Genomic DNA, 122,319 nt, shown 5'->3' on the forward strand with positions numbered 1-122,319 from the left:
AGATGTTCTTTTTCGTTCTACTTGTTGCTACAGAATGTTTTCTCCTGGCCTCCATGGCTTATGATCGCTACATTGCAATATGTAACCCTTTGCACTATCCAGTGATTATGTCACCAAGACTCTGCCGAGCCCTACTTAGTGGGTCCTACATGGTTGGCTTTCTGGATTCCCTTGTCAATAACCTTTTCATGGGCAGATTGCATTTCTGCAATTCCAACATAATCCAACACTTTTTCTGTGACACATCCCCAATTTTGATGCTGTCCTGCAATGAAACCTATAGCACAGAGATGATGATAATGTTTCTTGCTGGTTCCACAGCAATGGTCTCACTTGTCATTATATCTGTGTCTTATGTGTCCATTCTGTCGACTATTCTGAAAATCAGTTCCACTTCAGGAAAGCAAAAAGCCTTCTCCACCTGTGCCTCTCATCTCCTTGGGGTCACCATTTTCTATGGCACCATCATTTTTACTTATTTAAAACCCAAGAAGTCCTACTCCCTGGGAAAGGACCAAGTGGCTTCTGTGTTTTACACTATTGTGATTCCCATGCTGAATCCACTCATTTATAGTCTGAGAAACAAGGAAGTGAAAAATGCTTTCCTTAGGGTGGTGCAGAAAAGAGGATTCCGACAATTACAGTAATAAGGATGCCAAGTATTTTGTCTTTGTGTTTTTGTCTCTATCAGGCATGTGTGTGGCCTCTAAAAACAATACAACACTGTCTTTATTATATCTAAAGCCATGTTTTACCTGCACAAATGTCATCTTAAATATTATCAGGTGTATATTTTGGGGAGTCCTACTGTAATTTGAAATAGACATTTGTATGTGTTAAGTCTATGACCTCTACTATATGATTTGTTTTTACAAGTTGAACACTTTACCACTTGGCCATATTCCCAGCCCCATATGATTTGTTTTTAAAGGGCAACTAATGTTTAAAACATGAAATCCCAGAAGTCCGACAGCTTCAAAGTATTTTGTTTTGACCAAAGTAAATATTGTGTCATACTTAGTATGATTTGTCCTAATTATTTCCTGTTGATTTATTCACAAACCAAAAATTTTAAAAGAAGTCATCTGGCAGTGTCCAAATTTGATTTAAGAGTAAGCTATTCAAGAAATATTAAGGCATTGTACATTTATTTGAAGAAAACTTGGAAAAAATTGAATTTTTGTTAAGAAATAAGCAATTCACTTAAAATGTAATGCTTCATAGGTTTTTTTTGTCAATGAAATCTGTAAATGAATGCATTCTCAATATTTGAGCAAAATCCAGAGTCATGGAATACTTTAGACCCAGAATAGTTTAAATATTTGAAGTTAATTACGTACCTGCCTTTAGAAACTATTATGTGTGTATCTGCTAACTGTTTAAAATCTGTGCCTCTCCTTGTTATATAAAATATTTTGGCGATGTGCTTCATTGCATTTTGTCAGTTTCCTCCTGGTTTGTAATACCCTAAGATACATAATACTTGACTCATTTACAAAATTAAGAAAATATATATAGCAAAGAATTGACAATAAGTTAGGTTTTCTCAGATGCCATAATTTGGTTATCTGGATGAAATAAAGGGCAAATGACCTTCATTTTTAATTATTACCTGCATATTATGAAAGTAGAGCTTCCATTTCACCATTAAAGGTTATAAAAGTCCTCTTTGCTTTCTCCTGTTTTCTCCCCCTCAATTCCTTCCTTCCTCAGTTTATTCCTTCGTTACAGCCTTCCTTCCTCATCACCTCTTCCCCCAATTCTGGGGGTTCAGTCCTAGAACACTGAGTTTCTTAAGTACTCTACCACTTTAGCTTGGTTTCTTTAACTGTATTATTATTCTAAGATGATATGCTTTCTTACTATCACACTAATCAAGGACTCGGAAAGAATCAATCCAGATTTACTTTTTTACCTGGACAAAATATTGTTTGGATGAGTTCTTTTCTTTGTTTTTATTGTGCATTTGTCTGTTGGGGGGTAGTTATTGTAAAGGTCATGTACAGATGGGTTACACTTACATAAGACAGGCAATTAATACATTTCTTTTGGACCAATGTCACCCCTTCCCTTGCTCTCTTCCAATTTTTTGCCTCTTCTGACATGTATTCATCGGACTCTTTAAGGTAGTGTTCCTTCATGTAAAGGAATTGTGTGTACTGACTAATAGAGTTGCTCTCTTTATGGAACTTTGTTCATAATACTGAAAACATTTGAATTTTCTTCTATCATTGTTCTATCATTAACTTTTCACTACGAAAATGTATTAAAACATTTTTTTCACATCTGACTTCACATCTGGATTATTTTTTGCATCTCTAAAGAAATTATGACCGCATCACATTGAGCTTCATCAGAGAAAAATTCATAGGAAAGTGTCCACAGCATATTAGATGTTTGACATAATCATTAAATGAATTTGCAAGTTAATCTGTAGAATGAATTTTGAGTTAATTTTCCATGCAATTGTTTTCTATCCTGTGAATTGTATTTGATATTAAAAAAAAAAAACACAGAAAAATGTATTTGTTTTCTGCTGAAAATTAACAGGTTTTTTTTTTTTGGACAGTCCTGGGCCTTGGACTCAGGGCCTGAGCACTGTCCCTGGCTTCTTCCCGCTCAAGGCTAGCACTCTGCCACTTGAGCCACAGCGCCGCTTCTGGCCATTTTTTCTGTATATGTGGTGCTGGGGAATCGAACGTAGGGCCTCGTGTATCCGAGGCAGGCACTCTTGCCACTAGGCTATATCCCCAGCCCCTGAAAATTAACAGTTTTGGAAAAAGAATTTCAATAATACCTTGTGACAGACATGCATCTATTGTATGGTGATACAAATATCTAATACAATGACAAATGTTTTGTAGGATCCATGTGAAACACCATAAAGTGTAAATAGTAAAGGTAGATATGATTATAAGTAAAATGATATTTAAGGACAATACTAATATGTACTTGAAATCCATACATTTTTCTAAAATACTACTTTTCATTTCATCCACAGTAAATATGCCTTTGTTTACTTTGATTTTTCTAAAAAAGAAATTAAAAACCTGATTCATCAAAAGAAGGGAATCCATTTAATAAAAATTGGTATATATAGATAGATATCGATAGTCATAAAATCATTCCTATTACAGGGTTGACTCTGCTCCAAAAAGGAGAGTAAGCCAACAGATTGTGATTCATTGAATGTTGTAGAATAATTCAGCAACCTAGACAAATACCCACTTAATGGCTCTGGTATGACACCTACACATGTTTATGATTCCCAATCAACTGGTTAACAGAACTTCCTGCTATTTATTGCACATTTCTGAACAGAAACAAGACAGTTGGAAATCACTGATTCCCACTTGCCCTTGTGAAGATGAACATGAGAAAATAACAATCTGTGAAAGTCATACACACATAGTCTTCCATTCTACCCTGAAGGTGGCTTAGACCCTTGTCCCTCCAGAAGAACTTTCCAGCAATGGTTAATGTGGAAGGTGAACACAGTCACTGATGTCACTTTTCCCTGGCATTGACTTAACATGTAGGCCTACTTTACTTTTCAAATCTAAAAATGCAAAGCCTGATTCTGCACAAGGAGGATATTAAACAGTAGAACTCTTTGGGCTTCTTTCAGAAGCACTTGTTTTATGGATAAACATTTTGTGTGAAACAGAAATGTTCCTGGAACCCTATCCAAAAACTAGAAGAGAAAAAAGTAAGTCAGGAGAAAGTGTCCCAGGAAATACAATCTCCTCCATGTATCCAGCTGAGGATAGAAGGCCTTCTCCTTTACAGGCAGCTTTTGACATCCTTTCTGATTAGCTCCCCTCTGCACAGGAGGCTCAGGAAGGTCAGAGTGGGGCCAGGTGAATGTGTGACTGGTATTGTAGGTGAAGAAGTCTGTGCCTGTTTACAGTCTTCCCATCTGCACTGGAGAGTGGCCACTTGACTTGACATGCCAAGGTCAGGGCATTGTGAATTTTCCATCTGTCCCTGGCCTATACATGTGTTAGTCCACACCTGTGCGATTCTCCACACCAAGACATCCAATTTTACAGAGGAAAAAGTCCCCTCAGATTTCACTTAAAATACTGGACTTTCAGTGACAACCTCCATCATCCTTTCTTCCTTCCTAACATATTCAACAAGAGCCGTTCTTACATTTTAAAAGAAGCATGTAAGTAGTTTGACTTTATTCACTCTCCCCCTCACTCACTCTCTTTAGGCTTACTTTATGAACCTCTATAACACCCTTGAACATATTTCTGAAGAGTAGAACTCATCTTACACAAATAATCACAGTACACATAGATTTATCACAGTACTATTTATATGACCCATATTTTAAAATCAACATGGTTTCCCTATAACTGATGAACTTATAAAAGTGTTACATACTGACATTATACTTGTATAATAATACAATATACTTGATGATATACTTGTATAACGTATGTAGTATTAATTTCTATCTCTCTCCTGCTCTCTCTAACTCTACACACACACATACACACACACACTCTGATACACACACAAAATAAATGTTGATTTTACATTTAGAAAAATACTGCACAGAACAACGTTGTTCAAGGTGATTTCCTTCATAAAATTTTATGTCACAAAGGAAACAAAAATTTAAAAAGTCACACATTTCACATTCATTTCCTTCAAGCTCAGCTGCTCACATAGTTTGTCCGTGGACTTTGAATCTACAAGTTTTTCCTTTCTCATAACAACAAAACTGATTGAAATGTAAGGTCTTGTAAAACTACATCAAGCATATAGTACATAAGGCGATACTTCTCTATTTGCTTCAATAAGTTGTTGTTTGAAAATCTGGTCTATAATCACATTAGTTTCTTAACAGTGAATTTTTATAATGATAGGAAATGGGTTTTATGATGGATTCAAACTCTGGAAAATTTTATTCTGATTCTCACTTCATGACTTTTCAATTTCTCCTTTGGTTTTCGCATCTGGGGGGAAAAAACTAAAACTCGATGAATTATTCCAATTTCTTTATCATTCTTTCAGTCTTCCTCATCATTTTATGGAAATGTTCTCCTTTTTATGTGCATCCAAATAGATGGGGATGTATTGCCAGTATATTACTGACAAACTCATCAGGATTGCTTTATGATTTCCTTACAAGTGTTCTTTTTTTTTTTTTAATAAACAATCCAGTACAGCTACACAGTAAGTCATAGTTCATAGGTAGCACATACAGATACAGGACAGTACACAACCAGTCCAGGAAGCAGAGCATCTACAGTCCTGTGAAGCTCAATAATTACTATGATGGCAGAGGGCTGGGGAGCAAGTGTGCACTGTGTGAGAGGTCACCAGGCCAGGTTGTGATACTCACAAAGTGTTAACATGAAACAAGTGTTAACATAAAACAAGGACCGTGTGCACTTGGCGAAATGATTAACAAAATCATGCATAATTTAAAATGACACCCATTTATTCCTCTGAATTTTGTTCTCCTCCATAATTTATAATACATATGTTCTATACATGACATAATCATACTTTTCAATATGTAATTTTTATATTAACATTTTAAAATTTCACTCTATAGTGATAGTCACAAAGTAATATTGTGCTAAAACTTGGTAATTATTAGGAGTTTTTCTGTTTTATATAATGTATAGTAATAAATATATATGTATACATACATATATCTATACATAAAAAAATCCTGAACTTTCAGTGACTAAGGCCTATATTTAACCAAAACATCATCTATAAGATATGGTGTTAATGTTGTTCATTTTGTAACCAGGTAGAAAAAGCAAAACTTTTCACATTTAGTACTTTAACTTCTGTCCTTGAACACATGCCAACTTATTTATTTTTACTGGAAATTGGTCCCTGAGAACGACACAGTGTTGCATAATTCTCCATGCCCTTTAAATCAGGCACCCTGAAGCTCTCATGCTGGGAGAGTAGGTAACCACTGATTTATAGAAAATAAAAATACTTGTTTGTGGTTCTTTGGAGGCATAGGTCCCCAGCATACTTTTTTATTAAATTAGCCAGAACAAACCTTTTAGAGTGATTTAATTTACCACAGGAGAAATGAAAAATATAGCTCAGATTCCAAAAAGTGTGTGTACATTGGCAAACAAATGCTGCTATATCACAGAAACTTTTGCCTCTTTTAATTCATTTTGTAATTTTTGAAAGGCAACTCAAAATTGACCAATTCTATGGATGATCATTGAAAAATTCTTTGATTTTCACTATCTTTGGCACACAGTAAGTATACTTATAAAAACTGTAAAATCAGAGCAGATAACAGTCATTTAGTGAGAAGAGTATTTGTACACATATAACTTGCACCTTATGCTAAGTGATGTCAGCATTGCTAGAAAAAAATGTAGACTTCAAGTAGATGTTCAAAATCTGTTTTTTTCAAGAACATTTATTTTAAATGAAGAACATTGAAGTATAGAAGTATATGATACAAGCAATAATTTAACCTTCATGAGTGACATGCTACAAATGTGCATTAGTAAAATACCATAAAGTGAAAATTTGGAATTTGATTTAATTGACATTGCAAATGACTGAATAGTACATGTTACACTGATGATGTCTCCTCTCATTATTTACTCATACTAATATTCTGTTCACATTTATGGAGATAATTATCAAATTGAATTCACTTGTATGATCATGCTGTTTCATGTCAAATTTCTAAGACTAGAATCAACATCCATATACAATGAATTCAGATAAAGTTATTTGAAATGTCTCTTGACTTCCCACATCGAGGATATTGTAGTAATAATAGCACCAATGGTCTACCACTTAAGTATATTGAATTCCTTCATAGAAGATAGCATTTGGAATAATTTCATATCCTTTCTCATTAGGAAATATGTTACTGTTTGTACGCTCCATTCAAGTCTCAGTCTGCCCATATGCTTAGTCGTTGATAGTTGAGCCAAAGCTTAAATTTACTACCAATTTTGAGAAAAACTAAATTAATTGTTAAAATTGGTCATGGAACTGTCTGTACAATAAAAGTTCTTGAAGTTATTTATGTTGTCACCTCTCATTTCTCAATAGTTTGCAGCAGCACACTATGCGAACCTGGAATAACACAAATGTGCCCTGGTTTATCCTTGCGGGATTGACAAATTCTGGAGAGATCCAGTTGGTCCTCTCTCTGCTGTTTCTCCTGATTTACCTGGTTACTGTGCTGGGGAATCTAGGTATGATAGTGATAATTTGGCTCGATCACCAGCTTCACACTCCTATGTATTTTTTCCTCACTCACCTTTCCTTCCTTGACCTTTGTTATTCAAATGTCATCACACCTAAAACCTTAGCGAACTTGCTGACTTCCTCCAAAAGCATTTCATTCGTGGGCTGCTTCACGCAGATGTTCTTTTTCGTTCTACTTGTTGCTACAGAATGTTTTCTCCTGGCCTCCATGGCTTATGATCGCTACATTGCAATATGTAACCCTTTGCACTATCCAGTGATTATGTCACCAAGACTCTGCCGAGCCCTACTCAGTGGGTCCTACATGGTTGGCTTTATGGATTCCCTTGTCAATGACCTTTGTGTAAGCAGATTGCATTTCTGCAATTCCAACATAATCCAACACTTTTTCTGTGACACATCCCCAATTTTGATGCTGTCCTGCAATGAAACCTATAGCACTGAGATGATGATAATGTTTCTTGCTGGCTCCACATTCATAGTCTCACTTATCATAATATGTGTGTCTTATGTGTCCATTCTTTCGACTATTCTGAAAATCAGTTCCACTTCAGGAAAGCAAAAAGCCTTTTCCACCTGTGCCTCCCATATATTGGGAGTTACTGTTTTTTATGGCAGCATGATCTTTACTTATTTAAAACCCAAGAAGTCCTACTCCCTGGGAAAGGACCAAGTGGCTTCTGTATTTTACACTATTGTGATCCCCATGCTGAATCCACTCATTTATAGTCTGAGAAACAAGGAAGTCAAAAATGCTTTCAATCGGGTCATGCAGAAGAAGGAGAGTTTCAGGAGATTAAAATTACTGTGATTCTAAGCATTTAAACTTGTGTTTGTCATTTTCCGTGGGTATGGTGATTTCCTGTGTCTCTAAAAAAATGAATACTTCCTTTATATTTGTCCAGAATTAATTTTTCTGTGCATTATCCCTGGTATTTATGAGAGTTTTATTTTATACATTCATACTGTATTTATATATCATGCAAAATGTCTTAAGTGTATGATTTCCATATATGATTTGCTTTTAAGCTGAAGTAATGTTCAAAGTATGATGTACCTACTGCTATATTCTCCTCCTTTTTTCTTTCCTACCCTCTCTTCATGTTATGTAGCATATCATTTGTGTTAGGACATAGATGTTACTGTGGCACTTTTTATGAATAATAGGGATAACTTTCAAGAGATTTAACTCATAATCATAAAAATAGCTAAATTTGTAAAAATCATCAGTTACCACATTATGTAGAACAATGTATTCTTGATAAGAAAATAGCATATTCTAGGTTAGAGAACATTTGTAAAATATTGAAATGTGTTAAGAAACACATTATAAATATTGGAGACAGTTATGTGCATGCTTTTGTATGTAAATGATTGTGAATATATGTATATGTGTATATTACATGTTGAAATAAAATTTCTGTCATATCCTATGTTCTCTTCTGCAGATTTCTTAATTAACTAAAAGCCATCTAACATTTGATAATATTTGTCAACCAAAGTTACACTATTTATTTTTATGTGTATATCTTATTGTTTCTAACCACTGGCCTAGGGAAAGACTATCCATATACATATTCGCTGTGCAGGTGGAATTCTAGGCCCATACCATGCCTAGGTTATGTTTTACATGTTGGCCACTAGTAATTTGTCTGGCACACTCTAACCCTTTTATACCACTATTACCTTGCTTCTTGGGTAGGTAGTGTTATAATTATAAACATCCACAGTTGGCCGATAGTTCTAGTTTTCATGTATTTAAATTTTTTGTTGAAAAATGTGTAAAGTTAAGACACATTGTACTCATACAATGACATGTTTAGTTGAAGCCCCTTTGTAGATCTATTCAATGATCATATAACAAACAAATACTATGTAACTACATGGTATGATTTTATAACATTTGTCTTTCATAAGTTAGCAATTTAAGATAAAATTATATATAAATACATTCCTCATTGCTTTCTATGTGATTAAAATAAATACTATTTCAGGAGTTAATTTATTTCTGCAATTGAAAGCTATCAAAAATTTATTCAATTCTTTTACACAAATATTTCAATCTTTGACTTTATTTTTCTATTTCAGGATTCTGTCTTATTCATAATGTCTTATTTTCCTTTAATAGCTCTGTCATGTAGAGTTCAAATTTTGTATTCTCATTTCTTGTCAGTTGTAATTCTTGGAAATTGGAAGTGACAAGTCACTAAATTGCTAAGGTGTACTGATCTAGTAAAGGCCTATGCCATTTCACACAGTAAAGGCTTTTTAGATTTATCTTTCTGTTCTATGAACTTACACTGGCAAAATGTTTAATGGTATCTATAATTTTATGGTTACTTATTAGTCTAATCTCAGCATTTAACAGAATGATGCAGTTAAGTGGTAGATTGGGTTTATATATGAAAAAATATAATTGATTTTAATCAGATGAAGAGTAAAACCCAAAACATTGTAATTGCTCAGTGACAGAAAATCGTATAAATGTTGGTCCTTGAATCTACGGACTCATTGCTTATATCTGTCATGTTCACATAGATGCTACTGCATGGTCTCCTCAGTGTTCTCTTACACATTCCTTTCTCAAGAAATGGTCATTAGTGTTGAAACACTTTGAAAGAAAGCAACATTAACGAAAAAAACAAACCACATGGCATCACATACAAACTTTCCTTCACTACTTTAATACACTGACTTAATTGGTAGAGAAGTGGAGAGGGGAGAGTGGCAGTAGTAGAGAGACTGCAGTACATTCACAAGCATTCTAGATGCTTGTTCCATGGATGTGTATTTGAAGAATGATAGCAATGAAAGGTTATTACTTTTAATTTCAAGAATAGTGGTTATGCAGAAATCATGCATAAAAGAAATCCCCTAAGTTGGATTAATTTCTCAGATATAATGATAATCATTCATATATGCATGCAAATACATATTCATGTATACATACAATATTGCATGAGTGCAAGCTTGTTTCTCCTCTAGAGTTTTTTCTTTCTTTAGACAAAAGAAAATAATTAATAAATGTTAAATCTTATTTACTTCTGATAATTTCAGAAAAAATTCAATCAATTTTAGTGATTGAAGATTTCAAGGAAAGAATCTAATAAGGGAGAATGAATTTTAATAATGGCTTGTTCACTCTTATGGTGGATATCAGTGTGTGAGGGCATATTACGAAGGAAAAAATTCAAATATGGGGTTTCTTTCACAATGATTTCAAAACATACTATTGACTGTGTGATGCGTGCTGAGGAATTGCTGTGAACAATGTGATCATTGTTTTATAGTAAAGGACTCAAAAAACGTGAGCTGAGTTTAACTTAAGTGAAAATTAATCACACAACTATTGACAGCAATAACATTTATGTCCAAAAATATATATTTTAGACTGTGTGTCTGGCATACAAGGCATACAGTTCCTTTCAACTGAAAAAATAGTGCATGAGAACATTCTTAATTCAAACTTCTGATCATTTCTGATCTAGTTTCTAACCATATAAATTTGAAGGGCATCCACTATATTTTCTTTTCGATTACTCAATTCTAAAACAATGCATCATTTACTAACTTCTTTCAACAATTTTTTCATTGCTTCCTTCACATCTTTGTTTCTCAAACTATAGATGATAGGATTCAGCATGGGGATCACAATGGTATAAAATATTGACACTATCATGTCATGGTTTGAATCATAGCTTGAACTTGGTCTCATATAACTGAAGAGAATTGTCCCATGATAAATAGACACTCCAGTTAGGTGAGAGCCACATGTGGAGAACACTTTTCTCCTCCCTTCAGCTGAACGCATTCTCAGAATGGCCAACAGAATGAAACCATAGGAGACCAGGACAATCAGAATAGTGACCATCTCAATAGCACCCACAAAGTAGAAGAGCAGAAGCTGGTTCATTTGAATATCAGAACAGGAAATAGCTAGTAATGGGATAATATCACAGAAGACATGACTGATTTCATTTGATCCACAAAAAGAGAGACTAAAAGTAGCCACTGTGTGTATAGTAGCATGTACAATTCCAGCAACATAGGAGGCAATGATGAGGGACACATAGACACTGGGTGACATGCTCACTGAGTAGAGCAGAGGGTTGTAGATGGCTACATAGCGATCATAAGCCATTGCAGCCAACAGAAAGCATTCTGTGGTTCCTAAGGTCACAAAGAGAAGCATCTGCGTTGCACATCCAATAAATGAAATGGATTTATCTTCTGCTAAGAAATTGACCAGCATTTTGGGGGTCACAACTGTAGAATAACAGGCATCTAAAAATGATAAGACACTGAGAAAATAGTACATGGGGTTGTGGAGACGGGCATCCCCAATGACCAGCACAACCAGTCCCAAATTTCCTATCAGTGTAAAGAGATAGATTGCAAGAAACAGTAGAAATAAGACAACTTTCAGGTCAAAATCATCTGTGAAACCCATCAATATAAACGTGGTGATTTCAGTCATGTTCTTTAAAGAAAATCTATATATGTCCAAACCTGATGATAGTCTGTCCATTGCACTTTTGACCTCTTGATTCCAAATGACGTATCCTGTAGCTGCTGTCTCTGTCCTTGTTGTCTGTATCTTTGCTAAGACTCCTCAAATTCATTGGTTGAAATGAGATGAGCTGTAATGGAGAATTTGATGTAAGTACATTAATTTTAGCTAATAAGGTAACCAAGATAGAATTTTCTTTCCTTTGTTAGCTAATTTTATCCTGTTTGATAATCTTGCAAATTAACCTAATTTTATGTAGTTCAATGAATATTGCAAGAATCCCTACCCCTTTTTAGTGTATTACATAATCTGAAAATTCACCAGGATGCATAAATATAAGAATACTTGAATAAAAAAAAACTACTTTTGAGTGGAAAGCACATACCCAGGTAGAAATACTAATTTTTTACACAGCTCATGGTTTTATATTTCAGGCCTCTTAAACTAAGAGGACCCAAAATAACCTCACAGGTAAATATAATTGTGAAGTATAATTGGGTTTACTGTAAAATATTTACATATAACTTGAAAGCAGGGTGCATTAGATTTAATTTTTAAATTGTTGACTAGATGGCCGTTTTAAGCAAAAACCATTGTATGGCTAGTCTTTTAGCAAATGGCTAATTTTATTTAGTATAATGGATTTCATTTTAGGGATACAATTGTCTTCCTTATTCCTTGTTCACAATTTTATCTTGAAGTATACATGATTCCTTTGCCAAATTTTAGTCTCTATTATTTACTTTTATTTCAAAATTTAGCTTAGTAATATGAAATATGTTTCTCTTTCTCAACTCATTTATTTTTGCAAAGTCTTTAGATTTAAATTTCTATTCAAATTAATTACCACTATAGTTTACTAAATTTTAGTGTTTCTTATGGAAATTTCAAAATTATTAGAAAATCAAGATCACTGAGATAGTGAAATAATTTTTCAAAGGACAAATTATATATTTGTCACAAAGAAATATTTGATTCTTGGATATAGTTCCTGATACTATTTTTTCTTAATTCAATTAATCTCAGGAGAAGGAAATGCATATCCCAATTCCACCAAGGGTGTATTGATAGAAGCAATCCACACTTCATTGCACCAGAAGGGAATTTTCACAATAGGAAGGACCTTGCTGTGCACTTCTTTTTGTTTTTATCATGGTTGTAATTTTTTTCTTTATTATCAAAGTGCTGGTCAGAGGGGTTACGGTTTCATAAGTAAGGCAGTGCGTACATTTCTAATCTAACTGCTGTACACTTTTTGACAGGCAGCTTCTTTTTGTTCAGTAGAAAGTAAGTCTATGAGCGATCACATTCAGCACCTCGGACAGCTACCAAACTGGTAAGGAGGAGCACAACACATTGAAAGCAGAGTCCATTTCTTCTGCAGTAACTAAAAAGGGATTGATTCACCCAGATTCACAATAATGTACCAGTTCAATTTGGCAAAAGACTAACATGAGAACAAGAAATTAAATTCCATTTACAACTGACTTAACCTCACAGAACTATTTGCTAGTGTATCATTTTCCTGTTTTGCAATGCCAAACACACTCTCACACACAGCTGAGTTCACTTGTGCTCAGACACTGTGGTGTTATCCCATGTATGCTCTTTGACACTATCATTCCTTCCCAAATGACTTTAGATAGACTCCCTGAGATCAGGACACATCCCTGAAAGGTATTTTCAGAATTATTCCACTATTAAGGAAGAAAGAACACTAGCTGTCACCACTAAACTTCAATATTAAATCAGAGAGATTAGGCTTTCCCAGTATCTCGGCTAATCCTAGACATCAGTTTTTTGTTGTTGTTGCCAAGCATCCATTCCATCTAATAATGACAACTCCTTCATGTTTCTCTTACCTGTTGCTTCCCATCTTGATTCAAGTTTATCCAGTGATACTCTGCCCTGGGAGGCTTACTGATTTGTAGAAGAGAACCTCTCTTCACTGAGAAAGCTTTAGCTTTGTCAGGTGAAAAACTCAAACCAGTATGTGAACATGTTCAATGAACAAGTCAGAAAAGAAAGCCAGTGTGGAGGGAAACAGAGCCACAAGATGGAGACTTGAGTCCTGGTGACAACACTTATGGTGCTAGACCCAGCTGTGCCTGAGGATAGTATATCCCTTGGATTTTGCACTTATGTGGGCCAATACATATACTCTTTTTGCTTATAAAATTTACATGCTTAGCACCTGGTCATCATAAAGTTATACAAATGACTTCTCCTCCAAACCAAAGAAAATCAATTATTAAAGTACTTACACTTGTCATCGTCAAGGGGGTGATTGCAAGGTACTATTATGTTATATGCATGAAAACACATTTTATTGAATTAAATTTTTAATTATCCAAGAAGAGTATTTGCATATGAAATGTGACCTCTGGATTTTATTCATATAAAAAATAAGAGGAGCATAAAATAAGATTATTTTAAACACAGAGCCATGAATGACTCAAATAAGAAACTATTAAGCTTTTAGGTTTTATATGTACTTTCTAGATTAATATATTACGTGTGTGTGTGTGTGTGTGTGTGTGTGTGTGTGTGTATCTGGTTCAAGTGGTAGGTAAGAGCCTTTAGTGAGAAAGCCAAGTAAGACCATAAGACTATGAGTTCAAGCCCAGTACTGGAACAAAATAATATTGTAATAGCTAAACATAAGTTCCTTTAATAGACTTGTCAATTTAATCTGCTAGTAAATGCTAATGTGTTTCTTGTTTAATGTAAATCAATAAATATCAATTTATGAGCTCAGTCATATTTCATTCTAAATTGTGTCTCATTAGAATGTTAATCTATTTCATTATGGAAACTGTAGATATGGCAGAGAAAAATAAAGCTATTTAGCAATGTTTATTAAGATAAGATGCATGTATAACAGCTACTTATATTAGCATATTTTAGGATATTAGAAACATTTGTGTTTATGGTTAGTTTTTTAAACATTAAGTTAAATAAAATACATATGAATTCTAGAATTTTTATTACATTTGATAAAATAGAAAAACTAAATGGAAAATCAGTTTATCATCTCACATGGTCAAATTTGGACAATATTAAAGTAATAAATTACACAAGATTATAAGAAGCCATTAGGTGATATTAAGCCATTAAAAGAGGGTAGCAATTTGAACTTGGTTAAATTATATGTATCACTGGTACTTAGTTTTTTATACATAAAATAATGATGTGTCATATATTTTTCCAGGTCTTACGTAGATTATCTAGCTAAGATATGGAATCAACCAAGATGTTTTACAGTGGACAAATGGATCAAAAAATTATGGTAGAATTCTACTCTACTATCAGAAAGTATTGTACCATTCAAAAAGTAATGGAAGACGTGGAAAAAATCCAAATGCAAAGATACAAGACACTATGTTGAAAATAAACTATATAATTTGTGAGTGAATATGGGAGAGAAAAGCTGGGAGAGAGGAAGGTAAGAGGTGCCATCATTCAAAAAGAAATGCGCTTTTTATCTGCATCATCCCCTCTGTACAACACCTTCACAATAAGAATAAAAGTGAAAAAATAAAGAAAAATATTTCAATTTAATAGGCTAGAACTCAAACTTAGATTTCTCTCATAGCTCACAATTTTTCACAATTTCTACTTAATGTATGATAATCTCATCATGACATGCCAGAACTATGAAAATATGATCCCTGAGATGATAGTAGATGGCACCACTCTTAATGTACTGAAAGATACCAAGAATATATTAATCATAAAATTTAAACCAATTGTTGTTGCTATTAACTAATCCAGTCTTTGGAATAATCTCAATATTAAAAGTACCATGTCAGAAAAGAATTGTTGAAGTTAAATGAAAATAGCTCCAAGAACTAATTGAAATCTATTGTTATTTCCCTTATCTCGGATGATTAACTTCTTTATTCACAAAACAAATCACATTGCTATGTTAATGCAATGTCTATCTATTGACTGAAATATGTGCAAAAATCTTTATCTTTTCTCCTCTAGAGCCTCAGAATACTCTTATTCAACTTGTAATGTAAAACTCTAAATAAATATAAAATATTTCCTGTAAGATGTAGATATCCACATGTATACTCTATACAAAATCACTATGACTTTCAAAACAATTTAAATGAGGAAAATATCCTCTTACCCATGAAAAAGAAATGTTCTCTGAATTTTGAAATACTATGAGTCCTGTGTGTTTGGACTCTTATACCAAATCTGAACTACTTGGGGTCCATAGGGAATTTAGAATGAGGTAATTCTCTTTGTTGTAGGAAAGAAATCCATCTAGATGATTTTTTCAAAACAAAGCAATGGTTCCATAATGATCATTTATGCAAACATGATCATGGCAAAGGCACTCTGGAATTCACTTCAGAAAAGATTCCTTTGTGGAAAAACATAATTTTACAAAACAGCCCACACTGTGACTCTAATTATTAATGTTATGCTGAGTTGGTAACTTCAATGTTCTGAAATTCAATTTCTTCTTTTGGGGAATATAATTTATGAAGTTTTTAGAAATCCTATAAACATATAGATTATGATATAATTCATCACAAATAAAACACAGTTACTTATCCTTAATGTTCTACTAAGTACGTGAACTAGACTTGCATTCATGGAAATAAAAATAGAACTGGGTGCTGTGGCTTATGTCTATAATCCTAGCCACTCAGGACACTGAGATCTGAGGATCACAGTTCAAATCGAGCTGGGGCGGGAAAGTCGGTAAGACTCTTATCTCCAAGGAACCACCAGAAAGCCAGAAATGATGCTTTGGCCTGAAGTTGTAGAGTACTAGCCTTAAGAGAAAATACTCAGGGACATTGGCCAGGCCCTAAAATGGAGCAACTCTGCCGGGACAGATAGGCCATGCTTTGTCTCAAACCAAGGTTCGTTTATGGAACACTCAACTTGGGAGTGAGTAGCCCTGAGCCTCAGTTGCAGGAGGGTTATGAAGGCAAAAATCACATGTATCACACGCAGGTGGTTATGGGTTAAGAATCTCAGGGCAAAAATCATATGTACCACAACCAGATGATAGTGCATGGGATAGCAAGCAGACTTACAGAAGCAGAATTGGCAGTTAGTGATTACAAATAGAGATCACCATTCAGGTAAACTCTGATAAATAAAGCAATATGATTCTTAGTTTTGGGTGTGACTGATTTTAATTAACCTTAAATCTTTCTCTTCCTGGAACTTCCCCTACACTGAGTAGTCTTCCTCATTCCTTTCTTTTGCCAAGGTCAAGCAGCTCTAGGTCAAGCTGCTTTGGGTTCCTGTTATTCAGCTTAGGTTTGCCCCTCCCTAGGCCAACTACCTTGTCTAATCCTGCTGTTTCTAGGAACTCAGAAAGGGGGTTCCTTTCATTTGGTTCTTTTCACAGCCCTGAGTTCAAGCCTTACTGACAAAAAGAAAAAAAAAAGCAGGACATAAACTTAAAAAACACCACACCACAAAATGTAAATACATTCTAAAAGACCTCCTAGATACAAAAAATTTCTAAGTAATTTGTTACCAGGAAATTAAATGCAATTTTAAAATTCATAATTTTTCCCATGTCAGTCTTTCATAACCTTGTCTTTTAAAACTTGCTATTATATTAATTATACCTTTCCATACCATAAGAACACTTGGGATTACAGTGAATAGATAAAAATGTAAGAAAGACTTTAAGCATGTAAACAACATTGTATTTCATGGTTTGGGTGTTATGCCAAGTCGCGAGAAGACCACCAAGAAGGCCACCGAGACTCAGACATTCCGAAATGCAAACACAAGGCAAGGCTTTATTCAAGCGAGCTACAACTCGGGCCTCATCCTGCCCACCGACACAGCGGAGGTCAGGAGGAAGCCCCGAGCTGAGATTGCACAGGGCTTATAAAGGCAAAAAAAAAAAAAAGTTACAGCAATCAGGTGTTCAAGTAAGCAAGATTACGACATGGGCACAAATCTGATTGGCTCAGGGCTCAAGACATTCTGGGGGCGGTTAGAATTAAGCATTCCCAGCAGTTAGAGTTCTTGACTGGCTGGGCCCTAATAAGCTTGTCCTGGGTTTGCTCACAGGGCCTGCTTATCTCAGGTTCCTGTGGTAAAGTGGGGCCTGACTTCAAAATGGCTTTAGTCTGGCTCTTCATTGGGTTCTGTATACATGGGAAATATTCAACTTACAAAAATTCAATAACTAGATTAGGATATATGTATTATCTGGATTCTTTTTGAATAAAAACTTAAAGGGTAAGCTCCCTTACTTGTTTTTATATTTTTCTAATATATGTTACAACGCCTTGCATCACACTATGGACTAATCATTTGAAATGCATTTCTTGCACAAGTTACTCATAGAGTACTTACTTAGTGTGTGTAAACATGAGATTCTATGGAAATAATGTCTGTTTTAATTATAAAATCCTATCCAATGCAAAAACTACACATTTCTCCTTCACTTATATCTGCAGGTTCTCCTCAGTGTACTAACTCAGTAATCACTTTTGCACCTTGAAAATATAATTCAATCTCGGGATTATATAAAATATGTTGTGCCAAGTCGCAAGACCACCCCCAAGAAGACCACCGAGATTCAGACACTCCGAAATGCAAAAGCAAGGCAAGGCTTTATTTAACGAGCTGCCAACTCGGTCCTCGTCCTCGGGGAGGGAGCCCCGAGCTGTGATTACACAGGGCTTATAAAGGCCAAGAACAAGGTTACAACAATCAGCTGTGCAAGCAAGATTAGAACACAGGTACGAATCTGATTGGCTCAGGATTCGATTCTAAAATGGGGTTCACGTGGTGGGGCCTGACTTCAAAGTCTGGCACCTCATTTCCCCCTTTTTCTTTTTGGTACCTTGGGAGCCAATCATGGCTCCATTCTGTCCATTTCAATGGCTTGCATGTCTAGGGGATGACATAGAGGTAAGGCATGGGCCAGTAGGGCCCAATGTAGTAACCAAAGGACCTGTCACCATTTCTTACAAGAATAGTCTCTGTACCTCTGTTTTGCATGTCTCTAGTGACACAAAAGAGACTGTTAGACTTACAAACAACACAGAGATGACAGCGCGGCATGGTGAGGTCACTCCCTGCCACCTGTGGGTGGCTTGGGCTGGCCCTACGTCCACTCTGTCGGCGGCTGCGGGTCAGGACTTGGACTTGGGGCTGATGCGTCCGTGTCCTGGGCTGTCGGCGCCGGCGAGTTGACTGGGCAGGACCCTCCGGAGCGGAGGGCACAGCTGAAAAATTTTCCTCAGAGTCCTCCTCTTGTAGAGTTAACTGGGGTGGGGAGTATGGAGCGGGAAACATTTCCTCCTCCGTGCTTCCTCCCTGGAGGATAGGTGAGTACAATTTCTCTAGATGGCCCAAACGAGGGGTGTAGATTAGGCGTTGCAAAGTCCTGATCTTACCTATGTCAAAGCTCCCTCAATTTCCTCAAAGGTGGACAATTCTGACTTGCACAGGGTGATCCACTTTTCCTTCTTAAGGGCCACACCTTGGTTCTGAGCTCCCTTAACCTCCCTCCAGTGAGCTTCCTTAACCTCCCTCCAGTGAGCTAGGATCAAGTCTAGGGGGCTAGATGGAGGTCCTCAAGATAGAACGTTATCCATAGCTCTGATCAGATGTTCAGTCCAAAAGGCTACAAAAAACAAAACAATTAACAAAAGGAGGAAAACACACAGGCCTGAGAACAAGAAAAGCTACGAGTTGGAGATCTCCCAAGCTGGCCCACAACCTCCTACAAGGGTGCAGAAGGAATGGACCCGAGTCGGCCCACAACCTCCTGCAAGAAGGAGTGGACCCGAGTTGGCCCACAACCTCCTGCAAGGGTGCGGAAGGAGCAGACCCAAGTACAAGGTGGGCGGGTTGAGTCTCGTTTGGGAGGCCCTCCTGGTCAGTTCCGGCCAAAAACCAAACTGACTCGTGCCCTACAAGTATAAGCAAAAAGCAAAACAGACAGACAGACAAATTACAGGACAAGACAAATGAACAGCGCTGTTTTCTTACCTTCGGAGTCTGGGATCTCAGGGTCTCTGGAGCTATCCCGGACGAGCCCCCAAATGTTGTGCCAAGTCGCAAGACCACCCCCAAGAAGACCACCGAGATTCAGACACTCCGAAATGCAAAAGCAAGGCAAGGCTTTATTTAACGAGCTGCCAACTCTGGCCTCGTCCTACCCACCGACACAGCGGAGGTTAGGAGGGAGCCCCGAGCTGTGATTACACAGGGCTTATAAAGGCCAAGAACAAGGTTACAACAATCAGCTGTGCAAGCAAGATTAGAACACAGGTACGAATCTGATTGGCTCAGGGTTCGATTCTAAAATGGGGTTCATGTGGTGGGGCCTGACTTCAAAGTCTGGCACCTCAAAATATAATCTCAGGATCTCTATTACAGCTTTATTACTGTTGCTACTATTTTCAACCCTTCTTGTCTTCCTTTCTTCTCTTCTCCTTTTCATTTTCTTTCTTATTTCTCTTTATAAATTTATCTCAATGATCACTCAGATTCAAAACTCTGGAAATTTGTCATGAAGAACCTGAGCAGCCATCACACCTCTATGTTGTAGCTTGGGCCTGAGGCTTCCTGGAATAACTACAGAACATGTCTGAAGTGCCAGACTTTGAAGTCAGGCCCCACTTTACCACGTGAACCTGAGATAAGCAGGCCCTGTGAGCAGACCCAGGACAAGCTTATTAGGGCCCAGCCAGTCAAGAACTCTAACTGCTAGGAATGCTTAACTCTAACCGCCCCCAGAATGTCTTGAGCCCTGAGCCAATCAGATTTGTGCCCATGTCGTAATCTTGCTTACTTGAACACCTGATTGCTGTAACTTTGTTCTTTGCCTTTATTAGCCCTGTGTAATCACAGCTCGGGGCTTCCTCCTGACCTCCGCTGTGTCGGTGGGTAGGACGAGGCCCAAGTTGCAGTTCGCTTAAATAAAGTCTTGCCTTGCTATTGTATTTCGGAATGTCTGAGTCTTGGTGGTCTTCTTGGTGGTGGTCTTGCGACTTGGCACAACATTTGGGGTTTCGTCCGGATGGCCCCAGAGACCCCCGAGACCCCAGACTCTGAAGGTAAGAAAATAGCGCTGTTCATTCTGTGTGTCTGTGTCTGTGTGATTTGTAGTTTTGTTTTCTGTTTTGGCCAGCCGCCTGAATCTGAACCTGTAGGTAGTGAAGGACCAGCTGGAGTGGACACACTCGTATGGGCAGTCCTGGAGGACTTGGGGAACACCTCAAGCCCTCCACAGGGGGCTCAGCCTTCCCACTACCACCCTGAACCTGAAGGACTGGACCAGGAGGCCCTTCTAACAGGCGCCTGTCCAGTCCACTCTATATTTGGGGTTGTCTGGTCCGCTCCTACACAGGAACAGGAGAGAGAGAGCCTCAAGACTGTGTGGTCTGCCTCCTCACAGGGGCAGGAGAGACACAGTGAGACTGTGTGGTCTGCCCCCTCACAGGGGCAGGAGAGGCACAGTGAGACTGTGTGGTCTGCCCCCTCACTGGGGCAGGAGAGACAGTCGAACCTGTAAGCTGCGGCTCCCTAAGTCTGTCTGTAAGTGTTGTCTGGTCTTTGTGCCTGTGATTATTTTTGTGTTTCTTTCTTGCGCTGTGCCTGACTGACAATCATATGATGGGGAACGCTCCTTCCACTCCTGGACTTGACTTTAGCTCTCTGGAAAGATGTACAGGTGACAGCCCACAATCAGTCAATCAGTGAGAGTGCTCGCAAAAAAGAACTCTAGGGGGACCCCCACCCAGCCTTCTTAAGCAGAAAATTATTTGGTGTGCTAAAATGTTTTACTAAGACTAAATGTTTTACTAAAACTATCAAGCCCTGGAAAATGAGGCTGGAGAATGCTAAAATCATTAGTCAAAGGTTTTTGTCTTAAAATGTACAGCCGATGCTTATTCAGCATGCTTTAAGATCTTTTGAAAATGTGTGTGTGTGTGTGTGCATGTGTGAGTGTGAACATGTTCAAGACTGCAGTATGATCCAAAACTAAGTTTAAGTTTAAATTCAAATGGTCATCAAGTTTGGGCATTAACAAATGCTTTAAAGGTATTATTGCATTGTTTTAAAGAGGAACTAGAGTTAAAAAAGTATTTCTCAGGGTTCTTTAATTAAAATTAAAAAAAAATCAGAGCTAAGTGTCAGAAATTTGGATTTAAAAGGATATATATATATATATATATATATATTAAACTAATGGGATAGAAGTAAACTCTCATTAACTCTATGTATGTAGGAAGAAAAGGCAAAGTGGGCCAATGTTTCTCACTAATATATTGGAAAGCTGAATGGATAAGTATTTCTAATTGTAATTCTTACATTAAGGAAAAATTCAAAGGTGTTCATGCCATGCAGTAACTGGGACTGAAGAAAAAAAAAAGAGGCTCTTTTGAAACAAGCAGCCCATAGGCAAAGGGCGGCACCTGGTTTCAGAATGCCTGTGAGCTTCAGTTTTTCCGATGCAGATAAAAGCTAAAGTGTTGTGTTAGTGTTAAAAAGGCTTTGGAAGTCAAGAATACATTTCTAGATAAGAAATTTGGAAGTAAAATTGTCCTAAATAATTATTGCATAGTGAGAAAAGGAGAATTATGGCTACCAAAATGTTTAATTGCCATTCCAGCTTCTTTGTAGGTTTTTTGTAACAGTTTCCAGCAGGCCCACAGAGAAGCACAGGTGATTCCTACAAGTTTGTCAAGATCTAATACTGGCCCTTAATAAGTTCCAGGTAAGAGAGCATGCTTAAAAACTACTTCTTTGTAGACCACCTTGTTGCTTCTAATTGGAATAAAGTGGCCTCTTGTAAGACTCACTGATCTGAAATCTGCGGTTCGAAGCCAGCCCGGGCAGAGAAAGGTTCCTGTGAGAGACTTGTCTCTAAGCAGCTAGCAGAGTGCTGGGAACAGAGTTGTGTGGAGCTCAAAGTGGTAGGGTGCTAGTCTTGAGCTGGAGAGCTGGGGGCAGCATTCAGGCCCTGAGTCCAAGTCCAGTGGAAAGTCACTCCTCCTGGGACAAAAGTGATGGAGCATCCAGAGCCAGTAAGCCGCTGCTTGGATGGCAGAGATGGTGTCAGATCCTAGAGTCACTCCTGTTTGGCCTTTCAAAAGTTAATCAACACCCTTGCGACCCAGATCATTTGTCTAAACCAATCATTTTGAACCCCATAAGCTAGCCAATCACCATCACCAGGCCTGTTCCCGCCATTGATTAGGCCAATCATAGTTAAGGATTATTTTATGATTTTCCCGCAGTGTGACATGATTTTCTGTGTGATGATGTGACTCATGGGATGTTCCCCAAAACCCTGTAATAACCCTGTTGAATGGTGGGTTGGGCTCCCAATTCAGACCCGCTGTTTCGGTGACTGTGACAATAGTGAGCCCAGGCTCAAGCTTGCAATAAAGACTCTCATGTGATTACAGTGGCTTTCACCTCCTTGGTAGTCTTTGGGGACCCCGAAATTTGGGCATAACAGTCCGTTTCCTGTTTAATGAATTTTCTTGCCCAGCTCTAATAACTTTGCTGATAGTTCTTCAACATTCCCTTTTCTGTTTTTCTTTCAGTCATTAACTGAATGATGCCTTCATTATTTTATAAAACATTGTGAAAGTAGAAGTTGACAAATGCCATTTTTTTTGGTCAAGGTGATATATAGAGGGCTTACTGTTACATATGTAAGGTAATGAGTGTAATGTGGAGTTTCAGATCTGTCCAGCACCATCATTGGCTGTTGATGGATGTTGGATTGACTCCATCTCAGATTAGTTAAAGAGAGCAGAAGCCTACTCCAACTTCACTAAGATCTCCCCTGCCCCATCCAGGGAAGTTTCCTTTCATTGTGATAAGATTGTGTAAACTGCTTAACCACCTGAGTAGTGGAAAGCTCAAGGTTAAACCTGTGCTCTCCCCTGAGTAGGCGTATCCACTTACATCATGTGAGCCCCACCAAATCCATGCACCAAGCCTAACTAAAATGAGTTTAAACAGTTACTATGAGACTGTAGCTCCATTGGCCACCTGCGTGTGACCTGGCATGCTCTGTAAGTGTTGTAACCTCGATGGCCACCTGGGTGTGGCAGGCTTGATCATGTGGTATTTGCCTTTATAACCCAACCCCAACCCCAAGCGTGGCCTGGGACATGTGGTTCCAGCTGCTGCCTTGGCCCACTAGCCTTCTTTTCACAGGTCGTGGTCCCAGCTCCCAAGTCTGGGCCATGACCCTGGCCGGTCAGTATACTTTTTACTTCCCCCAATAAATCCATCTTTTTACTTGAGACTGTCTCTGAGTGGTAGACTCTTGGAGGGATGGGGGATTTCCAACACCCCTTGGATGCCATTACATTGTGGTCCCTCCCTTGGGGGGGACCCCATTACAGTTAGTACATTTATTGGGGGGAGGGAAAGTGGGAGAAAAACAAGCAAATGGGTAACAATGTTCAAAACGTGTCACTTTTATTCCATATGTTACAGCTCTTAAATGCAACCACTCCATAACTAAGATAATGAAGTTGAAATATATCATTGTTCCTAAAAGTTTGAAGCCTTTTTGGTGATTCTTTGGGTAAATTCCCAAAAGTGGGGTTGCTATATCCTAGGGGAGATCTATGTTTAGCTTTTGAGGAACCTCCGTACTACTTTCCAGAGTGGTTGAGCAAGTTTATACTCCCACAACAGTCTGGTAGGGTTCCCTTCTGGCCACATCCCCTCCAGTGTCTGTTGTTATTGGTTTTCTTGATAAAGGCCATTCCATTCATACTGGGGTGAGGTGGAATCTAAATGTTATTTTGTTTTGCATTTATTTATGGCCAGTGATGTTGAGCACTTCTTCATAAGCCTATTAGCCCTTCTCATTTCCTCTTCAGAGGAGTCTCTAAGTCTTTAGCCCACTTATTAATGGAGCAATTGTTTCTTTGAGGATTTGTTATTGGGGAACTTAATTTTTTGAGTTCTAAGTGTATTTTAGATAAGATTCCCTTGTCTGTTGTATGTGATTTGTCTGGTGTTGTCATTCTGTCTGACAGGTTGAAACCCAATTATTTCCAGAACAAGTATTCACTGAGGTAGTTGTAAATTAGTCACACTTGGCAGTCCATTAGTCACAAAGTATGAGTGAAATAATATACTCAAGTCTCAGTTAGCATGACTAAGATTTTATTTCACTTAGAATCTGAATGACTACCTATGTAACTTTATGATTTCCTCAATATCTCCAGCTACCATTTTCCACCCTGATCCATTTTCTAGGGTTTATTTAGCTTTTCATTTTCTGAACTTCAAACAAACATTAGAAAGGTCCATGTATGTGTTCACTGTTTCTTGATCAGAGTCACTCCTTCCATCATTCTTTCCCATTCTGTCTGCCTCCATCCCCCAGACTCATTTCACACCCTCAGTGTCCTTACTGTGTACCTACATTGAGTATTCTCACTGTGTTTATCTACTCTTTCCTTTCTCTTTCATCTCCTTTCCCACTACCCCACGTTCTAATTTATTTCAGAGTTTCTATATTTTTAAATTTTTTATTTAATTACCTGTTGTCTGAAAGGTTTAATCCATGGAGTGTCACTCCTGCATATGCTATATTTTAATAAACTTAATTGAGTATACACCTATATTCCCTTGTGTGTATTTACATAAAAGGTTGAATTTTGAGTCTGAGATCTACATATGAGCCAGGAACTGGTGGCTCATGTGTCTAATCCTAGCTACTTAGGAGGCTGAGATTTGAGGATCCCAGTTTGAAGTCAGTCCAGGCAGGAAAGATTGTGAGACACTTACATCCAATTAGCAGTTAGAAAACTGGAGGTGGAGCTGTACATCAAAATGATAGAGTGCTAGCCTTGAACAGACTAAGTCAGGGTGTCATCCAGGCCCTGAGTGCAAGCACCATGATCAACAACGAAAGAGACAGAGAGAAAGAGAGAGACCATGTACTCTTTTTCTTCTTAGGTCTAGTATATTTCACCCAGTATGCTATTTTCCAGCTTTATTTCTCGAAAAAATGGCATAGTTACATTTTAATGGCAGTATAAAATTCATATATACATCATATATAAAATTTATATATATGAAAAATTTATAAATATATAAAAAGAGTGTATCCTGGAATAAATTACTTACATACCTGTGACTGTTTTGTCACTTATGACAACACAAAGGCATTTCATAATTAAAACAAACTCATATTTTCCAATACTTAATCAACAGTGTTTAGTACTATTAATCAGACATTATTCCTTGCATTACTCAGTCAATAGATCTTTTCTTAATAAAACATATGTTTCATATAATACTTTCTACCCTGGGGATATAATTATAAGGACACACACAGTGTCTTTTCTAATGAATTTACTGAAGGAACATGGTAGGAGATTTGTCTGGTAATACAATGATAAAAGAATAAGAGCATCATATAATAAATTGCAATCATATTAATCAATAAGAAAGACCTTATGAGGATAGAGAAACATTTGTTTGAAAGGAAGCAGGAAAGGTAATTAAGCTTAACTATAGGAGCCAAAGGTTGTTACATCTGTGATAATTACACCATTTTCACATTAATGTAACAAAAAGAATATCAGAAGAAACATCTAATTTTGAGCCCTCATTTCTACCTTTCTATAATGAAATGAAGGTGGTGGAATTGTCCTGTAGTTTAGCTTGACAGCAGTTCATAGATCTGTGGGATATATCACTAAACCGAAAACCTTCCACACCTATTACTACATCTTTACTCCCTTTTTCAAAACCTGATGGCTATATTCTTTTTAAAGAAAGGACAAATTAAACCAATATGCCAGAAGACAGTCTTGATTAAAACTTAGTTAACAAGTGTGGTACTTTGATTCTGGCGGTATAGAAAAAGATCCTGAAATGCTGAAGACATTTTATGAGAGAAGAATGACTATTTAGGAACACATTGGAATTAGATTGTTCCTTCATCCAAGAAAATTCACAGTGTCTCAATAGTAATGTGCACATGACCATATAAAATGATGTTCATCAAAATGAGCTCCAAGAAATGGAAACCAGAGGTTTTTCTTGTACTGTTTGCAGGTATATTTTTCTCTCTTTTTTTTTTTTCGAGTTTATTCCCCTTTATCTGTTTATTTTTTCCTGTACTCTTTTTCTTGTATATAAGTTTATCTGACACACACACACACACACACACACACACACACACACACACACACACAGATTAATGAAGGCATCATGTATAGGATAAGGTGATCACATTCTTCTATTTGTAACCATATAGAAAAGGCAATAATTTACACATTCAGTCTGTCAACTTCTGTCCTTGAACACATGCCAAGTTATTTATTTTCTGGAAACTGGTCCCTGAGAATGATACAGTGTTGCATAATTTTCCATGCCCTATAAATCAGGCACCCTGGTGCTAGCATGCTGGGAGAGAAGGTACACACAAATCGATAGACAATCAAAACACCTGTTTGGGTTTCTTTTGAGGCACAGGTTCCCAGCATGGTTTTGATTAAATCACCAGAACAAAGTTTCTAGAGTGATTTTATTTAACACAGAAGAAAGTTCAAAATAAATTATTTTAAATGTATATACATGGAAAAAACAAAGACACAGAACATTTCACCTCTTTTAATTCATCTTAATTTTTAGTGTCCAATTGAGGATTGACCAATTCTATGGATGATTTTTGACAAATTCTTTTTCTTTGGCTCACAGTGAGTATTCTTATAAAAACTGTATATCAGAGCAGGTAACAGTCATTTTGTTAGAATAGTATTTGTAGATATATGACATGGGCCTTATGCTAAGTGACGTATGCTTGATTTAGTTATTTCAAAATATGATTTTTGGAAGAAATTTTACTTTAAATGATTGAGAAACCTTTACGAGCAATATAATATAAATGTGCTCCAATACAATACCAAAAAGTGAAAATTTGGGATTTGATTGAATTGACATTGAAAATGAATGCACAATACATGATATACTGAAGTTTCCTCCTTCCATTATTTACTTTGACTAACGTTCTGTTCATATTTACAGAGATAATTGTCAAATGGAATACACTGATGTGATACTGTTTAAAGCCAACTATCTAAGACTAGAATCAACATCCATATGTAATGGATTAATATGAAGTTATATGAAGTTTCACTTGATTTTCCACATCTAGGATATTTTATTAACACTAGCACCAATGGACTACCATGTAGGTAGATTTAGTATCTTCTTCATGAAAGGTAACATTTGGAACTATTTCAGATCCTTTCTGTATTCAACTGTCCATCTGTCTACATGCTTGATACCTGAGTCCAGCAGTGTAAATTTATTACCAATTTTGAGAAAAACAAAATCATATAAAAATGAACACTGAACCATCTGTAGAATAAAACTTCTTGAAGTCATTTGTGCCGTAGCCTTTTATTTCTGAATAGTTTGCAGCATTGTACTATGAGAGCCTGGAATAACACATGTGTATTCTCCTTCATCCTTGTGGGACTGACAGGTGCTGGAGAGATGCAGCAGACACTGTCGGTGCTGTTTCTCCTGATTTACCTGATTTCTGTGCTTGGAAACCTAGGCATGATCATGATAATTCACCTGGATCTCCAGCTTCACAGTCCTATGTATTTTTTCCTTACTCAGCTTTCATTTCTTGACCTATGTTATTCAAATGTCATCACACCTAAAACCTTAGGGAACTTGATGACTTCCACCAAGAACATTTCATTCCTGGGCTGCTTCACCCAGATGTTCTGTTTTATCATGTTTAGTGCTTCGGAATGTTTTCTTCTCTCTGCCATGGCCTATGATCGCTACATAGCTGTCACTAAACCTCTACATTATCAGGTGATTATGTCTCCAAGACTCTGCCAGGCTCTGCTCACTGGATGCTACATGATTGGCTTTATGGATTCCTCTGTCATTGTCCTTTGGATGAGCAGATTACAATACTGCAACTCCAACATAATCCATCACTTTTTCTGTGACACGTCCCCAATTTTAATCCTGTCTTGCAGTGACACCTATGATATTGAAATCGTAATATTCCTCATTGCTGGTTCTACACTGATAGTATCTCTGTCCATAATAGGTGTTTCCTATGTGTCTATTCTGTTGACTATTCTGAAAATCAGTTCTGCATCGGGCAAGCAGAAAGCCTTCTCCACCTGTGCCTCCCATCTGCTGGGAGTCACCATTTTTTATAGCACAACCATCTTTACTTATTTAAAACCAAAGAAATCCTATTCCTTGGGAAAAGATCAAGTAGCTTCTGTGTTTTACACAATTGTGATTCCCATGCTGAATCCACTCATTTATAGTCTGAGGAACAAGCAAGTGAAAAATGCTTTCATTCGGTTCATGCAGAAGAAAGAGAGTTTTGGGATATTAAAATGATAGTCATGCCAAGCATTTAAAACTATCTTTATTGTTTTCTTTTCTGGGGGGGTGGGAAGGGATATCCTGCCTCACCCTAAAAAAATAATACTTCCTTTACATTTTTCCAGGATGACGTTTCTCTTATCCATAGTCTCAGATATATCTGACAGTATGAAGAAGTTCATATGTAATTGTATATCATGAAAAATGCTCTCCATATATGATTTGCTTTTAAGTGGAACTAATGTTTGAAATATGATGTCATGCCTACTGCTATATTATAATGTTTAAAAACATTATTGCATAATTGAAGAATGAGGTCATAATTCCTAAAGTCAGGTTTTGATTGCAATTCATCTCAATCAACATTACTCCTTCCATCATTCTGCTCCATTTTTCTCCCTGCCATCTCTGTCTTCAAGTTATGCACTACAGCATTTGGGTTAGAACATAAATGTTATTGTGGCATATTTTTTGGATAGTAGAAATAACTTGCATGTTATTGAACTCACAAATATAAAAATAGCTAAAAAGGGAAATATCACCAGTTCCCCATATTTTATATAGACTAAAGTAAGCTTTCAGGTTTGAATTCATTATAGGAAGATAGCATAACATCTGTTGGAGAATATTTGTAAAATATTGAGGTATATTAAGAAAGGGAAGCACTGTAAATATTGGAGACAGTGATGTGCATGCTTTTGTATGTAAATGATTGTGAATATATATGCATATATATATTACATTTTGAAACAAATTTCTGTCCTTCCATTGGTTCTTTTCTGTAGACTTCTTAATTGACTAAAAGCAATCTAATATTTGATTATCTCTTGTCAACCAAAGATGTCCAATAAATGTCTTTTCCATTATATGTGCAGAATTAACTTCATTATAGAATAATTTTTGGCCTATTATCTGGTAGGAATCTCCATGCTGAATTATCTTCTAAACATTTAAAACCTGTTCTTGTCTATGTCATATTAAGAACATACTCAATTGTTTCATTGTCTTTGTTTAGATGTATAGTAACTTTAGATGTATAATATTCCTTATGAGGAGTTTTCAATTAAATGTGGATACACATTTTAATGTATTTTGTAGAAAGAAGTTGTAAAACAATAAATTGACAATAAATTATGTTTTGTGGTCTCCTATAAACTGGTCAGGTAGTATTCTAAAATTTTTTAATTCATAAATTGTTATTCACATTTTCGTTTGTTGAAGCTGCCATTTTCTCTGTGATTTAACAGTATATAAGGTATCCTTCTATTTTCTTTCTTCTTTTTTTCCTTCCTTTCCCATTTATTATTACTTTTTCATATTTTCTGTTGATGTTGTGTTTTTTGTATTACCAAGTCCTGGCTTTTGAAGTCAGAGACCCTGTGCTGATTTAGAAAGCATCATGCTGTATAAACTACACCTCTGCCCTTATTTGCACTGGTTTATTCTTTTTTTTATTGTGGGATCTTTCATTGCTTCTAACCACTGGCCTAGGGTGAGGATATTCCTATATGACCCTACTGTGCAGTTGGGATTATAGGCACATATCAAGCCTGGCATTTTTTTAAACATGTTTTGTCACAAATTTTTTGCCTGGGAGAGTCTCAAACTTTTATTACCCTAATTCCTTGCTTTCTCAGTAGGTAAAAATTATAGGTATGAGACATCACACTTGGCCATTTGGTTCTAATTTCTATGCATTTAAATTTTCATGTCGAAACTTTTGTAACTTTATGATGCATTGTATTCACAAAATGACATGTTAAGTTGAAGTACTTTTGTGTAACTGTTTAAAGAATATAATACACATATTTAATGCATATCTATGTGGTATGATTTTATAACATTTGTCTTTGATAAGTTAACAATTTTAGGTAAAATTGTATTTTATTATATTCCTCATTACTTTCCAAGTCATTCTTTGATTCCTTGTGATTCTGGATCATTGATTAGGACATTTAGCTCCATTCCCAGTTGTCTTAGGGTTTCTCATACCCTTTCCTGTTAACATTTTCACAGTACCTGGCCTTACACTGAGGCCTTTGATTCATTTAGAGTTGATTCTGGCACAAGGTGATATATGGATATCTAGCTTCATTTTTCTGCATGTAAATAGCAAATTCTTCCGGCACCATTCTTCCAGCATCGTTTGCTAAAGATGTGTCTTTCTTCTATCCTGTGATTGTGACTCCTTTATCAAATATTTGGTGGCTATAGGTTTGTGTGTTTGTTTCTAGTTCTTCTATTCTGCTGCGTTTGTCTTCTGGCCTATTTGTGTGCCTGTACCAAGCTGTTTTTCTTACTATGACTTTAACATACAGGATATGCCTAACAGGACAAAGGCTCAATAGCTAAGTACAGATGATCACTATAAAATAATACTCCATAAAATTAATTCCAAGAAAAGGAAATTAGACATTTTTAGTTGTCATTGCTGCTGTTTTTGTTCTCTTTTTCTTTTGTCTTTTTTGTTTATTTTTATTTGGGAGGGTAAAAGAGGGCACGTAAAAGGTGGAACAAGTATGAATGAATACAACAGTGATATTCATTAGACACTGTAGAAAATGAACTGGATATCTTGTAAGTGGAGATGGGGGAGAAACATGAGGAGAGAGCAATGTAAGTAAAGAATTGTAATCATTAATCATTACCCAATTCATATAATGATAAACCCTCTCTACCCAACTCTACAATAACAACTTAAAAACCTTTTAAAAGAAATTTCTGTAAAATATAAAAACAAAAATGTAAAAATATATAAAAAATAAAATCAACACAATTTATTAGCACATTTTATTCTTAATTTGACAAATACCAACTAATTTATCCAACTATTTTAGATAAATGCTGAAATCTTTTGATTTATTCTTCCATTTCAAAATTTTTCCATAACCATGATGACTTGCTTTTCTTTAATATCTGTGCCAAGTACATTTTTTCATATTCTCTTTTTCCTAACTGTAATGATTGGAATTAGAAAAGAGAAAGGAGTAAAATTGTAAGGTATATTGGTATCCTTTTCCGATTCATTTTGATCTGTAATGGCCTATGTGATTTCATGTAGTAAAGGCTTTTTTGACTTTCTTTGTCCTTTCAACTTAAGTTAGCAAAATGATTAATGGTATCTAGAACTTTATGGTGAGTGTTTAGTCTAATCTTTTGATTTAACAGAATGATACATTTAATTAGCAGATTAGGTCTTGTGTTCAGAAAACCTGTAATAGTTTTTAATCACATGAAAAGCAAAGCCCAAAGCTTTATAATTGCACAATGACAGAATATGGTATAAGTTTTTGTCTTTGAATCTATAAACACATCCTTCATATCTGTCATGTTCAAGTAGATTTTAATGTACAGCCTACTCAGTGTTCTTTTACATGTTCCTTTCTCAATGAAGGTCATTTATCTTGTGAAAAAACAAAATCAAAGAAAAACCACAGGGTATCACATGAAAACTTCCATGCACAATTTAATACCTTGATTTAGAAGATAGCAAAACAGAAGGGTTTGGAGACAGAGACAGAAGAAGAAAGATAGCTTTATATTCACTACCCTTCAAGATACTTGTTTCATAGGTATATATTTGAGGAATGATAAGAGTGAAAGATGAGTACTTATGGATTCAAGAATAGTGGTTATGCCAGAATCTAACATAAGAGAAATCCCCAAAGTCTGGTTAAGTTTTTAGATCAGTCATATGTATGTATGTATATATATATATGTATATATATGTATATATATGCACCATATACATATATGTATATACATACACACAATATTGCATGCCTACAACTTTGTTTTTATTCTACAGTTTTAATTCTTTCTTCATACAATGAGAATAATTAATAAATATCAAATCTTATATTACTTATTTTTGGTAGTTTCACTAAGAATCCATCTATTTCTGTGACTGAGAAATCAAGGAAAAAATTTAATAATGGGAGAATGAATTGAATAATGGCGTGTTTACATACAGAGTGGATCTCAGTGTGTGGAGATATGTTTAGATGGAAAAATTCAAATACCAGAATTTTTTCACCAGGATTTCAACACAGGAAATTGACTCTATAATACATGAGGAATTGCTATATACAATGTGATCATTGCTTTCTGGTAAAGGATTCAAAAACTAAAATGGTGTTTGGGTTAGGGGAAATTAATCACAAAATTATTAACAACAATAACACTTATGTCAAATAATATTTAATTTCTGTTTTGCACTGTGTATTTAGCATACAAGGCACACAATTTCCTTCAATTGATACAATGTTGTATGATCATCATCTTAAATTAAACAACTGATCATTGCTTATTTAGCTTCAGGCAATGTAAATTTGAAGGCACCCATTATATTTTCATGTAGTTTTACTCAATTCTAAAAGCATCCATCAATTACAAATTTCTTTCAACATTTTTTTCATTGCTTCCTTCACATCTTTGTTTCTCAAACTGTAGATGATAGGATTCAGCATGGGGATCACAATGGTATAAAATACTGACACGATCATGTCATGGTTTGAATCGTAGCTGGAATTTGGTCTCATGTAACTGAAAAGGATTGTCCCATAATAAATAGATACTCCAGTTAGGTGAGAGCCACATGTGGAGAACACTTTTCTTCTCCCTTCAGCTGAATGCATTCTCAGAATAGCCAACAGAATGAAACCGTAGGAGATCAGGACAATGAGGATAGTGAATAACTCAATAGCACCCACAGAATAGAAGAGTATAAGCTGGTTCATTTGAGTATCAGAACAAGAAATAGCTAGTAATGGGGGAATATCACAGAAGACATGACTGATTTCATTTGATCCACAAAAAGAGAGACTGAAAGTAGCCACTGTGTGCATGGTGCCGTTAGCAATACCAGCAACATAGGAGGCAATGATGAGGGGCACATAGACTCTGGGTGACATGCTCACTGAGTAGAGCAGAGGGTTGTAGATGGCTACATAGCGATCATAAGCCATTGCAGCCAACAGAAAAGCTTCTGTGGTTCCTAAAGTCACAAAGAGAAACATCTGGGTTGCACATCCAATCAGTGAAATAGATTTATCTTCTGCTAATAAATTGACCAGCATTTTGGGGGTCACAACTGTAGAATAACAGGCATCTAAAAATGATAAAACACTGAGAAAACAGTACATGGGGTTGTGGAGATGGGTATCCCCAATGACCAGCACAACCAGTCCCAAATTTCCTATCAGTGTAAAGAGATAGATTGCAAGAAAGAGTAGAAATAAGACAACCTTCAGGTCAGAATCATCTGTGAAGCCCATCAATATAAACATGGTTACTTTGCTCATATTCTTCAAATGAATCTCATATATGTCCATGTCTGATGTTAATATGTCCATTTTACTTTTCAATTATTGATTTCAAAGGGCGTAACCCACTGGAGTAGCTGCTGTCTCTGTCCTTGTTGGCTGCATCTTTGATAAGACACCTTCACTTCTTTGGTAGTAATGAGATAGGCTGTAATGGAGAATTTTATGCAAGCACATCAAATTTCCTTTACAAGATAAAGGAGTATGTACATTTTCATTTACTTCTTGGCTAATTTTAACTGTTGGAGAATGTTGAAAATTTACATGTTTTCATATATTTCAGTGAATATTTTAAGAATTTCCTACCCCTTTTTTTTTTTTTTTTTTGGCCAGTCCTGGGCCTTGGACTCCGGGCCTGAGCACTGTCCCTGGCTTCTTCCCGCTCAAGGCTAGCACTCCGCCACTTGAGCCACAGCGCCGCTTCTGGCCGTTTTCTGTATATGTGGTGCTGGGGAATCGAACCTAGGGCCTCGTGTATCCGAGGCAGGCACTCTTGCCACTAGGCTATATCCCCAGCCATCCTACCCCTTTTTGATATATTACATGATCTTAAAATTCTCCTTGATATATACATATATGAGTATTTGAGTAAGAAAAAATTAGAGGAAAGCACATACCCATGTACTAATAACAGTTTTGTTACACAGTTGATAATATTTCCTTTATTTCAGGCCTGTTAAAATAAGAGAACCCAAAAGTAGCCTACATGTAGATATAAATGTGAAAAGTATACATGTGTTTACTATAAAGTATTTGCATAATTTGAAAGTAGGGGACATTATATTTAATGTGTAGTTTGTTGTGATGATGGCCTTTTCAAAATAAACTCATTCTATGGTTGCTCTTTTTGCAAATGACTAATTCTATTTAGTAGACTAGACTTCATTTTGGAGATAGATGTGTTTTATTTATTCACTTTTTACAATTTTTATATATGATCCCTTTTGCAAAAATTTAGTCTGCAATTTTACTCACTATTTTTTAATTAAATTTTGGCTTAATAACATGAAACTCATTTCTCTTTATCAACTCTTTAAATTTGAAAAGTCCTTAGAGGTAAATTTCTGTTAAAATTAATTTTATGTTTAACAAGCGTAAATTAGTATGTCCTATGGCAGACTCAAAAGTATTATGTAATCAATGTCACTGAGAATGTGAACTAATTTTTTGTCAAAACTATTAGTTAAAAGGATATATTATATATTTACCACAAAGAGATATTTGATTTGTGGATATGCTTCGTGATAAAGTTGTTTTCTTCCTAATTCAATGAGTATCAAATGACAGCATTTTTGTGTGTTTTTTCCTATAAATTTGTACTACTACACCTAATATATATATGTATATGTATATATATATATATATATATATATATATATTACAAATCAGGTTTTCTCTAGGGTCCTTTGGCACATTTCTGGGATAACCTAGCCAAATGACTTTCTTTTCTAGTTTCTACCTTTGTAGAATTTTTTTTTGTCAAGGTCAATCTGAATTTCTAGGAAGGAGGTAGACATTATACTGTTTGAGGTGTGCAGCAAGTATGCAATCATGAACTAGTCAATGGGCCTGGTCCAATTATCAGTGACACATAGAGCTGATGTGGGCCTGGCCCAATTATCAGTGACACATAGAGCTGATGGTATCTTCATATCCTTGTCTTTTAATCACTCTTAATGGTGATGGCATGATGAGCAAATGAGGCTTAGGGCTGTATCCTCCAGACCAGATAACAAGATTTAGATGACTCTTCTGTTTGTATATACGACTATTATTCATAAAGAAGAAATTAGCTGCAAGCTGACTCTTCTACTGTCTCCAAATTGTCAGCTTTCTTCCCCTTTGCTTTTCCTGTTCTCACAGAAAGATGTTTTTCTATGCTTCCAATCATTCCCTTGGATCCCACTATATTCAGTGGTCAAAACAAGGACCTTAAGAAGAGCAGGACCGTCTCAAGGATCTATTAGGTAAGCTATACATAAGAATTGGTGACTGGATGAAGAAAGAAAAGTTAATCCATAAAGCAAAAGTCTTAGAGGCTTTCCTACTATTTCCATGCCACCCATCTTATCTAAAGCTTTCACCTGTGCCACTCAATCTGTCTGAGGCTTTGACTTGCTTGTAAAAGGATTCTTGGAATTGAGCTCAGTTACAGAAGATGTTCTGTTTTGTAGCACCAAAACAGAGAGGCCCTCACACTCAGTTGAGTTTGCTTGTGCTGAGACTCTTGTGGTGTTATGCCAAGTATGCTCTTTGACATGAGCATTTCTTCCCAATGGTATTTAGTTAGGCTTCCTGAGATCAAGACAAAACATCCCTCAAAGATGTTTTCAGAATAATTCCACTATTAAGGAAGAAAAGTCACCATTAAACTTCAAGATTAGATCAGAGATTAGATTTTTCAGTACCTGGGCTTATCCTGGTCATTAGTTTGTTTGTTACCTGGAAAATATTCCACTTAATCTTGACAAGCTGATATTTCTCTTACCTGTTTCTTCCCATCTTGATTCAAGGTTATCCAGTGATACTCAGCTTTAGGAGGTTTACTGGATTATGGGAGAGAAGTTTCCTTTACTGCGAATGTTTTTGCTTTGTTGGATGAAAAACTCAAACCAGTATGTCAGTATGCTCAATGAGCAAGTCAGAAAAGAAAGCCAGTATAGAGGGAATCAGCCACCAGATAGAGAGACTTGAATCCTGGTGACAACACATATGGTGCTGGACCCAGCTGTGCCTCAAGCTAGTATATCCCCTGGACTTTTCACTTATGTAGGCCAATAAAAATCCTCTTTATGCTTATACAAACCTCGTGTTTAGTCCCTGGTCATCTTAAAGTTATACAAATGACTTCTCCAAACCAAAAAAATCACTGTTATCTTCAGGGGGATGGTTGCACAATACCATTCTTTGATATATGCATGAAAACCTATATTATTGAATTAAATTTTAATTATCCAGGAAGAGTACTTGCATATGAAATGTGAGTTCCAGATTTTATTCATATAACAAAATAAGGACATAAAGTGAGATTATTTTTAAAAGTGAATGGCCTCAAATCAGAAACTACTAAGCTTTTAGGTTTTAAGTGTACAGCGTACTTTCTAGATTAATCTATGGCATATATACTTACATATATTGTAAATATACAGTATATACTTATCTGGCTTAAGTGGCAGGGTACCAGCCTTTAGTGAGAAAGCCAAGTGAGAGCATGAGACTGAATTCAAGCCCCAGTAGCGCCACAAAATAGTATTATAATATGTAACCTTAAGTTTCTTTAATACACTTGTCAATATATTCTGCTAGTAAATGCTAATGTCTTTCATCTTGAATATAAATAAATAAATATCAATTTTTGAACTGAGTTACATTTCACTCAAAATTATGTCTCATTAGACCATTAATACATTTTATTATGGGAACTGTAGATACAACAGGGAAAAGTAAAAATATCTAGCAACATTAATAAAGATGCACATCAAAGAGCTATTTATATTAACATATTTAATTGTATTAGAAACATTTGTGTCTGGGTTCAGCTAGTTTTAATTAAATATGCAGTTAAAGGAAAAACATGCAATGTAAAATTGTAATTAAACATGATTAAATAGAAAGATTAAGTGTAAAACCATTTTATTAGTTCCCTTGGTCAAATTTTGACAACATATTTAAAAAGACAAAATTTAAGGTGATAAATTACACTAAGTTTTAAGAAGCTACTAGGTGTTGTTAAGTCATTAAAGGAAGGGAGCTATTTGACCTTGGTTAAATTATATGTCTAGCTGGGACATAGATTTTTGAATATGTAAAGAGGATACATCATATAATTTTTCTAGTTTTAATGTACTTTATCTAGCCCAGACTTGTAATCAACACAGATGCTGTTAGTGGACAAAGAATGGATCAAGAACATGTGGCATATATACATAATAGAGTTCTACTCTTCCATCAGAAAGAGTGACAATGTACCATTCACTATGTAATGGAAAGACCTGGAAAAATTTATATTAAGCAAAGTAAGCCAGACACTAAAGATAGGTATATTTCAAGGTTTCCCTCATTTTTGAGTACTAGAATGTGCTTATATATCCACAAGTAAATGTGCTGAATGTTTCAAAAAATATACTGGGACATAATAAATTAAACAATAAGACCTCTAGGGACTCACACAGAGTGAGACCAAAGGAGGATATTGTTGAGAGAGGATCAAAAGGTGAAATAGCTATGTGCATCTGATTATATAAAATAATATTTATCAAAAGAACTTCAGGAAATGGAAACTAGAGGGATTTTTTCTAATACTTGTATCTTCTTTTCCTAATGTTTTCTTTGTTGGTTTATCTATTTGTCTTTGGGAGGGCAAGGGGAGACACAGAAACAGTGGGACAAAGGATGAACAAAGGCAGCAAAAATATTCACTAGACACTACATTGAAAATGAGCTTTACAAGAGACAAATTGGGAGAGAGCTATGGAAGGGGTGACATTATTCAAGAATAAATTTACTTTTAATGTGATTTATGTAATTTCAACCTCTCTGGATAACATCGTTACAATAACAACAAAAATGCAAAACTAAAAACCAAAAAATAATGAAAATGTATGGAAAGATCTATGCCTCTATCAGAAATAATGACACTGCCCCATTGTTAATGAAATGGAAGTACATTGAGTGAAGTGAGACAGACCCAAAGAAACATAGACTCTATGGTTTCCCTCATAAGGAATAATTAGTACATGTCTAGGATAGTCATGGCAGAAGATCACAATAGCCCAATACCTATGCCCCTATGAACACATAAGATGATGTTAAGCAAAATGAACCCCACGTTATGGAAACAAGTGGTATATAATTGTAATTATTTTCAACATGCTATGTGAAATCATACCCTATTATTTTCTCTCTCTCTAATATTCCCTTTCTGTGCTTTTACCCCTGCTATCACTGTATCTGATCTTAGTGCCCTGAATACTCTATATACATGCATTGGAACTAGGGAAGGGAAAGGGAATACCCAAATTGAGAGACAGAGGAAAAAAAGGCAAACCATTCCAAAAGCAATACTTACAAAATCAATTGGTGTAAACCAACTGTACAACTCATGGGGGGAGGGGGGGAGAGGAAAATAGGGAGGGGGGAGATAGGGGAAAAATGAGGGAGGAGGTAACAAGTTAGATAAAGGTTCCTGCCTTACATATGAAAATGTAAGCCCTCTGTACTTCACTTAGACAATAAAGAAAAAAAATAAAATAAACAAAATAGGACAGGTCAAGCCATTTAAAAAGTACACTATGAATATATCAAGTATAAAATTTAAAGTATTTTTGTTGATATTAATTTATCTAACCTTAAATAATCTCAATATTTAAATTGCTACATCAGAATAGAAAATTGTAAACCAAATTTAAATACTCTATGAGCTCATTGAAATCTATTATATTTCCCTTTTCTCTGAAAATACATTTATTTTTCGACCAAATAGATCACATTGCTGAGTTACAGCTTTATCTATTGACTGAAATATGTACAGAAATGTTTACCTTTCTCTTCAGTACCCACAGAACATGTTTCATTCAACTTGGAATGTAACACTTCAAGTAAAAATAAAATATTCCTGTAAGATTTAAATATCCACACTTATAGTTTCAAAATCACTATGAATTTCAAAACAATTTAAGTGAAGAAAATAACCCCTTACCCATGGAAATGATTTGTTCACTGAATTTCAAAACATAATTAATCAGTCATGTGTGTTTGGACTCTTATACCAAATCTCAACTAGTTGGGGTCCATAGGGAGTTTGCAATGAGACAATTCTCTTTGTTGCAAGAAAGCAAGCCCTGTAGCTGACATGTTTTTCAAAACAACAAAGCAATGGTTCCAGAATAATCATTTATGCAAACAGGATAACGAAAAGGATATTTGGAATTCACTTTAGAAGGGATTGTTTTATGGGAAAATGTAATTTTACAAAACATTACCCACACCGTGACACTAATCATTAATGATATGCTGAATTGGTAACTTCAATGTTTTGAAATTCAATTTCTTCCTTTTGGGAATGAATTTATAAAGTTTTTAGAAATCATAACCATATATACATATATATATATACATAATGATAGAATTCACAACATACAATGAAACATAGTTGCTTAACCTTAATGCTTTACAAAGTATGTGAAATACACTTGTATTCATGGAAAGTTTAATAGTGAAGACAAGACACAAATATAAGAAATATAAGTATTAGCAGTAGTGATGAATCAGTATACACGTGATTTCATCCTATGGAGTAGATATTAGTGGTTTTTTTCTTATTTATTGTCAAAGTGAAGTACAGAGGGGTTACAGTTTCATATGTAAGGCAGTGAGTACATTTCTTATCCAACTTGTTACCTCCTCCCTCATTTTCCTGTAGGGAGCCAACAGCAAAGTTCATCCTGACCCATGGCTATGTTGTTATCAAGAAATGTGCAAGAATATGGCTTACTTAAAAAGACTACACAAGAGTCTGGTTTATGTTAACTATTCAACCTTATTTTGTCTTTACTGCCACCTGTTATTGCCGACTTCAAGGCTTTCTTGTTTTCTTAAACTTTAGTAACACTATGCAATTCCCTGGTTTCTAAACTGCATATAAGCTGGGAGTTAAAAATAAACGGGGCTGCAGTCTTGAGTTCACGGTCTTGAGCTGCAGACCTCCCGAACCCCATCTTTTGTCTTTTGTCTCTTGTCTTGTATTTTCCTTTTTCTTTAATCCTCGCCCCCTCAATCAGGATTTCCTTTCATTGCCTGCTGGCTCTGGCATTTTTCCCCAGTCTCCACCATCCCCTCTTCCCTCCCATGAGTTGTACAGTTGATTTACACCAATTGGCTTTGTAAGTATAGCTATTGCAATGGTTTTTCCTTTTGTCTCTCGATGTTGGTATTCCCTTTCCCTTCCCTACTTCCAATACATGGATATACATACATTATCCATGGTACTAAGATCAGTTACAGTAATAGCAGGGGTAAAACTACAGGAAGGGAATATGAGAGGAAAAAAAGGTACTTCACATTACATGTTTAAAATTACTACAACAATGATATACCACTTATTTCCATAACTTCGAGTTCATTTTGCTTAGCATCATCTTATGTGTTCATAGAGGCATAGGTATTGGGCTATTGTGATCTTCTGCTATGATTATCCTAGAGATGTACTAATTATTCCCTATGAAGGAAACCATAGAGTCCATGTTTCTTTGGGTCTGTTTGAGGGAATCTTCCACACATGAAGTTTTAATGTTTTGAGGCATGTCGCATTTATTTGTGCCTAGGAGATACATATTTGGCTATATCAGGGGGATACAAGAGCCTAAAACAAGTTTAGTGAATTCAAATACACTTCTGGATTTATGATGCCTAAGTAAGATATTCTGGACTTGTGATACTTAAATAAGATAGAAAAGTATTGGAATTAGTTCCACACATATTCGGTCAATTTATTTTCATAAAGATAGCAAGGAAATTCCATGGAGAGAAGACATTCTTTTTTAAAAAGGTCAGAAAGTGCCTCATATCAAATATGTACTTAGAGCTAAAAAATAATCCCCTCAAAAAACAAACAACAACCCAAGTAATAAATGGATTAATGACTTAGACATACCTCTCAGAATAAGAAGTAAAAATGGCCAATGAACACAGGAAGAAATTTTCAACATCTCTGGCCATAAAAGAAATGCACATGAAAATAGCATCAGGATTCCAATTCACCACCGTTAGAATGGCCATTATGAAGAAAACTAACAATAACAAAAATCAGTAATGCCTATAAATCTAGCTACTTAAAAGGCTAAGATTTGAGGATCATGGTTCAAAGCCAGCTATGAGAGGTGGGCTGGGGTGTTGAGGGGAAGGAAAGTGGGAGAAAAATGAGGGAGGGCGTAACAAGTTTGACAATAAGTATACTCTTATAAGTCTTTTATAACTCTGTCCTTTAAAACTTGCTATGATATGAATATCTCTTTCACATAACCTTAGGACACTTGTGGGATAACAGTGAAATAATCAAACTGTAAGACAGACTCTTGGGTGTAAACAACATTGTATTTAATTGTTTTTGTTCGGTTTACATGGGTGATGTTCATCTTACAAAATTTCAACAGCACAATTATGATGTATGTACCATTTGTATTATTTTCCAATAAAAACTAAGAGGGTAAGATTCCTTTGTTTGCATATTTTTCTAATATATGTTGCAAAATCTTGCATCATTCTATTGGCTAATCATTTTAAATGAATTTCCCATGCTGGTTACTGATAGACTAGTAGTGCATGTAAATGTAAGATTCTACGGAAATAACCTTTTTTATAATTTCAAAATCCTACCCAAAGCAAAAAACTCCACATGTCTTCTTCATTGTACTATCTAATGCAATCACTTGTATACCTTGAAAATATATGGCAATCTCAGGATAATATACTATATAATCTTAGGATCTCTATAAATGTTATTGCTTTTTCCAACATTTCTTGTATTACTTTTTCTCCTTCTCCTCTTCCTCCTTTTCCTTCTATTCCTCTTTATAACTTTATCTCAATGATCACTCAGACTCAAAAATCTGGAAATTTGCCCATTTCCTACTTAATAAATTTTCATGTCCAGTTCAAATAACTTCTCAAATACTGTTCAACTTATTCCTTTCTCTGCTTTTTTTCTTTCAGTCATTGACTGAATGATGCCTTCAGTATTTTATACAACGTTGTGGAGAAACATAAATAGACAAATGTAATTTTTATTTCATATATTACAGGGCTTCAAACCAACACTTTATAGCTAAGATAATTAAGTTAGAACCTGTAATCGTTCTTAAGATTATGTAGCCTTGAATAAATTACTTACATACATGTGCCTGTTTTGTCATTTATGAGAAACTGGGAAATCCTATAATTAAAACATCCACACGTTTTCCAATACTTACTAGCAGAATTAGCAGTGTTTAGTGTTATTAAGTATACTTTATTCCTTGATTCACTACTTAGTCAACAGGTATTTTCTTAGTAAAATATATGTTTCAGATAATACATTCTATCCTGGAGATACAATTAAAAGCACACACACAGTGCCTGTTCTAATGCATGTTTTGAAAAATGTGGTAAGAGATTTATCTGGTAATCCAATGATATGAGAATAATAAGCGCATTGCATAATATATGGAAATCATATCAATGAATAAGATAAACTTTATGAGGAAAGGGCGGCAATATTTGTTTGAAAGGAAGGAGGAGGGGCTGGGAATATGGACTGGTGGCAAGAGTGCTTGCCTTGAATACATGAAGCCTTGGGTTCAATTCCTCAGCACCACATATATAGAAAATGGCCAGAAGTTGCGCTGTGGCTCAAGTGGCAGAGTGCCCGCCTTCAGCAAAAAGAAGCCAGGGATAGTACTCAGGGCTCAGGCCCTGAGTTCAAGGCCCAGGACGGGCAAAAAAAAAAAAAAAGGAAGGTGGAAAGGTAGTTCAGCTGAAATAGGAAGAGCCAAAGGTTGTTACTTCTTACACCATTTTCCCATTAACTAAACAAAAAGAATATCATGAGAAACATCTAATTTTGACCACTTAGTTTCTATTTCACTATAATGAAATAGGAGATAGTGGAATTGCCATGGAGGTTAGCTTGACAAAAGTTCTTTATAAATCTGTGGAATATATCACAAAACAGGAATTTTTATACATCATTACTGCAACTTTATACCTTGGCTTACTTCTTCCTTTCTCAAAACCACATGCCTTGTTTATTTTAAAGAAAGAACAATGAAAGCAGTAAGATAAGAAACAATCTTGAATAAAACTGTGTTTACAAGTTTAGGTACTCTGATTCTGGTGGTATAAAGAGAAAAAAGATGCTGGAATGCTGAAAACATTATACAAGACCTGTCAGGCTATTTAGAAGTGCATTGAATTAGATTGTTCCTTCACGAAAATTTTCTCCTAACAATCACAATGGCTCAATAGCTATATGCATATGACAATATAAAATCTGTAAAGCAATAAATTGACAATAAATTATATTTTGTGGTATCCTATTAATTGGTCAGGTAGTATCCTAAAATATCTGTAATTTATAAATTTTTATCCACATTTTCTTTTGTTGCCATTTTCTCTATCATTTAAAGGTTAGTGTATAAGGTCTATTTCTATTTTCTTCCCTGTTTATTATTATTATTATTATTATTATTATTATTATTGCCTTTTTTGGTGGTGCTATTATTTTTGTTTTACTGGTCCTGGCTTTTGAAATCAGACCTCCTGTTCTGGCTAACAAAATACTATGCCATTTAAAACATACCTGTAGCCTTATTTACATTAATTTATTCATTTTGAATGTGGGGTCTTTGATTGTTTCTAACCCTTCTTACGGTCAGAATATTCCTGTGTACTTCTACTGTGCAGTTGGACTTACAGGCATACATCATCATGCCTTATTTTTTTACATGTTTTCTCACAAACATTTTGCTTGAGGTAGTTTCAAACTGTTATCACCCTAATGCCTTTCTTACTGAGTAGGTAAAATTACAGGTATGAGCCACCGTACTTCCCTTGGCCCTTTGGTTCTAATTTCTATGTATCTAAATATTCTTGTTGAAACCTGTGCAACTTTATGATGCATTTTTCTCATAAAATGACATGCTAAGATGAAGCCCCATTTTACATTTGTTTAAAGATTATATAAAAATATTACTGTGTATTTGCATGGTATGATTTTATAATATTTGTCGTTTGTAAGTTAATAATTTTAGGTAGAATTATATTTGCATATATTCTCCATTAATTTCTAAGTACTTAAAATAAAATTTTATGAGTTAATAATTTAATATTCTGAGACCTTATGGGGGGGATAATTTTTTGGGCTCTAAGTATATTTTTGATATGAGGCCTTTGTCTGATGTAAACCTAGTAAAGATTTTCTCCCATTCTGTGTACTTTCTATTTATCTTGCTAGCTATGTTCATTGCTACACAGAAGTTTTACAGGTTAATTCAATCTCATTTATCCAGTCTTTCTTGGATTTGTTCTGATTCTGGATCTTTGTTTAGGAAGTTTTGATCCATGTCTAGAAGGTGTAGTGTTTCCCCTACCCCTTTCAGTATCTGGCCTTGCATTGTGGTCTTTGATCCACTTAGCATTGATTCTGGTACATGGTGACATAGCTTCAGTTTTCTACAGGTAGATAGACAATTTTTCCTGCACCATTTGTTGAAGAAGTTGTCTTTCTTCTATCCTGTGTTTGTGACTCCCTTATCAAATATTGGGTGGCTATAGGTCTGAAGGTGTGTTTCTGGTTCTTCTATTCTACTGCATTGGTCCTCAGGCCTATTCTTGTGCCAGTAACAAACTGTTTTTCTTCTTATGGCTTTAACACACAGAGGCCAAAGGAGGATATGCATAGGAGTGGAGGCTCAATAGCTATGTACAGATGATCATATAAAATAATACTCGATGAAATGATTTTCATGAAAAAGAAAACAACAGGCATTTTAGTTGTCATTATTGCTGTTTTTGTTCTATTTTTCTTTTGTCTTATTTGTTAGTTTGTTTCCATATGGGAGCATAAGGGAGGAGACATGAAAGGTAGAACCAGGATGAAAAAATACAACAGTGATACTCTCTGGAAAATGAACTGGATATCTTGTGGGTGGGGATAAGTGGAAAAGACTGGGATACAGTGATGGAAGAGGAGATACGATTCAAAAAGAATTGTACTCATAAATCATTACCTGATTCATGTAACTAATTGTAATCCTTCTGTATACCAACTCTACAATAATAACTTAAATTTTTAAAGAAAATTCCTGTAAATATAAAATTTCTTTATTGAATAAGCATCCATATTAACAAATATTATTTTTTTCTTAAATTGACAGTTACCATTGAGTTTACACTGTTCTTTTTTAACTTAATTTTATTTTCAAAGTGGTGTACAGAGGGATTACAATTACATACATACAGTAGTGAGTAGATTTCTTGTTATACTTATTATCATCTCCTTCATTTTTCTCCCGCCTTCCTTCCTCCCAACCTTCCCCCTCCGCACTTTCATTTTCTTCTTTACCTTTCCAATGGCAGACATTGTCATTCTAATCTACAAAGCTTATGAACTCTACTAACATTAACTCTATCTGTTCACTCTTTTTCCCTCAATTGCCCATATTACTTAATTTGCTTTCATCAATGTCCATGGCAGCTGTTGGGCCCCTCTACTGTGTTTTCCTTCACCTGCTTTCCACTCATTCTGTGTATATCTCCTATCTTCCCTCAGATGTGCACATGTATACACCATATGTGAGGTAAAGCATATAGAATCATCTAAATACTATAAGACAAGGAGAGGCCCTTTGTTTCCTTATCTTTGGAGTACTTTTCAGTCTGGATATTATTTTAAGTACATATGAAGTACTGCTTGGGTCTTACTATTTGGTGCATCCCAAGACCATCCTTTTTGGTCTCACTGTGTAGTGGTATCTTGGGTTTTGTTTGCTTTGTCATTTAATTTACAATTAAATTACAATTTAGTTTAATTCTAACACCCACATATGGAGACCATGCACCATTTGTCTGTCTGTCTTGGCTTGTCTCACTCAACATGATTTGTTCTAGTCCTGCCCATTTTCCTGTGAATGTCATTATTTTATCATTTTTAATGGCTGTGTAGAATTCAATTGTATATAAGAACCACATTTTTTGGATCCATTCATCTGAGGTGGGACATTTGGGTTGTTCCCATATCCTCGCTATTGTGAAAAGTACAGCAATGAACATGGAAGTGGAGGTGTCCTTGTTTTATCCTGGATCCTGTTGCTCAGGGTAGATGCCTAGGAGCAGTATGGCTGGATGATAAGGTATGTCGATGTTTAGTTCTTTGAGGAACCTCCAGACTGCTTTCCAGAGTGGTACTAGTTCACATTCTCACCAGCAGTACAGTCATGTTCCTCTTTCTCTGCTTCATAGCCAGCATTTGCTGCTGCCTGAGTTCAGAATATAGGCCATTCTGACTGGGGTAAGGTGGTATGTCAGGGTTTTTATTTGCAATTCCTTTACTTCCTGGGATGATGAACATTTCCTCATGTGTCTCTTTGCCATTTTTATTTATTTATTCTTCTAAGAAGTCTCTCTTTAGCTCCCTTGCCCATTTAGTGATTGATTTATTAGGTTTGGGAGGGATTAGTTTCTTGAGATCTTTGTATATGATGGATATTAGTCCTTTGTTGAACTGCTGTAAAGATTCTTTCCCAATTGGTTGACTGTCTTTCTACTTTAGTAGTATAACTTTAGCTATGCAGAAATTCTTTATTTTAATGTAGTCCCATTTGTTGAGTCTCCCTTGAATCTGTTGGACCCTTAGAACTTTGTTCAGGAAATTCTTGGCTCTTCCTATAAGTTATAATGTCTCTCCTACTCTGTCTTAAAGTACGTTCAGAATTTTAGGTTGTATATTGAGGTCTTTAATCCATTTTGAGTTGATGTAAGTGTGTGGTGACAGGTTGAGATCTACTTTGAGCTTTCCGCATGTGGTTGTCCAGTTTTCCCAGCACCCATAGTTGAAAAGGCTGTTTTTCCATTGTATATCTTTGACTCCTTTGTCAAATATCAACTGACTGTAAGTATGTGTTTTTATTTCTGGGTCTTCTAATCTATTCCATTTATCTTCAGGTCTATTTTTGTGCCAGTACCAAGCTGTTTTTGTTATTATGGCTCTGTAATAGAGCTTGAAATCTGGCATTGTGATAACTCCTGCACTATTTCTTTTGCCTAGAGTTGCTTTGGCTATTCTAGGTCCTTCGTTGTTCTCTACACATTTTTGGATTGTGTTCTCTATTTCAGTAAAGAATGTCATTGGGGTTTTGATGGGGATTGTGTTGAATTTGTATATCATCTTTGGCAGTATGGCCATTTTCACAATATTGATTCTACCTATCTATGAGCATGAAAGATCTTTTGAGTTCATGGTGTCCTCTTTGAATTCTCTCTTTAGATTGTTATAGTTTTCATTAATAGAACTTTTATATCTTTGGTTTGGTTAATTCCTAGGTATTTTATTCTTTTTTAGCTATTGCCAATGGGGTTGTTTTCATGATTTTTTTTTTCTGATTGTACATTATTGGTGTACAGAAAGCTTTTTTGTAGGTTGATTTTGTATCTTGCTACTTTTCCAAAATGGTTTATTACTTCTAGGAGTTTGGGAATGAGCTGAAATAAATATTGAGATCTTTGACTTTATTCTTCTAGACTTTATTCTTCTATTTCAAAATTCTTCATTATCCATATGACTTTTTCTTGAGTCTATGTATTATATTTATATTTTTTGGTATTCTCATTTTTTGCTGATTGTAATGTTTGGAAATTAGCAATGAGAAGTGATTAAATATATAAAATATATTGATATGCTGTTCTGATTCATCTTGACCTGGTAAAGGCCTATGTCTTCACATAGGAAAGAATTTTCCAACTTTTCTTGTCTCACTGCTCTATTAACTTATGTTGGCAAAATGATTAATGGAATCTAGAGCCATTTAGTCTACTTCACCATATAACACAATGATGCATTTAAATAATAGACTGGGTCTTGTATTCAGAAACTATGTAATGGTTTTAATATAAGAGTAAAACTTAAAACGTTGTAATTGCACAATGACAGAAAATGGTATCAGGTTTGGTCCCTGAATCTAGAAACTCGAACCTCATATTGGTCACGTGAACATGGCCTTCTAAATGTTCTTTTGCATGCTCCTTTTTCAAGAAATGATCATTTTTGTTCTAATAATTTGAAAGGAAACAGAATAAAAAAAGTTAAAAGAGAAACCACAAGGCATCACCTGAAAATATCCTTTAAAACGTTAATAACTTGATTTAACTGATAGAAAAATGGAGGGGCTTGGAGATGGAGGTAGAAGTAGAAAGACAATGGTGTATTCACTACCATTCTAGGCTCTTGTTCCTTGCATATTTGAGGAACAATAACTATTATAGATGATTACTTATAGATTCAAGAATACTGGTTATGCAGCGAGATCTTACATAAGATAAATTATATGTATCTTTTCTTTAGATATTTAAACACACATACATATATACATGAATATAGATATACATGCATACATATAATATTGCATTCCGACAAGTTTGTTTCTACTCTACAGTTTATTTTTTTCTGCAGATGAAAGAGAAAAATAAATGTTAAATTTTATATTTTTTATTTTTGATAGTTTCAGAAAGAATCCATAAATTTCTATGACTTAAATGTCAAGGAAAGAATTTAAAAATGTGAAGATGAATAAAATAATGTTATGTTTATATCTAGGGTAGATGTCAGTGTGTGAGGACATATTTAGAGGGAAAATTCAAATAACCCACTTCTTTCACAAGGATTTCAAAACAACAAATTGACTCCATAATGCATGATGAGGAACTGCTGTAAACAATGTGATCATTGTTTTATAGTAAAGGACTCAAAAATATGAACTGTGTTTAGCTTAAGTGAAAATTAATCACATAACAATGAACAAAAATAACACTTATGTCCCCATAGTGTTTATTATATATTTTTACTGTGTATTTGGCATATAAAACACACAATTTACTTCAACTGGAAAAATGTTATATGATCATACTCTTAATTAAACTCCTAATCATTGTTTATCAACTTTCAAATGATATAACTTTGAAGGGAATACATTATATCTTCACTTAGTTATACTCAATTCTAAAAGCATCAGTCAATTACTAACTTTTCCAAAGCATTTTTTCAATGCTTCCTTCACATCTTTGTTTCTCAAACTGTAGATGATAGGATTCAGCATGGGGATCACAATGGTATAAAATATTGACACGATCATGTCATGGTTTGAATCGTAGCTGGAATTTGGTCTCATGTAACTGAAAAGGATTGTCCCATAGTAAATAGACACTCCAGTTAGGTGAGAGCCACATGTGGAGAACACTTTTCTCCTCCCTTCTGCTGAACGCATTTTCAGAATGGCTAATAAAATGAAACCATAGGAGACCAAGACAATGAGGATAGTGAATAACTCAATAGCACCCACAGAATAGAAGAGTATAAGCTGGTTCATTTGAGTATCAGAACAAGAAATAGCTAGTAATGGGGGAATATCACAGAAGACATGACTGATTTCATTTGATCCACAAAAAGAGAGTCTGAAAGTAGCCACTGTGTCCATAGTGCCATTAGCAATACCAGCAACATAGGAGGCAACAATGAGGGGCACATAGACTCTGGGTGACATGCTCACTGAGTAGAGCAGAGGGTTGTAGATGGCTACATAGCGATCATAAGCCATTGCAGCCAACAGAAAGCATTCTGTGGTTCCTAAAGTCACAAAGAGAAACATCTGGGTTACACACCCAATAAATGAAATGGATTTATCCACTGCTAAGAAATTGACGAGCATTTTGGGGGTCACAACTGTAGAATAACAGGCATCTAAAAATGATAAAACACTGAGAAAATAGTACATGGGGTTGTGGAGACGGGCATCCCCAATGACCAGCACAACCAGTCCCAAATTTCCTATCAGTGTAAAGAGATAGATTGCAAGAAAGAGTAGAAATAAGACAACCTTCAAGTCAAAATCATCTGTGAAGCCCAGCAATACAAACATGGTTACTTCAGTCATGTTACTTAATCGAATCTTGTACTTGTCCATGTCTGGAGATGGTCTGTCCATTTTACCTTTGAATTCTTAATTTCAAAAGATAAATCCAGTGGGAGAATCTGCTGTCTCTATCCTTCTTTGTCTGTTTTTATGTTAAGACACCTTAAATTCTTTGGTAGTAATGAGATCGGCTGTAATGAAGAATTTGACACAAGCACATTAATTTTAACTCATAAGGTAAAAGAATATATAATTTTGTTCACTGTTGGCTAATTTTATCCTTTTTGACAATGTTGCAAATTAATGTGCTTTTATATATTTCAGTGAATGTTGCCGGAATTTTCCACCCCTCCACGGTCTAGTACATGACCTGAAAATTCTCCAAAATATGTATATATAAGCATACTTGAACATATGAATGTGTGTGTGTGTGTGTGTGTGTGTGTGAACTATATACCACGTAGTAATTCCAGTTTTGTTACATATCTCATGATATGTCTTTTAGGTGTCATGCCTCTTAAAATATGAGAACCCAAATTTACCTCACAGATAAATATAAATGTGAAAAGGGATATATGTGTTTACTATAAAATATTTCCATACAACTTAAAAATATAGCTTGAAAGTTGGGTGCATTAGATTTATTTGTTAGCTTGTTGGATAGCAGGCCTTTTAAAGAAAAAATCATCTTATGGCTACTCTTCTAGCAAATGGCTAATTCTATTTAGTAGAATAGATTTCATTTTGGATATAGATGTATCATATTTATTCCCTGATTACAATTTTGTATTTAAGTATATATGACCCTTTGCAAAAATTTAGTCTCTATTATTTTACTTTTTCAATCAAACCTTAGCTTGATAACATAAAACATGTTTCTCTTTCTCAACTCTTACATTTTTGCAATGTCTTTAGAGATAAATTTGTTTAAAAATTAATTACAAATTTATTTTAAAAATGTTAGAGTTTATTATGGAAGTTTCAAAATTATTATAAAATCAGGGTCACTGCGATAGTGAACTAATTTATTGTCAAAACTATGATTTAAAAGGACAAATTATATATTTGCCAAAAAGAAATACTTGACTTCTGAATATACATCCTGATGCTGGTGTTTATTTCTAATTCAATTACTATCAGAAAAAAGAAATGCATATCAAAAATAGAAAAGTAAAGATTGGAGGATCATAAACCTTAACATCTCACCTGTATCTGAAATGAAAGGCTAATATAGTCAAATGTAACTTACTGGGAGGTGATTTCTGCAGGGATTATTTTGTCCTCTATATATGGTAAAGCAAAACTTTATGAAAGTATTAAGCACACAAACTAAATATATTCTGTGAAGTCATTATAAATGATTTACATTAATAATAAAAAGCAGAAATGTCCTCAAAAGCCCATATGGAATCTTGTTTTCTAACATGTATGTTAGGTTTAACAGTACAAAATTACAGAAAAAAAAATACAAATGCTAGCACTTGTTTCTTAGAAAATTCTAGAATAAAATATATAATAACTGGTAACTAATCTCTTTCTAAATACTTTTAGTTTATGTTTTGACATATAACTACACTAATGTGTAATATTGTTTGAATTCTTATACCAGTAAAAGATCAAAGCCACAGATAAATGTATATTTAAGGATATAGAAGGATACCAGGTATGTTTTCATATATGTCTTCTATGTACTCAGAAAAAGATGCATCTTGCTTAAACTACTCCTGTTGTCAGTCTATTTCCCCCAACTTTATCTCTTTTGTCTTCTCCCCATCTTTCTCCTTGTGTCACATATACACTCATTAACACAAGAACAAATTTCATAGAATATCTGTAGATATATTTACTAAAAGAATCTGGGTCAGAAAAAGAAAAAGAAAAAAGAAAGGAAGCTTTGGAAAGAAAGAGGAGAAAGTAAAGAAAGAATAAAGAGTGATTATGCCAAGAAATGTTTAAAGTATGCTGCTCATCTACTAAAAGAGTTCACTGAAAACTACATATTGAGCTGAATAGCAGTGGCTCACACCTGCAGACTTAGATATTCTGAGTTCTGAGGGTCACGGTTGGAAGCCAGACCAGGAAGAGAGGCTGTAAGACTCTTATCTCCACTCAACCACCAAAAAGCTGGCAATAGGGGGCTGGGAATATGGCCTAGTGGCAAGAGTGCTTGCCCTGTATACATGAAGCCCTGGGTTCCATTCCTCAGTGCCACGTATATAGAAAAAGGCCAGACGTGGCACTGTGGCTCCAGTGGTAGAGTACGAAGTCAGGGACATTTCTCAGGCCCTGAGTTCAAGCCCCAGGACTGGCAAAAAAAAAAAAAGTTGGCAATAGTTCTGTGGCTCAAAGTGTTAGACCACCTACTAGAGCACAAAAGCTCAGAGAAATTGTCCAAGCCCTGAATTCAAGCTCCAGAAGAGACATTAAAAAAAGTTTATATATATATATATAATTTTATTTACATGTATTTCATTAGTTCTTACATTATATACTTGCATATAATATATGTGTGACAGCTTTATATACTATATATTATGTATATTATATGTTTGTATTTTATATATGCATGTTGATTGTCATGGATGTGAAATGTATCACCTACCTTACAATTATAATTACAATTATATTCTCTTTCTTTGTGACTGAGATAAAGACAATTGTGGAAGACTAGGAATATATTTGAGGGCTGTGATGTAGCCTAATGGCAAAGCATTTGCCTAGCAAGTGTAGCATCCTGCGTTTAATCTACAGTATAAAAAAAAAGAAAAAAATACAGCTGAAAGAAACAAACAAAAGAATATATTTAAATAAAAATTCTGTTGTTAAAAACTTATAATTAGAAGGTAAAAGACAATGACATAAGGAAACTACTCCCAACATTAACCAGTGCATTCATTAGAGTTGCTGAAGATAGCAGATTCTTATATTGACTCTAAAAGAATGAGATTTTCTCAGGACACAGACTGAAGTCTCATTGTTCACTACAATGATCTGGGAACTTAGAAATTTAATCCATTCTACAGAAACAAGTTGTCTTCATGCCTAGGAGTATAGTCAAATATGAAATACAGTCACTCTAAAAATCAGCAAAGATAAAGATAATATTGAAATAAATGTGCTTCCAACAAGAATCTCCAAGACAGAAGCTCTTGAGTCTACCTATATAAACCTTAACTTCCATCTTTGTAGAATTTTCTTGTCCAAGACAATGTGTATTTCTAGCAAGAGGGTAGACAATATACTGTTTGAGGTGCCCAGCAAGTATGCAATCATGGACTAGTCAAAGGGCGTGGGTCCAATTGTCACTGACACAAAGAGCTGATGGTTTCTTTATATCCTTGTCTTTTACACACTAATGGTAAATTGCATGATTTAATCTGCAGATGACCAAATGAGGCTCATGTCTGGATCCTCTAGATTGCTAACCCTCAATAAAACAAGATCTGGATGGTTTTTCTGTTTGTATAAGAAACTATTATTCATAAAGAAGAAAATAACCGCAAGCTCACTCTTATGCTGTTTCCAAACTTTCAACTCTTTCTCCCCTTTTGCCTTTCCTTGTTCTTACAGAAATTTACTTATCTACACTGACACTCATTCCTTCTGATCCCACTGATAGTTTGTGGTCAAAATGAGGAGCTTAAGAAGAGAAAGATCATCTCATGATTCCAATATAAGCTCAGCATAAGAATTTGTGACTGGAAGAAGAAAAAAAGCATAACTGCATAAGACAAAAGATTCGGAGGCTTGTATACTATTTCCATGCCTCTGATTTCCTCTAAAGCTTTCAACTGTGTCTCTCAATCTGTCTGAGGCCTTGACTTGCTTGTAAAGGGATTCTTGGAGATGAGTTACAGAAAATGAAGTAGAGCCAATTTTAATTAACCTGTCCCTACCAACTCTGTTGTCTTCAGGAGGGTAAGAGGAGACATAGAAATGGTGGGAAAAAGAGTTAACAAAGACAGCAAAGATATTCACTAGATACTGTGTTGAAAATTACCTCTACAACTTGTGAGTGGGGTTGAGAGAGAATAACTGGGAGAGAGTAGAGGAATGTGTGACATTGCACAAAAAGAAATGTACTTTTTGTCTTATTTATGTAACTGCAACCTCTCGGTACAACACCTTTACAATAACAATGAAAATGCAAAAAAAAAAAATTCCTGCTTAATGGTAGCACAATCCAAACTTAGATTTCTCTCGTTACAAAACAAAATTTCTAATTTCTCATTTCATAACATCATCATGACAGGCCATAACATGGATATATTATTCTGAGATTATAATTGGCAGCATATCTCTTAAATTAGTGTATTAAAAGATACTAAGAATATATCAAGTACAAAATTTAAAATATATTAGCTGCCATTACCTTATCCAATTTGTAAAATAAATTCAATATTTGAATTACTATCCAGAGAACCAAAAGTGAATAAAAATTGAAACCAAAATAAAATACCTCCATGAGTTCATTGAAATCTATTGTTTTTCCCTTACGTCTGCTGATGAACTATTTTTAAGGAACTATTGATCACATTGTTAAATTACAACTCTACTTATCAACTAAAATACATGCAGAAATATTTATATTTTCTCATCCATATTCTCAGAATATGCTTTATTTAATTTGGAATCTAAAACTTTATGTTTTAAATAAAATATTTCCTGTTAAATTTCAGTATGTACACTTATACTATACTTTCAAAACTCTATGCCTTTCAAAAGAGTTTAAGTGAAGAAAATATCCTCTTACCCATGAAAAAGATCTGTTCACTGAATTTTCATTTACTGAGCCCTGAACATTTGTACTCTTATACCAACTTCCCAACTCCTAGGGGTCTACAGGGAGTTCGCAATGAGACAATTCTCTTTTATGCAGGTAAGAAAACCATTTAGATGATATTTTTTTTTAAAAGCAGGGCAATGATTCCAGAATAATCAGCTATGCAAACATGATTTAGCAAAGGAACTCTGGAATTTACTTTAGACAGAATTCCTCTGTGGGAAAGTACAATTTTACAAAATGTATCTCACAGTGACACTAATTATGAATGTCATCCTGAATTGCTAACTTCAATGCTTTGAAATTCAATTTCTTCTTTTTGCGAATATTGCCTATGAAGTGTTTTTAGAAATACTGTAACCATATATATTATGATAGAATTTACAACATATAATACTGATTAGTTACTTAATCTTAGTGTTCTATGATGTATATGAAATAGACTTGTCTTCCTTGAGAGTTTGATAGTGAAGACAAGCCATGAATATAAGATACAGAAGTATTGACAGTAGAGACATATCAGTATACACATAGCAGTATTCTATAGAATAGACATTAGAGTTTGAATGATCATTCAGACATGAAGTTAAAGTGTTTTGAAGCATGTCAAATTTATTTGTGCCTAGAAGATATATATTGGGAATATCAGGGAGAACCTAGAGCCTAGAACAAGTTTAGTATATTCAAATACAATTTGGTACTTAAAATACTTGAGGAATCAAGACAGAAATGTATTGGAATAAAACGCATGCTTCAATTAAAACAACACACAAAAAATGTTTGGAAACAGCTTCACACATTTTCTGCCAACTTATTTTGACAAAGATAGCAAAAAAAATTTCCATGGAGGGAAGACCTTTAAAAAAGATGAAATTAGACAAGGGCCTCATATCTAAAATATGCTTAGAGCTCAAAACAATAATCCACCAAAAATAAACCCTTAAAAAACAACTCAAGGGGGAGGAAGATGGCACCGTCACAATAGGGAGGCACCCCAACTCGCTCCAACTGAATAGTGAGCTGAGAACTCCAACACCCAACAGCCCATCAAGAGTCCAGCAGAAGCAACAGAGAAACACAGGAAATGAAAAAGAACAAAAAAAGAAGAGCCTATGACCTGCACAGAGCCGGAAAATTTCTGGGATACCCCCCCCCGCCCCGGTTAACCCGGCCCAAACAGGGCCAGGCTGGGAAAGGGGACCCGGCCCCAGTAAATGGGACCGCAGACCATCAGCGACCAGAGAAGCAACAGCCGAAAAATCACACCAGGAGTACAGAATCCAGACAACAGGAGCTCCACAGGCCCCAGACGGAGCCCAGACGCCAGCGCAGGACTGGAGGCACGAGACCGAATGGCCGGGAGCAGAGAACAACAGCAGGGAAACCGGGCAGCACAGACAGGGAGAGCTGGGACTGCCACCACCAAACAAATGATCGCCACACCGCAGCACCCCAGCCCCGAAAAGCCCAGAGCAACACAGGACACACGCACAATCCAGGACCAGTAAGTTCCCCATTGCCCCCTCCACGGGAGATCAGCTCTAGCAGACACCCAAACCCTACAAAGAAGCTAGAGCTCCCTCCTTCCCCCTCCCTACCCCAAGGGAAAAAAGGAGCCCCATATCTGACCGCTCTAGGACCCTACAGCCTCTGGGAGGACACGGGAGCTAGCAGAGGTGGAGCAGCACCCAACAAAGTGACCAGGAAACACCTTAGACAGGCATCCCCCAAAGACACAGCTGGGGAGCCCGAACCTTTCTGCACCAGCCCCCCCACAGCAGGGACCCGGGGACTGGTAGGCCTTGAAATGCCACCAGAGGCGCCCTGGTCCGCACGGACTTTTTGAACAACAGTCACAGGCTTGCTGGTGTGCAATACCAGCCCAGCAGTGACACTTGGGACCAAACACACGCACCCCCTCACAGAGGAGTCGCAGAGAGTCTGTGGGCACTAACCCGCGCCCAGACACTTGAACCTGCTGGAGTCCATGCATACCGCCCCCCACAGCAGACTCGCTAGAGGGCACAAGCACCCCCCAACAACTCAGGGCTGCACGCCCACAAAGGAAACACTGGAGCGCACATGCACGTGCCCCCTCCAGGGGGTCAGCATGAGTCAGCGTGCTAACCCTCCAGCAGGAGAAGCTCCTGCCCAACCCCCTGTGGGAGCACACAAGCGGGCAAGCTGCCCCCTCAGCAGCAACACCCGCTCTGATAGGCGCACTCCACATAGGTGGGCAGGGCCCCCCAGTGGCAGCATCCACTCTGATAGGCGCACTCTGCACAGGTGGGCAGGCCACCCCTCAACAACAACACCTGCTCCCACAGGAGCACTCCGCACAGGTGGGCGAGCTGCTTCTCAGCTGTAAATCTCAATCTGAGAGGTGAGCTCTTTTGACCACAGCACCTAGTGGGAAAAGAATCAAAGAAGAGAAAAGTCTCTACACCACGTTGAACCAGCGACCCACAAACCCCCATCAGGGACACACTAGGATCAACACAACACAGTGGCAGGGCACAGTCCTGCAGAGAAAGACACAGAACCTACCCACCCCCAAGTGCAGTGAGGGTGACCACCTCAGCAACTACTGAGATGGTCACGCTCACCCACTGGGCAGTAAGATTCAACAGCCAAACTCAAACCCAGAGCCAGGACATGAACAAGTTTCCACTGACAGACCAGTGGGAACCAGCACAAAGCCAAGCCAATGTCACCACCTACAGAACACCAGATGCACAAATCACAAGAAATATTACAAATTTCATGAAAGGTCAAGCCAACTTGCCAGCTCCAAAAAGTAGTACGACTGAAGAGGAGATGGAGAACAAAAAAAAAAAAAAAACCAAAACTGAGGCTAAGATAGCAGAAATGATGGAAAGCCTCAGGAATGAATTCAGAAAACAATTCCAGGAGTTTAGAATGGAAGTCTTGAAGGACCTTCAGGAAGTCAAGAAAGAAATAGAAGCAAAAATGGATACAGTGCACTCCTCCATTAAAGAAGACCTTAACATCCTGAGGAGCAAAATGCATGAAAAAAATAGATTTAAAATACAACTCTTTAAAGGAAGAAATCTCCATGATGAAAGTTAATCTGGCAACCATAAATAGCTTGCTGACATCCATAAAATCCACACTCGAAGCCACATCACAAAGAGTTGATCATATCGAATGCCGTATCTCTCTTTTGGATGATGATGCAACTGATAAGGACCAGAAAATTACCACACTCCAAGAAATGGTTAAACTCCATGCCAGACTAATCCAGGAGCTAGTGGACAAAGACAAGAGATATAACGAGCATATAGGTGGATAGAGGAAGGAGAACAATACCAGAGTAGAGGGCTACAACATATTTTCAATAAAGTTATTGCAGAAAACTTCCCCAATCTCACAAGGGACCTCACCCAAGTAACCAAGGCCTATAGGACGCCTGGCAGACCAGACAAGAGAAAATCCTGGCCCAGGCACATAATAATCAAGACTTCAGATCTCAAGAATAAAGAGCAAATTTTGAATGCAGCCAAAACAAAGAAAGAACTATATTACAATAGAAAAAGGATCAGAATCACAGCAGACCTCTCCACACAAACCTACAATGCGCAAAGAGCTTGGAAGAACACAGTCAAAGTCCTCCAGGCCAACAATTGCCAACCCATCATTAGATATCCAGCAAAACTAGAATTCACCTTTGAGGGAAAAACCAGATCTTTCCATAACAAAGAGGATCTAAAGGAGTATGTGAATATAACACAAGCCTTACAGCTAATTCTAAGAGGGGAACCACACCCAACAGAAAACGTACAAGACTCCCAGACAGAAACAGAAAGAAAGTACAATAGCCAGAACCCAACAGAAAGAGCAGCTCACTAAAGACAAGAAAAAAAAAGAGGAAAAACAGCCTAACAGAAAAATGGAAGGGAAAAAAAAAAACACTCTTATCCATGATCTCTTTGAATATAAATGGTATAAACTCTCCGATAAAGAGGAACAGACTGTCAGAGTGGATCCGTAAACAAAAAGTTGCCATCTGTTGTCTTCAAGAGACCCATATTACAGCAAAACAGGCTCCGACAAAACAGGCTCCGAATGAAAGGATGGAGCAAGATCTTCCAACCAAATGCACCTACCAAAACAGCAGGAGTAGCCGTCATGATTTCAGACAAGCTGGACTTCTCATTAAAATCAAGTCAAAAAGACAAAGAAAGGCACAACATTTTAATACAAGGAAAAATCCATAATCAAGACATCACGGTGATAAATGTATACTTACCGAACAAAAGAGGCCCTGCATATGTCAAGCAAATTCTCACAGAACTACAGAACAAGATAGACCCAAACACAATCATAGTGGGAGACTATAATACCCTACTTTCTCCAAGACACAGATCCAACACCCAGAGGATTATCAAGGGAGCTGAGGACCTAAGTAACACCATATCCCAAATGGATCTGATAGATCTGTTCAGAGTCTTTCACCCTACAGAGACCCAATACACCTTCTTCTCAGCAGCCCAAGGAACATACTCCAAAATAGACCATGTCATAGCCCACACAGAGAACCTCAGCAAATACAAAAGTATTGATGTCATCCCATGTGTTATATCTGAACACAGTGGATTCAAGGTAACCCTCAATAACAATGGATACCACAGAGGCTATACAAACACTTGGAGACTAAATCCCTCACTGTTATCTAACACTTGGGTCACAGACCAAATTAAGGATGAAATTAATGAATTCATAAGCCACACCGACAATGAAAATACATCACAAAGAAACCTATGGGATACAGCTAAGGCAGTGCTGAGGGGCAAGATCATTGCCATCAGCACTCACATTAAAAGAATGGAAGCAGAGCAGGTGAATAACCTCACGATGAAACTAAAACATCTGGAGAAACAAGAAATAATCGAATCTAAAATGACTAGGAGGAGAGCGATCACAAAGATTGAAGAAGAGATAAATCTGATTGAAAATAGAAAGACCATTCAACAAATAAATAAAACTAAAAGCTGATTCATTGAGAAAATAAATAAAATTGACAGACCCCTCGCAAGACTTATAAAAAAAAGAAGAGACTCATATCCGTAAAATCAGGGACTCCACCGGAAAAATTACAACAAACACACACAATATTCAAGCAATCATAAGGAACTATTTCCAGAACCTCTACTCACTAAAAAACAATAATTTACAGAAATGGATCAATTCTTAGAGAAGTATAAAATGCCCAAACTCAAACAAGAAGAAATAAATCAAATAAATAAACCAATAACTTACAGCGAGATATGGCAGAGAGGGTGGGCGGGGTAATCCAGAGCCTCCCAACAAAGAAAAGCCCAGGCCCAGAGGGATTCACCAATGAATTCTATAAAACCTTTAGTGAGGAGCTAATACCAATACTCCTCAAACTCTTCTGCGAAATAGAAACAGAGGGAGAAATCCCAAACTCATTCTATGAAGATAATATTATACTCATCCCCAAACCCGGCAAAGACCCACCAAAAAAAGAGAACTACAGATCAATATCACTAATGAACACAGACGCAAAGCTCCTCAATAAAATATTAGCTAACAGGATCCAGAAATTGAACAAGAAAATTATACATCATGACCAAGTAGGCTTCATCCCAGAGACATAAGGATGGTTCAACATCTATAAATCTATTAATGTAATTCACCACATAAACAGAACTAAAATCAAGAATCACATTCTTATCTCAGTCGATGCTCAAAAAGCCTTTGACAAAATACAACATCCATACTTAATAAAAGCTCTGGAGAGAATAAGAATAGATGGAACATTCCTGAAAACTATAAAAGCCATATACAACAGATCAACTGCTAATATCATATTAAATGGAGAGAATCTAAAATCATTCCTCCTAAACTCAGGAACAAGACAAGGATGCTCACTCTCCCCACTTCTTTTCAACATAGTGCTGGAATCCCTAGCCATAGCAATAAGGCAAGAGGAGGACATCAAAGGATCCACATCAGAAAAGAAGAAATCAAACTACCCCTATTCGCAGATGACATGATCTTATATCTGAAGGACCCAAAAAATTCAGTCCCCAAACTCCTACACCTAATAAACAATTTTGGCAAAGCAGCAGGATACAAAATCAATCCACAAAACTCAGCAGCTTTTCTGTACACTAGCAATGTGCAAGCAGAAAAGGAAATTACAGAAATAATACCATTTACAATAGCTAAAAGAAGAATAAATTACCTAGGGATAAACCTAACTAAAGACGTGAAGGACCTATTTAATGAAAACTATAATCTCAAAGAGAAATCAAAGAAGACACAAGGAGATGGAAAGACCTCCCATGCTCATGGGTAGGCAGAATCTATATAGTGAAAATGGCCACATTGCCCAAAGTGTTATACAAATTCAATGCAATCCCCATGAAGATCCCAGGTACATTCTTCACTGAAATAGAGAAAGCAACCCATAAATTCATATGGAACAGCAAAAGACCTAGAATAGCCAAAGCAATTCTAGGAAAAACAAGCTGTGCAGGAGGTATCACAATACCAGACTTCCAGCTCTATTATAGAGCCATTATAACAAAAACAGCCTGGTATTGGTATAAAAACAGATCTGAAGACCAATGGAATAGAATTGAAGACCCAGAAATAAAACCACACTCTTACAGATATTCGACTGCTATTCGACAAAGGAGCTAAAGATATACAATGGAAAAAACATAGCTCCTTCAGCTACTGGTGCTGAGAAAACTGGGCAGCCATATGCTCAAAGTAGACCCTACCCTATCACCATGCACCAAGAACAACTCAAAATGGATCAAGGACCTCAACATCAGACCTGAATCCTTGAAACTACTGAAGGACAGAGTAGGAAAGACGCTAGAACTTATAGGCACAGGAAGGAACTTCCTGAATAGAGTCCCAGGGGCAGAACAGATAGGGGAAAGACTTGACAAATGGGACTACTACAAAATAAAACGTTTCTGCACAGCTAAATACAGAGCCACCAAGCTAGAAAGACAGCTAACCATATGGGAAAGGATCTTTACCAGCACAGCAACAGACAAAGGCCTAATATCCGTCATCTACAGAGAACTAAAAAAACTAAGCCCTTCCAAGCCCAATAAACCAATTATGAAATGGGCAAAGGAGCTACAGAGAGACATCACAAGAGAAGAGATAAAAATGGCAAAGAAACATATGAGGAAATGTTCAACATCCCTGGCAGTAAAGGAAATGCAAATAAAAACAATCCTGAGATACCACCTCACTCCAGTTAGAATGGCCTATACTCTGAATTCAGGCAACAACAAATACTGGGGGGGGTGCAGGGAAAGAGGAACCCTTCTTCATTGTTGGTGGGAGTGCAAATTAGTACAACCACTTTGGAGAACAGTATGGAGGTTCCTCAAAAAGCTCAACATAGACCTACCCTATGACCCAGCGTAGGCCTCTATCCTGAACAACAGGCCTCAAGATATCAAAAAGACATCTGCACTTCCATGTTTATCATTGCACAATTCACAATAGCCAAAATATGGAAACAACCCAGATGCCCCTCCACAGATGAATGGATCCAAAAAATATGGTACCTATACTCAATGGAATACTACATAGAGATTAGAAATGGTGAAATATTGGTTTTCTCAGGGAAATGATCAGAACTAGAACAAATAATGTTGAGCGAGACAAGCCTAGAACACAGAAATCAAAGGGTCATGATCTCCTTGATATATGACTGTTAAGGTGAGGGGAGGGGGAGACAGTGGAGACCAGGTCTGTGAAACCAAAAACTTCCTGTCAAATGGTATTTCCCACAGGTCTGGGTCAGTGACCCTACGTTATGTAAATAAACCAAACAATGACTCAACATATAAAGGTCAAAAATAGACCTTTCAGTGGATCACAATAGCTCAAAAGCTATGTATGTATGTTCATATAAGACAAGGATAAGCAAACTCTATTGTTGACGTTACATTTAACTTCCTAGGTGACGTTACATTTAAATTCCTAGGTGAATTTCCTTTGGCGTAGGCAATGTGACTACTGTATATGTTTTTGGTACACTGTGTATTGTTTGTATGTCTACCTGATATAGGGAAGGGAAAGAAAAACAGGGTGTAAGATATCACAAGAAATGTACACACTACCCTATTATTTAACTCTTCCTATGACTAAATCATATACATACTTTGATATTTAATTAGCAGTGTTTAGTGGTTTTAATAATCTATTATTCCGTGACTCACCACTTAGTCAGTAGATATTTTCTTAGTAAAACATATGTTTCAGATAGTACTTTCTACCCTGGGGATGCAATTATAAGGAAACACACACACACACACACACACACACACACACACACACACACTCCATTTACTGAAGGAACATGGTAAGAGACTTAGCTAGAAATCCGATTATAAGAATTGCAGCATCATATAATAAATGATAATGGTGTTAAGTAATAAGACCTTATGAGCATAGGGGAACATTTGTTTGAAGGAAAGAAAGAAAGGTAACTAAGCTGAAACAGGAAGAGCCAATACTTGTCACTTCTGAGGTAAACTCCCCATTTTCCCATTAAATGAACAAAAAAAATCATTGAAAACATCTAATTTCTACCACATGATTTCTCCTTCACAATAATAAAATCAGAGACAGTTGAATTCCCATGTAGGAGGTTCACTTGACAACATTCATCATAAATCTGTGGAATGTATTACTAAACACATCAATTACCACATGCTTATTCCTGTGCTCACTTCTTTCTCTCTCAAAACCTGATGACTAGGTTTATTTTAAACAAGGGAAGAGGTGACACTGTTAAAAAATAAATTTACTCATTACTGGACTCATGTAATTGTAAACCTTTTGCATATCACCTTTTAAAAATAAATTTGAATAATAAACAAACAAATGAAACCAATATGCCAGAAAACAATCTTGACTAAAACTGAGTTACCAAGCTTTGGTTCCCGGATTCTGATAGTATAAATAGAAAAGATTCTCAAATGTTAAAAAAGAGGTGAATGACTATTCAAAAATAGGTTAGAAGATTGTTCCTTTGTTCAAGCAGATTCTCTCCTAAACATCATAAAACAGAAAGTATTATTATTTGATTTCTCACACACTTGTTAATTGCTTACATTGAGACAGAATCTGGGGTACAAAGAGCAATGCAGTAATAGCAGATACAGACAGGAAACAAATAGAATGTTTAGAGATAAGTGTTATATTTTGCTAGCATAACAATGTTTTTCCTTTTTTATCATATATTTCAGCAGTAGAGGGTTTTAACTTGGTGTTTTATGCTTCCTAAACAGGTGCTCTATAGCTTGAATTATGCCTCCAGTCCAGAAAGGCAAATTTTAAGATCTTGCTGTTTTGAATATCTTATTTTTAATTAAAAACTTATCCACATGAATTTAGAGTCTCCACAAAACCATGAATTTTCCCTTTTGTGATAGAAGATATTTGAAAGTGTGTTTGTGTCCTTCCTTTTACCCTTTACCAGCTTTCTTTCTATTGTCTATTGGAAAATCAAGTCTGAAACATATCAATCTTCAGATTTCAACTTTTTGTATGTGTTGGTATTGGTATTGGGGCTTGAACTCAGAGCTTGGCTCTATGCCTTAAGTTGCTTATTGTTTCGTTGTTTTTTGTCCAAGGCTAGAACTCAGACAATTGAGCTACAGCTCCACTTCTAGCTTGTTGATACTTGACAGGAGATAAGAGTCTCATGGATTTTCCTTCTAGCACTGGATTTGAATCTCCATCCTCAGATATCAGCATCCTGGGTAGTTAAATTTGCAGGAATGAGCCACCAGTGCTTGGATGGATTTCAAGACAGAAAACTGTCTTGAATATGGCGATCCAATAGAATGTCTCTTGTGGAGCAACAGTGCCAACACCTTCAAGGGAAGAAGGTGTGATTCACTAAGGAAAAGTGAATGCCTACTCTAAATGACTTTTCAAGTATGAGAATATTCTGCAACAAAAGTGAATAAAACAGAGTAACATTGTGAGTACTGTGGACCTTACTCACTGGCTTTAATCTACAGGATGATGAAAACTACAAGGTCATGACAACCAGGTAAGCATCAGGGGAGAAACCCAAGGCTAAAACTCAAGAAAACAAGAATTCCCAAAGCTGACTGTCATGGAGATCTAGAGTACACTCAAATGTTTTTTCCAGTTGTGTTTTTGATTATTGTTGGGGGAGGGAGGGCCTTGATCTAAAATGTATTGTTTTTATGAATAAATTATAATTGTATTTCATTGAGGAACTATGCTAACATGAGATTCTGTTATAGGTATGTTTAAATTGGGTTAATGTCATTTATTGTCATTTAATATTTTGATGATTATGACTCTAGAAATTTAGTTACTCCATTAGTTATTTATAAATATTCACTATTGATTGTAGTCTTTCTGATGCATGATAGGATCCTAATACAGTTCCCTGACTAGTTGAGACTATGAGCTTCTTACTCTGTTACTGTTGTGTCTTGTTCTATTGGAATTCATTGGAAATTCAAATGTTGGATTCCACACATAAAGATATTACTACAAATGTAGTTTTTCCTCCCCAGGTTTAAAGCATTTTCAAAAAAGTTTAAAACTTCAAAGTTTTACAAAGTTTACAAGTGGGTTACAAGTTCATATGTCTATTTTTGTGTAGAGTACATTGAGCAGTCACCCCTGCCATCTTTCTCTCCCATCCCTTGTGCCTCTTCCCCAGACTCACTTCATATTTAACACTTCTTATATTATCACGTATGTACACTGGTGGTCTGTACTTTTCCTCTATATCCATTTTCATAATTCATACTCCCCTACTACCAAACTATGCTTCATCTTGTAGATGTTTTTAACTTAGCACAATATGCTCTAGATTTTCACAAAATAGCTGGATTTTGTACAATTCCTAGATTTAGTCATGAAACTAGTTTTATTTTCAAAGAATGAACAGTGTATTTATCAAGTTTACTTCATGTGGTCATCTAATATCTATCATTGAACATTTATGTTTCATTTTTCTTTGGATCCATTCCAAGCAATATGATTACTGGATACAATAGTAGTTCCACTTTTTAAGAATTCCTGTATTATTTTCCATGTGATTGAATTAACTTACCAGTAGAATAATTTCTAAGATGCACTAACATATTATTCAGATATATAAGTACTAAATATTATTATCTATTATATTTACATTTAAGATAGAGGAAATGTCTATGTGATCAATTTCTGATAGGCTAGTGATAAAGATGGTAGTAGAATAAAAATATATGACCCAAACCAACTAGGTAAAAAAATGTCAAAAAAGCATGCGAGAATATAAATATAAGAAAAAGAGGGGGCTCTCAATCCCTACATGCTGTGTCTGTGGTGGTTGAGAGGCCAGGCTCAAGCTTGCAATAAAGACTTGTGTTTGCATCAAAAAGAAAAAAAAAAGAAAAGAAAAAGAGGAAAAACTAAACATATTGGAGCAGTACTTCACAGAGATTACAGATTGAAGAAGAACATCAGAATCAGTGCTCAACTTGCTACACGAAAACCAAATGTCAAGTCTAGTTAAATAAGAAGTGGAAAATCAAAATACACAGAGCCTGGAAATATAATTACATCAATGAATATTTCATGTAGGAAATTTTGAGCATAGCAATCATGATATAAGAAACATACTTGTCACATATTTAACAAAAATCATGCTTTGAAGAATTAGCTGATGCTTTGCTAACAACAGTTGTGGGATTCTAAGTATTATCAGCTGAAACCAGGCCATTTTGCTCTATAGTTTCTAGAGAAAGGTGTTCAACAGTTCTTCATACTTTTTAGTTTTTCTTTTATTCAAAATTCATACTTTACTGATAAAACCATATCTTTGTACCACTCTCTGGAATGCTGCTTTCACATCTTTGTTCCTTAAACTGTAGATGATAGGATTCAGCATGGGGATCACAATGGTGTAAAATATTGACACAATCATGTCATGTTCTAAGGCGTAGTTGGAACTTGGTCTCACATACATGAAGAGGATTGTCCCATGATATATGGACACTCCAGTTAGGTGAGAGCCACAGGTCGAGAACACTTTTCTCCTCCCTTCAGCTGAACGCATCTTCAGAATGGCCAACAGAATGAAACTGTAGGAGACCAGGACAATCAGTATAGTGACCGTCTCAATAGATCCCACAAAGTAGAAAAGCAAAAGCTGGTTTATTTGCGTGTCGGAACAAGAAATAGCAAGAAGTGGGGGAATATCACAGAAGACATGCCTGATTTCATTGGATCCACAGAAGGACAGACTAAAAGTGGCCACTGTGTGTATAATGGAATGGGCAAGACCACCAATATAGGAGGCAACGATGAGGGGCACATAAACTCTGGGTGACATGTGCACGGAGTAGAGGAGAGGGTTATAGATGGCTACATAGCGATCATAAGCCATTGCAGCTAACAGAAACGATTCTGTGCTCCCAAAAGTAACAAACAAGAGCATTTGCGTTGCACATCCACGGAGCGAAATGGACTTATCTTTTGCTAAGAAATTGACCAACATTTTGGGGGTCACTACTGTTGAATAACAGGCATCTAAAAATGACAATGCACTCAGAAAATAATACATGGGGTTGTGGAGATGGGAATCTCCAATGACTAATGCAACCAGGCCCAAATTGCCTATTAGAGTAAAAAGATAGATTGCAAGAAAGAGTAGAAATAAGAGAACTTTCATGTTAAAATCATCTGTGAAGCCCATCAATATAAACATGGTGACCTCAGTCACATTCTTGCTTGCAACTTCATATACATCCAAACCTGATTGAAGTCTTTCCATGTTGGTATTCATTTATGGGTTCTGAAGGTTATTTCCTGTACTGATAGAGTCCATCCATTTATTCTCTTAAGTTTTTTTCTTAGAATGGTATAACGATTCCTTCAGCAACAATGAGTGAGGAGGTGATAGAAACCAGTTTGAAGCACATAGATGCATCTTGCTCTCTAAGTAAAATTAAGATTCAGTTTAAAACAAGGAACCTACATTTACCATGTTTAAAGCATCCATAAATGTTCATGGATCATATTCCAGTATAGTTTCTCTTACATATTCCGACACCTATTTTCATATAACAACTCATCTTATGTTAAACATCACAAAGATGATAAATATATAGGAGTATTTATATCAAAACATCATAATGGAGCATGGATTTCAGCAGTACCTTTTTGTGTGGTGGTACTGGGCCATGAACTCTGCACTCATTTGGGTTTGCTTGTAAACTGTTGCTTCTCCACTATTTGAGCTATGCCTCCAATTTCAGCTCTTTGGTGGTTAATTAGAGACAACATGCTCCAGAATTTGTCTGTCCAGTTTTGCTTTAAAAGTCTTTCTTCCAGACTCAAGTTCTTGAATATCTGAGACTGCAGGCAGAACCCACCAGAGCTCAGCTTAGTAGAAATCTTATATTTGCTATATATTACATTAAATCCCCATTCCTGATATTTACAATTGCTGAAATGGAAGCAAACAAATTTAAGATTGTGTCAAATAAAAATGTGAAAAAAATGTTCATAAAATTATTTAATTTCCAGTCTTTCCAGATGACTAGAAAATAATATTACTTACATTCAAGCTGATTACATGAGTTTTTAACCAAAATTATTTTGTCTTCTCAGTGCTATTTATATCCAACACAAAGAATATGACACACTATAAAACAAAGTTATTTAACTTCAGTGAAAGTATGAACTCCTATATAATTCTGAGGTCAGAAAAATAGCTCAGTTTAATCTCTCTCTCTTTCCCTCTCTCTCTCTCTCTCTCTCTCTCTCTCTCTCTCTCTCTCTCTCACACACACACACACACACACACACACACAGCAGTAAATACCTGCAGGATTATTCAGTTTAGAGATAAGGGTCAAGTGGGAATTTGACAGGAAAAGAAGTTACACAATGAAAAGAAAAAAAGTGCAAGAAAACCTTGACAAATATATTAATAGGAAGTCTAATAAATAAAATCATTAAAGCTATATTTAACTGATTTACACAGGAAATATATCACAGAAATTAGAAATCTTCCCTTTACTTTTCTTATTTAAATTGTATTTGGAATCTAAATTTTAGCATTAAAGATTCAGAACTAATTTACTCTACGTTAAAAAAAAATCTATTTTTTTCTGATTAGATTGTTCAAATTTTTCATATATAGACTATTAGACTATGTGAAGTTTTTATTCCATGTGAATGAGGCAAAAATATGAAATATAGCTTCCATATTTTCCCATTAAACTACGTATGTAGTTTTATAAACTAAAATTTTAATAAAGTCATCAAGAAATTAATACACACCAAGCCAGAAGGAAATATTCCTCTGTTTCAGTTCTTGGTTAATACATATTAAAATAACATAAGTTACTATCTATTTAATATTTAGCATATATTTAATAACTACATATTAAATAATATTATTTTGAAACTCAGCCAATGACTCTACTGTTCTGATCTATGAGAATTTTAGAAATGAATATGTCATTGAACTCTTTATGACAGGAAAATAATAGAATGCTCACTAAAATTAGCATGTTCTTATCCAACCATTACCTAGGGCCACTTGATATCCCTTTTCAAATGAAGATATACTATTTCAAATTATGTCTCAGTAGAGCATTTATCTATTTTGCCATGTGAAATAATAGATGGAAAGGAGAAATTTCAACTATTTTCACAAAGCTTACTTCCCAAGCAAATATTACTATAAATGAATACTTTAAGAAATTATCAATTAATCATGCTTATATGTACCTGCTTTTTTCAACAAGAAATAATGGTTGGAAAGACCAAAATCTATATGTTGCATTTTTAATGAAACAAAATCAGTCTGGAAAACTAGGGTAATATTAATTCCTTAAGTTTGATGACTAAATAATAAAGTAACAAAAATAATCATAAGAATGGCAGTTCAGTAATGTGAAGGACAGAATGAGTTATAAATTTAGTATACAGGAATTTATAGAAGAACTTGCATACTACATAACCCATTGTACTTCTCTAGATGAGAAAACTGAAGGATCAGCTAGACATCAATTTTTCAGTTGCAGTTTGTTTTCATTTCATGTCCAGTTTCTTTTATCCCAAGCACAATATATACATAACCACGCTGCGGATATTGTGATGTGCCACCACTTGAAAATATTTACCATTAGAAAAAGACTGCATTCTTCAATATTTTTTCTGTTTTAAAATTTGATTTTGAAGAGACCATGATTTCTTTTTCTAAGTTAATTAAATCATTGTACTAGTAGAATACATTTCAGTTTGTGAGTAAAGGATCATGGAATTGTTTCCTTGACCATGCGGGAGGTTTTAAATTTGAAGTCAGAAACAAGAACTGATTCATTTTGGAAACCAGTGGGTTGGGGAAAGGAAATAACATTGAAGCACTTTATATTCACGTAGGAAATTAGAATAAGCAGGTCTGTTAAAATGTTTTTGTAGTGGGAGCAAGAAGGTAAGAAAGGGTGTTTACAGATGAATTTGGCTAAGCTACACTAAATCAATAGAAATGATTATTTTTGTGCTTTAAGCACCAAAATATAATTTTTAAAGTAAATAAAAATATATACTATATCTTGTAATTACACAAAATATTCCCTTGCTACTTTCTAGTATTTGTTTTTGTCTTGTAATAGTGTCTTTGAGAATATAAATACAACTACATTTTAAAAAGAAATATTGCAATGAAATTCTTTTGTATAATTAATATATGCTAACTAAAAATATAACTCCACATAAAATATACTCTATGTCTAGTTGAGCTAATTTTCTCACAATCTAATTATTTTACCTCCTTTTAAACATTGCCTTTGGTCCTCCTCTTCAGACATTCATCTCTCATTAAATAAAATGAAGAATTTCTACACCTCATACTCTTAAAGACCAAAATATGGACATAATTCTTCTGCATTCTTCTCTGATAAGCTTCCTCGAATCTGGTTTCTTTTTAATATATATATTACATATTTGTATGAATTGGAACCTTTTCTGTTAGATTTAAATATTATGGTATCTATCTTGGCATGAAATTAAAGGTTAGAGACCCAAAAATATTTTTAAATAATAAAAACTCTTTCATCTGATTCTTATTTAAGCTTTTGGGAAAATACTGCATATGGCACAATATTTAATGTTGACAAGGTCATTTCTGAGAGAAAGTGGAATAAGATATATTCTTAAGCTAGAGATAGTTTACTGAAGCGTCTCTGACAATCTGAGTTTTTAGGTAGCAAGCATACATAGTAGTGAACAAGTATTTCTTTATTCAGAAATGGAACAAGGGAAATTTAGGACATAAAGGTTATGAGTTCAGCCTTTTTGTGATTTTTTGGAAGTGCAAGCAATTCTTGGGATTAAGTAAGATATGCAATATGCATGGTGTCTCAAAATTAATTTTTAAACCTAAAAAAAACAAAGTCTATAAAGAACCAAAAACATAGATAATGTGTTAAGTTCACTTGAAGGCCAAAAAAGAAAAAAAAACTCCAAAGAAAACAAAAGAAAAAGCTTTAAGAGAATGTAGAAGTTATATAAACAAAAAGTATGCATTAAAGATCCATTTTGAACAATAAATATTAAAAAAAAAACCTCTTTCATCTTACCTATGAAAATGAACCTATCCCTCAATTATGGAATCCTGTGAACACTACTCCTTTTGGGTTCATTTTTTTTATACCAAATTCTTGATCTCTCTTTGAAGTCTACAGGGTATTCTTCAAGGCGAAAAAAAAAAAAAAAAAAAACAATGCTTGGTTCCTAAGATGGAAAAATATGAAGGTGAATTTTTATTTCTTTTCTAAGCAAGCAAGTTGATGACACTAGAGTAATTAACTCACGAGAAAACTCATTACATATAGGGATATTGGCTTTGTTTTAAAGTATCTCTCAGTGGAAAAGAATTCAAAATATACAAGGCATAGTCATGGTTTTGATCCTGATAATTTATATGACACTGAATTCAGAATTGAATTCTCTTTAACATAATTTCTTGAAAATTTCCAAAAATTATAAAAGTACATGCATAAGAAAATACTACTCAAAAATGGCCTTAACACCACTTAATAACAATTGATAAATTATAAAATACTACTCCAAAACAAGGCAAGAGAAATAGACTAAAGCATTTTGATTAGGCCTTTAACAGAAGAAAAAAATGTGAATACATCAATAAGACATAATGAAAAATGAAACAATTTTCCAATAGCCATCTTATTGAATGTAGAAAATATAATTGATCATTGGAACCTATATTTACTCCCAATTCTCTAGCTCCTTCCATCCAGTTCCCTCCTCCATTACCACCTATTCCCAGCACTATGAGACAATTCCACTCCCCCTCTGGGTGATCATTGATCCCATCAACCTAAACTGTCTTTACCCATCCAACTCCAATCCCCCCATTCAGATTCCCACTAAAGGATGTGGTCATAGCAACCTTAAGAAGATTCATTAATTCTGACCTCAATGTGTCCAGAATGACTCGTTATACCAGTAGCACAAACTCTTGCACAGTTAACCCAAGATATTAATATGAAGTTCCCAAAGTTGTCATTGGGTCCTCCAACCTCTTGGACTCAATCACTAGTTGTAACTTTCTCTAACAAACAAGATCAAGCTGAAGAAGGAAGACATAGGCAATGAAAGGAAAGATTAGGCCATGAGAAGAAAGATGAGAACTGAGGCTGGATAAGTGGGAGCAAAGAAGGTATGCCCCTCAGGAGACAACACACTAAAGATGCATCATGCCATATGCATACAAAAGGAGAAGCTCACAGAGTAAAGGGAGTGGGGAATCATGAGCACAAAGGCGTCAATGGCATTGGCAAACCGCGGCAATGGCATTGGCTAACCATAGTTGACAAGGATGATTATAGCCTATTCTGGGACAATCTATATCAGAGTAGAGGACTCTAGAGATGACACAGATTATATTGAACAAGTATATTTGGTTCTTTATCAACTTGTCATCTGTCTTCTAAACTGCAGTCATAATGTCAATATATAATGACGTTTTTCCCCCTTTTTGCTCATTTTTCTCTTCCTTCTGTCTTTTCCTTTCTTATATTAGGAGAGTTTTGCTGTCCTAAGAATAACTGAGAATTTTGTTATCTTAGCCAACTCTAGTAAAAATGTGACATACAAACTTATTATTATTATTACTTATTTTGTTTAGTGCTGGTCCAGAAGCTTGACCTCAGGACCTGATCATTCTTTTGCTCAAAGCCAGAACTCTATCACTTAAGCCACAGTGCCACTTCCAGCTTTTTCTCAGTAGCTTAGTGGAGATAACAGTTTCATAGGTTCTAGCCTGTCATGAATATGTTTCAGATTTTTAAAAAATGAAATAGAAGGAACAAGAGATTAAGATATGTACAAAGGAACAAAAAAATGGGAGAAAATTTTGTGGCTAGGAAAGGCATTTGTGCTCTTCCTCTTCCAGTTCCAGGTACATTGGGAGACAATGTTTATGGTGCAGAGAGGGCCAAATCCAAGAACCACAGGACATACAACCTTTCCTGAAATAGAACAGAAATGCCATCAGGAAACCCCAATCACAAAGATGTGAATCTCTTAAGGGGGTAGCCCCCAAGATCATGAGAAACATGTATTCCGCTAAAAAACACAAGAAAAGGGCTTCAACAAGATATAGGCAAATTATATTACTGCCATACATGCTTGTCCAGAGACCATCCACATCCTTGTAAACAGCAAAAGGGGCTGATAACAAATGCAAGATCCTAAAAGCGTTCACCAGCAAGTTCCAACAACTTGCCTATATCACCTACCCAAGGCTGGGGAAGCATAGTCATCATCTAGGGTCACAGATTCAACTAACCACAAACTAAGGCCCAGATAAAGGCACAGGCCTTCCTCCTCTGATTTATTTTATTTTATTTATTTTTTGTTATTGTAAAGGTGATGTACAGACAGGTTACAGTTGCATAAATCAGACCATGAGTACATTTCTTTTTGAACAGTATCCCCATAGTTCTCCAAGTTTTTCCTTCCCAACCCACCCCCCTCCAAGTTGTACAGCTAATTTTCAACATAGTGTCTAGTGAGTAGCACTGCTGTATTTGTTCAGCCTTTGTTTATTTGTTTTGTTTTTGTTGCCAGTTCTGGGGCATGGACTCAGGGCCTGAGCACTCTCTCTGGCATCTTTTTGCTCAAGGCTAGCACTCTACCACTTGAGCCACAGTGCCACTTCCGGCTTTGTTCTATACATGTGGTGCTGAGGAATTGAACCCAGGGCTTCATGTATATGAGGTGAGCACTTTACCACTAGGCCATATTCCCAGCCCCTTGTTCAGCCTTTGAACCACCCTTTCTGGGCTCATCTTTACCCTCCCAGAAATAGATAAAGTCACATACAACTCAAAAGGATGAGAAATCAAAAACAGCAACAAAGCAGAAGAAAAAAAACAAAAAAACAAAGGCTCTTCTTTCCATTTCTTGGAAATTCTTTTTAAATTCTCAATAAGATCCTACATTTTTCGAATCCATCTGTCAGGGGACATTAACTTTTCCATGTCTGAGTTTTGCAAACAACACCACACTAAAATGAATACTGAAGCACAGATAAGTCTTTGAGATCCTTGTGTCAATTATTTGAGTAGATAGTCAAATATCAGGTTGCTGGATGGTATGATACTTTTAGATTTAATATACAGAATAACTTGTATACTGTTTTCCATAGTACCTATGTCTGCAGGCTCCTATCAACAGTGTAAAGGACTACAATTTTGAAATAGTTTAGGTTGCTTTAATTTTTGATAACAATTACGATATCTGATGTAATAAGGTTTGCATTGCAGTTTTAATTTACATTTTAAAGTCTCCATATTACACGCAGTGGTCTTAAAAGTCATAGTAATCATTCAAAAATCCAAGAAGGAGAAGATGATCAAAAAAATCATGCATAAATTAAAAAAAAAGAACACTCAAGAGCCAAAGCAATCTTGGTAAAGAACAAAGCTAGAGACATCGCAGTCACAGAGTTCAGTGTCCACATTAGAGATCCAGGAGACAGTTTCACATGTATGATCAACTATGTGAACACAGCTGGTGAGAATAATACAGGAAGAAAAGATGTTCTCTCCAAAACAGTGTTGAAAAAATGGAGTATTAAAGGAAAAGAATAAAACTAGACCCTTTAGACACTTCATACAGAACTGCAAGTAGGGCCTCACTCCAACCCTGTCATTGCAAATCAAGTCATTATGTTGCTGTTATGAACCAGGGGATAATTGGTGCATATTGCTTTGGGAGAATCTCCTTTGAGATTTATCAACAGCTGAAGAAATATATATAAACAACCTACATGAATCATATTCAAGGGCCAAACTGGCAGGTTCTAGGTAAGAAATTGACAGATAACTGAAAGAATATTTGGCCAACAAAACCTAACAGTTGAAGAATAACTATATTGTTTTAAATTACACATGATAGTTACTGATTAAAAGTATAGTTATTATCTTGTTTACTTACTTAAATCATTCATATTCATCAAAGTCCTACTTATTTGGCAGTATATGTAGAAATTACAACCACAAACTCATGGAAAGAAGCAAAAAAGAGAAGCTATTGAGTTCATATTTATTTATGTAAATGAGAATGCTGCTTTGAAGGTATATGATTTTGTTTTCTGATTCATGAAGTCAATTGAGAAGAGCCATGAGTATCTCAGTTGAGGGTAAGGAAATATTTGATGTATGTAATAATCTATGATCTTATATCTTTATTTAATAAAACAAACGTGTTTTAAAATAAATATCTTAGTTACATTAGGATTTTTTGTCATTTCAGGGAACTAATATATTCAAGTATATTCAGGCTCAAATGAGGAGAGAAGATTTACACAACAATGCCATGGTAGTTTGGGAGAGGAAAGTTAAGTAACAAAAAAAGGTCAAAATGTGCTGTACACTGTGAGAGAGATCAGGAACTGAGTGGTGGTTTTAGATAAGTTGAACTGAGATTTATTCCTGTGTCAAATTGTATAAAATTCATACAAGTTCATCCCTGTGGCAGATGCTCATTAAATGTTATCACGTCTCACATTTTTGGAAACTTTGTGTTTCATTTTGTAGCTCAAGATCTTTGCCCCTTCATCCACTGTAACCTAGTGACGTTCATAGAATAAAATTTATGTTGGCTTAAGTAGCAAAGTTAACATGATTCAGTGGTCAAGAATTATAAGTATTTTTCTACACTTAACTGTAGATTTTTTGGACATGTATTTATAGTAACCAAATCAGACTCAATATAACTGATTTTAATAGCTTTCAGAAAGTTCAGTCTCAAGAAAATTTTAATCCAAATACCTATTTTTGTCCAAAGCAGAAGTAAACTCAACATACTCTTTTCTTTTTTTTGGTCACGGGACTTGAACTCAGTGCCTAGGCATTGTCCCTGAGTTCTTTAGCTAAAGGCTAGCTCTCCACCACTTTGAGCCTCAAGGCCACTTCCAGTTTTCTGGAGGTTACTTAAAGATAAGAATTTTCAGAGACCTTCTTCCCTCAGCAACAACAACAACAACAACAAAAAATGTAAGAAGGAAAATTCAGTTCAGTGGGCTGGGCAATTACTGAGTGATAGATAATCTTCTTAACAGATGTGAGGCTTGCATTATAGTACTATCCAAAAATTATCCATAATATAAATGGTTCTTCAGTATTTATTCAAAACTTATGAAACTGCTATTAATATTGTTATGCCACAGGTAAGTTATAGCAAATCTTCTCTATAATTCTTGACAGATCTAAAATTCTAATTCTATTCCCAACTTTGCCCTGATTTAATAGTTTATATGCTGAAATGAAAGAAGAGTGGTAGCCACTCATATTTTGTGCTTTCATGTGTGAACATGAACTAGCTAATGGAATTCATCTATGTTAACCAGTTGACTTGGTAAGTTAATAAACAGCAAGTGATCAACCATGGTCTTAAACTCATCTCTTCTACTACAATAAATAGTGACAGCTAAACACACAGAAATGAACACTTGAACTCTACTGCATTGTAGGGAAATTAGTCACTGATAGAAGAATGTATGCGTTTGTACAAATATGGCCAACAGCTAGAGCTGCAGCAACACCAGACTATTCATTCTTTCCTAGTTATCTAACTCTCTTCTTGGAATTTCTCCCTTCTAGTTGGTTCTATGAGGAGATTCCAACATGAAGAATGTCACTGAAGTAACTCTCTTTGTATTCAAGGGATTCACAGAGAGCCCTGAATTGCAAATTGTCTTCCTCCTCCTTTTTCTCACCATCTACCTTTTCACTCTCCTGGGGAATTTAGGACTGATTGTATTGGTCATTGGTGATTCCCATCTCCACAACCCCATGTACTATTTCCTGGGAGTCTTGTCTTCAGTAGATGCCTGCTACTCCTCTGTCATCACCCCAAATATGTTAGCAGATTTTATGTCCAAGAAGAAAGACATTTCAATCTCTGGCTGTGCAGCACAGCTGTTTCTTGCAGTGACATTTGGGACCACAGAATGTTTTTTATTGGCTGCTATGGCTTATGATCGCTATGTAGCCATTTACAACCCACTTCTGTATACAGTGAGCATGTCCCCCAGAGTCTATATGTCCCTCATTATCACCTCTTATATTGGTGGATTTGCTCATGCCACTGTACACACGGTGGCCACTTTCAGAATGTCTTTCTGTGGCTCCAATGAAATCAGGCACATCTTTTGTGACATTCCAGCTCTCCTGGCAATTTCTTGTTCTGACACTCACATAAACCAACTTCTCCTCTTCTACTGCGCGGGGTCTATTGAGCTCATCACCATCCTGATTGTCCTGATTTCCTATGGCTTCATTCTGGCTGCGATCCTGAAGATGCATTCTGCAGAAGGAAAGCGAAAAGTCTTTTCTACCTGTGGCTCTCACCTGACTGCAGTGTCTATTTTTCATGGTACTGTTCTTTTCATGTATGTGAGACCCAGCTCTAACTATGCCCTGGAGCATGACATGATCGTGTCAATATTTTATGCTATCATGATTCCTATGTTGAATCCCCTAATATACAGCTTGAGGAATAAAGATGTAAAACAGGCGATGCAAAAGTTACTTAGAAAATATTTTTTCACACTAAAATAGCATGGGAAACATTGAAAATAACATTGCCTATGTCCACATGGAAGGATATGATGATTAAATTTGCTTGAACTTATTATTATTATTATCCTATTGCATATTTTAAAAATAAAGATTATAGCCTACCTTAATCTCCTGCTCTGCTTTGAATGTGGAAAAATATTGGTGTACATAATGTTTACAAAAATATTCACATATTAATATATGGGCACTGATACTAACATCATTTGGAATACACAGTGTTTCCCAGAAGCCAAGGCACATTGCCTTATGCCTGTCACCTAAACTACTGGAGTTAGAAGGATTGTGGTTCAAGGCTACATTTGGGAAAGAATTAGCATGGTAAGCTAATTTCTGGGCATTTATGAGCTTGGTATATTGATGCACACCTGTAATCCAAGTACCATAAAAAGCCCTAGGTAAGAGGGGTGATTACAGTCTGAGGTTTGTGTAGGGTAAAAATTTGAAAACACACCTGAAAGACAAGCACTAGTCACAAGTGTGTGATACAGTGGTAGAGCTCTGTCTAGTAGGTGTGAGGACCTGAGTTCAATGAGGGTACTACAAAAAAGCCACACAAACAAGCATATATATATATATATGTATATATATATAATCTTTACTTCAAAATGTTATATGTACATATATTTTTTCCTATCATCTGTATTGAACTACATAGTCCACTATCGCTAGAATTATGGATAATGACAATCAGTATTCAATCTGACTGATGTAATTAAGCTACATGCAATAATTTATAAAACTACTCTCAAACCATAATGATCAGTAGTCATTGCTATCAGTCCTGACCCAAGCAATCTGATTCCTTGGCTGGCTCATGCAGCTATCTATACACATCCTGAACATCAGAAAAATCAAGAAAATGTAAACAAAATGGGAGAGGTTACTTGATTGAAATTAGGTTGATCCTCACCATCCATCATTCCCTCCATTCTCCCTTCGTTATCCCTCTGGACTCCACCACTTATCAGACATCATCTTACACTTCATTCATAATTAAAATTATATATTAATTGTACCAAGGCATTTCATCATTGTATTTCACACATACATATATTATACATCCATCAGATTAGGAATTTATGGTTGCACTCTCTTTCTATGTCCCCCAAGGCTTCTATTGTTTGACAGCTCTGTGTGAATTTCCTTGTATCATCTTCATACATAAATGCTGTGAGATTTAATGTTATTCACATTTACTTTCTTCTCCTTCTCAACTACCAAATACCTTACAATTTCGATAGTGTTTTATACACATATGTGTTTATATATGTATATATGCATGTGTGTACATTCCATATATGCCCACAGATATATCCTATATCATAAAAATGAAGAAAAGATACGACTTTTCTCCTCCAAACTCTGCTATTTCACTTAATTTGATGATCTGATCTCCAATACTATCCAGTTTCTTACAAATGATAAAATTTAATTTTTCATTATAGCCAAGAATCACTCCATTTGGCTATATACATCACATTTTGTTTTCCACCTATCATTTGTAGGGCATCTGGTGTCTTTCCATAGTTTGACTTGTAATAATAATTAGGCAAGTCATAGCAGAGCATCACAAGGCCCAATACCTATACCCTTATGAACACACAAGATGATGCTAAGTGAAATGAACTCCATGTTATGGAGGCAATTGTTATATCACAGTTGTAACTACTTTCAACGTCCCATGTGTATCTGTAGCTTCTATTATTGATGATGTTCTTGTATCACCTTCCTGTGGTTGTACCTATACTATCTCTGTAATCTTATCTGAGTATATGGGAAACCGTGTATACTGGTATTGGAACTAGGAAATTGAAAGGGAATACCAAAATTGAGAGACACAGGGTAAAAAAGACAAACAACTACAAAAGCAATACTTGCAAAACTGTTTGGTGTAAGTGAACTGAACACCTCAGGGGGGAAAAGGGTAAGGGGGAGGGGGTAGGGGGGTATGAGGGACAAGGTAACAAACAGTACAAGAAATGTATCCAATGCCTAACGTATGAAACTGTAACCTATCTGTACATCAGTTCAATAATAAAAATTTGAAAAAAATAATAAATAAACTAATACAAACATTAAAAAAATAATGAAATTAACATGGGTGTAAGAATATCTTCATTGTATCCTAGCTTTTATTTTTTTAGGTGTATGCCCAAGGGTGGTCTTATGAACTCCTCTAATGATTTCTCAGAAGAGTGGCACCAATTTACATTCCTACCAATAGTTTATAAAAGTTTCCTTAAGTGGAAACAAGAAGTCTTCTGCCCATTTTTGTTGTGGTTTTTGTTTTCTTGTCCTTTTTCCTTGCTTGTTTGTTCATTTATTTTTCTCTGTAAAGGAAAGAGTAGGCACAGAAATGGAAGGTCAAGGATAAAAATGTAGCAGTGATACTCACTGGACACTATGTGAAAAATGAACTATAGAACTTGTGAGTGTGAAAGAATGAAAAAAACTGGGAGATCATGAGGAAAGGAGTGACATTGTCCAAAAAGAAATGTACTCATTACCGGATTTATGTAACTGTAACCCCTCTGTACATCACCTTTACAAGAAAAATTAAAAAATTTTTAATAAATAAAATAGTAACCTGATTCACCCCAAAATTCTTTTTTTCCAAACACATCCTGACCAGCATTTGATGTTGTGTTCTTGACCATATCTATTCTGATTAGAGTGAGATAAAAGAGCATCATTGTTCTCATTGAGGATTTCTTCATGTTTAAATTGGATATATGTACTTCCTCTATCAGGAAGTGTCTGTTAATTTTATTTCCCCTTGATTATGGTGCTTTGGGTGTCTACTTGTTTTTGTTCCCTGTATATTCTGTTAATACCTTATCAGATGTAGAGCTGGGGAAACTATTTTCCCCTTCTGTAGACTCTCATTTCAGTCTAGAGACTATTTCCTTTCCTCTGAAAAACATAATGCAATTCCTTTTGTCAATCTTTGCTCTTATTTGCTCGGTTAATGGAATTATATCCAAGAATTTCATAGGTAAGCATATATTAACCTAGCATCCTGCAACCTCAATAAAACGGTTTCTTAGTTCCAGGAGATTTCTTTTGGTCATTATGTGCTGTGCTAACAATATTTTATTTATTTCTTTCTCCCAATATTCTATTGCAATCCCATTTGTCAATCTCAATTGCTTTGTTTAGCTTTTGAGTTTCTTTCCAGCAATTATGCCTATGTGTAGATGTTCCAATGTTTTCCCTGTATTTCTTATGCTCCTTTCAAAATGTAGGTATTAAATTATAGTATTTGACCCAATATGAACTGATATTCTTACAGGATCTATGATAGAAATCTAGTTACAGTCTTTTATATGTGAAGATACAGTTTTACCACACCATTTACTTATACATACATATTTATATATGGTTCTGGTACCTTTTTCAAAATCAGCTGATTATAGATACATGGACTTATTTCTTGGTCTTATGTTCTATTCCACTCATAGAGTTGTCTGCATACAAGCCAGAATCATGCTGCTTTTGTTACTTTGGCTCTGTAGTATATTTGGAAGGTGGGCATTGTATAACCTTCATTGTTCTTTTGCTCCTCATTTTCACAGCACAGATATGTCTTCTTTATTACTTTGAAACTATTATTTTGAATACATCTTTTCCATCAAGGGCTCACTTTATTTATTGATTGTAGCCAGATAATATCCTTATGATATAGAAGAAACCCAACAAATATTTTCTTGAAATATGATTCATAAATTTAAAGAATGCTTCTAAAATACAAATGAAGGGCTCCTATTAGAGTTTATTTGGAGGCAATGTTTTTAGATTTATGTAATGCCCTTGAAGCCTTTTCTTTGAGATATCAGATGAATCCTTCCTTCAAATGCCAAAACTAAATTAAGGTCAATGAGACATACAGTATCCTGTAAATCTACACAACATAAATTAAGACTGACCTTGTGTATGTCTGTTTATAAATATGTGTAAATATATTTATATTATCAAATATAAAGGACTTCCTCAAACAGAACTGAAAATTACAAATTATGACATTTTCGCTAATAAAATATTTTAATCTGCCTATTAGAAATAAAGTGAAGAACAAACCACTGACTTGAAAAGATGCTTCCATGATATAATTACTGAATTAATAAACAATAGACAGTAGACCTGTAGGATAGAGGACACTATAGTTGAATGACAATGTATGAAGAAATAGATTGTTTTGAGTTTCTTGAATCTTTTTCTCCAATTTCTGGCATGAGAAATAGGAAATCTTCCTCTCCATTTTCTTTATTTTCACCATGTAATACTAAATTAAAGACTTGATAAAACTAAAGAAAAAGACTTCCTGCATTTTTATTTGTGTAAATTAATAACACAAGGGGGTATTATTTTAACTTGTTCATAAATGCCTACAATGTAATTTTGTTTCCCTCACTCTCTCTGTCACTCTTCTTATCCTCCATATCAGACCAAAATCAACAACCTTCATTTTTGTACTGTCTTATACACGTCTACATTAAGTATTTTGACTATTTTCTCTGTGTACGATGAATCAAGTTTATTATCAAGAATAACCACAGAAAGTATTGAAAATGTCAAGTTAGAAGTGACTATAGACATGGCATGCAAGTAATCAATATGTAAGTTACATATAAGTTCATTCAAAAATAGTTTATTAAAGAAAATTCACCTATCATCAAATCACTAATTTCAGTTTAAAAGGTATTTTTTGGTGACAATTATTTTGTTTTTGAGGTTGTACAATCTCCACTTCTTATCCAGTACTAAAATATTTACATTAGTACAAAGTAACTTCCTTCCCATACAACCACAAATGTTTTCCATCTACTTTGAGTTAGAATATATTTATCAAGGTTCATTCTTTTTGTAGCATGTGCTGGAAATTCTTTCTCTTATGTTCTAATCCAGGCTTATACTTCTTATCACATAATGAGACCATTTAGTTTTTAGGCAAGACAAGTATTGTACTACTTTTATTTTCACATTTCATTCAGCTATTTATCAAGAATGAATATTTAGGCTATTTTGATATCTTGGTTCTTTTGAATTTTTCTGTAATATACCTGAAGCTATGAACATGGCTTTGAGATCTCATTACCAATTCTTTTGGACAAAATCCAAAAGGTGAATTTCTGGCACCTACAACTAATTAAAAATAAATAAATAAATTCACAAATGAATAAACATTGTTCCTGACAATTAGCACATAACTTCCTGACATTTCATTAAGCTCAAAAATGCTTTAGGGATAGTCCACAAATTGCTTGGCTTATCCTCAAGAGAGAGTCATAAACAGTGAAAAAAATTACATGTTGGCCTTAAAAATGCAATGTTGAGGACTGATGGATTCACTATGAGTTTTCATGACAGTTGACAAACCTGGAATTTTGCATATTATGCCTTGTGCAACTAAATCTATACAATGATCATGTTTGCTCTGGCTTTGTTATCAAATGTAAGTGAACCTTTCTGGACCTTCTACTACTCTTTATTCCATAATGTCGGAGAGGATATAAGGCATCTCTCCTTTGTGCTTCCTATTAATTTTTAATATCTCCAAAATGTTGAGATGATTAAGCACCTGGGAAGCACATTATGTGTGTGCATATATATAATATATACATATACATATATATGCACATACGTATACATATACTATACATATGTATAGTATATGTATACGTATGTGTATGTGTATATGTATATGTATATATATATATATATATTCTATTGGAAGCAAAGATGAGAAGAAATAAGGTATGGCCAAGGTCTCTGAGCTATTTTGTTCAAAGCAAGCAGTTAATCTCTTAAGCCACAGTTCCATGTCTGGGTATTTTGGTGGGTAAGTGGAAATAAGAGTATCGAGTACTTTTCTTCCCAGACTGGCTATAAATCACAATTCTAAGTCTTAACTTTCTGAGTAGCTAGTATTACAGGTGTAAGCCAGCAACTCCCAGATTATATATAACCAGATTATATGTAAATATTAGTGGCAGAACTTGAAAGCTGAATAACTCAGTCTTTAATTTTGATGTTTTTTGAAAATTTATTTAATACATAGGCTCTTTGTTGTCATATTTTCAAAAATATTAAAATTTTAATGATTATGTAAATAAATTATACAAATGATCTATTCCTGATCTTTTGATGTAAAATAGAAAATTGCTACTCTATAGGAAGATGTGTAGAACATCATTAGACAATAGGAAAATTTCATGCAAATAATTTTATCCTAAGAGTCTGCTGTTTTTCAGTTTGTAGCAGGGAGCTCCATGAATGTTTACAGAACTGTACGGTAAAAGGTTAAGTATTTGGTAAGGCTAGTGAACTATGATGAAATGGTTGTTTCTTTCCCTTCAACTCCAGAGTTGATGAGATGAAACATTATTCTCTTTCTTTGCTTTTTAAGAAAGTTGACACCTTCCACATAACACATATTTTTGCCTCAGTCTGATTAAGGAAAGTTTCAAATGTGTATCCTCTTACCTGTCTCCAACCCATTCATTTCTTTAGCCCTGACAAAGAAGTGTGTTCTCTGTGCAGAAGCATGCTCATAGATGTGTGCAAGAAAAGTTCTTGACGGTAGGCTACCTTCACCATTTGGAAAACTAATAGAGGACTGGGAATGTGGCTTAATGGTAGAATGCTTGCCTAGCATTCATGATGCCCTGGGTTCCATTACGCAGCATCACATAAAAACAGAAATAGCAGGAAGTGGAGCTGTGGCTCACGTGGTAGAGTGTTAGCCTTCACATAGAAAGCTCAGAGACAGTGCCCAGGCCCTGAGTTCGAGCTCTAGCACTGGTGGAAAAAAAAAAAACCCTAATAGATAAACAAAAAATTACTATGTACATGATATTTGGGGAAGATTTTTCAGGTAGCCTGCATACATTCACTGCCTTAAATATCTTTCATGCTCCTCAAAAACCCTGAAATTTTGGTTTTATATGTTAGAATAGAGACGTTTTATTCACTTATTCACTTTCTGTATGCACAAGTTATGGTACTAACTTTATCTACATGCATATTTATTTGAGCCATAGCTTTACTTCTGGCCTTTTAGTGATTAATGGGAAATAAGAATCTCACAAACTTTACTGCCCAGGCTGGCTTCAAAAATTATCCTCAGATCTCAGCTTCCTCAGTAGAGAGTATTATATAAGCCACTGGTGCTCAGACAGATGTATAAACTTAAATGATTTTTTGGAGTAGGAACCTTTATGCATTTTTGAAATTTATCATTGGAAATTTTTACTCTGTAATCAGCATATGACAAATCATTTTATTTGATGTAGTAAAACATTGTATGATTGCAATTAAAGACGTGTGTGTGAAAATAGAAACAGAGGAGTAAAATAATTATACATTCATATAAAAATCTCAATGTTTAAACTCTTATACTTCTTTCTGTACTATATAGATGCAAGAATATTATGTCTATATGTATCTTTATCACTATGAATATGTGTATATATTCATAACATCTATCAAGGTTTTTATACCCCAGAGGAGGGTTATTGACCTGGATAACCACTGTGTTCAATATTAGTAATAGAGGATGATAGTCAGCTTCAACGAAGGAGCCCTTCATACCCAGTTGTGACAGGAGACCTACAGAAGTTGAAGAATATTCTTCTGGGAGTGAAATCACTCTACTTGAGAGAAAGTAACATCACTCTATATCATTCTATAATGTACATTTTACATGGAAAGCTATGTTTCTTTTCCAACATTCTACATTTGAAAATTTAGATACATTTTTGCTTGTCATGCTTGAACTATACTGAATTTGTTGCTTTCTTCTCAGAACAGGATTTTTTGTTTTAAATAAACCTTGCTGGAAAAAAAGTCATCTCTCAGTAGTGAAAGAATTCAGCCTCTTATGCTTGAAATGTTCTGACTCTGTTCCTGTCTCTCCAGAACAGGTTTTATAATAAACCTGAATGGAAAAATACAATCTCTCTATGGTGAAAGAATTCATCCTGATGGGCATCACAGCTCGCCCTGAGCTGCAGGCACCATTGTTTTTGATGTTCCTCATCATATACTTAAGTTCCATGCTAGGCAACTTGGGCATGATCATCCTCACCACAGTGGACTCCAGGCTGCAGACACCAATGTACTTTTTTCTCCGACATCTGGCTCTCACTGATCTTGGTTATTCCACAGCTGTGGGACCCAAAATGTTGGTAAACTTTGTTGTGGATAAAAATACCATCTCCTATTACCTTTGTGCTACACAACTATCTTTCTTTCTTGTTTTTATCATCAGTGAACTCTTTATTCTCTCTGCCATGTCTTATGACCGCTACGTTGCTATCTGTAAGCCATTGCTTTACACAGTCATCATGTCACAAAGAGTGTGTTGGGTTCTGGTGGCAATCCCCTATCTCTACTGCACATTTGTTTCTCTTCTAGTTACCATAAAGATTTTCACTTTATCCTTCTGTGGCTACAACGTTATCAGTCATTTCTACTGTGACAGCCTTCCGTTGTTAACTTTGACCTGTTCTAACACTCATGAAATTGAACTGATCATTCTGATTTTAGCAGCTTTTAATTTGCTTTCATCTCTTCTGGTTGTCCTGGTGTCCTATCTGCTGATCCTTGTAGCCATTCTGAAGATGAAATCTGCTGAGGGAAGGCACAAAGCCTTCTCCACCTGTGGATCCCACTTGACAGTGGTCATAGTTTTCTACGGGACTTTGATATTTATGTATGTGCAGCCAAATCCAGCCATTCCTTTGAGACTGATAAAGTAGCCTCTATCTTTTACACCATGATTATTCCTATGTTAAATCCACTGATCTATAGCTTAAGGAACAAGGATGTAAAATATGCCCTCCAAAGGATTTGGAAAAAGATATGCAACATTTGTTCCCTAAAGCTTGCATGAGATACAAGTCTTATCAACCAGAGTTAAGTGTAAATTTTTTGTGGTTTTGGCTTTAGAACATTATGGAACACAGTGAGGTTAATATATATTTCATGATGGACTTTCTTGGGAACCGATAAACACGAAAATATACATATATCAAGAGTAAAAGCATTATTGAGTCTTCCATTCTTGTAAGAAGAGATAAATTATAGTATACTAATAACTACAATATGCTAATTCATTGGAATAGATATAAAATGAAGATTTAAATGACATATAGAGGTCTGATGTAGTATGTAAATGAGGAGTGGTTATAGATATTCATAGTGAGTCAATGTGTTCTTATGGTAGTCCATTTACAGCAAACTTCCCAGCAATGCCTGTGTTTGTGTGTTTGCTTCTCCTTTTATGTAAGCACACTATTTACATTGAATTATTTATTTGGCTTGTTTTGCTAAAATAAAGTAATGGAGTTTTGTTACCTATTCTTGCAGAAAATGTCTATAATGAAGTTGTTTTGTTGCTTTATCATTTTGTGGCTGAATTCCTTCATATTTTTTTCCATATATCAGTATTTTTCTTAAAGGTGAAGGTTTGCTCTTGGTGACACTGATTTGACTACTCAACTCAGAAGAATCAAACCGGTAACACTCTGATTTCAATTATGCCATATGAGAATGTACTGTTATATGTTAAACATCAACAAATCAAAACATCAAACAAATCTCATGAGGAAAATATATGAACAAAAATATTTTGGAAAAAAACCCAAACAATATCATCTCAGTGAACAAGGAAACCTCCAAGATAAATAGCAGAGATAGAAATGAACAAACATGACTTGAATCAACCAGAGAAAAATATCTCAGGAAACCACTATATTAGAATATTTTTCTCAATAATACTCCTAATGGTAAAAGGCCTAAACGATTCAATAAAAAGTTGTCGTTCGTCTGATTGTATTTTTTTAAAAGCAGTATCTAATAGTTTTCTCCTTGTGAGAAACACACCTCCCTGGTAAAGACAAAGCTAGACTAAAAGTGAAAAAAAATGGAAAATGATATTCCAAACAAATTTTATTTGAAATAAAATTGAACTGGCTATATTCTAATCTCACAAGCAAGAATTTTAATCAGATATATTCAGAAGAGAAAGTGCTTTGATGGCTCAAAAGAGTAGAGCACAGGCCTTGAGCGAAAAAGCTCAGAGACAGTACCCATGCCCTAAGTTCAAGCTCCATGACTGACTACAAACAACAACAGCAACAAAATCAGAATAGATAAAGAAGGTCACTAAACTTTGTCAAAGGGAACCAAAAAATAAGAACACTTAAATATACACACATATGTATACATATATATGAAGAGTTATAAGTAAAAATTTTAAAATCCATAGAAAATTGGAGAAAACACTTGTTTAAAAAATTCACAATAGCAAATCCCTGTATTAATGGTACATATAGTTCTGTTTTTATAGTGCTCTATCAATGAATAATGCCATATCATAACACAAACTCGTAAAACTGACAAAGAATCAAAAGTTGTTACCCATAGTGATAAAGAAGAAATGGACTCATGGAAACATTTCTACCTTAGTGGTAGGAATATAAACCGAACAGATATTATAGAAATACTTCTGAGCTTCAAATAGTTTTTATGTACAACAAATTAGAGAAGGATGATCATTTAAGTGAAATAACATGAAAGCACCAAAATCAATAGAGAAAAATAATTTTAAAGAGTAAGACATTTAGAAGTACAGACTCACAAGTGTTTAAGTATCTACAAATACATAATATATTTTATAGTGACAATATAAATTTATAGTTAGATACTGACAACTCATATTTGAATTACAAGTTGTAAACAGTGTTTGAGTCCAAAAGGAAAAAAAAACTAAATCCTTATCAATCAGAGATGTATGAGTGAAGTAGGAATATTGTATGACAGGAAATTTTCCCTGTTCTTAGTGTACTTGGGATAATAAAAATGGTCTTTCGGTTCCTGGCCCTCTCTCATTTTTTCTTATCAGCCAGTATCTTGGGATAATAAAAAGACCTATTTCAAGGACAGGAGAACTCAGGGCCTATTGTTTAGTTCTTTCACTTAAGGCTGGTTTTCTACCACTCAGCCATACCTTCTGCCTTCCTGTGTCACTAAGTGTTACACTGCTTAGCTGGAGATTAGAATCTCTTAATTTTCTCTTCAGCCCAGTTTGGCTTCTAACCTCAGACCTCAGCCTCTTAAATAGCAAGGATTACAGACGTAAGCCACTAGTGCCCCAATGACAGTGGATGCTGATGCCTTCTTTAATCCAGGAATCATAAATAACCTTTGTTGGGATATAACATGTGTTGGGAAAATTTCCTTTTTTTAAATAACATTGTTTTATTGAGAATATTTTTAATCAATCTATACTTTTCTGACATTCCAAGTGTGATGATGTTGACTGTAGGCTTAGTATCAGCACTATTTCCTTGGAAACTCATGTATTTTGCATAGCTAACACTTCGTGTCTGTGTGCAAGGAAGCCCTATTCCTTTGAAACCAGAACACACTGTATGAGTTCAATAAATTTGAGCAAATTAGATACCCCAGATAAATGGCACCAGAAGGAGATTTGCCGTTGCATGACTTATTTGATTTAACACAATGTTCTCCAGATTCACTCTTCTCATTGCATATTGCAAGACGTGGGTTTGAAGATTAATATTCCAGTGCTTATATTGAATCATTTCACTTATCCATTGACAGACAGATCAGTGGGTGCTTAGCTCATTCCTACTCTTAGCTGTTTCAAATTATTCCACATTGGACATGACAGTGGTAATAGTTTATTTTTTTAATCTTAATTCTTATATTTTGGATAACACAGAAGTGTATATGTGGGCTCCTAATAAGTAAGTAATAAATAATAAATAAAATAAAAGTTTCATACCAACTGTCCTGGACAATTACTGGACTCTCCAGGTAGTTTAGATAGTACTCAAATGCATTAGGGATATTCAACAAATTGCTTGGCAGTTCCTCAGGGAGTGTCACTAAAGCTAAAAGAAATAGATAAATTGTTCTTAACAAACAAATCTTAGGAAACAAGAGGGAATCAGCAGAGAATTTCTGCTACAGGTAAGAAGGACAGAAGTTCTTATTAGTGTCAAGAGGCATGACTAGTTATTGGATCTATTTCCTTTTTATGTCATACTGTTTTTCAAATACTTTTTCCTCCTTAGTGGAGAGACTAATTTATCATACATATCTTTGAAACACAGCATTGGGATTTGTGTATAAAAATTATTCACTGTTTGTTACCTCCTCCCAAGAAATGTACCAAAGGCCTAACATATGAAACTATAACCTCACTGTGCATCACTTTGACAATAAATAAGAAAAATAAATAACTAAATATTAACAGTCCTATTCAGTGAAGGGCAAAATGAGTGAAGATGAACAGTTAACAGAAGAACATGGGTAAGTGTTTAGAAGCCCTAATTAAAATAGAAGAGATTCTTTTCCTAATATTTATATACTAAGTAAACAGAATAGCAAGGCTATTTTTGTGACTCGATTATTGTGAGAATAAATGTGAGTGAGATTAACTCCTGGTCTTCAATAAAGCAAAGTCCATTCCACAGTTATTTAAATAGTGAACAAAGAAACATTTTTAAGTGCCAGTTTTAGGATGGTGGAATCTAACTAAATTCTTCTGGAGTCCGGAATTAAAAATGCAGATATTCAATAATTATATTAAATGATAAAAAAAAACAATTTGCTTATTTCCGTTAAAATACATGAACAACGTCAGGAAACATTTTCATCTTTCTTTATCTTGTAAGAATGTTGGTAGTGGGCTGGGGGTATAGCCTAGTGGCAAGAGTGCCTGCCTCGGATACACGAGGCCCTAGGTTCGATTCCCCAGCACCACATATACAGAAAACGGCCAGAAGCGGCGCTGTGGCTCAAGTGGCAGAGTGCTAGCCTTGAGCGGGAAGAAGCCAGGGACAGTGCTCAGGCCCTGAGTCCAAGGCCCAGGACTGGCCAAAAAAAAAAAAAAAAAGAATGTTGGTAGTAATTAGTCATGTGTGCTTTATTTTGATATCTTCCTCCTCCTCCTCCTCCTCTCCCTCCTCTTCCTCCTCCCCTCCCTCCTCCTCCTCCGCCTCCTCCTCATCCCTCCTCCCTCCTTCCCATCCCTCCTCCCTCCTTCCCTCTGTCTCTCTTCCTCCTACTCTTCCTCCGCCTTGTCTTTTCTTCCTCCTTTTCTTTGTTTTCCTCCTCCTGCTCTTCTTTCCTACTTCCTACTTGTCCTGGTACTAGGGCTTGAATTTAGGGCCTTGTGCTCTCATTAGGCTTTATTGTTGCTCAAGATTGCCCTGTATCACTTGAGCCAGGGGTCCAACTCCAGCCTTTTGCTGGCTAATTGGAGATAAGAATCTCAAAGCCTTTCCTGCTGGAGATGACCTCACACTGAGAGCCTCAAATCTCACCCACTTGAGTAGCTAGGATTACATGCATGAATCACTGATGTCCGGCTTGTAGTTATTTAATGGTTTAAACAGAACCAACCAAACCAATAGAAAACAAAATTGAATTCTAGCAGATTACAATTATTGAAGCTATCCCATGTAATAAGTTGGCACTCTTTGTAATGTTTTTTTATAGCAAAGTATTTGAATGGAGAAAGGCAGGATATCCAGTCACCATAACTATACCAAAAATGTTTTATGTCAGTCTAGTGCAATTTACAAGTAATCATCTTTGCATGCAAGAACGCACAATTGTGTGGTTTTATTTCCTTATTTGTAGCTCAGATACAGAAGCATCTCACTAGAATTTCCACTAATATATGCCATTCCTTTTTTAAAAAAATTATGATAATTGAGCATTGAAAGATTGCACAACAATGATATTTATCTAGTTTATATTTCATTCATATGATAATGAATTGTATTAATTGTAATATGGATAACTATAGCTCCTGTACTACAGTTACTAACTATAGGTTATGAGAAATATTCAGAGACATTTCATTTTTCTGTACACTTGCTTGTCTGCAAAATATAGTACATCATCCCAGGAAGAAGTACTTGTGGAATGTCGCAAAGAGATTCCTAAAACACATCTGAGAATCCATATTCCTGTCCTATACAGTGTCTTCTGTTTATTTTATGTGCCATGGTAACAGGTTGCTATTGTGTGTCATAATAAATGTTCAGTACAGCTTAGGATTATTAAATATATTATAAAATATTCACCCATCCTTGCTCTTTTAAATACAGGATTCCCCCACCCTCTTATTTTTTAGTTTTTGATGCCAGTCCTAGTCCTGAGGCCTTGGCGCTGTCTCTGAACTGCTTTGCTCAAGTTTGCGCAGTCCACCATTTGTGCCACGTCTCCACTTGCAGATTTGGGGTGGTTAACAGAGATAAGAGTCTCACAGACTTTCCTACCTAGTCTGTTTTCAAACCCTAATCCACAGATCTCTGCCTCCCAAGTAGCTAGGACTATAGGCTGAGCCACTAATGCCAGGCTAAGATCCCTGTGGTAAAAGAATTCTTTTTAAACCAATCTTCACTTGTAAAAAACAAAACAAAAACAAAAACTAGCACTAATGACTCCTCGCTCTCCCAGTCAATTCTGACTTCTCTTACCTCACCACATTCTTGCCTGATAGAGGGCTTCTAATTGGCTGTTTTCCTGTTAAAAAGCAAGATTCATGAATAAGGTGAAAAATATTTAAAATAAATTCATACCACAATACTTTCTAAAATGTATTCAAATACTTATTAAGAATAGCATATGTGATATAGAACACCATATTGATTGTCTGATTGTAGTCTAAGTGTTGGGACACAGCAAGGTTGAGAGTGAAGATATAGCATTTTTTTTGGATGCATAGCATGTTATATGTCCTACTTCAGATATTCTTGTTTGTCCTTCCTTTCAGTATTGACAAAGGAGTTGCATTTACAAGAATGCACATGTCAACACTGCTTCTTTTAGGTAAGTAACTATCACTACTTGCAAATACAAGCAAAAACAAATGAACATGTGCAAACTCTGAAAATTATTGCCAGATCTATGAACACTGAGTGACTAAATTATCCTTTATCTTTGCCAACAACACTACAATGACATGTTTGTTTTACATACAAAATTATGAATATTTAGATAATTTGTGTGTTAAAAGGAAATGTGTAAGCTTATCAAAGTGATTCACGCCTGTAATGTCAGCTACTAAGGAGCCTGAGATTTGGGTATTGGGGTTTGAATCTAGCTCTGAAAGGAAAGTCAATGAAACTTATTGATATTTAATCACCAAAAATTCAGATGTGGGGCTATGGTTCCAATGATAGAGTGCTATCTTGATCCAAAAAGCTTAGGGACAGCACCCAGGACCTGAGTTCAAGCCCCAGGACCAGCACACATACATATAAAAAGTAAATATTTAGTGTCTAAATTCACGTATAACACAAACTATATCGGCATACATATACCTCCAGTTTGTTTCTTCATATAAAGGTAAATGCCATTGAAACAAATTAAATATGTAGATTTTTATTCTTACCTGTATGAATAAAATTCTGCCAACTTGAGAAATTTTACTAACTTTAGGAATTATTATTAACCTAAGAAATTCCTCCTTAAAATTTTTTCTTAGGAATGTTTTAGATTCAGATTCAGAACACAAAGAATATAACTATGTGTTTCTTTATTCAAAGCTTAATCTACTCCTTAATTAGGAAATATAGTTACCAATTCAATAAAGTTGGAAAAGAAGGTTGGAAGATAACTTATTTTTCTGAGAATGAGTCACAGTCATGAACCACAGAAGATCACATACATGATCTTTGCATATTTGAATGGTGTTAATATAAGGTGTGTATAGGCAACTACAATTTAATATTTAGAGAACTAATATGTATATTGTTCCTATACAATACCTGAATTGGAGATATTGTGATTGTTTGTATTGAAAAAGGAGACTGAATTCTTACACACATAATTGAACTTCATATTATAGCGCTTGTATTTAGTTATTGTATTCTGTTTGTATAACATATTAGATATTTTCAGTCAGTTCTTTTGTAGATAAAAGAAGTTGAATAAGATAATATTCTGCCTTTGTTTGAATTTTTAAGGTTAGCAATCACAATTACTGTCTTCCCATCTAAAAATTGGACTGTAAAATTTGATGGTTTAAAAATAAATATGTAAAAATTACTTTATAAGTACATTTTTACAAAGTAAATGTTAATGTAAGATTATCTGGACTTGATAAGAAAATTTAGGTTATGATTATGAAAATTAGATAATAGAAAACAGATGCTTAAACATTTATTATATTATTAATTAATGAATTAAATTTACTTATTTGACAAAAATTTTCCTTAGATATTGTTCGATTTGAGTATGTATTGTAGCATGTATTAAATAATTTGTATACAAACCACTCTGTTATTGCAGGTGTACAAATGACAAATAGATAATCTACATAGCATAATTATAATAATGATTATCTAGATATAATAGTAAGTTAATAAAAGTTTAAATATTTTTATTTTGTCAATCTATATGTGTGCATATATTCATGCATTTGACTATCTGTTTACCTAGCTGGATATCTCAAGTTGGAACTGTTAATATTTTTTTGTGCTGGAAGTCTTTTGGACTGGATACTGGATGTGAGAGGATGCTGGGAAATTTCACTATTCTGTGACCATTAAACTGCCATTGAAAAACAAAATAAAAATCTACTTTGCTTTTGATAATATGAGTAAAATTACCTTTGTTTAGAATCACTATATTAATATCAGTCTCTATTCATAGAGGAAGATATTCATTTATGATTTTTAAAAAGTGTGTTTGTTTTCACATATTGATAACTTTGGATGTATCTTATTGAAATTGTGATTCCATAGGAAATTTCATCAGATGAAAATACCTGAAACCAATTCACTGTGCAAATGACTTTATCCTATACATGTTTTCTGAGAACACAGGATGGAGACACACAACTTCACAGTGGTGAGAGAATTCATCCTGATGGGCATCACAGATCGTCCTGAGCTGCAGGTCCCATTGTTCTTGCTGTTCCTCCTCATCTATGTGGTCTCCGTCGTAGGCAACTTGGGAATTATCATCCTCACCACGGTGGACTCCAGGCTGAAGACCCCAATGTACTTTTTCCTAAGACACCTGGCTCTCACAGATCTTGGTTATTCCACAGCTGTGGGACCCAAAATGTTGTCCAATTTTGTTGTAGAACAAAACACAATCTCCTACTGTCTTTGTGCTACCCAGCTAGCATTCTTTTTGGTGTTCATTGGTAGTGAACTTTTCATTCTGTCTGCCATGTCCTACGACCGCTACGTGGCCATCTGTAACCCACTGCTCTACACTGTCATCATGTCACAGAGGGTGTGTTGGGTCCTGGTGACAATCCCCTATCTCTACTGCACATCTGTGTCTCTTCTAATCACCATAAAGATTTTCACTCTGTCCTTCTGTGGCTATAATGTCATCAATCATTTCTTCTGTGACTGTATTCCCTTGATATCTTTGCTCTGCTCAAATACTAAGGGAATCGAATTTATAATCATGATCTTCGCTGCTTTTGATTTGCTTATCTCCCTTCTGATTGTCCTTGTGTCTTACCTGCTCATTCTTATAGCCATTCTGAAGATGAACTCTGCTGAGGGTAGGCGCAAAGCTTTCTCCACATGTGGGTCCCACCTGACTGTGGTTACAGTCTTCTATGGGACCTTGATATTTATGTATGTGCAACCTGAATCTAGTCATTCCATTGATACTGACAAAGTATCTTCTATATTTTATACCTTGATCATTCCAATGTTCAATCCCTTGATATATAGCTTGAGAAACAAAGATGTAAAATATGCCCTACAAAGGACAAGGGAATATATTTGCAATTTTTTTCTGAAAGGATACTCCTGATGTAAGTCCCACAAATCAAGATGGGAGGTGCACTTGGTTCTTAGAATATTGAGTACAATACACACATAAACTCAACCTGCATTTAAAGATTCACTTTCATTTTTCTAGTCAAAGTGCAAAATGCCATGGACACCTATGAGAACAAAACAGGGGAAATATTTTGCCTTCCTTTGGAAGAAAGATACAAATACAATACTTGAGCAAGTTATTTGTGTAAAAAAGAAAGGGTCTAGGAGTAAAGATCAGTAACTATAGGAAAGCAGTATGCTGTGTGGCTATGAAGGATAGTTCATATAAAGGAAGAGTTAATATTACTGTGATATTTTCAGATACTTTAAAAATATTTCTAGTCCACAGATGTGATGTATGTGTGTCTATGAGCTGTAAAAATCATACTTCATTTGTGGAATTTGTAGAATGGTGAGAAAAAGAAATCAGTCATATGAAAGTGTTTGAGTGCTTCTATTCAATCTTGTGATATTATAGTCCTTCTTGTGGCTCATGGGTGTTTTCACATTGACTTATGAGGTCAAGACCATCTACTAACTCATGTTGCTAATCAGCATTGCGAGGCTTCAATTCCTTATCAAATTGTGCTCAATTTTTGCTCAATAAGGTGACTGTGAATGGTGTACCAATTGGCATTTGCTACACAATCGTCCAGGGTATTTTGTTTTGCTGGTTGATTTAGATATATTTTTAGCAATTTGAACCCTTTTCTGCCTGCTTTTGTCTAATGGATTACTGCTTCCTAAATGTCTAAATACATGATTCTAGCTAAATTTGTAGATATTTTATTCCTATCAGAAATACCTATTCTAATATATAATAGGTTGGTTTCTATTCTGCCATATGACTATATATGTATATATACATCCTCACAGATGACTCTGTGTGTGTCTGTGTGTCTCTCTCTGTCTCTCTCTGTGTGTGTGTGTGTGTGTGTGTGTGTGTGTGTGTGTGTGTATTTGGTCCATATTACAGTTTACAGCCTCTTTTCATAGAACTGACTGTCTAACTTAGAGAAAATAAACTTATAAAATCTCATAAATTTAACTGTGTTTAGTTTCTAGAAAGAGATTGAAATCTGTGAATTAATCAGGTCCTGAAAGCAGCACACGTATAACACAGTCCTTGGTCCCTGCCCCAGTGGCTGCTGGGTTCAGAACGGAGCATTCATTACTGATTTCCCAAGGCATGGCACTGACATGGCTCCATCATGAAGATAGTAAATCCTTTTAACGCAAATTACACAAAACAAGAAATATAAACCAGAAGTTCCCAATTTACATATGTATACTCAATATTATAACTGTAGTCTCTCCCTCTTCTGAATGCAATCAGGTTAACTTGAGTGGATGGGATGGGTGGGGTTGCGGAGGTGAGGGAAAAGGATAGATGAGGAGCCATAGATCAATATGCATGCACTGCACTCCCAAAGTGAAAGTTAATTGAAATCCCTTTGGGTAACTATTTAAAGATTTTATATGTTCCCACCAATGAAGTAGGGTTCCCTTTTGGCCACATCCCCTCCAACAATTGTTATTGTTAGTTTTCTTGATATAGGACATTCTTACTGGGATGAGATGGAATCTCAATGTTGTTTTGATTTGCATTTCTTTTATGGCCAGTGATGTAGAGCACTTTTCATATGTCTCTTGGCCATTCTCGTTTCCTTGTAAGAGAAGTCTCATTTTAAGTCTTTAGCCCACTTGTTGAGGGGGCTGTTGGTTCTTTGCTATGTTGTTTTGGAGGAATTTAAGTTTGTTTTTTTTTTTGGTTGTTGTTGTTGTTTTGCCAGTCCTGGGGCTTGGACTCAGGGCCTGAGCACTGTCCCTGGCTTCTCTTTGCTCAAGGCTAGCACTCTGCCACTTGAGCCACAGCGCCACTTCTGGCCATTTTCTGTATATGTGGTGCTGGGGAATTGAACCCAGGGCCTCATGTATACGAGGCAAGCACTCTTGCCACTAGGCCATATCCCCAGCCCCAGGAATTTAAGTTTTTTAGTTCTGCATATCTTTTAGATGTAAGGCCTTTGTCCATTGTATGGCCGGTAAAAATCTTTTCCCAATTTGTGGGATTTCTGTTTATCTTGCGAGCTATGGCCTTTGCACTGCAGAAGCTATGCAGTTTGATGCAGTCCCATTTGTCCATCCTTTCTTTGATTTGTAGCATTTCTGGTTCAGCCACTCTGGCAAGCAGTATGGAGATTCCTCAGAAGGCTAAACATAGAGATCCCCTATGACCCAGCAGCCCCACTTTGGGGCATCTACCCAAAAGACCACAAACAAGAACACACTAAAGCCACCAGCACGACAATGTTGATCGCAGCACAATTGGTCATAGCTAAAATATGGAACGAACCCAGATGCCCCTCAGGAGACAAATGGATCAGGAAAATGTGGTACATATGCACAATGGAATTTTATGCCTCTGTCCGAAAAAATGACATTGCCCCATTCGTAAGGAAATGGAAGGGCTTGGAAAAAATTATACTAAGTGAAGTGAGCCATTCCCAAAGTAACATGGACTCTATGGTCTCCCTCATAGGGAATAATTAGCACAGGTTTAGGTTAGTCACAGCAGAAGATCACAAGAGACTAATAGCTCTGCCCTTATGACTGCATAAGATGATGCTAAGTGAAATGAACTCCATGTTATGGAAAGCACTGTTATATCACTGTTGTAATTACATTCAACATGCCATGTGAAACCGTAGCTTCCATTGTTGATGATCCTCTTGTATCCCCTTCCTGTGGTTGTACCTGTACTATTACTGTATCTTATCTGAGTACATTGGAAACTGTATATAATGGTATTAGAACTAGGAAAGTGAAAGGGAATACCCAAATTGAGAGAAATAGGATAAAAAGACAAATGACTACAAAAGCAATACTTGCAAAACTGGTGTAAACCAACTGAGCAACTCATGGGGGGAGAGGGGAAGGGGCATGGGGAAGAAGGGGATGAGGGAGGAGGTAACAAACAGTATAAGAAAGGTATCCAATGCCTAATGTATGATACTGTAACCTCTCTGTATGTCACTTTGACAATAAATAAGGAAAAAAAAGATGTTATATGTATACACACACACACACACATTTTATCAGTTTCACAGCAGACTTCTCAGCAGACACCTTACTGGTCAAGAGTATTAATATTTTTTTACATGTGTTTGACAACAACAACAAAAAATCCCCAGAAACCTTACCAATGAAAAACACTGCACCAGCAAACCTCTCGTTTAGAAATGAGGGAGAGGGATTTTCCACGCTAGCAACATCCGAGATGTCCTTCCTATATTTCTTTGTCTTGACTGATGGGTCTAGTTGAAATTTCCAGAAACATGTTGAAAAATATAGGCAGAAGCCAGCATCATTGTCCTCTTCCACATCTTAGCTAAGGAACTGTGAGTGTTTGTCTCTAAGCATAATGTTAATTGATGGGTTATTATAAAACAATTTATTGTGTTAAAGGACATCCTTCTAAACTTCATTTGCCACATTGTCATGAGATTATACTGAGGTTTTGGTAACATACTTCATAGATCTTTTGAGATTGTTAATTTCTTGATATTGTATGCTACATTCATTGATTTGTTTATACTAAAATATCCTTGCATTCCTGGTATGTGTCCTATTTTGATTGTAACAGTACTTCATTTAGTATACTGTTGCATTTGAGATTTTAATTGAAGAGTCTTTCATCAAGATTATATTTGCTGCATGTATTGGTATTCTATTCATTTTGCTTTTTAGTTATTTCATTGTGAACAAAATGAGACTTATGCTCTTAATAACATAAAATGCCCACTACAGTACTATTAACTAGAGGCACAATATTTAACAGCAGAACTCTCAAAGTTATTTATTTTATTTAGTTGAAATGTCATTAATATCTTTTTTTATCAATTCCTCATTTCAACTACTTCTCAGCTCTTGCCATTCTACTTTCAGATTATATGAGTTTGAGTATTTCTTATCCCTCTGGAAAGTAGGTTCATGCCCTTTTATTTTTGTGACTGGTTTATTCTATTTCTTATGACCTCCAGGTTAATTCATTTCAAGGAACATTGTAAGATATTGTTTTAAGGTAGCCAATTGTGCCTACCATGTTTTGTTTGTCCATTCATTCATGAATGAATCTTGATCATTTGAAGTTATTCTACATATGACTATATATCCTAATATATCTAAAATCATTACAATAAAAAACCCCACAGAAGTTGGACTGTATGCTCATACAATCAATTAACGAAGTCACAGTTGAGTACAAATTGTCCCTGGCAATTAGTGGTCATTCTCCAGGCATTTCATTAATCATTGAAATGTTTTTTGTTGTTTTTTTTTAAGATAACAATAAATTGCTGTCATCTCACTAGGGAGTTTTTCTGGGGGGAAAAAAAGTCCATAAATTGCCCTCAACAACCTACATCAGAAAATAAGTGAGAAAATTGATGTAGAGACATATCATTGCAGGTAATAATGTTTCTTGGGTGTCCTAGATTAACAGTATTTTATCCAATTCTCACATTGGTTGTGACTTGGCTATCTAATGTACATAACCATTTAGGGTTCATTTCTATGATTTCCATTAATTCATGCTTCCTGGATGCAATAGAACCTCTGTTCTTGCAGAAAGGAAAGGGAATATCAAAATCGAGGGACAAAAGATAAAAAGTCAAAACATTCCAAAAGCAATACTTACAAAACTATTTGGTGTAAACCAACTGTAAAACTCATGGGGGGAGAGAAAAAAGGAGAGGAGGAATGAGGGAGGAGGTAACAAGTTGAACAAGAAATGTACTCACTGCCTTACATATGTAACTGTAATCCCTCTGTACTTCACTTTGACATAAAGAAAAAATTTAAAAAATCATATTTGTCTTTAGATATTTTAAAATAGATTGAGAAAGTTGGCATTTTGGAAACCCACATTGTGATTGCATGTTTAGAAAAATATTCACTCATCTTCAAGGCAAGTTGTGCAGCATACATATGCAATGCCAGACCTGGGAAAGCTGACAGAAGGATCTCAAGTTCAGCAGCCTAGGGTGAGATATTCCTCTTTCAAAAATAAGTATTTCTTTGTGTGTTTGCATACATACATATACTCATGCATGTGTATGCAATGTCCAAAAGAAGGCAAAAGTAAGAAAAGAGGAATCAAAAAGGGAAAGATGTACTTTTTAATGACAGAATCTGAAACTGTAGAGTTTCTGGATATATTTCAAATATGTACGCATTTCAAATGCACATGTAGATACAATTTATTTATGTTGTCTCTATATTTCCTCTATATGTTGTAGTGTAAAAATAGTATTTTAATATTAGTATTTAATAAATAGTATTTTAGTAAATAATTATTTCAGTAAAAATTTAATAAATCAATAAACAGTATTTTAATATTATTAGTATTTTAATGTTTAATATTAATCTATTTCAACTTTATAATAATAATAAAATATTTTTATTTTGTGAGGGAGATGAGTAAGTATATCTCAGAGTAAGTCCAAATTTTCATCAGTAAAATGGGCTATAAAAATGTGATTGTTTCAGACTACTGGATTTGAAATCTGGTTGGATAAAAAGAATTCTCTCTCCTTTCCACACACAAAAAAATTGGTACTTACCAAGTATACTTTAATCTTCTCACTCCTCACAATTATAAATTAAACAAAACAAATAACTGGAAGAACACAATATCTAATTGAAGTTATCTAAGTTTCTTCTCTAATCTTTGTAGACTGATATGCTTTGTCATGTTTTAAATGTAAGAGCATGTGTGCAAGGCACAGAGCGGAATAAAAAGTAGAAAAAGTAGCCACAACAAAACAAGCAACATGCCATACAGTTAATGTGAAAATTACCTGAAGCAGCTTTAAATTTAATATGTAAATCAATCATATGCTTTGGTCCCTTCTGCTTATTTACAGACAATGTTCATGCTATCAAGTACTGAATCCTTCACTAGAGGATAAAATATTTGACTTCAGTAGTACAGCACTGGCTCAACAAGTGTGAGGTACTGAATTTCATATAGTATTGTTAAAAATATATTATTTCCCCTATTATATCCCTTTAGCTGAAGCAAATTTTATAATTCTTCTTTGTGTACAACCAATGCCAATGGCCTCCTTTTTCTAACTCTCTAAAGAAATCTTCATATCTCTCATAGTTATTAAATATAAAACATATGATATGTTATTAGCTAAGATATGATGAAAATTCATGGTTTTTTATTATATTCAGTATTCATATGCTAAGCGTAAGTATGTCCATATAAATTGTATGAAAATATTGTTAAAAGTAATTTGGAAAAATTAAACATAGTTCACTAAAACAGCAACATGCTGTCGATTTTAGTGATTGAATTGGAGGGTAGGATGAGCAAGATCTTATGAGTTGAACTTACTCATTCTGCGGCATCAGTATTATCACACACACACACACACACACACAACATATATATCACATATATGCATGTATAGCCACCATCTCCCTAGATATAACCTATATTTTATTTCTATTTTTTATTTTTAAGTAGTTTTACAGAAAGGTTTCATATTGATGTTCAGATGATGAGTATAATGCATCTTGATCAATTTCACTCCTTCCATCATTCACCCCATCTTTATGAATCTCATCCATACCCTCAAGTTACAAAGTTTTATTTTACATGTTAATATAATGGCTGTATTTGAGTACTCTTCTTTGCTTTATTTATTTCCATTTTTCCCTTGTTTCCCTTTTCTACAATATACCTTTCATCTTCCTGGTACTTTCTTTTTTAATGTGCCTGTACTAAAGCATGAACTCAGGGCCTAGGCACTGTCCCTGAGCTTTTTTCACTAAAGGCTGGTACTCTACCCTTTGAACCACAGCACTGCTTCCAGATATTTGACAGTTGATTTGAGATATGAGTCCCACAATCTTTCCTGTTCAATTTGGCTTTGAACCACAATCCTTATAACTCAGCCTTCTGAGTAACTAAAATTATGAGTGAGCCAAAGGCTTCTGATGTGTCTACAAAGGTTCCTCTACTTTGATTTTCTGAATATCCTCGAAGGTATATACTCTACTTAGTTGCATAACTATTAATTGAAAGGTCTGTTACCATTAGATACCAGTAACAATTAGCATCTCACTGTGAAAAATGTTCTTTATATTTTACTTCTGAGTATTGTGAGGATTTTAATTTTAAGGCTTAGTAATATTTCACATGCTCTAGCCTTATATAGTTAAGCTGTCATGTGAGAAATGTTGACATACATTTATTTGCTTTCCTGTTGTGTTTACTCAAAATAGATTTTCTAATACTCCTGTATGGAGAGAGACAATCTCACAGTGGTGAGTGAATTCATCCTGATGGGCATCACTGATCGCCGTGAGCTACAGGCACCGTTGTTTGTGCTCTTCCTTATCATCTACCTAAGTTCAACAGTGGGCAACTTAGGCATGGCTATTCTCACCAAGGTGGACTCCAGGCTACAGACCCCAATGTACTTTTTTCTCAGACACCTGGCTATTACAGATCTTGGTTATTCCACAGTTGTGGGACCAAAAATGTTGGCAAATTTTCTTGCAGATCAAAACACAATATCTTTTCATTTATGTGCCACACAGCTAGCATTCTTTCTAGTGTTCATTGCTTGTGAACTCTTTATACTTTCTGCCATGTCTTATGACCGATATGTAGCCATTTGTAAACCACTGTTGTACACTGTTATCATGTCACAAAGTATATGCCAAGTGCTAGTAGCAATCCCTTATCTGTATAGTACATTTGTGTCTTTGTTTGTCACCACAAAAATATTTACCTTATCCTTCTGTGGCTACAATGTCATCAACCATTTCTTCTGTGACAGTATGCCCTTGCTACCATTAATCTGTTCAAATACTCATGAAATTGAAGTGATCATTTTAATCTTAGCAGCTCTAAATTTACTTTCATCTCTCCTGATTGTTCTTGTGTCCTACCTGCTTATCCTCATGGCCATTCTCAGAATGAAATCTGCTGAAGGAAGGCACAAGGCTTTCTCTACCTGTGGTTCCCACCTGACCGTGGTCATAGTTTTTTATGGGACGTTGATATTTATGTATGTGCAGCCCAAGTCCACTCATTCCTTTGACACTGATAAATTGGCTTCTGTTTTTTACACTATGGTCATTCCCATGTTGAATCCACTGATCTATAGCTTGAGGAACAAAGATGTAAAATATGCACTCCATAGAACATGGAAAAAATTAAACAAAATTTTTTTCTTGAAGGTTACATAAAGTAGGAGTCCAGTGAAGCCAGAATTAGCTCTCATAAAATTGTCTTATTCTTCAGAAAATATATTTCCAAGATTAGCCTTTTTGGTAGTAGTCCTAATAAGAAGTGCTCTGAGTACTTCTTTGAGGGGAAGAAATGAATTATAGTAAAAATATTTGAAGATTCTTTGTAGTATATAGTAAATGTTTGGTAAGGTGTTAGAGGCTGGCTTTGATATCATCGGTTACGACAACAAACATTCCAATGTTCATGCATATGTCTGTGTAGATATTTTCCTTGTGAGTAATGATGATCCTAATATTTTAGGCTTCACATGCTTCTACTGTTTGCACAGAATTCATCCTTGATAGGTATACAGTTCTCGTAAATGTATCACAATGGTTTAAGAAACCCAGTCATGGAAAATCTGCTCAGATGTCCCTCCCAGTTTCTCTTGTGGTCCTTTTTTCTCACCTATGCCCTCACTTTTATATATGAGCTCAAGGTAGTGTGTTCATCTATTATGCCATTCCACAACATATATCTTCCATGTAGCATCTTATCTTTTCTAATTAAGTGCATGTGTGTATGAATTTAGAAATTAAGATACATTTATGAACATCTGAAATGAAAGCTTCTGAAATTTGCTATCTTTCCCCAGGGTTGCTTGTTTTATATTCCTTACTGCATGTCTTGTCTCGTAGCTGGACACATATCTTTACTTTTCTAATTAAGTGAATAATTATTGTTTAAAACTACAGTCTTTTATTTTAAACAATATGGTGGAATGTGGACCAGATAGTGGAATGAGGACAAATTTGGAGGAGAAAGTGGGCTAGCAGAAAGGGAGTAGTAAGGCAATAAAGTAACAAGGGGTATGAAAACATTATAGTGAAATTCATCTTTTGTATGATAAATTGTCACCAAAAAAATAAAAAGAAAATTATTCTTCAAAATAGCAATCTATTTTGTTCCATATAAAACCTACTTTGATGCTCTTCTTTCTTCTGGCTGAATTTCCTCACATTTGGTGGGACTATGACAACATAGCTTAAAAAAATTATTGTCAAAGTAAGGTATAGAGTGGTTACAATTATATATGTAAGACAATAAGTACATTTCTTATCAAACTTGTTACCTCCTCCATCATTTTTCTCCCACTTTCTTCCCTCCCCAGTTGTCTCCCCACCCTCACCCGAGTTGTGCATTTGATTCACAGCATACTGTCTTGTAAGTATTGCTGATACATTGGTCTCTGCAGTTTGGTGTTCCCCTTCCCTAGATGCTATAAATGCACATACACTAACCAGTGTACCAAAATCAATTACAGTGGCATCAGGGGTAAAAACATGGGGAAGAAAGACAAAAGATAAAGGCATAATTTAATATAGTATGTTATAAAATAACAACAGCAAAGATAAACCACTTATTTCCAAATTTTGTAGTTCATTTTGTTTACCATCATCTTATGTGATCACATGCACATTTTTACTGAGCTATTGTGCTCCTCTGCTAGGACTATCCTAGACAAGTACTAATTGTTTCCAATGAGTGAAACCATAGAGTTTATGTTTCTTTGGGTCTGGCTTACTTCACTTAGTATGCTTTCTTCAAAGTCTTTCCTTTTCCTCATGAATGAGGCAAGTCATTGTTTTAATAATAGCATAGAATTACATTGTGTATAGGTACCACATTTTCTTGATCCATTCATCCACTGAGAGGTATGTGGGTTGGATTACAGATAACATAGTTTTGATTAGGATTTGTTATTTGCATTGACTGCATAATCCAACCTCTAGGAAACAGAGACAGTGTAATTATTGAAACTATTAAATAGTTCTAAGATGTGTAGTTTAGCATTTATTTATGTTTATGCCTATTATGTCTTCTGGATATATTCTTAACTCTCTTTAATATACTCCATGTTTATTTAATTATTGTTATTGATTAACATTTGTGAAATTCTATGTTGTGAAAGAACTTAGATTTCCCCTTGCACCATTACAAAATAAAATTTACTGTGCAGCCAAACAATTCTGAATAAAACTAGTTCATTTGATTGACTAGATTCAGTTGCTCAGATCTTTAATCCTAGCTACTTAGGAAAGAGAATCTAAACAGAAGACTGTCTCCAAATAACCAGCAAGAGTCATCTGGAGCCATAGCTTACATGCTACAGGTCCAAATGAGCAAGGAAGCTGTGTGTGCACAAGGTCTCAACTTCAAATTCTAATACTGTATACACACATACAGACACAAATATATATAAAGAGCACAATTACTAGGATTAATATTAAATCCACCTCTGAATATTTCAAATATAAAAATGGTATCAATAACTATAGACAAAATACCTGGCAACAGAATGTTGGAATTCATTTGTATATAGACTTTGCATCTACTTATCAATAACTTCTCATTCTCCTCAAACTCCAATTTTTGTATACACAACTCCAATATATATTTGAATCTAGGTCAGAAGTAACATGGTAATAGTATTTGTTCCAATGCTTATCAAGAATACTATGCATGGTGCTGGGAATATGGCCTAGTGGCAAGAGTGCTTGCCTCCTACACATGAAGCTCTTGGTTTGATTCCCCAGCACCACATATATGGAAAACGGCCAGAAGGGGAGCTGTGGCTCAGGTGGCAGAGTGCTAGCCTTGAGCAGGAAGAAGCCAGGGCCATCGGTGCTCAGGCCCTGAGTCCAAGGCCCAGGACTGGCCAAAAAAAAAAAAAAAAAAAAAGAAGAATACTATGCAATTACATATTCTAGGATATCATTTTGAAACCTAAATAATGTTACATTATTTATATTTAACTCATTTATTTTTATCCAATCACCCACTAATGGATGTTTAAGCTTGTTGCTATGATTTTTCTATTTCCATTCTGATTCTAGTTATTTCTTAGTCTGTTCCTTTTTATATTTATCTTTATTGGAATTTATTGGAATTTGAACTCAGGATGTTGTCCTCAGTTAATTAATTGGTGAGCAATTAATTTCCACATCTTAGCAATTTGAAATTCTGTATAGATGTCTTAGAAATCTTAATATCAGTATTTTAAAATCAAAACCACAAGTGCTTTGCTGGTTTCTATACTAAATAAATAAATTTAAAAATTAATAAAAATTGTACTTGAGAATTAGTGCACAACCTCCAGACATTTCATTAAGCATTTCAGTGCTGTTGAGTTAATCAACACATTTCTTGGCTTGTCCTCTGGGAATCTTTCATGTTAAAGAATATAACATAAGTTGTTCTGAAATATCAGATACATAAGAATCCCATTGGAGAATCAAAAGAGAGGTTTCATTACAGGTAACAAAGATGAGATTCCTGTTGTTTCTTAAGGCATTAGAAGTACAACAATCTCTCTCCCTTCCCCTCTTTATATTAACCTTTAAATAATTTTTTCCTAAACTGAGAGGCTAAAAGCTCATAGGCATCTTTGAAACACTGCCTCATTTTGTTCCTAGAACATTTAATTTTTTAACCTTTTATATCTAACAGATGGCAAACATGATCAGAGATGAAGCATAAATGAAATGTCTACCAATTTTGAGAACAATTAATGAAAGGAACATGGTTCACTCTCATTCCATTGTGTTTCTAAAGATTATCTACATAGACTCCATGCCTTTTTTGTTTCTTCCTCCTGGATTCATTTGTAATGTAAATAAATGCATAATTGTAATTCATTCTGATCTCATGATGAGGTAAAAGGGAAAAGGGAGCTTCCACTTCACTGAAAACTTGGTTTGTTTCAGTGGCACTTTTACGATGATGGCAAAACAATGCTTTTACAGTGGAATCTAATTACTTCTAGAGTGTGCCTCTTAAAATTTAAGTATTTGGGAAAGATCAATTTGAATTACAAAATTGTTGTTAGGAAACATTCATCTTTATTTGTAAAAATATTGGTAATCAGTTACATGCATACTTTTGTAATATTTCATGATTATGGAAACAAGAAATAAAAGAACCAATTTACAGTGCTCCTGACTGCATTTATGAAACATATATATATACATATACATACAAATATTTACTTATATGTACATATACATGTTCATTAGTGCATATGTATATTCATCTACATATATGGTATAAATGTGTATATAATATATGTAGTATGTGTGTATAGATATATACACACATCAATAGTACTAACCTGATATGCTTTGCTATGTTTAATATAGAGAAGATATTTGAAGTTCCATGCAAGAATATCAGGTAACAACAATTCTAGAAGGTTTGTGAAGTGAATTCAACGTAATTTACATGTACTCACCTCTGCAAGTGATATTATAATAGTGCACATATATAATATGATATTATTTGTTGGTCATATTTGGTTGCTGTCACAATTTTCAGTTTCTTTTTTATGTATGTACATTTTTCTTGGCTTACATTAAAATGTGAATAAAACTAGAGAGATGAGAAGTAGTACAAAACAATAGGCAACTGATTATTGTTTTTAGTTTTCATTATAGAATTGGGGACCAGGAAAAAGGAGGAAGACAACTGGAAATTTTTCATATGAATATTGACATTCTTTTTTAATATTTTTATTATCATTAAGTTGGTATACAAAGGAGTTGCTATTCAACAAAGTATCTTGATTTCTATTGGCCCTTCAAGTATTCTTACCCACCCCTCACAACTTATGCCTTCTATCACTTTTCTTGCATGAGTTTATGTATTGATGACAACTTCTTTTATTTGTTCAGCATTTTAGCTCTGTCCAAGAAGTGCAGTCTCTGTGCAAGAGAATGTGCATACACCTTTATAAAGAAAGCTCTTCAAGGTAGGTTATTGTTACATGTCAAGAGCAAGGATATCAAGGTGGAAAGAGAATAGAGGGTCTGTGCCTTTCCAGAATATTCTGGCTACAGAGCAAGTTCAAAGCCAGCTCCAGCCACCTATTCAGACCTTGTCACCAATTACAAAGGCATGTGATACAAGTCAGCTGTGGGGTGCCTAAAGAGCATGAGCACAGCCCTGGATTCCATCCCTGTATTCCATGCTCCATCCTGAAACCACCTGTGTGCATTTTCTTCTACCTTGTATTTAGATACATTGGAAATGTTAAATGATAGGAACATTCTTCACCTTTCCACTGTTCTGTAAGGGTGTTTTTGTTTGGTGCATTAGTGTGGAGTTTCAGATAAATTAAACAAACTAATCCTTGTATACCATATGTAACAATAGTCATGCTTTCAGCTGTACCACCTGTAACTGTAAGGGATTTGTAGAACTGTTTTCAGTAAGGTCTTTGGATTTGCGTTTGGTAAACTTACTAGAAGATGTATGTGACTGGAATTTTTATTAGGTGATAATATTTAATACTATTCAATAACATAGCTGTTGAAATTATATAATTAGTATAATATTTAGCTGAAAATATTTCAAACAGAAAAAGAGGAGTCAGTAATTATCCCAGTGATACAACTGGGTAATAACATGCTTACCACTCATGAACACAGACTTGAACTCAATCCCTACTATCCTCCATCTCCAAGCCATTTCTGTGCATACCCACTTCCACACGTAATGAATAATTACTAGCATCAGTATTTTTACAGTGTTTAACCCTTTATTTTTCTTTCTCTTGCATACAGCCGTATCTGTTACTGTATATCTATCATCTACCTATCAATCATTTATCTATCTTATATCTATAATCTATCAAACTATCATCTATGTCTTCTTATTTTCTATCTTTCTATGTTTCTGTTTATCAACCATCTATCTATCAATCATCTATCTATTGATCTTCCTGTTTCTACCTAACAGGATTGATTAGCCTTTGACAAAGTTATTGATGTGGACAGACTTTTGGGATGGCAAGATGTTTAAGTGTGTTAACTGGTATCAGTACTATTGGATATTAGTAGCAGTTCAACTAAAAAGTAAAGCATGGAATATGATCTGCAGATACAGAATGATTTTATATGCATACGATCACCTTAAATAATGACCACATATCCTATTCTGTCTTTACATGTGATTATATTTACACTTGTAGATGTGCAATTATTTTAAAAGCATCTAAACTGGGAAGTTTGAATTGCTTTCATTTATAATCACTTTGCATCAGTAAAAGTTTTAGATATTGAAAAATTGTTGATTATGATGTCTCCTTTTAGAATAAGTTATCTCAGAAACCTGGATGGAGACACACAATATCACAATGGTGAGAGAATTCATTCTGATAGGCATCACGGATCGTCCTGAGCTGCAGGTGCCATTGTTTGCGCTGTTCCTCATCATCTATGCAGTCTCCGTGGTGGGCAACTTGGGCATGATCATCCTCACCATGGTGGACTCCAGGCTGCAGACTCCAATGTACTTTCTCCTCCGACACCTGGCTCTCACTGATCTTGGTTATTCCACAGCTGTGGGACCCAAAATGTTGGTCAATTTTGTTGCAAATCAAAACACAATCACTTATAACTTCTGTGCTACTCAACTAGGTTTCTTTCTTCTGCTAATTGGTAGTGAACTTTTTATTCTGTCTGCCATGTCCTATGACCGCTATGTGGCCATCTGCAAACCACTGCTCTATACTGTCATCATGTCACAAAGGGTGTGCTGGGTACTGGTGGCAATCCCCTATCTCTACTGTACCTTTATGTCTCTTCTAGTCACCATAAAGATTTTCACTTTATCCTTCTGTGGTTATAATGTCATCAATCATTTCTTCTGTGACTGTATTCCCTTGTTATCTTTGATCTGCTCAGACACGCATGAAGTTGAATTGATCATTATGATGTTTGCAGCTTTTGATTTGATTTCTTCTCTTCTGTTTGTCCTTATGTCCTACCTGCTCATCCTGATAGCCATTCTGAAGATGAATTCTGCCGAAGGCAGGCGCAAGGCTTTCTCCACCTGTGGGTCCCACCTGACAGTAGTTACAGTTTTTTACGGAACATTGATATTTATGTATGTGCAGCCTAAATCTAGTCATTCCATTGATACTGATAAATTGTCCTCCATATTTTACACCTTGATTATTCCAATGTTGAATCCTTTGATCTACAGCCTGAGGAACAAAGATGTAAAATGTGCCTTACAAAGGACATGGAAAAAAATCGGCAATGTCTTTGCTTGAAAATTATGTGCAATATGAGCCTTTCACATCTGTGTTGAATGTACTCTGCTCTGCTTCCCAGCTGTATGGAAGCAGACTTAAATAGGAACAAACACACATTTAACTAGAGTGTTCTTGGTAATAACCAATGCTGCAAATATTTTACATACACTATTGCACAAAAGAGTAAGGCCTGCTTTCCTTGAACAGAAGTATTAAGCCATGTGTATACTTAATAACTTCAAATATTTTCAATAAGGAATTAAATGTACTGTCTAGACCATAAGAGCAGGTTGAAGAATTGTGCACTATGAGTACTGAGAAATAATCTTGTGTTGGAAAGAGGACTGCAATGTTCTTCTTCCTGTGGTGTTGGAACCTTATAATAAACTTTACAGTTTCATGAGTGAGTATTTGTACATGTATTTCTTTATTGAGTAAACAGAGGCTATTTTAGACTTCATACAGTTTTATGGATTGTGTTAGATCAAACCTGGCTTGGGATCTGTAGGGTAATTACGACATGATAATTTGAAGAAATTAGTTATCTAATTGTGCTCAAATGTTCTTATTTCCTCCATGGAGAGTTTAGGTTTCTCTCCCTTCCTTTCCCTCTCTTTCCCTCTCTCTCTCTCTCTCTCTCTCTCTCTCTCTCTCTCTCTCTCTCTCTCTCTCTCTCTCTCTCTCTCTCTCTCACACACACACACACACACACACACCCCACACACACATACACACATGGTTACTTTTATATATGGAAATCAATTTGTGTGTGTGTGTGTGTGTGTGTGTGTGTGTTTGCACCAGTCTTGGTGATGGAAAATGGGGCTGAGAGCTTTTCCTGAGATTTTTGTACTCAAAGTCACCTGTCTACTAATTTGAGCCACAGTTCCATTTCCAGGGGTTTTTGTTTTGCTTTGTTTTGTTTTGTTGTTAGTTAACTGGAGATGAGAGTCTCATGAACTTTCCTGTTTGGGTTGGCTTTAAACTAAGATACTCAGATCTAACAGGTCATCAAAAAAATCATATACCACTGTCAAACTGGATGCATCCTAGGGATGCAAAGTTGGTTTAAAATACTCATATCAATTAATGTAATCCACCACATCAACCGGAGCAAGGTAAAGAAACACATGATTTTATCTCTGGATGCCGAAAAAGCATTTGATAAAATCCAGGACCCATTTATGCTAAAAGCCTTCAAAAAACTGGGATTCCAGGGAACATTCCTGAATATAATCAAGGCAGTTTACGACAAACCAACAGCAAGCAGATCTCTAAATGGTGAAAAACTAAAGCCATTCCATTTAAAATCAGGAACAAGACAGGGATGTCCACTCTCTCCCCTGCTATTCAACATAGTACTAGAATTCGTAGCCAGAGCAATTAGGCAAGAAGAAAATATAAAGGGGATCCAAATAGGTAAAGATGAAGTTAAACTTTCTCTCTTTACAGATGACATGATCCTATATCTAAAGAATCCCATACACTCTACCCCCAAGTTACTAGAGCTGATCCAAAACTTTGTCAGAGTTGCAGGATATATAATAAACCCTCAAGAATCAATGGCCTTTCTCTATGCTAACGACCCGAAGACCGAGGCGGAAATCAGGAAAGCAACTCCTTTGCAATAGCCCCCCAAAACATAAAATACCTAGGAATAATCTTAACCAAAGAAGTGAAAGACCTCTTTGAGGAGAACTTTAAAAGCTTGAAAAACGAAATTAAGTCAGAACTAAGGAAATGGAAAAACCTCCCATGCTCCGGGATTGGGAGGATTAATATAATCACAATGGCAATATTGCCAAAGGCTATCTACAAATTCAATGCAATACCCATTAATATCCCAACACCATTTTTTAATGAAATAGAGGAAGCAATCCAGAAATTCATATGGAACAATAAAAGACCTAGAATAGCAAAAACAATCCTAAGCAGAAAGAACAGTGCTGGAGGAATTACAATACCCAACTTCAAGCTGTATTATAAAGCTATAGTAATAAAAACAGCTTGGTATTGGCACCATAACAGGCGTGAAGACCAACGGAACAAAATTGAAGACCCAGAAATGAACCCACAGAACTATGCCTACTTAATCTTTGATAAAGGAGCTAAAACAATAGTTTGGAAGAAAGATAGTCTCTTTAACAAATGGTGCTGGCAAAACTGGTTCAGCACATGCAACAAACTAAAACTAGATCCTTATATATCACCCTGCACCAAAATCAATTCGAAATGGACTAAAGACCTCGAAATCAAAACAGACACCCTGAAAACACTAAAGGAAGGAGAGGAGAAACACTTGGGCTCCTTGGTACAGGATGGAACTTCCTTAACAAAGACCCAGAAAGGCTACAAATCAAAGAAAGGTTGGACAAATGGGACTGCATCAAACTGCAGAGATTCTGCTAGGCAAAGGACATAGCTCGCAAGATAAACAGAAAGCCCACAGACTGGGAGAAGATCTTTACTGGCCATTCAACGGACAAAGGCCTCATATCTAAAATATATGCAGAACTAAAAAAATTACCTTCCTCCAAAACAAAACCACAAAGAACTAATAGCCCCCTCATCAGGTGGGCTAAAGACTTACAAAGAGACTTCTCTGATGAGGAAATGAGAATGGCCAAGAGACATATGAAAAAATGCTCTACATCACTGGCCATAAAAGAAATGCAAATCAAAACAACATTGAGATTCAGTCCCACCCCAGTAAGAATGTCATATATCAAGAAAACTAAGAATAACAATTGTTGGAGGGGATGTGGCCAAAAGAAGCCATACTTTATTGTTGGTGGGAATGTAAACTGGTTCAGCCACTCTGGCAAGCAGTATGGAGATTCCTCAGAATGCTAAATATAGAACTCCCCTATGACCCAGCAACCCCTCTTTTGGGACTCTATCCAAAAGACCACAAACAAAATCACAGTAAAGCCACCAGCACAACAATGTTCATTGCAGCACAATTTGTCATAGCTAGAATCTGGAACTGACCCAGATGCCCCTCAGTAGACAAATGGATCAGGAAAATATGGTACATATACACAATGGAATTTTATGCCTCTATCAGAAAGAATGAAATTGCCCCATTTGTAAGGAAATGGAAGGACTTGGAAAAAATTATACTAAGTGAAGTGAGCCAGATCCAAAGAAACATGGACTCTATGGTCTCCCTTATTGGGAATAATTAGTACAGGTTTAGGCAAGTCATAGCAGAGCATCACAAGAGCCCAATAGCTATGCCCTTATGAACACATAAGATGATGCTTAGTGAAATGAACTCCATGTTATGGAAACAATTGTTATATCACATTTGTATCTACTGTCAATGTCCCATGTGTATCTATAGCTTCTATTATTGATGATGTTCTTGTATCACCTTCCTGTGGTTGTACCTACACTATCTCTGTAATCTTATCTGAGTTTATTGGAAACCCTGTATACTGGTATTAGAAGTAGGAAATTGAAAGAGAATACCAAAATTGAGAGACACATGGTAAAAAAAAAAAAGGCAAACAACTACAAAAGCAATACTGGCAAACTGTTTGGTTTAAGTGAACTGAACACCTCATGGGGGGAAAGGTAAAGGGGGAGGAGGAAAGGGGGTATGAGGGACGAGGTAACAAGCAGTATAAGAAATGTATCCAATGCCTAACGTATGAAACTGTAACCTCTCTGTACATCAGTTTGATAATAAAAATTTGAAAAAAAAAAGATACTCAGATCTCAGTCTCCTAAGTATCTATGATTATAGGAGTGAAACAACATCTAGAAGGTTGGGAATCACTTTTGTGGACATATTTGATTATGCTAAACTTATAACTTTAGATCAGCATCTAAGTTGGTCTAAATCATATTGTGTGCATACAAGTTAATGTACCAATTAAGATAATTGTCTTAGGTTCTTGCTATAAATCATACATATTTTCATATATAGTATCAAAATCAAACATCCAAACCTTGTTAGTGATTTGCTTTTCTTCTTTATTTTATTTTTTATTTTCCTATATATATTTTTATTTCATGACAAGACATTTTCTTTCCCTAGAAAGCAGTATTCTTAAACTTCTTCAGGACAAAACTCTTTACAAAACAGAAGGCAATAAAAACATTTTCCCTGAAATTAATCAACTTAATCTTGTATATTCCTACCAGAGTAACTCTGATTTTTATTACTACTATTTTACTATTTTATTACACTACTGTTCACAGGTTTTCTTTATAAACTATCCAAATTTAATCTTTTTCACTGGTGTATTTTTATATATGCATGTTTTAGATTTTCAAACAAGGAATGGTTGTGTGTGTATGTATGTATATCTGTGCATATAGACATGTGTATAATTCAATATCGACATATTCTTATAGTGAAAAGATATCACAAAGGTTAATATATTCCTTTAAAGAACTTGAAATATACCTAATAAAAATAATCACAAATACAAGAAAAGAAATAAGCTAAAGATGAAAGAAAATGAGTAAACTTGTACATCTGAGGAAAAACAGGTCTAAAATTTTTATAATAATAATAATCAAAGATTATTCACAAAAAAATGTGACCTTGAAGTTTTGGGGCCTATGTACATACTTTAATGAGCTTATATAAGAATATGTTGAACATGTAGTTACTAAAAATATCATCAGCACATATTTTTAGACATTTTGTTTAAGGTGTTAAGGGTTGAACTTGGGGCTTTATGCTTGCTAGGCATATCCTGTATGTCCTGGTTAGTTATTTCTGAGATTAGTTCTTTCTTTTTAACCTAGATAACCTATAACATAGTTTTCCTATTTGTATTCTCATATAACTGAGATAATATGCATGTACCATTGTGCTCATGTACAGTTTTAGATTGGGTTCTACAAACGTTTTTAACAAGACTGACCTTGAACTCCATTCCTTCCAGTCTCTATGTCCTGAATAGATAGAATGATAGTATGAGATAATGGTATACGGATTTGCAAAGACTATTCAGGATGATTCCAGACAGTTTCCAGGGGCTCTTGCACATAATTCTAACTACTCAGAATGATGAGGCTTGAGGAATCTAGGTTCAAAATCAGCCCATTGAGAAAACTCCCCAAAACTGAAACTAAACTGGAGGTAGAATATATTTTCTCTTTTCATATCCTATCAATTTATTTCATTAATGTTTTATTATTTTGTTATAAAGATTGTCCCTTGGTTGGTAAAAATTATTCCAAATTATTCCAAAATGTGACAACTTTTAATTTTGTAGCTTTATATTTAAAGTATTTTTTTTTTTTTTTTTGCCAGTCCTGGACCTTGGACTCAGGGCCTGAGCACTGTCCCTGGCTTCTTCCCGCTCAAGGCTAGCACTCTGCCACTTGAGCCACAGCGCCGCTTCTGGCCGTTTTCTGTATATGTGGTGCTGGGGAATCGAACCTAGGGCCTCGTGTATCCAAGGCAGGCACTCTTGCCACTAGGCTATATCCCCAGCCCTAAAGTATTTTATTATTGATATTCATACGCACATATGTAAGGGTATGTACATATATATGGATATATATGCTATTGATTTTTGTATGTATATGCCAATGCTGAGGATGGTACTCAAAACCTGAGCTCTGCCTCTGAGCCTTTATGCACACAGGTGATGCACTACAACTAGAGCTCCATTTCTAGGTTTTTGGTGGTTAGTTAGAGATAAGAGTATCATGGACTTTCCTACCCAGGCTGGCTTTGAACCACACTCCTTATATCTTAGCATCTTGAGTCACTAGTATTACAACAAATGAGCCACTGGCACTCAGAAAAAGCTATTTTTATATGTGGACTTTGTATCCTGAAACTTTGCTGAAGGTATTTATTTGTTAGAATAATAATTTGTTGGGATGTTTGGGGTTTTCTCTATATAAGATAAATTTTTATACCAACAGTGACAATTTGATTTCTTCTTGCAATTTAGATTTCACTTATTTCTTTGGCTTACCTAATTAATCTGTCTAGCACTTCCAAAGATATACTGAATATAAGTGATAAGGATAAACAAACTTCTCTTTTTCCAGATCTTTGGGGTGGGAGAAGATTTCAACTTTTCTACTTTCACTTATACATTAGCTATTACCTTATTACCAACGGCCTTAGTTACATTGAGGTATAGCTCTTGCATATGTAATTTGTCAACCTTGGTACTAGAAAACATAAACACATTTTATTAGATTGGTTTGATGTCTCAGTTGAGAATCATTTGTGGCTCTTCAGTCAATTGAAAAGTTGTACCATATTCCCACATTGCATCTTGATATCTCTTGAGATCTCTAGGGTGAATCATATTTTGTTATAGGAAATAATCTTTTTAAATGCCATTGAATTTTGTTTGCTAGAATACTTAAGCATTTTTTGCTTAATATTAACTAGTAGTTTTTCTTTCATATTGGGTCTTTGCATAGTGTTAGTGTCACACAGTGCTGGCTTCTGCCAGTAGGGTAACAGCAATTTGTTTCCCCTCTTTTATTTTTTTCTTAGGAGTTAACAAGGAAGTTATTAATGGTTCTTGCTTAATAGGCATACACTAACTCAGCAGAAAATCATTATGTCCTGTATTGTTGGTTGATTGTAGGCTTTTTTATTATTGATTCAAATTTTTTTGCTTTGCTAGTATTCAGTTTAGATTATGCATCCATTTTCATGAGAATGTAGCCAGCTGTTTGTTCAATTTCTCAAGGTTAAAAAATTTACCTGGTATAGGCTCGTTTATGATCATCTCTAATGGTCCACTGCATTTCTGCATTTTCAGTAGCAATATATCTCCCCTTTTTCTTCAGGGCTTTTGATATAACTGGGCATGCATTCCACTTAATACCTTGTCACCAATTCTCTTCTCATACCTCCTTTTATCAATTGCTTTTTATTCCTGCATTTTCTTGATTTTTTTCCTAGCAATCTGTCAATTTTATCTTTTTGAAGATCCAAACGTTTTTATCTCTGTCATTTTTTTCTCACTGTCATTTATTTCCAAGTTTTTTAAAATCTTTTTGGTATCTTCTTTTATTTACTCATCTGTCAAGAATAATAAAGATCTAGTTTGTGGCAAAATCTACTTTACAAGACCCCCATTTCAGTCCATAAGAGAGCTTGGCACAGTGTATAACTCTCATCTCAGTTATAAACGCAACTGAAATGTATAAATTGAAGAACTGTGATATGGGTAGGTTGGGGCAAAAACTGGTATTATTCAAAAAGAAATGTCAATTTTTAACATGGTTTGATCTCTATGCTTAATCTCATTACCTATAGTTTTAGAAACAGAGATGAAAAGGAGGCAATGGAGAATGTATTTAGGACAAATTAGAAACAAATTTATACTTGTATCTTAGAGGGTTGATCGAACACTACATAACCTAATAGAAAACATGGCTTCTTTCATACACAGAAATATTTCCCCTGGAACCATCGATAACTAAAACCCAGATATAAGCAATATGCTCCATTTTTAGATCTGTGCAGCAATCTAATCACAATGTGATGAGCATAAAGTACAAATATGTACCCTCATATTGCAAGTGCTAACACTTGACTAATTTGTGAAGGGGAAATTTCATCCTCTTTGGTTATGTCCTCCCTCCCCTCAGGACAAACCCATTCTTCAGTATCTCACAGACCAGATATCATTCATCAAGATTATGCTTAAATTCAAGAATAACCAAAGAAAAGTTGAAATAAAATTAATGAATGTCTAAAACCTTGGTAAAATTCTCTCTTCCAGACCTGAGCTTTCCATCCAGTGTAGAGAAAAGACTGGAACCTACTCCAGTTTTGAACTTCTGGATTTTGTTGGTGGTGGTGTTTTACTTTATTTTTTTTAACTCCAAAAACTCAACTGTAAGATTCTCACAGATTATACCCTTTCCGATCACCCACACCTAAAAATCAACATACAGAAAAGGATCTCTGATCTGTACAGGTCTAACTGTCCTTGTAGCTCACTTTCACCACAAGGCCTGTCGCCTTTAAATATAAGTTCAACTGTTGTGTTTTTCTTTTTCTTCCTTTGTTTTATTTTCTTATTTCTTTATATTTTTTAACACACAACACTTACTCTCTCAGATTTCCTTGTATTGATTAATTATAGCAGAAAAATATCCTTAGTAAACCAAACATAATCAAAAGATACTTTTCCTAAAAATGGGAATCATAAATTTAACACTTCAGTGGTTCAGAAATAAAAACATATCACAGATGCATAGTGATTCATATCAGATAATATTTCTAAATAATAAGTTTTACATTTGTTTGTTTTCCTGGAAAAGTATTTTATTTAATTCTTTGCTGTAAGTAAAAGATAAGTAATGATATTGGTACCCATTATCTGTCCATATGCAGACAATTAAATAGATATTTCTCTGCATGCTTATATGTTTGTGTATGTGCATATGTTTGTGTATCATTGCAAATGGAAAGCATCAGTAAATACATTGTAAAATTGTTACTAAATATACTAAAGTTACTAAATATAATAAAGTTACTGGAAGCCAAGTGCCAGTGGCTCATGCCTGTAGTCCTAGATACTCAGGTGGCTGAGATCTGAGGATCAGGGCTCAAAACCAGTGGTCTAGGCAGGAAAGTCCTTGAAACTCTTATCTCCACTTAACCACCAGAAAAATCAGAAGTGGACCTGTGATTCAAAGTGGTAGAGCACTAATCTAGAGCAAAATAACTCAAGGACAGCACCCAAGCCCTGAGTTCAAGCCCCCAAACCAAACAACAAGAAAAAAGAGTTACTAGGATCCTATTAGCCATTGTAATATAATCATATGCAAGTTCATTGAGATGTAACTCACTAAGATAAGTTTTCATGCAATAGATAAGGGGAACATTTAAAAAAAATGTACACCATTGTCACAATCAGTAAACTCATAATAAAATCAGAGTTCAATGCAAATTGTTCTCCCTGTAATTAGTGGGAAATCTCCAAACATTTCATTAGGCTCTCAAATGCTTTAGGGATATTAAACAAATTGCTTAGCATCCCCACAGGGAGAATTTCAAAAGTTTTAAACAACATACACATTAAAAAAAATAAAACCAGATAAACTGATCTCTAAAATCCCACCTTTAGGAACACATGGAGAATTCAAGAGCATGGTTTCATTCCAGGTAACAAAGAAAGATGGTTTCTCATGAGATCCACTGCTCACATCTTCCTCTGCCTTTGTCATCTATTGTAATGACCATTACTGATTCAGTGGCCTTGCTTTCTACTAACTACAGGATGCCAGGGTGGCCAGAGGAGCTCGCTTTCTTCCTTCAAGTGAGGTTCTGAGCTTTTCTAAAATCTCCTAAAACTCAATATATCTTTTCTTATGCAGCACTCAAATCCATGTTTATGTCTATATGAACAAAGATATGTGCACATTTTATATACATTGGAAGCCAAAATTGAGAGGCATTGAAGCACAAATAAAGACGTGATATTTTTAAGGAAGAGTTATGAACTAAGAGTAATTCAACTTCTCATTCTGATTTACTTACAATCTTCAGTGGCTTTTAATTCTAGGCTCATTTCGTGACAGTCTTAAAAATTAAGGTGCAATGAGTAAATGAATAAATGCAAAGGTGAGAATCATTCCTAAATTGTTGATAAAATTCCTGAATTCCTCACATTGATGTGTGCCATGCCCAAGTATAAGGAAACATTTTGTACAAAATAGAAGACTCTGACTAAAGTTTTCTGAGTGTAGTTTTCAAAAATAAAATTCAGATCCTCAGTAAAGATATTAAACTATGAAAAGGCAACTTGTTTAATTTCATTGTGTTTCTTGTTTAAAGTAAAAGATACTCTCCCTGTGCTTTGAGTCTTACAATTGTTTATGATTTCAAACTGAACCAAGATAAGAAAAATAAAAATAATAAGATTTAAATTACTTCTTATTGCACTTATTGAACATGTGTCTCTAATAGAATAATCTGACATGTTCTAATATTTAGTATTAAAAGCAGTCTACCACGAGTGGAAGAGAATATCAAATAGCCACAATTCTGTCAACAATATATAAGTGAATGACATACAAAGCACTTATAAACACCTTCACGTATAATCTTGTAAA

The 122,319-nt window shown here is 35.3% G+C and overlaps 10 protein-coding genes and 2 pseudogenes across 10 annotated transcripts in view; 8 read left to right on the forward strand and 4 right to left on the reverse strand.

The window, feature by feature from the left end:
- The window catches only part of LOC125361435 (olfactory receptor 8H1-like), a 945-nt gene extending 298 nt beyond the window's left edge, over positions 1–647 (forward strand). Inside the window, exon 1 of the mRNA XM_048359919.1 lies at positions 1–647. This exon is cut by the window's left edge and continues 298 nt beyond it. Coding sequence (XP_048215876.1) covers positions 1–647 — 647 coding nt within the window.
- Positions 648–7,087: 6,440 nt separating this feature from the next.
- LOC125362551 (olfactory receptor 8H1-like) lies at positions 7,088–8,041 on the forward strand. The gene has a single exon (XM_048361370.1). It carries the CDS (start codon positions 7,088–7,090, stop codon positions 8,039–8,041), a length of 954 nt encoding a protein of 317 aa, XP_048217327.1.
- Positions 8,042–10,789: 2,748 nt separating this feature from the next.
- Positions 10,790–11,791, reverse strand: LOC125361436 (olfactory receptor 5T3-like). The gene has a single exon (XM_048359920.1). The coding sequence runs from the start codon at positions 11,756–11,758 to the stop codon at positions 10,790–10,792; it is 969 nt and encodes a 322-aa protein (XP_048215877.1). The 5' UTR covers positions 11,759–11,791.
- A 16,389-nt stretch (positions 11,792–28,180) lies between these two features.
- Positions 28,181–29,128, forward strand: LOC125362552 (olfactory receptor 8H1-like). Its single transcript, XM_048361372.1, has one exon. It carries the CDS (start codon positions 28,181–28,183, stop codon positions 29,126–29,128), a length of 948 nt encoding a protein of 315 aa, XP_048217329.1.
- Positions 29,129–33,498: 4,370 nt separating this feature from the next.
- On the reverse strand, positions 33,499–34,473 carry LOC125361847 (olfactory receptor 5T3-like). The gene has a single exon (XM_048360446.1). It carries the CDS (start codon positions 34,465–34,467, stop codon positions 33,499–33,501), a length of 969 nt encoding a protein of 322 aa, XP_048216403.1. The 5' UTR covers positions 34,468–34,473.
- Positions 34,474–50,195: 15,722 nt separating this feature from the next.
- Positions 50,196–51,164, reverse strand: LOC125361607 (olfactory receptor 5T1-like). The gene has a single exon (XM_048360166.1). The coding sequence runs from the start codon at positions 51,162–51,164 to the stop codon at positions 50,196–50,198; it is 969 nt and encodes a 322-aa protein (XP_048216123.1).
- A 16,565-nt stretch (positions 51,165–67,729) lies between these two features.
- Positions 67,730–68,764, reverse strand: LOC125361813 (annotated as a pseudogene).
- A 9,343-nt stretch (positions 68,765–78,107) lies between these two features.
- On the forward strand, positions 78,108–79,043 carry LOC125361937 (olfactory receptor 1086-like). The gene has a single exon (XM_048360560.1). The coding sequence runs from the start codon at positions 78,108–78,110 to the stop codon at positions 79,041–79,043; it is 936 nt and encodes a 311-aa protein (XP_048216517.1).
- Positions 79,044–87,004: 7,961 nt separating this feature from the next.
- LOC125362553 lies at positions 87,005–87,957 on the forward strand (annotated as a pseudogene).
- Positions 87,958–95,939: 7,982 nt separating this feature from the next.
- On the forward strand, positions 95,940–96,893 carry LOC125362554 (olfactory receptor 8K3-like). Its single transcript, XM_048361373.1, has one exon. The coding sequence runs from the start codon at positions 95,940–95,942 to the stop codon at positions 96,891–96,893; it is 954 nt and encodes a 317-aa protein (XP_048217330.1).
- Positions 96,894–104,218: 7,325 nt separating this feature from the next.
- Positions 104,219–105,172, forward strand: LOC125361502 (olfactory receptor 8K3-like). Its single transcript, XM_048360005.1, has one exon. It carries the CDS (start codon positions 104,219–104,221, stop codon positions 105,170–105,172), a length of 954 nt encoding a protein of 317 aa, XP_048215962.1.
- Positions 105,173–111,327: 6,155 nt separating this feature from the next.
- LOC125361524 (olfactory receptor 8K3-like) lies at positions 111,328–112,269 on the forward strand. Its single transcript, XM_048360043.1, has one exon. The coding sequence runs from the start codon at positions 111,328–111,330 to the stop codon at positions 112,267–112,269; it is 942 nt and encodes a 313-aa protein (XP_048216000.1).
- The last annotated feature ends 10,050 nt before the right edge of the window (positions 112,270–122,319 follow it).

Source organism: Perognathus longimembris, chromosome 13 (assembly GCF_023159225.1).
Source record: "Perognathus longimembris pacificus isolate PPM17 chromosome 13, ASM2315922v1, whole genome shotgun sequence".
In the NCBI taxonomy this organism is placed as follows: domain Eukaryota; kingdom Metazoa; phylum Chordata; class Mammalia; order Rodentia; family Heteromyidae; genus Perognathus; species Perognathus longimembris.

Coding starts and splice junctions, on each gene's coding strand:
- LOC125362551 (XM_048361370.1), top strand. CDS start 7,088: ATGCGAACCTGGAATAACACAAATGTGCCCTGGTTTATCCTTGCGGGA.
- LOC125361436 (XM_048359920.1), bottom strand. CDS start 11,758: ATGGACAGACTATCATCAGGTTTGGACATATATAGATTTTCTTTAAAG.
- LOC125362552 (XM_048361372.1), top strand. CDS start 28,181: ATGAGAGCCTGGAATAACACATGTGTATTCTCCTTCATCCTTGTGGGA.
- LOC125361847 (XM_048360446.1), bottom strand. CDS start 34,467: ATGGACATATTAACATCAGACATGGACATATATGAGATTCATTTGAAG.
- LOC125361607 (XM_048360166.1), bottom strand. CDS start 51,164: ATGGACAGACCATCTCCAGACATGGACAAGTACAAGATTCGATTAAGT.
- LOC125361937 (XM_048360560.1), top strand. CDS start 78,108: ATGAAGAATGTCACTGAAGTAACTCTCTTTGTATTCAAGGGATTCACA.
- LOC125362554 (XM_048361373.1), top strand. CDS start 95,940: ATGGAGACACACAACTTCACAGTGGTGAGAGAATTCATCCTGATGGGC.
- LOC125361502 (XM_048360005.1), top strand. CDS start 104,219: ATGGAGAGAGACAATCTCACAGTGGTGAGTGAATTCATCCTGATGGGC.
- LOC125361524 (XM_048360043.1), top strand. CDS start 111,328: ATGGAGACACACAATATCACAATGGTGAGAGAATTCATTCTGATAGGC.